At 38.8% G+C, this 121,896-nt stretch overlaps 1 protein-coding gene across 2 annotated transcripts; it reads right to left on the reverse strand.

Moving 5' to 3' along the window:
- Positions 1–38,563: 38,563 nt before the first annotated feature.
- On the reverse strand, positions 38,564–118,630 carry prdm6 (PR domain 6). 2 transcript variants are annotated; one of them, XR_004220413.1, is made up of 9 exons: positions 117,815–118,630; positions 116,991–117,432; positions 101,560–101,867; positions 62,236–62,363; positions 57,782–57,906; positions 56,159–56,498; positions 49,276–49,452; positions 44,186–44,309; positions 39,326–39,409 (listed from the first exon to the last, which is right to left on the reverse strand). XR_004220413.1 is itself a non-coding variant. In XM_002931726.5 (8 exons), the coding sequence occupies exons 2-8, from the start codon at positions 117,421–117,423 to the stop codon at positions 39,295–39,297; spliced, it is 1,626 nt and encodes a 541-aa protein (XP_002931772.5). In that variant the 5' UTR covers positions 117,424–117,432; positions 117,815–118,627; the 3' UTR covers positions 38,564–39,294. The 2 variants fall into 2 exon arrangements, 1 of the variants encoding a protein (XP_002931772.5); XM_002931726.5 differs by lacking the exon at positions 44,186–44,309 and having other exon boundaries at positions 38,564–39,409; positions 117,815–118,627.
- Between the last annotated feature and the right edge of the window lie 3,266 nt (positions 118,631–121,896).

Below are 121,896 nucleotides of genomic sequence, written 5' to 3' on the forward strand. Positions count from 1 at the left end.
AGGTTATTCAGTGAAAAATAATTACTTTAAGGTTTTTTTTCTCTAAAATCCCCTACACACATGTATTTAAATATCTTTAAAAGTAGGTGCATGTTGCAAACCTTTAAAGTAGTTATAAACATATTTTTTATTTAACTCATTTACAATAACAGGTCAGTGTTTCAGTAAGGCGTCTTATCAAGATAACGTTCACATTAAAATGACCAATATAAATAGGTGAAACACTCACCCAGCCACGTGCGCCCTCACCATAAAAGGCACAGTTCACCTGTTGGAATGCAATAAACAGATGTCCGTGCCGGGGATGAGACCTTGCCTGTTGGTTATGATGGAGTGTTTATGAGGGGCCCCCCTTACCTTTTGTACTAGTGTTTGAATACAAATTTACAGGTTTCGCTGGTAATGGGGGCAGCCATGGCACCAGCCTGTGGCAACCTCTATATGCATCATTGTGAGCAACATTATATAATACCTAAATAAGGGGATAAACTTCCTCTGCAGTATTGGCAATATGATTATCATCTGGCCAGGTACTGTGGTTCTATGATATGGTCCGCGAGGTGAACACCATTGATTGGTAGGTTCACTTCTGAGATTCACTGTGAATGAGTGCATTATTTAGACATGGAGCAAATGGCAATTGTTTGGATTATACTTCACTATAAAAGGTGCTACCCAGGATTAAGGAAAAACCATTGCCCATTTCCTTGTTTTGTAGGGTGTTGAGAAATAATTTCACTAAGTATCTAGATGGACAGCTTAATGAAATGGGCCTGTTTTAAAGATGAGGGAAAACCTGATACATTTTTGAAACAGAGACTTAAAGGGGATAGAGACAGGCGGGTTTGTCATTCAGTACTATGTATAATGACAGCACTAGAACTAGGAGTAGAGCTATTAAAGATCAATGGAATGTGCTGATTTCAGAAAAGCAGTCCCTTATCCACCTATGAGGGGCACTGACCTACAGGATTTGCTGCTAAAAACAACCCACTCTTGGCTGCCTGGGGTAAAACCTGGTTGTGTTTGCTACTCAAAGTGTAATTCATGCAGAAATACGACACTTGGTGATTCTTTCTTACATATGTGAAATTTTAGAAGGATCTTCAAGGAAAGGGAAGGACTTCTGCCTTTGACTTTGATGTGATTGGGTAATTTTTTTTTTCCTGGGACTTTTAGCACTTAAAATGGTTAGTAAATGGGCCCCTACATGTACAACTACATGTCATTTGTTTAATTATAAATAGATATATAATATACAGTTTGGTCATTTCCCTATGGGACCAACCTGTAAATTATATCCTTATAAACCGTGCTTAGTGATGTAATTTCTGTCACATGACTTCTGCCTGTTTCCAGCAAAGATGTCCACATTGGACAACATATCCTACAGAAGTCTTTCAAGTCAACTCCGAATTCTATTATGAAACCAATGAATTCAGGTCACATAAAGAACACTAAATTCATTGTAACACAATGGCAGTCTCTTGGGTGACTACTAATTAGTAATATTTTTTTAACATTATATGAGTAACTAAATAACTATGCAAAGGAATCATTAATCAGAACAAAATGTATTTTGTTTGTAGCAATAGCCACCGTTACCACAAAAAGAGAACAGACACAAAAAAGTAATGGGCAGGCCAATGCTGATTGAGTGAATCCGTTAATTAATGGGGAATTCCAACTGGCTCCACAGCTTTGTTTAACTTTTAATTTGATAAACATGCCTCAAGTCAACCACTGGCAATTCTGCTTTGCCTTACTGCTACACTTCCAGTTGGAGGGGTAATCTCTGCAGCAAAAAAAATAAAAGTACATTTCTTAAGGTGGCCATACACGTGGCGATCTGACGATGTTTCGTATGACCATCGGTCGCACACACCATTCAGGGCTGAATCGGCAGGTAAGGAGGTAGAAACAATAGGATTTCTACCTCCTTCTGCCGATTCAGCTCTGAAGGGAGAATTTTGGTCAGGCGCCTTCTATGGCGCCCGATCAAAATTTTCAAACTGGTCCGATCGGCGAGTCGTCCGATATCAGCAGCTTCCTGCGATATCGGTCGACTCGCCGACATGCGATACACGCACCGATTATCGTACGAAACGAGGTTTCGTACGATAATATCGGTGCGTGTATGGCCACCTTTAGGGACATAAGACCAATGCTTTGACCTCCATAGATTCCGTCTATCTGTATGAGACTGCGACTCCAAGGCCCAGCAGAGAACCTGACATGGAAAGCATGCAGTCATATATACTTGTGGCGGAGATAAAAAAGGGCAATGGAATTGTCCTCAGCAGGAGCCTACAGTTGCCTCACCCACTGGGAGGTTTTCTGGTTCCCTGGAAGGTGAGTCCGACTATGGACTTTGGTCTTAGGGTGATCAAAGTGGTCTTTTTATATAGCTTAGCATCACTGTCATGTCTACATTGTCATTTATTATAGGTTTGTGTGTTTGAGGAGGAGAGGCACAGAGCCTGCAGCTAAGCATCAGAATATTAAGAATAAAACTCAACTGCCAGCTACAAACAGGACAAATACTGTGTCATACTGTGTGTCAGTACATGAACATGATGTAAGTACGTCCATCCATCTTTTGCATTTTATATATAATGAACTGAACACATAGACATGTGGTATCCCTCTATTAATGTGAGTTTTTTTCCCGTTTCTCTTTCCCAAGTAGTGCGGTAGGTGATCTACTAGAAATATGAATCCCCCGACCTGGCATGTTGTATAGACAGACTGGAAGTGCTGGCCTGAAAGCAAATTCTTGTCCCTGTGCTAAGGTTATTTCCCACAGAAATCACAAAATGGCGGCGATATAGTAAGAGAATTTGTAAATGAACAGGGCCAGCAGTTTGTAAACACATTTGTTAATAATTTCGACGGTTGAAAGAGAATTTAGGAAAACAAGGTCCTTCGCTTTTTCCCCCTTCTGACTGCAGACATTAATTCATAATAAAGCGTCTAGAGACAGCTAAGCTAAGAACCGCGCTGTCTGGATAAAATGTTTGTTGTCACAAATGTCTGTAACTATTCAGAATCTGGTAGCTTTCCAATTGTTGGAAAATTCTATAAGCATCCGTCTATCTAGAGACTTATTTAATGTGTCCCAAAGAGCCACTAAGAAATCCAATGCCAAACTGAACACTGGGGCTGGAACCACCATTGAGTTCTGTCAGTTTCTCTACTTTATAACCACTGTTTAGTTGTCTGTACAACGGGGTTTGAAAAATGAGGGGTCATTAAATGACCCCATCTCTTCACATTTGCTTTTCAGCCAAAAATAGCTTTTGGTTAAGTATAATGCTGGAATCCAGAAAATAATATGTAAGGAATTAGGTGACAGATATTAAGTCTTCTGTTATGCCAAACTAATTTAAGAAGGCAAATCTCCCCTTTGAAGAAATCATTCCATACAGGGTTCCTGAATATTAACATTGCAACATTTTGGACCCCTTTTCCCCTGCCTCAATTTCTGCTATGCTGCTTTTCTTGTGGGACAGTCTGGTCAGCACTTTTCTTATTGGCTTCAACTCCTTTCCCTTCTCCTCTAAGCATTGTCCAGAGCTCTTAGAACCAAAGGTATATGGAGTGTCTCTGTACACAGACAATCACTCTCCTGAAAATGTTGTGAACTCTGACACGAAGCTACCCATTCCGATTAGAAGAGAGGAGGTTCTGTCTATATATTCGTAAAGGATTTTTTACAGTAAGGGCTGCGAAGTTGTGGAATTCCCTCTATGAATCAGTCGTGCTGGCTGATACATTATATAGCTTTAAGAAGGGGCTGGATGGATTCTTAGCAAGTGAGGGAATACAGGGTTATGGGAGATAGCTCTCAGTACAAGTGAAGGAATACAGGGGTAGGGGAGATAGCTCTTAGTACAAGTGAGGGAATACAGGGTTATGGGAGATAGCTCTCAGTACAAGTGAGGGAATACAGGGGTATGGGAGATAGCTCTCAGTACAAGTGAGGGAATACAGGGTTATGGGAGATAGCTCTTAGTACAAGTGAGGGAATACAGGGTTATGGGAGATAGCTCTCAGTACAAGTGAGGGAATACAGGGGTATGGGAGATAGCTCTCAGTACAAGTGAGGGAATACAGGGTTATGGGAGATAGCTCTCAGTACAAGTGAGGGAATACAGGGGTATGGGAGATAGCTCTCAGTACAAGTGAGGGAATACAGGGGTAGGGGAGATAGCTCTCAGTACAAGTGAGGGAATACAGGGGTAGGGGAGATAGCTCTCAGTACAAGTGAGGGAATACAGGGGTAGGGGAGATAGCTCTCAGTACAAGTGAGGGAATACAGGGGTAGGGGAGATAGCTCTCAGTACAAGTGAGGGAATACAGGGTTATGGGAGATAGCTCTCAGTACAAGTGAGGGAATACAGGGTTATGGGAGATAGCTCTCAGTACAAGTGAAGGAATACAGGGGTAGGGGAGATAGCTCTCAGTACAAGTGAGAGAATACAGGGGTAGGGGAGATAGCTCTCAGTACAAGTGAGGGAATACAGGGGTAGGGGGGATAGCTCTCAGTACAAGTGAGGGAATACAGGGTTATGGGAGATAGATCTCAGTACAAGTGAGGGAATACAGGGTTATGGGAGATAGCTCTCAGTACAAGTGAGGGAATACAGGGTTATGGGAGATAGCTCTCAGTACAAGTGAAGGAATACAGGGGTAGGGGAGATAGCTCTCAGTACAAGTGAGAGAATACAGGGGTAGGGGAGATAGCTCTCAGTACAAGTGAGGGAATACAGGGGTAGGGGGGATAGCTCTCAGTACAAGTGAGGGAATACAGGGGTAGGGGAGATAGCTCTCAGTACAAGTGAGGGAATACAGGGTTATGGGAGATAGCTCTCAGTACAAGTGAGGGAATACAGGGGTATGGGAGATAGCTCTCAGTACAAGTGAGGGAATACAGGGGTATGGGAGATAGCTCTCAGTACAAGTGAGGGAATACAGGGGTATGGGAGATAGCTCTCAGTACAAGTGAGGGAATACAGGGGTAGGGGAGATAGCTCTCAGTACAAGTGAGGGAATACAGGGGTAGGGGAGATAGCTCTCAGTACAAGTGAGGGAATACAGGGTTATGGGAGATAGCTCTCAGTACAAGTGAAGGAATACAGGGGTAGGGGAGATAGCTCTTAGTACAAGTGAGGGAATACAGGGTTATGGGAGATAGCTCTCAGTACAAGTGAGGGAATACAGGGGTATGGGAGATAGCTCTCAGTACAAGTGAGGGAATACAGGGGTATGGGAGATAGCTCTCAGTACAAGTGAGGGAATACAGGGTTATGGGAGATAGCTCTCAGTACAAGTGAGGGAATACAGGGGTATGGGAGATAGCTCTCAGTACAAGTGAGGGAATACAGGGTTATGGGGGATAGCTCTCAGTACAAGTGAGGGAATACAGGGGTAGGGGAGATAGCTCTCAGTACAAGTGAGGGAATACAGGGTTATGGGAGATAGCTCTCAGTACAAGTGAAGGAATACAGGGGTAGGGGAGATAGCTCTCAGTACAAGTGAGGGAATACAGGGGTATGGGAGATAGCTCTCAGTACAAGTGAGGGAATACAGGGTTATGGGAGATAGCTCTCAGTACAAGTGAGGGAATACAGGGGTATGGGAGATAGCTCTCAGTACAAGTGAGGGAATACAGGGTTATGGGAGATAGCTCTCAGTACAAGTGAGGGAATACAGGGGTATGGGAGATAGCTCTCAGTACAAGTGAGGGAATACAGGGTTATGGGAGATAGCTCTCAGTACAAGTGAGGGAATACAGGGGTATGGGAGATAGCTCTCAGTACAAGTGAGGGAATACAGGGGTAGGGGAGATAGCTCTCAGTACAAGTGAGGGAATACAGGGTTATGGGAGATAGCTCTCAGTACAAGTGAAGGAATACAGGGGTAGGGGAGATAGCTCTCAGTACAAGTGAGGGAATACAGGGGTATGGGAGATAGCTCTCAGTACAAGTGAGGGAATACAGGGTTATGGGAGATAGCTCTCAGTACAAGTGAGGGAATACAGGGGTATGGGAGATAGCTCTCAGTACAAGTGAGGGAATACAGGGTTATGGGAGATAGCTCTCAGTACAAGTGAGGGAATACAGGGGTATGGGAGATAGCTCTCAGTACAAGTGAGGGAATACAGGGTTATGGGAGATAGCTCTCAGTACAAGTGAGGGAATACAGGGGTATGGGAGATAGCTCTCAGTACAAGTGAGGGAATACAGGGTTATGGGAGATAGCTCTCAGTACAAGTGAGGGAATACAGGGGTATGGGAGATAGCTCTCAGTACAAGTGAGGGAATACAGGGGTAGGGGAGATAGCTCTCAGTACAAGTGAGGGAATACAGGGTTATGGGAGATAGCTCTCAGTACAAGTGAGGGAATACAGGGGTAGGGGAGATAGCTCTCAGTACAAGTGAGGGAATACAGGGTTATGGGAGATAGCTCTCAGTACAAGTGAGGGAATACAGGGTTATGGGAGATAGCTCTCAGTACAAGTGAGGGAATACAGGGTTATGGGAGATAGCTCTCAGTACAAGTGAAGGAATACAGGGGTAGGGGAGATAGCTCTCAGTACAAGTGAAGGAATACAGGGGTAGGGGAGATAGCTCTCAGTACAAGTGAGGGAATACAGGGGTAGGGGGGATAGCTCTCAGTACAAGTGAGGGAATACAGGGTTATGGGAGATAGATCTCAGTACAAGTGAGGGAATACAGGGGTAGGGGAGATAGCTCTCAGTACAAGTGAGGGAATACAGGGGTAGGGGAGATAGCTCTCAGTACAAGTGAGGGAATACAGGGGTATGGGAGATAGCTCTCAGTACAAGTGAGGGAATACAGGGGTATGGGAGATAGCTCTCAGTACAAGTGAGGGAATACAGTGGTATGGGAGATAGCTCTCAGTACAAGTGAGGGAATACAGGGTTATGGGGGATAGCTCTCAGTATAAGTGAGGGAATACAGGGGTAGGGGAGATAGCTCTCAGTACAAGTGAGGGAATACAGGGTTAGGGGAGATAGCTCTCAGTACAAGTGAGGGAATACAGGGTTATGGGAGATAGCTCTCAGTACAAGTGAGGGAATACAGGGGTAGGGGAGATAGCTCTCAGTACAAGTGAGGGAATACAGGGGTAGGGGAGATAGCTCTCAGTACAAGTGAGGGAATACAGGGGTAGGGGAGATAGCTCTCAGTACAAGTGAGGGAATACAGGGGTAGGGGAGATAGCTCTCAGTACAAGTGAGGGAATACAGGGGTAGGGGAGATAGCTCTCAGTACAAGTGAAGGAATACAGGGTTATGGGAGATAGCTCTCAGTACAAGTGAGGGAATACAGGGGTATGGGAGATAGCTCTCAGTACAAGTGAGGGAATACAGGGGTAGGGGAGATAGCTCTCAGTACAAGTGAGGGAATACAGGGGTAGGGGAGATAGCTCTCAGTACAAGTGAGGGAATACAGGGGTAGGGGAGATAGCTCTCAGTACAAGTGAGGGAATACAGGGGTAGGGGAGATAGCTCTCAGTACAAGTGAGGGAATACAGGGGTAGGGGAGATAGCTCTCAGTACAAGTGAGGGAATACAGGGGTAGGGGAGATAGCTCTCAGTACAAGTGAGGGAATACAGGGGTAGGGGAGATAGCTCTCAGTACAAGTGAGGGAATACAGGGGTAGGGGGGATAGCTCTCAGTACAAGTGAGGGAATACAGGGTTATGGGAGATAGCTCTTAGTACAAGTTGATCCAGAGACTGGTCCGATTGCCATCTTGGAGTCAGGAAGGAATTTTTTAGGCAGTTAGGCAGGTTATGTTAGGGCATTAAGGTTGAACTTAATGGACATATGTCTTTTTTCAACCTAACTTACTATGTTACTATGACCGTGCCATCCATACTTCCATTCTACCGCAATCCACCAAGGCCACGGGCAATTTTATCCAAACAAACTCCTGGGCCACCCATTATTGATTAAGCTTTTTTCCTTTCTCAATTTTGGACCATCCAGTGTTTCTGGATGGACATCTTCCCAGTACTGCCCCACACAGACCTACATTATTGCTAAAGGCATCTTAGGGGCCTATATATCATGCTGTGTGGTGTAACATAAATGGCTTCATATGGATTAATAAAGATTTGGGGAGGGGTTTAACCCACCCAAGCTGTCATTTATGTCATTATTTTACACTACCTCATAACTGGTGTAACCAGTGTAAATGGGAACCATTCAAGTAAAAAGAAAAGTTGTGTAAAATGTTTTTGTAACTTTATAAATACACTGCATTCAGATGGCAGATATATATAGTGAAATTCTGTAGCTCCTGTTATAAGGAAAACTGCCCTCACTAAGTATGTGGGGTATAGGTGGTATTGTATGGAGAAGTCTGTAATGGTACAGTCCAACTTGTCCCTGTTACACAGGCTCCTGAAGCATAATTATGTTTTCAAACATTATTTATGCTTAGTCAGATATGTTGGTCGTGTAATTAGGTATAACCCATGTTTATTTTTTGGGCAACATATGATATATTAAGGATTTCACAATAAATCCCACTGAGCCCTTGGACAGGCTGGGGGCCATATAAAGCTTTTTGAAGGCTGCGTTCTGCCCATGGGCCCTGAGTCCTGACTACAGAATAGGTGTATTTACTGTCTCTCACCAACAGCAATCTCCATTAATGCACTCATATTTGCATACAATTCGTTAAGGGCAGACCCCTTTGTTCATTAGTACGTCCCTTATAGAAAATGGGGATGTTTTTAAAGGTTAAGTGGCTAAAGACAGATGTTTATACTATTGTAATCCCACTACTTCTTAGTGATATATTCAGCTTCTTGATCTTATTCGCAGCATGCATTGGCTCACAAGGAGAGCACACTGATAATGACAGTTTGCTGGGAAGGCTTCCAAGTTGTAAAATAATAGGATTATGAAGTGACTTGTTATTTTTGTGTAGCATACATAAAAAAGTCTCAGAGAGTTGAATCATGGGATTTTCTGAATCCATCATAATGTCATGTACTGTAACATCAAAGCATCTCTTCCCTTTTCTAATAATAGAGGCATTACATGCTGCCCTTCAAATGTGGAGCTACAAATTGAATTATATTAACAAATTCTACATTATCTAACGATATTTTCAGAGCCATTACTTTGCTTGGCTGGGCTGTAGCTTTCACCACCACTTTATACTAAGTACTTCTTAGCACTCACATGTATAAAAGAAAGAAAGAATTCGAATTACAATTGGCCTGGTACCGGCTTTCTATGTAGGACTCAATGTAACCACAATTCCTGTGGGTTATTCTCTGATTTTCTTGGTTAAGTCAGTGCTGTGCATATTGCAGGGAGCAGGGGATAGGAATACTTTCCTTTTTAGGAATGTTTCAAGCAGAATGGTAACCATAGCCAGACTGCGTTCTGATGCACTTCTTTATTCTATCTAGGGAATAAAGACTTGTGTCCTGGTAAAGGGAGATTTTCATATAATATTTGTTTCTTTGCATTTGTTGAAAAAAACAAAACAAAAAAAAAACAGGATTATTACCTCTTTGTTTTGTATTCCCTAATTTATATGGGTGTGTATTGATTGAGCAATATCAGTCCTTCCTGTGCCTGCGCAGCGTGTACCATCCCATGGTAGTTCAGGGAGATTAGTCGCCCTTGACAAGGGAGATTTGTCGCGGGCGACTAATCTCCCCGTGTGCCAGAGCCCTGAGCCTCCTTTGTTTTTAGGCTGGCTGCCCACAGCATTTCTTATCTTTCTATAGAGATATAATAAGAGTGTAAGATTTGTTGCATGTTTGCCTGCAAGACCAGTAGCGTAACTCTCTGCATGGGGCCCTGCCTCCTCTATAGTAGAGATTCCCCCTCCCCAGTCGCTCATGCCTTTTTGCTTTCCCAGTTCCCTGAGTGCTCTCGGCTAGGTGGGGCAATGGGCCTGGGTAGGGTTGGCTGTGCATGCTAAGCCCCTTTAAAGATTTTTATTGCGGGGGGCCCTGTGCCAGACCCTAAAATTATACAAGTAATACCATGTGAAAGTACTAGGTGAAGGAGTGCAGACCACTGGACTTTTAAAACTTGCTAACAAAACTTAGTCCCCATTGCATAATATTGACTAATAATAATTAATATTATTAATATAATTATGATCTAATAATTAATCTCTAATTATTATGGAGTGAATACAACACCTACAATTGCTGTATTAGTTCATCAGTAATAACAAAAATGTTACTCGTTCTACTGTTTGTACTTATTTATATGAGTAGGAGCTGCTATATTGGTTGCTCTTGTGCCTAAATGTAAAGTATTAATTGCAGGCCGACCTGAAACCTGTAGGTTGGGCGGGTTCAAGCTGACATTCACACAAGAATTGAGCCCCACTTTCGTCTCCAGCAATGTCTGTCCATCCCTTATGTTACATCAGAGCTGGGGAAGGGTGGGCGCAGTTCTTTAATTAGATGTGGATCTCTAGATGAGGTTGGGAGTGGGTGGGATAGGGTTGGGCATGGGTCTACTATTTGTCACTAATGATCTATTACTAATGACTATTTATCATACATCACTAATGGTCTTACCCATAGATTCCAAGAGTTATACTTCCATGTAGATGGCATTAGGCTTATTTGCCTTTATGAACCAAAACATCTAAGCTAAGTACAGTATCTCTCAGTAATAACATACCTTGTTTTCTCAGCAAGCAGAGCCATATAAAGCATTTGTTTCCTAAATATATAATTGCTTAATTCATGTTTATTTATGAAAAAAATCCTCATAGCCCTGCAGGTTAGTGTTTTCCTGTGATTAATATATGGTGTAGAGCAATGTATAATTAGTGGTAGAAGCCTATACATATTATACAGTATTCTGGGAGCACATTTGGGTGCATGGATTAAAAACTAGGAGCTTTACCTTTGTAAAATATAATACATTTTTAAATCATTTCTATAAATTCAGTGCTAAAAGGTTTAATCATTAGTGCCAGGGGATATAAAGAGACTATTGGGTTCAGTCAGACAGGAAGGCACGTCTGATGAAGGACATGTGCTTCCATCTTTGACAACAATAGAGGGAGTCGTTGTACCATTGTTCCATGCTACGATGCACAGCCCTACGGAGCAACCTAATGTTCTGTATCATTATTCTGCTACTTAGGTAATAATAAGGGAGATTTCAGAGTAGTGCAGCAAGTGACTACAGAGTGATTACACTCACAGATGTGTATATACAAGCAAGAGGATTAATGTCAATTCATTGTACTAGTTTATGTATTAGGCTAAATGTCATGACAAAAAAAGAACAACTGGGTCAAGCTTATGCCAAATATTCTCTGGTGATGAAATCCATTCCTCTGCCTGCAACAAATGAATATAGAAGAACATACATGCGTATGAACACAGGGAAATGTTTCCCCAAGTGTGTACTTAAAGGGAAAATACACCCCCTCGTTGATATGAGCTCCAATTCAATTCAGTTGGATTATGTAGAAAAGGTACTTACCAACACTATCGTACGTTCAGATATAAATGTACATGAACCTATGATACTCATACAAGTATCCCTTAGATACACATGTAAATCTGTGCACCATTCACTATGGAAAACAGAGGGACTTCGAGTCCCAGAATCCATCACTTCACAATGGAACAAGATATGAGTGGGGTTGCATTGTGTGTGAGGTTTAAGGGCTGTGACACACGGGGAGATTAGTTGCCGCGCAACAAATCTCCCCGAAATGCCATGCCACCGGCTGGAATGTAAATCACCGGAGGGATGGCATACGCGGCACTGCGATTTGCAAAAGTTGCCTTGAGAGGAAACTTCCGCGACTTCGGCAAATCACGGCGCCGCGTATGCCATCCCACAGGCAATTTACATTCTAGCCGGTGGGATAGTATTTTGGGGAGATTAGTCGCCCCCGCGGTGCAGCGACTAATCTCCTCGTGTGTCACAGCCCTAAAGGGGAACTGTCGCCTGTGAACAGAGATAGATATCATGGGTTCCTTTAAATCTGGGGAATCAGGTATGTTTGTGTAGAAAAAATGCATTTACACTTATATCTAGAGGATCAGATAGTGTTTATGCACTTTTCTACATTTCACCATGGGAAGAACCCATGAGATCTGAAACAAGTAGTGCTATGTGTCTAAACTGTTATTGCACTGCGTGGCTCTGCAATGGATTCTTTGTACAACTGAATCAGCTTATGTCAAAAATGGGGTGTATTTTCTCTTTAATTTACAAATATAGCACTACCCCTTAACAGGTCACATGAAGGTTCACATACATATAATAACTTTGTAGTGTTGGTACAATCTCTTGCACAGAGTCTGAAAATGGTAATCTACTAGTTATGAGTGAATTTCTTTGCCAGGCATGGGATTTGCTGCAGAATTCATTGACATTTTTTGAAGTGAACAGGTCCTTTTGGGACAACCCCTAAGCTTAGTTTCCCAACAGCTGCCCAGAGCCCACTGAGCATGTGAGTGTCACTGACACTTTCTAAGATGGGGAGCCCCTGTGACAACTAGACAAGTCCTGGATCATTGCTGATATTGAGATGCTAAAACTTTAGACTGGTGCAGTATATAAAATATGGCATTTTTAGCTATATTCATTTTTAGGGGTTAATTCTCCTTAAAGCACAGAAGCAAGGCTCTACCTCTAGTCAAAACTTAGCTATTCAACTGCTTTGCCTTATCACTCCCAGACTTGATGATCTCCAAGCTGGGGAATATTTTGCCAAGGACTTTTATTTTTGTATTGCAGCTCTGGTTTTGACCCTTTGCCTTGACTCTAAGGGGCATATTTATTATGCTGTGTAAAAAACGGCAAGAAAATCCGCCGCACATCGACAGACTTTGCCGTGTAAAAACCGGCGTAAAATCGGCATAATTTTTTTGCGTGTTTTTTCTTCCACCTAAACTTACGTAAAATAACGGCGTAAAATCTAGCATTCAGGTGGCGATCTTCTCTGTTTATTTTACACAGCTTTTTGGCAAATTTTTTGGCTAAGTGTTTAGCCTTCCATTTACTGCTACTGTTTTTTCTGTCCTGCTAGTCTGACCTGCTAAGTCCAGTAGGTTCCCTTCGTGTACCACCGCAGAAAGTTCCAGGGCCCCAAAAGGGCATCAGTGAAAACCAGTGCTATTGGGGGATTCCGTGCTTTGATGAAGAGACAGACAGCTAGTAGCCTCCTTCTGGATCCACGTTTTCAACTGAGGCGTTACAATTTTTACTCCATCTTCTTATCAAGAAGGGACAGACAGACCCTTAATTTGCAATTGGTCTTCATTTTTTATTTGAGGGTTTTGAATTATTTAGCTTTATGTAGCAGCTCTCCAGTTTGGAATTTCAGCAGCTATCAGGTTGCTAGCAACCAGGCATTGATTTGAATGAGAGACTGGAATCTAAATAGGAGAGGGTCTGAACAGAAAGGCAAATAATAAAAAGCCACAATAACAATTGAAAGCTGGAAAGAGTCCGAATTAGGAGGCAAATAATTCAAACACTATTTTTAAAAAATGAAGACCTATTGAAAAGTTGCTTAGAATTAGCCATTCCATAACATATTAAAAGTTAAAGGTGAATGACACCTTTAAGTGAGAGTATGATGATACCCCATTCCCAACTCCATTGTGTGAATGAATTTTAATTGCCACAGAGATGGAGGAAGCATTTGATTTCTTCGGGAACAAAATTTAAACAGAACCAGCTTATTCTCAGAGCAGTGCTTCCATTTGGTAACTCTGTTCTCTTTGTGTCCAAAAGATGGACCTACTGTGACCGGCTAGCATAGCTCTGTGCATAATGTTACAGGGTGTGACTACCTGCTAAAGGTGGCCACACATGCGGCGATTTGCGATCTTTCGTACGACCAAATCCGCCAGTAACCGTTCAGGGCTGAAACGGCAGATAAGGAGGTAGAAACAATAGGATTTCTACCTCCTTCTGCCGATTCAGCCCTGAAGGCAGATTTTGCTCAGGCGCCTTCTATGGTGCCCGATCAAAATCTTTTAACCTGGCCAATCGCGAGTCGGCCGATATCAGCAGCTTCCTGCGATTTCGGTCGACTCGCTGACTTGCCATACACGCACCAAATATAACAAGATATTATCGGTGCATGTATGGCCAGCTTTAGTCTCTCTGAGGGCTTTTACTAAATACTGTGACATTTGTGAACTGTCAGTTAAAATATCAGATTTCGCTATTTCCTAAAGCTCACATCTTCAGCACAAGTTTCTAATGAATTAAGGCATCAAGGCTGCTTAGGCTGAACAAACAGAGGATTTAACTTGGATAAACAGAAGACAGCTCAATGTCTTTTATGTCCAATTCGAAGAACGGCAAAACTAAAAGACAATAAATCACTTATGTAAAACAACGTAGTGTAAAATGGTGTGTGTTTATGTAATACATTATCCAGCCATTTGTCTGGAGTATGTACAAGGCAGCATCGAGGTTTAGGAACTTGTCGCAATCAAAGATAAAGAATGTTTCTCTCTGGTTTATTACTGCAGAACATTCACTGCTATTTGGGAATGATGGAAACTAATTGCTGAGCCTGCCAGCACCACAGGGTTCATCTCAGCCGGGCGTCCAAGCCTTTCAGCTGAACTTCATGCTAAAACCAAAATTACCCACAGTGCTTAGGGTTTTCTAAGATGCATTATGTTCTATTAATCGAGTAGTGTAACCATTTATAGGTTATTCTAGACTTTAGTCTTCTGGATAGTGTTTGCTTGCGTTGAAAGATGGTTTGCACTCTCCACTGTGGTGCAAAATCACTAGCATATATAAACTGCTGGTAATGATGTAAATAGGAACAAGAGCAGTAGCAAGCACCATGGTATATTCAGTAGATAGTGGGCAGAATCTTAGAGCAACTTAGAAGGAATAAATATAATGATTTAGAATGATCACCGAGGAAATTATGTCTGTGATTCAGTTCAATCAACATTAATAATTAGTAATTAATAATTAAATCATTGCCCCTAAACTATTATGAGATTTGATGTCTCAAACCAGTTGTGCTAAGAGACTGCATTGCCGATGTCCATGGAAAGGATTTCCATGAATTTTAGCAGCAACACTTGATCCCTATAGGGCTTATATAGAAAGCACAATTACAGCTACAGTCACAGAGATATGGCCAATTCTTAAAGTTACTTTTATCCAAAGCCACTTCTTGCACTGCCTCATAGTTGGACTCAGTCTGTCCCACCTCCTCTTGCTGACTGGTGCAGAGAGCATACTGATGCAAGGGATGCCTAAAGATACCACCTTGAATGTGGTGACAGCTCCATGGTCCCTAAAGCAACCCGGGTAAGTATTCTTGATGTTTTAGCCTATCGCTGAAATTCGCATCACCACCTCATGCCCACAATTTAACTGGAATTGCGGGGAAAATACTGTATTGTGGGTAAAAAACATTGACTTGCACACAAAATGACACTTTGCACATTGTACTTGTGCTCCTAAAATGTCCCTTATGGCTCTTGAGTTACAGAACTCAGGTTCCACAGTCTCCACATGGCACCTATTTTCAGTCTCTATGCTGGCAGATTACTCGCTTAGGGTTTCACCAAATAAACCTTACCTACTTGTGCTAATAGAGCACCAAACAGTAGGATATAACCCTCCTATAGCTAGCACTCACTATAATCACCCCGCTTGGACTTGGTCTCCTGCCAATTTTTGCCAAAGCAGTCTGGCACAGGGCTCAGTATTCACTGAGGATATCTACCCAGACACTACAATGATCCTAGTGGTCTCCATTTTACACATCCTTACTTTTCTACATGTAGGAAACACTATTGTGGAAAGTAGATTGCATCCCATTATTTTCACAGGGATGCATATCTGCTACATTGCTGCAGGAGTTTTTGTATGTATTTGTTATGAGCACAACAGAGTGGACACATAAACCCGACTTGTTTATAGCCACACAACCCAATTAGAATCTCTAACCTCTAATCTGCTAAACCCAAAGAACTAGATAAAATAAATCAAAGGATAATCAAAGGCCCCCAATGTGTCCTCACCCTTGGGTACTACCTGTCTGTCTCAGCATGGTTCTTGGCCACGCCACCGCATCAAACTGGGCGACGCTAATGATGCGCTGGGGCCGAGGACCATGCTGAGGTAGACAGGTAGTAGTCAGAGGTGAGGTCGCAGCGGGGACTGTAGTTTGAGGACTAACTATAGTCCGGCCCAAGGGACCATGAACTGGACCCCTGTTTAAAAAGTTTGAGGACCCCTGCTATACATGTAATAGCCTGCATTTTAGGCACTGTGCTGGCAGATGAATTCAGAGCTGACTTCTTGCATTCAGTCCTCTTGCTGTAGAGCAGTGCTGTCTAAGTGCTGTATATACAGTGTGATAAGGATGGTAACATCAGACATAAGGTTTATTCTAGGTCTAGTAACCTATAGCAACCAATCATATCCTTACACAAGCCTGCTAGTTAGTTACATGTTCCAAGAAGCAACGCAAAATTACAGGGAAATAATTACACACTCACCTCTTAACATTTTGTTCAGACAAATACAATGTGGAAAATATCATAGTAAGGTATGCTGAGGGGTACAAGGAAAACAAAGCCTCCATTTAAAAAAGCTCCTAAAGATTCAAATGAAATGATATCACACAATACTGCTCACAATTTTATGGGATCAAATGAATGATTAAAAAAAGTCACACATTAAAGCAGCCTAAATGAATCCTGAGGTTTTATTATCTGGCTGTGTGGGCATTAGGCCTGCGTACCCTAAGGGAACATGGATTATCAAACTTTCTGGATTGTTACCAAAACAATCTGTTCCTTGAGTGTTAAATTTCATAAATCACACGTTTCCCCGCACTAATCATTTTGATGTAGCTTAATGGTCTGTATTGTTTCATAACTGAACACCTCTTTAAGCGAGGTTCCTCTGCACATAATTATGTGACAGTTGATAGAGTTACAAAGGATTTTAATCTTGGCAGTGGTGTTGAAATGAGCTATTTGAATGCTGTACTTATGATGTATTTATTTTGGAGAGCAGTGTTTTTCTTGCGGCTGAAAGACGTTTCATTTATTATAATAAACAATATGCTTTCAAAACAGGAGTTGCCATGAAAAGGACTATTAATGTTAAAACACAGCTTGTTTCGATATCCATGGATGTAGCTGTAGCCGCGTTACCACCCAGATGGGTTCTGCTTAGAAATAATCTTGTACCACGCTTGTTTATAGTCGCATAGTAGTTGTGGGTGAAAATGTAAATCCTACCTAATGTCTCGTTGATCCAGGGGAAGACAATATCTTTTCCTGGATTTAACTCTTTACAGCAGCCAGGGGGGCTGATGATGGTAAGCTTGTATATCCATCCTTATCGTTAGCTTTGGTGGCTCTTTATTATGCTTGAATAATAACCTGCCACACAGAGGAACATTGCACTGATCTGCAATTACTTTGAGCCAACTGGCTAATTAACTTTCAGTCTAATGGCCAACTAATAAGCTCAGTGTGGAATGGCAGTCCTATCCCTTTCCCCTTTGGTTAATGAGCCTGCAAACATATCTGTTAGTGGCCTACCATGAATTCCCTTTTTGGATGACCAGGTCTGCTGTGAAAGCATTTGCTCAGGGAATAATGGACATCTATTTGTTTGTTAATGCAAAGCTTCATGGAAAGGTATAAGGAAATATAGTACTAAAATATTTGATCTATATTGCATTATACTGCATCCTATATTGACTTTCATTTAGCCCCATTTTTATTTATATTAATTTGTGATAGACATTTTCAAAAGCTATTATAAAATGGTTTATTTAAAGTGTAGGAAATGGTAGTTAAATATGGCAGTTGCAAAGTAAGAGACAAGGAACAGGAAAATCTTCAATCACCCTGGATCATGATGCAAATCAATGAAAGCAACTTTCTGCTCAACAAACTGGCAAATTTGTAATTTTTCCATCTCTAAACAGGTTTTTTCTATTGTCTTCCTCCCTTACACTCTCCTCCTTACACTATCCTTCTTAAAGTATTGCATAGCACATCTTAGCCACAATGGTACAGAAATGCTCTCCTCTCTACATCCTTTACCTTACCTTTCCAACCGTGAAGTTTTAAAATCTCTCATTTTAATAGTATTTATTACTGCCTTCTAGGAATATCTCCCCCAACAGTGTCCATTAGCTGTTCCATTCTATTCCCAGTTCTGCCATGGCCATTTTCCCCTCTCCCTCCTATTTAACCATCAACATAATAGAAAGGTTCTTCCTTTTCCCCTTCTTCCCAAAGTTACTCTTCCTTTCTCTTGCACCCTCTGCAATTCCCACTCTGTCTGCAACAAAATTGCTTCCATCCACGACCTGTTCAATGCCTGACATACCTGAAGTCACTGAGACCTGGCTTTTTTATACAGACCTTTGTTTCCCCCTGACTTGTTGGGGGATACACTTTAGTCACATTTCTGGGGTGGGAGACAGGGTATGAAGTGGGTTAGGATTTTCTGTCCCCACTACAAATATAAAGTTTTTCCACCTCCTCTATCTCTGTCATTTCCCTTCTTTGAAGTTGACGCTATATGGCAGTGCTGTCCAACTGGCGGCCCGCGGGCCGCATGCGGCCCGCGACCCCCCTCTGTGTGGCCCCCCACCTGTCTGGCTGCTTTGATGGCTTACTCTTGTGTAAGCTTTAAATGGTATCAGTACTGTGATTAACTGCCCCCCCTGCATGGTTCTCACCTCAGATTCAGGCTGTAATCAGGCTGTATTGTTTAAATATGTAATCCCCTGTGTTTTTCACACCTTTTAATACCTGCATTGTTCAACCCCTGCAGTGTTCACACCTCAGTCTCAGGCTGTAATCACCCCCATTGTTCCCCTGTTCACACCTCAGGAGCAGTAGAAACCCACAAATAAACCCTGCACACTACAAAAAGAACATATACTGAGGTGGTACTGCAATTAAAATGTTTTTTAATATATAGTTATTGTGCAGACTGTAGGAGCAGTCCCAGCATTGTGTCACTGTAGGCTGCCTGTGTGTGCCATATACACAGGCAGCATAGGGCAAGCAGAGTATGGCACACACAGGCAGGGTAGGGAAGGCAGAGTATGGCACACACAGGCAGAGTAGGGCAGGCAGAGTATGGCACACACAGGCCAAGTTTGGCACAAACCAGCCAAGAATGGCACACACAGTGAAAGTATGGCACACGCAGGCAGGGTAGGGAAGGCAGAGTATGGCACACAGGCAGGGTAGGGCAGGCAGAGTATGGCACACACAGGCCAAGTATGGCACAAACCAGCCAAGAATGGCACACACAGTGAAAGTATGGCACGCAGGCAGGGTAGGGCAGGCAGATTATGGCACACACAGGCAGGGTAGGGAAGGCAGAGTATGGCACACACAAAGGCAGGGTAGGGAAGGCAGAGTATGGCACACACAAAGGCAGGGTAGGGAAGGCAGAGTATGGCACGCAGGCATGGTAGGGAAGGCAGAGTGTGGCAGGTTTTTGCTGTACTACAACCATTAATATGGGTATGGTCATGTGATAACATGGGTGTGGTTTCAAGTGGGTGCGGTTTTAAAAAGGGGAGTGGTCAAAACTGGCTTCCATTATCGGCCCTCCACCACGTAGGTCGGAAAAATTCCGGCCCTCGGTACAACAGAAGTTGGACAGCACTGCTATATGGTATTGCCATTGTTACAGCGCACCCACCACTGCATTTATGAGCTTGCTCCTGCCTCCTTCTCTTTCAGCTTTTAAAAAAATGTAAAAGGCCATTTCTTTGTAGCATTACCTTATGATACAATATATACCACTGCGGTCTTCTAAGTGACCATACCTCTCACATTGCTGACTCGTGGTCTTGTTCGTTATTTGTATGTGCTCACTTTGCCCATGCATGAAGCAATATGGCTAAAAATGATTTCCCTTGAGTCTATGAGGCTTTCTAAATAGAGATACTCTAGCTAACAGCACCTATACTTTAGCTAGATAACAATGAGAGATTTAATAGTTATTACATTTGGGTTAGTCAGCTACACACAGTGACGTCTTACAATAGGTGCAAACATTAAAGATGCTCCACAGTAACCAGTGGTTAGATAAGAATGCTTTCAGGTTTTTAGTTACATACTAGTAACCTCCTGTCTCAAGTGTACTATAAGGAGATGCTCCTCAGGCTCTCAATCTGGCCTCCAGAGGTCACTTTTGTCTATATAGGTGACTTCACTGGTTGCTCAGAAAAAATTTGCAGATAATTAAGGTTCTTTTTAGAAGAGTCAGTGTAATATACTTGTAAATATACTTGTACTTTCTTCATAAAAGACACCTCTGCTTTGCCAGACTGACTGGATGAGCATGACTGGAGCCATTTGAATAATAGACCTTCCCCGGCTGCAATTTGAACAAAATAGGCCCCATGTTCTCTTGAGATTGGATGACAGAAGTGGTACGAAAAGTATTTCAAAAAGCGGTTTATATGAAGAAATAAGGAAACTAATCAGACAGAACAAAATGTGTGTGAGTGGTAGGAGAGTTTTAATTGTTGTTTCTTAGCATTTTTTGCTTCAGTTCCCATACTTCCTAAATTATGATTGATGTTTAATAATGTAATTATATTTTCATATATATTTTTGTTACATTCCCACTAGATTTATTTCCCAACTCCATTAATTGTTTTTAATACCTCTTGCCAGTTTCCTAGAAGAGAATTTGAACAAGATACAACATGAAAAATAGTTTCCAAAAATGCAAGAGTTGTGTCTAGGAATGGTCCAGACATGGAGTCTGTTTCAGCGCCATGATTCAGTAATCTGATGAAAGGCCAAACTCACAAGTCAGAGTGCCCTTATCTATATAATAATAGCGATCTCTAGTCTTATGGTATATATACTAGTGATACATTGCATTTGTCCATAGCAATCAATCAGCAATTATTTTTGATCATTCTGCTGCCAGTTAGAAAATGAAAGCAAAGATTGTTTGCTATGGGCCTATCTGTAAATCAGGCCCTAGGCGTTTTCCTGTTTTTTTCTCCTCGCCTTTCTTTGTCCGAACTTATGCCTCAGAAAAGCCATTGACAAATACTGTGTTCATGGCACACATAAGATGTCCGCTTTTTAGCCGTAATGGTGGGATTCTTAAAGAATTGTCTTCTTTGCTGTTACATTTAACTGGAAAGCTATCAAACATCTGCCATATTCATGGCACATAATGATACTTTCTCCACAAACCCCAATGTAACACTCCAAACACTAACTCAAACTATCGTCATCTCTACTCAAACTACAGGCTTAAAAGCATTAATGATACCACCTGTACCATGGCAATAAACATGCTGGCTTAGTAATGTATGTTGGATCTGCCTAGATTTCTACAGATACTGAAACTTCCAGAGCAAAAATATTAGAAAGTTCTCTTTTTCTGCCGTAGATGGATCATTGGCTTTTTCAGAAACCCAGCCCCATCTAGGCAACCAAAAATACAGCTCAGTAGCTATTAAGAATAGCAGACAAACAAGCACTTGTTGGTGGAGTGAATGCTATGCAGCGTCCTGATCAGAACTTTAGAGTGACTCATGAGCATGTTTTTTCTGAAAGGTCAAGTTGACCTTCTCTCTTGATGGTCACTACCAGACAGAGCTGGGCCAAAGAGATTCGGCACCCAAAGCAAGAGTGGCAACCTGCACCCCCCTCCCCAAGGGGCAAATGCAAGTGAATCCATAGAGCGACACACATGTGGGACACCAGAAGAACAGTTTCTAAGCCATGAATTCACTAGTACAAACCATGTAAAGGTCTAGCTAATTATGAATTATGATAGCTAACTAGATTTTAACAGTAAAGCAGTTATAAACCCCCAATAAACACATTATGAAATTTAATAAGAAAACCAGGGGAAATGAATTGCTTCCACGCCAACACATGGCGCTGTTGCCTCCCTAGTTCCAACCCTGCTACTTAAAGTCAAACAAATGCGAATGTGTAACTAAAATCTATATCAATGAGATGGGTAAATCATATTACTAACACTGCCAATGTAATGACAAACAACACTTTCTGATTATACACATCCCTACATACCCAGCTGATTAAATCGAATATCATGGCTAAATATCAGTCCTGTAATCTGTAGAAACAGTTAAACAATATCTTTCCAATATTTAAGCAAAGTAACTGTCCCTGGCCCGATGCTGCAAGCAAAAAGTTCAAGCAGATTGAAAAAGCACAACATCGCAAAGCCCATAATACAACGTACAGTCACTTTATTAGTTTAATATTACAAATGTTTGGTTTGGAAAGATACTCAGCGTGGAGTTTTTTTTCCCTGTATCTTTTAAACTTTTTTTATTCTATCAAAAACAAGAATCCCATAGCTCTAGACTGTTGTTACTACTGATTCATTCTGGCAACAGGAGGCACAGGGGGGCTGCTGGGATAGCTGGCCAGGCTTCTTATTTGGTTTTTGATTACGAATATAACATTCAAGTCAAATGATTGAATCACCAATGACCTTATATGTTACATTTAAAGGGACATTAGACTGATGATATATTAGTAAGCAAGATGTGCTTTGCTTGGTTTCTCTGCATGAATAAAGCCTGACTTCTCCTCAACAGGGCAATTATGATTAGGGGCTATGAATAATGTTTTCTTGGCAGAGCAGTCTTCCCTTTCACTGATTGAAATAAATACAAATACAAGGAAATAAGGATTCCTTAGCAGAATAACCAATATGTCAATATGCTAACCAAGCATTGATATGAAAATTAAATAAGTAGAAACCTGTCTTTGAAATAGAGAATATTTCTCCTTTCTAGCATATAAAACATGAACTGAACCAAGGGGCAAATTAATTTGGTAAAGATGAATAAGGGCTGAACGTTGGGCAGGTGGGTCGCCTATACACTGGAAGATACACACCTTTGTATATACTGTAAGAGCTGTAATCTTTATTGTAGAATACATTCATATTTCCTATTCCATGTACAAGTATGAGATTTCTTAGGCTGTCTCCCATAGACTCCATTATAAGCAAATAATTCTATTTTTTTTTTTTTTAAATGATTTCCTTTTTCTCTGTAATAATAAAGCAGAAGCTTGTACTTAATTCCAACTAAAATATAATTGATCCTTTTTGGATTTTATTAGATTTAAGGCACAGTCATCCAAATTACATAAAGATCCCTTATCAGGAAAACCCCAAGTCCAGAGCATTTTGTATGAAACGTCCCATGCCTGTAATCACTTCAGTTGTAATTTAGGTGTATGCAATTTGTAACATTTTGACCTTAATTTAAAGGGTCTGGGTACAGGGGATGCAAGGCCTGTGGGCTCAAGAGTATCAAAGACCCAGTAGAGTTCTGACAGATGCACCTTTTCACTATATTCGCGCAAAAGTAATATTGTTTTATGTAAGATGTCTTAAGAAAAAAATGTCTATACGTATAAGTATTGAAATAAATTCTATTCTTTGATCTTTTTCTTTCTACATTGCACTGTTTTACATTAGAAAAAATATTTGAATATGACTGTGATTTAGGGCATGAGGATCTATGAAAAACAGTTAAAGGGCTGAGACCGTTATGTGTAGAACTGCACACCACTCACACTTGTACTTGCCTCCATCTACTTTCAGATTGAAAAGTTTTTTTATTAGCAGAATTTAAATCTATTATTAGGGCTCTGAAATATATACTAATCTCTTCACTTGGAACTCTGTGGCCCTTAGCTATTACTGTGGCTGAAAAGGCAGCTTGATTTATAGACACGGGATTTTGGTGGGTTCACCACCTCTGAATGTATCGGAGCTTCTAACTCATTTCTGGTAAAGCTAAGCCTATTTTTCTTTAAAAACATATAATAAAACACTCTGAATCCCTTGCTCTTCAGTCTCTTATAGTTGTGAATGAGTCAGTGACCTGGGATTTGCTTCCATATCCTGTGGACAAAGAAACAACAGCAAGGAATGGATCCAGAGCGTTGGAAATGCTCTAGACCAGTTTCTTTAGATAAAAGGTTATGTAAAGAAAGTTATTATATAGTTGCTATATAAAGAACAAAACCAGGGCAACCAGGCAATAGTGGCTTTGGATATTGCCAAGGCCAAAAATATTCAAACTGAATTGTGCAATGGTTAAACTATTGTGTTTGTAAACTCTAAATGCAATTTAAAGCAGTTCAGTGTAAAAATTAAACTGGGTAAAATAGATAAGCTGCACTAAATAAAAAATGTTTTCAATATAGTTAGTTAGGCAAAAATGTAATCTATAAAGGCTGGAATGAGCAGATGTCTAACATAATGGCCAGAACACTACTTCCTCCTCTACAGCTCTCTAAGCTGTTAGCAGTCAGTAACAATCAGTGACTTGGGGGGAGGGGCATGTGGGACACAACTGTTCAGTTAGTTTGCTATTGAATCAGATCTGCGTGGTCACAAACTAACAGAACAATTATGGCCCATGTGGCCCCCACTAAAGTCACTGACTAACTAAGAGGTTAGAGAGCTGGAAGCAGAAAGTAGAGTTCTGGCTATTATGTTAGATATGTGCTCATCACAGCCTTTATAGATTACATTTTTGCCTTACTATATTGAAAATATTTTTTTTTTTTTGCACAGTCTATCTATTTAACAAGTTTCATTTTTACACTGTACTCACATTAACTAGGGTTGCCAACATTGACATCAACAAAAAACGGAGGATGATGACATTGGGGGCAGAGCAATGACATATGGGGGTGGGGTCATGACATTTGGGGGCATGTTTGTGTCTTGTGGGGATAGGGCTGTGACAACAGAGGGGGTTATCGGGCAGATTATTGTTCAGGTTTCACAATGCTAAAACCCAAACAGACAGTTGAGACCAAACAGCCCTAAGGAAAAACAAACTGTTCAGGGCAATGTACAGTATTCAGATCACTATCAGGTAAATACCATGCACTATGCTGGGACCCTGCTAAAAATCATAGCTTGCAGGTGACAGAGCACTAAATTCTGCTTATTAAATATGTCATGTATTTGGGTTTGAGTGAAGTAGAAGAAAATGCTCAGTACTCTCTGCAGTCAGCACACAATTACAGAACACTTCTGTGCGAAACACTTAAAAGCCTGACAATATTAAAAAGTCTTTTCAAAAACATAACTTTGCTATATGTCAGGAACAAATTGCTAAGTGGCGTTAGGGCTGCATTAACATGACTTCACCAGCTCAGATTTTAGTGCAAAGATATAAATTCATTTTAAGAACCAAAATATTTGGAAGGGAAAAGTTACAGTGGAAAAACATTTATGGTGTAATTTATTGGGTGCTCGGGACACACGAATGGGTTGGGATGGGCTGGTGTATAAATATTAGTCCGTATGCACATTTAAACTGGTTACAAATTACACTAGCCAGATTCATTCTTTCCCTTTTGTATTCTTTGTGGGGCACATTTATCTTTGGGTCTGAGTTACCTTGTTCCCTACCAAGGGCTAAGGCTACTGAGCTGCTATCTGAGGAAATTCCTGGAACAACATGTGTGCCCATTGTTACCCCAATGTGTTTTACATGGATAATATGGTTCCATTCTGGAGTAGTACAGGGTGAGAGCAGCACTATGTTTTGTGCATCCCTAATAGTCATATCTTTGTTTAATAACAGTAGAAAATGATCTTTAAACTAATACATTCTATTTAGTTAGAGTTAGATCTATTTATTTAATTAAATTTTTTTTCCCCAAAACTCATGAATGAAGTTATTTTCCTGTGGTGAGCTCTTATCTCACATTTGGATAAATCTGGCCTTTAGTCTCATGAAAATTCAGCACCAGTTCTATAGCATTTGTAACTCTAGATGTATTTCAGTTGAAGCTTATTAGGTTTTAGTTGCCATTTTTTTCATTTAAATATTTAACATTTCTTTTTAGCACATTTATATTTAAATCTTAAAAAATCAAGTTTGGAAAACTTGAATTAGAAAATATTTAACTACAATTTGTCTGAATTTGACTGAAATTGTAATACATCCACCCCTTAATCATTCTACAGTCTACAGCATTTGTAATTCTATATGTACAGTGGTGTGAAAAACTATTTGCCCCCTTCCTGATTTCTTATTCTTTTGCATGTTTGTCACACTTAAATGTTTCTGCTCATCAAAAACCGTTAACTATTAGTCAAAGATAACATAATTGAACACAAAATGCAGTTTTAAAATGAAGGTTTACGTTATTAAGGGAGAAAAAAAACTCCAAATCTACATGGCCCTGTGTGAAAAAGTTATTGCCCCCCTTGTTAAAAAATAACTTAACTGTGGTTTATCAATTTCAATTTTCAATTTCAATATCAATTTGTGTAGTCACCCCCAGGCCTGATTACTGCCACACCTGTTTCAATCAAGAAATCACTTAAATAGGAGCTACCTGACACAGAGAAGTAGACCAAAAGCACCTCAAAAGCTAGACATCATGCCAAGATCCAAAGAAATTCAGGAACAAATGAGAACAAAAGTAATTGAGATCTATCAGTCTGGTAAAGGTTATAAAGCCATTTCTAAAGCTTTGGGACTCCAGCGAACCACAGTGAGAGCCATTATCCACAAATGGCAAAAACATGGAACAGTGGTGAACCTTCCCAGGAGTGGCCGGCCGACCAAAATTACCCCAAGAGCGCAGAGACAACTCATCCGAGAGGCCACAAAAGACCCCAGGACAACATCTAAAGAACTGCAGGCCTCACTTGCCTCAATTAAGGTCAGTGTTCACGACTCCACCATAAGAAAGAGACTGGGCAAAAACAGCCTGCATGGCAGATTTCCAAGGCGCAAACCACTTTTAAGCATTATGGCTCGTCTCAATTTTGCTAAAAAACATCTCAATGATTGCCAAGACTTTTGGGAAAATACCTTGTGGACCGACGAGACAAAAGTTGAACTTTTTGGAAGGTGCATGTCCTGTTACATCTGGCGTAAAAGTAACACAGCATTTCAGAAAAAGAACATCATACCAACAGTAAAATATGGTGGTGGTAGTGTGATGGTCTGGGGTTGTTTTGCTGCTTCAGGACCTGGAAGGCTTGCTGTGATAGATGGAACCATGAATTCTACTGTCTACCAAAAAATCCTGAAGGAGAATGTCCGGCCATCTGTTCGTCAACTCAAGCTGAAGCGATCTTGGGTGCTGCAGCAGGACAATGACCCAAAACACACCAGCAAATCCACCTCTGAATGGCTGAAGAAAAACAAAATGAAGACTTTGGAGTGGCCTAGTCAAAGTCCTGACCTGAATCCTATTGAGATGTTGTGGCATGACCTTAAAAAGGCGGTTCATGCTAGAAAACCCTCAAATAAAGCTGAATTACAACAATTCTGCAAAGATGAGTGGGCCAAAATTCCTCCAGAGCGCTGTAAAAGACTCGTTGCAAGTTATCGCAAATGCTTGATTGCAGTTATTGCTGCTAAGGGTGGCCCAACCAGTTATTAGGTTCAGGGGGCAATTACTTTTTCACACAGGGCCATGTAGGTTTGGATTTTTTTTCTCCCTAAATAATAAAAACCCTCATTTAAAAACTGCATTTTGTGTTTACTTGTGTTATCTTTGACTAATAGTTAAATGTGTTTGATGATCAGAAACATTTAAGTGTGACAAACATCCAAAAGAATAAGAAATCAGGAAGGGGGCAAATAGTTTTTCACACCACTGTATTTCTGTACATTAGGGCCTTTTACTATTTTGTATTTTGCATTTATACAAACCCAGGTTCATTGTCAACATTGTCAATATGAAATGGAAAGGGGGCAATAGAGAATTAGCTTTTCATATCTATGCTTATTTTATATAATAATAATAATAATAATAATATACAGTATTTCCTTAATTTACATTTAAACTCACTACAGAAATTCCTGGAATCAACACAATTATTCTGGGCAGTTTTGTGCTGATGGGTAAGTGGCCTAAATACACACATAGGCACTATGGCTCATGTACATTAATACATTTTATGGGAAAAGTCTAGCAGTAACTCAGGACAGCTTGTCGCCATTTAGAGTGCTACAGAATCTTCCCATAAGATAGTATAGGTACTTGCATAAAATGAAATATCCAAGGCTACTGTGATACTAAAACCTACAGTCAGTATAGATATTGGTGTATATATAGTTTATATACATGAGTGAATAGATAGGTCTGTATAAGGCTATATATATGTGCAGTGGGTTTGTTTGGAGGGGTTGAACTTGATGAATTTTGGTCTTTTATTTCAACCCAACTTAACTGTGTATATTTGAATTCTGGGTTCCAAAACTCAAATGTTCAATATTTCTTAAGCGCAAAAAAGCTTGAAAACTCAAATGTAAAACTTCAGCATGTAGAAGTCCATGTGGTTTTTCAAATAATTTTGAGAGTTTCAAAAATGATAAATACAATATGAATTTGATGCATTTGGGGTTTTTTTTCACACGGTTTGAATTTGATAGAGTTTTTTTATATTCAAATTTTTTAATAAATAAACATTCGAGTTTGGTAAAATTTCAAGTTTATTAAAAAAAACAAAACTCTAAAATTCACACATTTTCAAACTGGTAAATAAGCCTCCCCCCCCCTTCCTATGTTAACTGGGTGTGTGGCACAGAACATCACAGCACAACCTGTAATTCCTGAAGATACATGGCCATTGGGAGAGCGTCAGGGGTCAATGTCTAGTCCTTACAGCTGATGCTTTCGCAGTCTATTTCCCACTTTTTTTTTTCTGCTCTACAAACATAACTTGTACAGTGCTAAGCGCCTGGATATGGCAGCTGGTATTTATTTATGTTCAGCCATTCTTATAGCGTTCTGCAGTAAAATAACATTCTGTGCAAGGATTAGAACTTTGCTAAAATATCCTTCTGCCCATCAGTGGTCTCTGGTGGACTTTCATTTATTGCAGGCAATTTTTCATCCAGTCCGATTCTGCATTTTGAAGAAAAACAGCTGAAAAAGAGACACCCTGGCAGTAAATGATGTTTGAATTACGCAGCTCTTAATGTATATAATAAGTCTGTTCGGATATTTTATGTGTCTGCTCAGTGTTACAAATCACTTTCCAAGGCACGGCATGTATATCAGCCAAAGCAATTGATGACCTTACAGACAAACACAAGTTTTCCTTATCTGTTGCTGCCCTTGTCTCCTCTCTGCTATCTTGCCCCAGCCACAAAAATCCTTGGATTTCCTGTTCTCTTACTGTTACCCCGGCACCCTGTGAGGTCTGGGCACAGTCAACTCTCTCACCTCAGCTTTTGCTTCTGTTGGGAGCGACAGCAGTTACAGCACTTGGTAAAACACCTATGAAATCCTCTGCTGTCTCTTATTTAATGATATACTTAGCATACCCAGTGCCGCTAAATCATCTTATAATGCACTCAGCTTGATTTTAGAAAAATTCTGAATAAATCTGTAATCATCTTTTGCCCAACAGAAACAATAATTGCACTTTCTGTAGTTTGTTTGGTTTCATGAAGACACAATCCTATCCTATGGCCGCTCCTTTGATGTAGAACAACATGAGCAATAGCACTTTCTATTCGAAGAAAAAGATGCGATTTCAAAGGGTTTTATTTATTAATCAATAAATCCCAATTACTGTAGGTGACCTTCTGACTTGAGTCCCGAATGGTAGAAAATTGTATTCTAGCCCATATTGTAGGGTTAAAAAGATCATCTGGAATCGTAGGGATGAAACACTTTTTCATTGGTTTTGATTTTTCTTTTGTATTTGTTGTTCAATAAATGGAGGAAAAAGCATTGATATTACCTAGTAATTTGCTTACACTTTAAAGTCAGATGTTTAACTGTACAAACGGGCATTTACTCATTTGTATATTCTTTATCATATGTCTGTGTTCTAACTTCTTCCATATCCATTTGGTGAATCTCTCTAATATAGTGAAGTCCAGTGTTTGCCTTATTATCCCCCCGCAGACTGGAGTCTGGACTCTGTATCACTCACTTCTCTTCAGCAGTTTGCCCACGACCATACCCCCCCCCCCCGCCCCCACCCACCCATAGCTTTGCACTAGGTTTCACCACAATATCAGGATTTTTCTACTTTAGAGGCCGATCTTGGAAAAGAATTCTAACTATGACAAACCCAGAAGTATAGATAAAAAGGGGAGTTAAGGCCACTGGAAAGTTGATAAGGACAGCATTAGAATGGGGATTATGAGGGTCTACATAATTTTAGTTAAATAAAAAACAAACGTGTTAATACATTTGCCAATAAGCATTTCTACGTAGGATTTAATTTTCTGTTCGTATGTATTCAGTGAATATCCTGGAGACAGAAGATCTGTAGATGGCATGAATGGCAAGTTTGTTTTGTTGCACAAATGAATGCATCAAAAACCACGAAGCAAAGAACGATCAGCCAACGGAAAAAGGCCCGCCATTCATTTCTACGTGACCTCAATAGCTTTTGGATGGCGTATTTTTACTTTTGGATTTGTCTCAGTTTTGCTGCATAATAAATGGCAAAAAATCTCGTTTTTTTCTGCAAACAAAATGTGATTTTTAGTGCAAAAAAACCACAAATCATAAAAAAAATAAATCTGAATGTTAGTAAATGCCCCCTAGTGTGATATGGTAATATGATAAATGGTGCCAAAAAATATGAAATGCTAACTGTGAATACTGTTACAGGTGAAACTACTGTATCAATGTACTCAGATAAACTATTACTTACTGCTGATTCCTTTAGGATTTTCTTGTTACTGGGACAATTATTCTAGGCTTTTTTTTTTAAAGATAAGGGAAAAGACAGCTCCCATGTAGGTAACTATCTATAGGAACCAGGAGATCAGCAATAAGTTGTGATTTGCATGAAGCATTTAATGTTCACAATTCAAAATAGCACTGTACTCCAAAGTGTCACCCCATGGGCATGACATGTAGCAAGACATATACCTGTATATATACCCCTAGAGCTGCATGCAGCCACATATGTGGGCAGTAAATGGAATATATTTTTGGAAGCCATACAAAATGAAGGAAGCAATGCTAAATACTAGTTCTCCTCTTCCCTTACAAAGGTGTAAATTAAACTGTAGAAGAATTCTGTGTTGTTAATAGCAGGGCCACTTAGTCCTGATTTTATTATAACATACATTTATGTGTGGAAGTAGCAGTGCTATTGAGTCATTGTTTCTCCGGCAGAACAATAGCAATTCAGCCCATTGTATGTAGAGCTTATTGGGAATCAAGTGCATTCCAAGTACAGGTGCTGTCGGATGGATGGACATTGCATTGTTTCAGCAATATTTGTTCAATATCCGCATCCCCTTGGGATTAAATAGTTTAACTTTATAGATTATCTCTTCTGATGTTTATGACTACTTTTGGAAGCTGAAATATAGCTGAGACAAAAGCCATAGGGCTGTGTGATGAGCGACATAACTCTAGTCATGTGCTGCCATCAATCAGCCGCCATCATTTCATGAGCTATTGATTATAGAACGCACTCACATTTCATTTACTCATAACTATTGTGTAGGAGCAATATAATATAATGCTAATCCATTGGCAAAAAAACTGCACTCAAGCTTAATGGTGTTTTTATAGGGCTGAGGCATGGCTGCACGTCTCTGCTCGCTCTCACCGCACAAAACAAAATGAGTTCATTTCCAGCAAACGCATTGAAGTTTTGGCAAATGAGTCCACTTTACAGCGAGCGGGTGGTCAATATAAGGATCTATCAAGGCTTGGGCAGAGCTGGAATTAATACAAGGAGTGAATGGCATTCATCAAGGCAAACGTTAAAGTAAAAGTTAAAAAAGAGCAAAACAGTCAGAAGAGTTTGCAGCGATCGCAATAAAAATAATGTTAACCTGAACTGCATGGCACCCCCAGGGTAAAAATGACAATAGGGCTCATTTACATCTGCAAGGTCAGTGACAAAAGTCAAACTGCAAGTGCAGTTGCAGTTTTCCCACAATGCAGCCTTTTCCCCCTGAATTCCAACTTCATTGCAAAGGGACAATGTATTTGCCCCAGTTGCGCTGAGCTTGACGCAGTTTGTGATTTGGCAGAATTAACTGCGCACGCATTCTGTTGCAGAAGCCATTGTGCCGATATCAATCTGGGGCTATTTCTGGTGTTCGGCGTCCGTGTGACATCTGCGCCCCATTCTTTGGATGCAAGTGTGCTGCACCTATTAACGCTCAGTGCAAAGAAAGCCCTGAAGTTACCGCCTGGTCAGGAGGTGACAGTAGCGCCAGGGATTCCCTGTGTTAATGGCCACAGCAGCGCTCAGTTCTGAAGGAAGGCAGGGAGGACTAAGCGCAACTATACAGAAGTGCAAGGAGCACATTTTGAGGAAAGTACCTTTAATTAATAGGGCTTAACGTGCATCTGACTGCGGGGAGAAGTACAGGAGCGCAACTGCGCTTGGGGAGCCCTCATGTGTATATAATAATGTGTTTTTTATACAGGCAAAATATGTGAATAGACAATGTAAAAAATGTTTTCATCCAGTAAATTCCCAAGGGATAAAAAGACTGGAGGATTGCTGTTTTTGCACAGTATTTTAAACAGCTGATGCTTTTTATGCTGGAATTTTCTCTTGAAAACTTTTATGCTGAAAAATTTTACACAGTTTGATAAATACGCCATTTTTTAACAGCAATGCCTGGCAGTCCTATTGTGACGTGTGGTTTATGTGGTGGCAGTTTTTAACACAGCATGATAAATAGGCCCCACAGAGTTACCCTGGGGTGAGGGAAGTGGAAACAGCTGCAAAGAGAGTTTCTAAAATAAACGTATTTTATGTAAAAATGACAGAATTATGGGTGAAAGTGGTCAAAATAAACCCAAATTTGGTGATTTTCCTGAAATGTAAGTAATATATTATATTCATAAGTGCAGCTAATTCATCATTCTGCTTGTCTCTAAGGTTTTAATAAATACCCAAATAGAAGTAGCGTTCTGCGTAAAAAAAAAATGAGCCATATGGTTCTGTATATTACAAGTGTATATTATCTGTTTCACTAACTAACTATATACTTGCATGCCTGCTGCTGTAAGTACTTTTACATAGCATTCTGCTCCATGATGTGTCCCACCCCTGTCCCCTCAGGTTCCTTCCCTTCTCCCATACGGTGCTTCTAGGTACAAACAATAGTGCCGATATCTTGCAGGTGAAAACGCTGGGAAAATATGTCTATGAAGATTTTCATTCATCCAGATCATGGTATATCTAGTATAAATAAATCTAAAGCAACTGGACTTGTTAAGAAAACATTAAAGACTTTTCACTATTCATCCGAGCAGCTTCTTCAGTTCAACTGACTGGTATGGGAAGTCCTCAGCATATATACTCTTCCACTAATCCAATCACAATGGCACTTTGTAACTCTTCAGAAAGGTGACATCTGAAACTCACAGAGGTGTGAATGCTGTGGAGTTACTTTGAGAGGATTACCCAAGTATCATGCAACTCTTCAAAGCAGGTGTAACTTGTTAGAGTTGCATGAATGGATGTGTGAAGAGTTCTGAAACTGCCGGGGTACAGATGTTAGAACAGCATTGTATGTAGCAGACAGATGGTGTCGAAGTCCCCCGCCTCTGTTAAGGGATGGTTTCTCCACTTTGACATGAATGGCCTCTTTTACACCTCTTTCAGACCAGCGGTCTTCTTTGTCCAAAATTTGGACGTTGCTATTTTCAAAGGAGTGTCCCTTGTCTTTTAGGTGTAGAAGGGCAAATATGTATGAGAAGGTTTAATAGAAACTGTACGTTGACAATGTTTTTGTGCAAAAACCTATTGGTTTTAGTAATATTCCAAGTACACATTGTGTTTACAAATGGTTACTTTCACTCTTATGAGTGTCATTGCGCCTCCCAGCAATCCCATTTTACAGCTCTTGGTTACTTAAGAATGAGTGGCCATAACTGATCAAAGAATTTCTGTGCAGATTGGCAAGGTTTGGGTGAGAGGCAAGAGCAGGGGAAATTGGTTGTTGCCCAGTGACCTATATCCATAGATCTAAGTAGATATATATAGAGACATAAGGGACAGGCCATTCTATAGCACTTATAGATAAAGGGAAACTTAACACAGAGGACCATCTGCACAACATTACATTAAGGATGAAGACACACGGAGCTACTAGTAGCAGCTACTTGTCATGGCTACTGAAATAGACAATGCTGATCATTTACTGATAACTGTTTCTATGTGTGTTTTAGCAGAGCCAATTCTCAGTATTGTCTATGGCAGCCATGACAAGTAGCTGCTACGAAGTAGCTCCGTGTGTCTTCACCCTAAAGACACATAAGCTGAATATATAGACCAGAAACATTAGTTTTTAGAAGATGATCACACTTTCAGCTGGAGAAAGACAGGAAGGAAGGGGGTTGTACACCAGGAATCCAATCAACTAACAATAATCTAACAAAGAAATGGATATTTAGAACACTGCAACATCAGACTCTTGGCACATTTCATTTATGTATTTTATTCATTTTTGGATAAATTTTTCATGAATTGAGGGGTTCTAAGCAGTTATAATAGTTTTCTATTGCATATCTTTTCTACTGTTTGTATAATCAGTTGATTCTAGAGTAAACCGGCTAGTTTCTAATGAATTATATGTGTTTATTATATGAAGTAAAGGGTGTCTGAATTCCACACAGTGTTGTTTTTTTATTGAATTAAAGAAGTTGATCTCGCTGAGAATTTTCTAGCTCAGTTTCATGCTTATTGGGGAGGCACCCAGGGATTTCTCTATAGCTAATAAAGAACTGAACTTCCTTACCATTAATCAGCCAAAAACATCATACTTTTATTTAATTCCACAGATTCCTAAAATGTGATAAATCCCCCATGATTACGCGAGTGAGCCGGCACTTAGACTTTAAATATGACATAGAACATTTGGATTTGTGTGGCACATGGATGTCCTGACTAGTGATTAGTGAATCTGTCCCGTTTCGCTTCACCATAAAATTCACGAAAGAGCAAGAAAATTTGCGAAACAGCGAAAAATTTGAGAAGCACATTTGTCGCCCGCATCTTTTTGGGTCACCAGCGTCTTTTTTTTTGTCACCTGCAGTTTTTTTACACAACTGCGCCCTTTTTTTGACGCGACTGCACCCAGTTTCACATGCAACAAATTTTTTTGACGCGCATCAAATTTTTCCACGGCGAATTTTGGCGGAAGTGATAAGCTATGTCTAGTCCCTATATACAGCAACTGAACCCGACAATTTACATATTTCCTGGACAAATAAGTAGATATCACTAGTGACTTATAATGCCTTCATTCCCTCCCTAAATCTGTACTTTATTATAATGGATTTTTTTTTAATTTTATATTTACTTAAAAATGTTATTTGTGAATTTAAGGTAGAACTATGGGGACAGTCTGTGCTGCAACTTATCACTAGGGTTTTAGGAAAATACAGAGGTCTATTGGGGGAACTTTACTGGAATTAAAAAGTGGATCCATCGATACTATATCTCTCTGTAGAAATGTACACATCAAATTAACTTTATTAAAAAAACTAAAGATGGCTTGCATGTTTCTGCCAATGAGCGTTGATATTTCAGGTGCATACACATATTTGCATGCAAACAGGATTGGTTCACCATCCAGTGCTGGAAACAGGCCTACTTATCTGACCAATGATATTGCAGCATTCCATAGCATTGGAGAACACAACAAAGGGGATATAGGATGTCGGGGGTAGTACCACGGGTTGATGTGGTCCTCGATCTGATGGGAAAATCAAACTTGCTTGATTAACAGCTAGTCGATTTTTGGTCATATATTGGTTGGGTAGGCCCATCGGAGGGCCCCCATACACAGGCATATAGGCTGGTGAACTGGTCTGAAGGGGCCAAATTGGCAGCTTAAATCTGCCCGTATATGGTTACCTTTACTCAATTAAGACCAGTGCTCAACCCCCAGCTAATTTGCACCAATGTAAACCATGAACAAAGGCAGATATACAGAGTTCTTGGTATTTATTGTGAAGCAAAAAATGAAGACACAAACTTTTATGGGCAACTCCCTTCATAAGAATTCTGCATACGAGGAAATGGGTTGCCTACAAAAGCTTGTACCTTTGTTTTTTTTTAAATAAATGGAGCAGGGTGATGGCCAACTAAGAATTACATGTGCCCTCTCCCTTTGTTTGTGGGGTAAATTGACCTTGGGCTAGAGACAAGTAGAGAATAACTAAAGGAATCTGCAGAATCATGACCCATAGAGCCCTATGAACTAAATGACCTGCGCCCATGGCTCCCTCCTGCCTTGTGGCCCAAGCTTGGAGTGTTGCAGGGGTTCCCATGTATTCTCCTATACACAGCAATGCTGAACACAGCGCCACATACAGGGAAAGCTAAACTCTTTGTGCTCCATGATGATAACATGGCTACCAGAAGCTATTGTTTCCTTAGAGTTGGTTGATGTCATTTAGTTTTTTTAAGAGGCATATAATTGCTTTTCCTACTTACATGAACAAAGAATATAATGCAGATAAAGCAGGTGCCTGGAAATATCCCGTTCCAATCTGATTTAGTAAATACAGCATAGAAAATGAAGTGAAAGATAACAGCACTTATACCCAGACAAAGAGCTAGCAGAACTCCCCTGCATCAGGGCACATCCACGTAGGGTCAGACTATCAGGGGAATGTAATAAAAGTTGTAACATTTTCGCAATGTAATATTCTATATTATACTGTTATTGCAATGGGAATCTTATTGCACATTACAAACTTTTTAAGGCATGCTTGAAAGTGGCGCAATCTTTTGGAGCAAACATAACGTTTTCAGTAAGAAGTTTTATTACACACACTGCGCCCTGACGCAAACTAACGTTTGTGAACTTCCTTCCACTGTCAAAAGTGGTCGCTAAACAGCCTCTGTGTTCACAAAAATTATATTAAATTCGTGCATAGGCAAATTTGTTTGCACAGAGACAAAAATTTTTGCTTAGCAAAAATTTTTTCATTTCCAACTTTTATTACATTCCCTCCAAAAACATAACTGTTATTACTTGCTCTTAAAGGAGAAGGAAAGGTAAAAACCAAGTACTGAAAGCTTGGTCTATGTAAATACAGCCATAAGCACTCACAGAAAAGCTGCACTGAGTCCTCTATCAAAAGAAACAAAGGATTTATTTTCTCCTTTTTTATATACATGTTCTTCTGTGTCCAACTTCCTCTCTCCACTACCCGTCCTTTTTCCTCCTCCCCCTCCCATCATCTCTAGCTCCCCCTCCCAACTATGCTGTGTAATCTGAGCTACCAGAAGCCAGATCTGCAGCATGGAAGTTACTGGGAACAAGCTTAAATGGCAGCTGCAATCTTAAACAAACAGAGGGAGTCTCTAGGGCTATTTACTCAGGTATGGTAAAGCTTTCTACAGATTAAATAGAGAGTTCTAGCTTGCACTAATGTGCCAAATCTATTGGCAATTAAATGCCAAAATGCCTTTCTGTCACCTTTAAAATCACCTTTTTTTCTGTTTTTGTTTTTTGTTGTTGTTCGCATTTTTATATAAAAGATTTTTTCTTATATTTTTATAACATTTTACTATAAAAAATAATTGTAAACCCAAATATATCAATTACAATTGCTTGGTGTTAGCACCTTATTCACTCATCTTCTGTATATTGTTGCCTTGGCACTTTTGGGAATGGGGTCAGAGTTCTAAATAACCCTTACATAAATGTTTATTTAGTATATATCCAAAGGCTTAAACTTCAGAAGTTTAGTGGCCTAAGGTTCTGATAGGCCAACCCCTAATACCCCTTTCATATCCCTGTTTCTTGGGGTTATATTTTCACAACGTACCTACTACTGTGAGCTGTATATTTCAGCATGTTGGTGTGGTGGTTTAGAATAAAAGTATTTTTAACTCCTTATGTGGCAATTTATTCACCAACATTCTCAGTGTAATCTGGTGCCTACCAGCTGGACATTGTACCTTGGAATGCAGCTAGACTTAAGTCGATTGAAAAGCCGTCCCCCTTTTACTAAGCACCTACTACCTTAAATCATATACCTCTGCATATTGGTATGGGCGTTAGAAGTAGTTAAAAATGCTACTGATACCTCCCATTCAGAGCTCCATCAATACTTCTAATGGGATTGTGTGCCTACCACTGCAGCTTTATACCTTGGCACGCGTTTGTAGCGGAGGCATAGAATTTAGGCTATTAATTGCAGGGATTCACCACACCTTTTCCCTAACAGCTGTGCTAACTTCACACAAATGCACCTACCACCAATATATACCTCAGCGCATCCTGAAATGGGGCCACGTAATATTAAAATAAACTAAACAATAAAAGCAAATAGTAAAAGTTGTGTTATATAGTCTGATCATTAGTGGATGTGCCCTGACGCAAGTGCGTTCTGCTGTATAACTGAATTATCACACAAGGCTTTTCACCCAGTGCCTATGTTCTCCCCATTCTGATTTTTGTAAAAAAAAATGCAAACATTTTTTGCCTTTTTAAAGACTCCATCAATTTTTTTAAAATAACAAACTAATTAAATTTCTAAACATATATATATATATAGATATTTATTTTGGAATATTGCAACATGTTTAGTCCCAAATTATCCTACATCATCACAAACAATGTCTATGAAACTGTTTACATGAAAAGTGCACAAAGTTTGAGTTGTAACTAGCTTCAGTAGATGATGGAAGTCAATGTCATCATTAGGCTGAGAGTCAGTACCTCAGACATGGTACCTGTCATTACACCGTCCTGGCGAGTGTCTTTTATCACCTTGTCGAGAGAAAACAATGCTTAGAAAATGGACTTTCTCCAAGCCCGAAGCTTCCCCAAGTCCTGGTTCGAGAAGAATGAATTCATGCTACAAAAAAAAAAGTGCAACCTTGTCCATGTGCATTTCTAGCCATAAACGTTGCCGGAGGATGAAGATTGTAGCAGAGCCTTCACTTTGGTATTAAATAACAATTTTTTTCTTTTTATTATAAAAAGATATTTAGAAATAAAGCTATATATATGTGTGTGTGTGTGTGTGTGTGTGATGGGACTGAAAAGGTTAAGTCCCCTTGTCCTTTGAAATATGTTTCACCCCCACTCATAAATAAATAATGTCTCTCCTGGTCTCTAGTCCATGCCAGGATCAATATCTCTTAACATCTTACTTATTTTATTACTGCTTTTGGTTTTCTTGGACTGATTGAAAGTTGTTCAGAGGAAATCTTTGGTTTTGCTTAAGTGTCCGTGACATTTAATCATGACTTTTCTTGCAGTTTAATTCCAGCCAGTCAATCAGTTAATCCACTTCAATTGATTCTGTGCTTTCTGTTATCGGCTTACATTCGTTGGGCATCCTCTGATGTCGACTCAGCTGGGTGGCCTGTGTGAAGCTCCTATCACACCTCTCGCACCTAGTGGAGACAACAGAGAAAATTAAGAACTTTAGTCTTCTCTTTAGGGTGACAGGGTTTTTCTTATCCTCTCTAATGTAAAGAGACATTTAAAAGGGCTTTAGATTTCACCATCCCAAAAGGCTTAATTGGTGGTTACTAGCAGAAGCTTGATGACTATGATAGGGCATGGCCTCGCTGATTCAGATCAGAGAAATCTGTCAATAGCAAGGGGGGTAGGTGATTTCTCAGGAGAGGCCTGTCTTGTCCCTGCTCAGATCATTGTCACATCAAATAAATAACCAACAAAAAGAGATTTTTAGGAGTGAGCCATCAAAGAAGTAGATGCTCTGCAGTCTGTTCTCTAACCTCGGCAAAGATGCTGATGACAAATACATTTTCACCTGCTACTTTCACACTCTGCGATTAAGAATTCAAAGTCCACACTAAACTATATATGTAATATATTCTGCAGGTATGAAATCTGATTCAAAAACAAAATACAATGATAAATAAGTGCGCCATTTATGTTTGATCTGCAGCATACATTCTGTAAATAAAATAAGAATTATTGTATTATCTATAATATTTATTTTAAAAAAAATGCTGCAAAAGCTAAAAGCTGCCTTTTTTCTAGGACTCATTAGAGCTCATTAACATAGCTCATTAACGTAGTAAGAACTGCAAGAGTGGGGCCCATAGTGCCCATGCACAGAGTTAGCCTGCCTGGGGACTGGCTGTGCCCTGCACCTTGCATCCAATGCAGTGTCAGTGGGCAAAACTCTGCACTATCTACAGGTACCCCCTAACTTGCACATCTGGATAACAGGCACGTTGGGGATGGAAGGATGGACTCCTTTGTGCCACCCCCCTCCTGCCCAAATGTAGGCCACACTGTATGCATGGGGCTGGCTATAGGTCTCTGCACTCCAAAGTGGAGAACAGAGAATTACAGAAATTAACTTGTGCAAAAAAAAAGTGGATTGTGACCATTTTTTAATTTAGCCTTCTTGCTTATTATCTTTGAAGGTGGAATTAATTTTTAATAGGTGAGTGTTGGGACATAATATATATCTGAAATACATTGAAATTTGGAGCTCTAAGAATTGAGCGGTAGCATGGTGCCCATATTCACCTGTTAATTACCAATCATTAGACAGCTTAAAGCTGACTACAATAAGCATCTCTGCTTGCTACAGAAAAGTAGCACAGGATTTGCTTTGGGAAATAATGAAACATGTTTAATCACCTACAATCCTGCCAGAGATTCAGCACAAGCAGGTCATAAAAACATGACTCTAGAAGCCATATCACAATTAATGGGGGGCGATGGTTTGCAGTGAAGGCAGAATTGATGGGTTTGAGATTTATATTGTACCACAGGGATAGAAGGTTGGAGGCACTTGTGGAAGAAGGGAGAAGGGTAATAGGGAAGAGGAGATATGAAATGTAGAAGGAACCAGGAAGTCACAGAAGTGTAATATATTGATGCAACCCCCTCCCCCCCAATATAAAAAATATTAGCAGCCTTTATGTTATACACATAAAATATAGTAAAAATAAACACAAACATGTGGGCTAAAAGGAATAATTGTTGTCTTTACACTGAATCTTTAGTGATGCACATAGCTCACCAATAAAACCATTGCGTAACATAATTACCGCAGATAGACATTATAAAGGTGCCTTAGCTCCTATTTAGTTTTATGTTCCCAACATTAAGCGGAACTATTATCGACATAGCCTCAGGACATATTTCTTAAAGCACCATATTATCCGATGAACTAATATGCTGAATAATATCCATTTAAAACAGCAGGCTAGATGGCAGGGGATCTCATATTGTCAGATGTATTGCTTTATTCTGAGCAATGATTAATTCTTTAATGGAACAACTTAACAGCCTGTAAAGATTTTTCAGTATTTCATGTTTATGTGGCGGTAGACAGTTATTTAGCAAAGTATACATTAAAATACATAATAAACAACACAAGTCTCATTTATGCATATCACTCAATACAGCAATAAGGTCTACTTATATAAATACATGGGCGACACTCAAAATAAATGACCCTGTCTGGAAGAATTTACAATCATAACAATGTGATGTAGGTGTCAGTAATGATGATTTGTTTATAAAGGGGACATGGTTTCTCATCTCAAACAAAAAAAAACTCATAGTGAATATAATAACAGCTGGAGTTTTCAGGGGGCAGTTTACAATTCAGAATTCTGAATCAGTGTCCAGTGCTGATAAACCTGACTAAATCTGTGATGCGGACAAGCTGTAATTATTGCTGATTTGGGCGCCCAATGGGCCGTGTGTGCAGAACAAGAGTGTTTTGGACTGCTGGACTCACGGAACATTGGAACCAGGTGGATCAATGACCGTCATTAATATGCGCACAGTGTCATCATCTATAAGCAGAGTTCTTTTCTCACCCTAAGGTGCAAGACATGGGAGAAGATAATTGCATTGTGAATCTGGCTGCGAGGGTTTACTCAGGGCCTTTTGCCTGTTGCTGGGAAAATGACCTTGCATATTGATGGATGTGCAATTCCGCTGGGGACAAACCAATCACACTGAGCCCTTCTAGTACATCAGTAGCAATGAAACAAGACCAAGTCTTCCAGCCCACGCCTTGCCTTGCACTGAAATATAATTCTCTAATTTGTATTTACCATTATCCTTTATGCTGCACTTCCAAAACACTGTTCATCACTGATATCAGTTCATGCCCCATTGCCATGCCCATACACTAAGGTCAGTTTCATTAGAACCTCTTGATCCTTCCTGTATTTTTTTTAGACTGTGTAAAGCAACAAGAATACCCATAACATTCCACAGATGGCACTATGACTTGAATCAACCCAGAGCCAAAACTCAGCACAGCAGCAGACCTCACCTCTGTTCCAATACAGCAGCCCTCATCTGCAAAGCCAATAAAAGTCAGCAATCCCCCAACTTTTTTGCACTTCCATTGTGTTTTGCCATGCATGAATAGCCACAGGACTCTGCACTATAAAATGCAGTGCAGAGATCTGTGGTATGGCCCTTGGATCCAATGCACAGGATACAAGAGAAGCGGGGGGCACCACATAGGCATCCCTTTAAGTACCCACCCCTACCTTGAGCATCATTTACATGTGCAGGCTAGGAAGCTTCAGGACTCCAGGAGGTACAGCCTGCATCAGGGGCCTGTTGTACCAATAAGTACAGGGCTTCTGCTTCCCTTGACACTGGATTTTTGATCTGGTGCTCACTGCAGAGAGCAGAAGATCCCTAGGTTACTTAGATAAGCACTAAGGGATGTTCTTGCACTTGTGCCCAGGGGCTGTAAAATAAATGACCTCTACTATTTTTGTCTTATTTACTTCCAGTTGACACATCTGTGTTATAATTCAGTCATCAATATCTGATTGTTCCATTTGTGTGTGAATGAATAAAGGGCATACCCAATAACGTATCTGCTCTAAATACTATATGGATACATGTAATGCATGAAGTTATGGATAGATTAGTGAATTGTACAAGGGAAGGATATAAAATGGGTTTTAAGCATCCCATTCTGTGCCTGTGTGCATATTCTATGGTTAATAATCCCAGTAGAAATACACTTCTTTTTAGTTCTAAAATGCCTTAAAATGTTTTATGGCTGCAGATATATAGGTCAGTAGAACAGGTTTCTTGCTCAGCAATACCTGACAGCTAATAGGCAGAGCAGGCAATCTGTCAATATCAGATCTAAGCACCTGGAATGAGACTTTGTACAAAGCCTTGCCTCTTTGCTGTTTGAACCTGGAAAAGGGATGCCGTACTATGGCATGATGATACTATTGCCAGGTGATACTATTGCCAGATGAAGGCCACAGGCAGAAAACTCCACTTTTAGAAGATTCAACAAAAGTCAAACTTTCCAAACTCGTTAAATCTTCTTTTCTTTCAGTTTTTCACTCTAAACCCCCTATGTTAATGCTTCTGCATAGCAACACATAACTTATTGCTCTTAATATACATTAAAAAGCTTCTCTGAACTCTGTTTCCGAACATGTATTTATTTATAGAGCCGTTAGGCCACATTGCCATATGATTATAAATAAGTTGTGATTCGTTGATTGTCTTTCTGGGAATATTCTTAGCAGCCTGTTCCACTGTTAAAAAACTGCACTGTGATCTTGACAAATGTAAAATGTCAGCTTTAATGTATCAGACCTATCAGCTCAATGAAAATAACTCAGAAGTATTGATTGCATAATGATTTTTGGTGTATTCATTAACGTCTATGGGCAGATCATCCCCTCTGAGCGCCTGAAGTGCTGATGACACATTAGTGTATTGCTGATTGTTTATTAGAAAACTGATTAGTTAGTGGATTGGAGTGCCAAAATATACTGCCTTTTATTGCATGACAACTTGGAACCAAAGTATTTAGTACTTTTTTTGGAACTTCAGTAATATTGGATAGGAAGGTGTGAAATTAAACTTGTGTTACAGTTTTATTGTATTACAACATTACTGGAACATTAGGAAATGACTAAACACAAACGCAATAACGAATAGCGACGTATGTGTGTCTGGGCTTAACTCATAGTCTTCCCTCTGTGGAAAATAGCACAAATACGTTTGCTTAAAATAAAACAAAGTTCTATCTGCCCATAGTTGCTGGTCAGCCATTTAAATCATGTTAAAGGGATATTCACCTTGGCTAAACTGCCTGTACATGAACCGTTTCTGTCAGTAAAAAGATTTTTGCAATTGGTTTTTACTTTTTTAAATCGAGTTTTCAAGATTTTTACCTTGTGAGCTGTGCTTGTCATCTTAAGTCCCCCACAGTCCCCCTACGGGTAGAACTACATGGCAGATTTTGTTTGATGTGGTCGCTTCAACAGATCTGTACAAGTCGGATGTAGATGCACATTTCTAAAAACAATGGGACTGATATTACAATCTAATGTGTAGATTACATGAAAGAATTGCCATCCGACACATGACTGTAGGAAGGGAACACTGCATGCTGCATTTTCATCTGACAATATAGAGTCTGATTGGCTGATTGGCTTGTTTTGATACATTGACTGTCGAATGTAGATGCATGGAAACCAGAGAGCGTCCAACTTTATCTCATCAGATTTTACTTTACAGCATGGAGGATCAGATTTTGAAGCTTCTCACAAATCTCATACTGCTCAATGTGGTTGTATGACAAGATCCTGTGGGTGAGATAAAGTCTGACCCAGAAAATCTGTCAAATAACTTCCATGAAGTTCTACCCTTAGCCAGGTGAGACCCACAAAAGCTAGCTGCATCAAAGCACCCTTTCCACATTTAAGAGGGGGAAAAAACAAAGCAAGATTATTTGCATGTCATTAATCAAATGTCTGAATCATGTCAGCCAATCAAATCAATGAGCAAATAAATCGAAAAAGAAGTAGCATACCCAGGGTATAGGCAGGGTCTGCTTGCACAGCCAAGGCAGTAAAAAGAACAGACAGTAAAGAGAAAATAAATATATTTTTGCAGATACAAACTTACTTATAAGATCATACCATTAGCCCCCTGATTAGACATCTATTATATGGTTACCCTATTTTCGCTGCATAATGTTTCTGAAACCGTTGGGCAGCAAAGAGCCACTTGTGCCATAAGATTTAATGGAGAGGGATTCCAGATAATGAATGCATTTCTTGTATATCTTGACTTTTATCTCTTGTCCTGCTTTTGACAGGGAAATTAGATCACGTGGCTTCTAAGAACATACATGTCTAAATAATAGGGGCATCAATTGTAGCTGCTTAAGCTGCAATTTAATTTTGACACTACCAAATGATAAGAACAATTAAAAAATCCTCATACACTGTCAAACATAAACACTATACATAAACACTACCTGCCTGTCCAAAATCTCATTATAAAACTAAGAGTATATGTAGGAAGTCGGTCTTTATGATCTATGCTGGTAAAAGAGCCTTTACCCCTACTCTTTTGGAAAGGCCTACCACTAGTGGAACATTGTTTGATGGGATTTGTTTCTATTTGTTGGTGTCCTAATTCATCCAACAGATGTTAATTTTGGTTGAGGCCAGGGCTCTTTGAGGGCCAATCAAGTTCTCCTGTTCAAATCTCAGCAAACTGTGTTTCGTACACAGAGGCATATTAGTGCTGACGCAGGACCTTCTATAAACTGTTGCCATTAAGTAGAAAGCACAGATTGTAATTGTATGATGCAGTGGCTCGGTCAGTGATGGGTGTATCATAAATAGCCAATTCTGAAATTTACAAGGGGTATCCGAATACTTTTGGCCATAGTGTACTTCATATATGCAAGCAATGGCAGGACCTCTAGGAAAATGGACTAATAAAGCTGGGGTGGTCCTGAAATGTGTAGCTCCTTACACATGCTGGGCCATATTAGGTTGATTCTATTAATGTGGCCCCCATCAATAGTCCTTTGTCATTCTTGTTTAATGTTTTTTTGTTACCCTGTCCAAAAGATGTGTTGCTGATTTTCATTTAGATATAGGTCGGAAAAGCTGTTGATTTACCCCCACACTTAGGTCTAGCTAGAAACTCAGTTTGGAGAGGCTAAGTGAGCAGCTAATATTGTCCTGTCTATGGCTAGATTCATTCCCATCCCCTTCCTCTTCTCCAGGCCCCTAAATATTCAGTTACACACTTATTATGGCAATATAATCCTACTAATCATGTATCCTATAATTAATACCATTGGATACATTTATATAAAAGTGTAAAGTGTTCTCTTTAACCAACATATTATGCAGCTATATGTACTAATATATCATACACTAATATATCACATTATATATATATAATTTTTTAGAAAGAGTTTTTAGAAAGAGAGGGACTTATGATACTGAAATACAATGTATAGTATAACTATTGCAATAAGTGAAGTGTAACAAGTAATCCTACACAATGGATCCTTTTGAAAGAATTGGGATTTAGCCTAATCCTTACACTAAAATAAATCCAAATCCTAAACACCCAATTAAACCCCTAAACGTAAGGACATTTTTTTTCAAATTCTGCAAATGTTTGGTGATCTTGCTCAATTATGAACTTGATTCAGACTTGGTACGTTATTCAACTTAACCCCCAAATTATGGATTTTGTGTATCCTTATTACAGTTTGTGCCTATGGGTGCCTGGAAAACAGGATGAAGTAACAAAAAACAAATATATAAACAGATATATATTACATACATACAGTATATATATATATATATATATATATATATATAGACTGGGGTTACAGAAAAGTAACATATTAACATTAAAATAAATCCATTTTTTATCTCTGACCTTGAAACCTCTTCAATTAATTACTAAAATCTATTTACAGAGCAGCCAGAGGAAATCAATTATATTTCAGCTTTGCTTTTCCCATTCCTCCTAACAACCATTTAATGGGGGCTATTTGTCAAAGGCTTCCATCTGCAAATATTAGACAAAATGAATGAGGAGCCAATGCCAGAATTACTAAGGAAAGTACAGTATCTAAGTGTTCTTTTTTTCTTACAAGACAAGTATTTTCTTTCTAATATGTTATTGCTCTTTCACTGAACAGTCTCAACCCGGCTTTGACAACAAAAGGTACATTTTAGCACATGTTTTAGCTAAAAAAGATGATCAGCAATTTTTCAGCAATTTTTTAATGTAGTAACTTGTTCAGAATGTATGCTAGTTCTAGAAACCCATAGTAAGCAATAAGCAGGTAGCGTTTAATCCCCAGCTGTTTGAAAGCAATAACCTGACTATTATGACTTACTAGACCTGCCATATACAGTGTGCCTGGTATCACATTACCCCCAAAGATCACCCTTACAATTATAAAAAAAAAAAAAGCATGGTAAGAATTATAATGTGGAATAAGAACACCCCTTTAAGATGAGTGATGTTTCTATTCCTGACAGAAATGTAGAGTTATCTATCACACACATTGAGGTCATAATTTACTAATCCCAAAGATCATGTAGATCAGATTTCGGAGTGCAGGGCAGTGCGTTACTCATGCCTCCCAACTGTCCCGATTTTCGTGGGACAGTCCCTCTTTTAACAGCTCAGTCTGCAGTCTTACTACAAACTTAATTAAAAAGTAGCTTTTGGCAGAGAGCCCAGAAATCTTAACAAGTGTCACCTGCACTTAGATGCATTGTTTCTCAGACTTAATTAAATAAGTGGGCTTTTGGCAGAGAGCCCAGAAAGTTAACAAGCACTGAGACACAATTGTAACTAATAAGCTAAACAGGTCTCTTGGGGAACTGAGACTTGCAGCTTAAAGGGCAATTTCACCTGCATTAAAGGAACAGTAACACCAAAAATAAAAGTTTTTTTAAATCAATTAAAATATAATGTACTGTTGCCCTGCACTGGTAAAAGTTGTGTTTTTGCTACAGTAACGCTAATATAGTTTATACAAATAAGCTGGTGTGTGGCCATGGGGGCAGCCATTCAAGCTGGAAAAATGGAGAAAAGGCACAGGTTACATAGCAGATAACAGTCAACCTCTCTAGAATACAATAGTGTTTTATCTGTTATCTGCTATGTGCCTGTGCCTTTTCTCCTTTGAATTGCTGCCCCCATGGCTACAGAGCAACTTTGTTTATATAAGTTTCTGGGGAAAACACTCCAGTTGTACCAGTGCAGGGCAGCAGTACATTATAGTCTAATTACTTTCATACACTTTCATTTTTTGGCATTATTGTTCCTTTAACAAAACTGTAATAACACAAAAAACAACCCCAAAACCCCCAGAAATGTGTTCAAACTTAAAATAACCTGCCAAATTTAGTAAAATGGGAGTGATATTTAGAAGGTATGGCCAAAAAAATGGGCGTGGTCAAAAAATTGCCATGGTGTTTTGTTCCCTCTTTCCATTTTTCAAATGTTGGGAGGTATGTGTTGCTGGATCAGTCAATGACCCAATACATGTGCCAGATGAGGTCAATTCTTTTTTCCTAGTTTTAAGTGTTAATACAGCTGCAAAAAATGTTAAAGCAGTTTTTCAGTTTTTCTAAACCCTCAAAATCAAAATGGATAGAAATATTATATTTTATATACTGAACCTATTGCACTAGCCTAAAGGTTCAGCAGCCTATAACTGTAATGATCCAGGGCTTTAAAGTTGTGCACAGAAGCTTCCCATCTTGGATTCTGTTAGGAGTGTCAGTGACACGCACATGCTCAGTGTGGTCTGGGCAGCTGTTGGAAAGCAATCTTAGGGTTTGCCTGTCATATAAGTTGATGCTAATTGGTTGAATATTACATTCGAATACAAATTGTACTTGTTTTTGAGCTGCCACGTAATGAGAATCTGATTGATCTGAAGTATTAATCAGCCTTATACTATGACATTTAGATTCTATATGTACAGTATATTGTGTGTCCCTTGCTAAGCTCAGGTAACTAAAAGCAGCACAGAGCATGTGTTGTTAATCAGCAGAAAATAAGATGATGGAGCTACCGGGGCATTTTCAGGGGCACATATCTTCCCTGCTAAACCACAAAACATAATGTACAGCAATTATAGCCTACTTTTTTATTAAGCTTTTTTCCTTTAAAAGGGGAGTGGTGCAGTCATAAAGGGGGAAGCTTAGAAGGGCTGGGCAGAGCACATTGATTCAGTATTTGCTGTAACGACAGCTGCACCTACAAAGTTAAAATCAGGGGGAAAGGGGGCATTATTCAATCTGCATAACAACAAAAATAATCAATGTGCTACTTAAACATTCTATTATATTCTGTTAAGGACAGAAAAATATTGAAAGCACTTTAAAAGGCAATAATTGTTAAGAAAACAAACTCTGTACTTGGGAAGCTCTATACCTTTTTATGCATTACTGCAGTAACTTGTACCTTAGGCACTTACTTAAATGGCTTTTCCCCTGTGTGCGTCCGGATGTGATTGTTTAATGTAGTTGCCCCAGCAAAGGCTCTGCCACAATAGCCACACTTGAAGGGTCTATCGCTGGAGTGAGTGACAACGTGATTCCTTAATTCGGAAGGCTGAGAGAAGGACTGAGAGCAATGTCCGCACTGGTAAGGCCTAAAATAGACAGAAACACAGTTGAAATGCCTTTCATAAAAACTGGGTTTTTTTTATTCTAATCTCTGAGAATTAAATGGGAATGCTTAAACAACCCCCTCCTCAAGAATCCAGAAAAAAACAGATTCTGTTTTCTAGGCTAAAAAACCTAAACTGTGCTGTTTTTCATGACCTTTTACCTGTTAGAGGCCATTGGTTGAGTAGCTCTGGTCCAAATGAGTGGTCAGTGCATGAATACATCTGGAACCAAGGTGACATAACCCTAAAATGTACAGCCCAAGTAAACTACTTTAGGTTTGATTAATGCTGTGACTGCAGCTATCTGCACTGCTGCATTGTCTACTGCAACTTTTGCTGCAGCTTACAGTGATGGCTCCTTTGTTGCCACATCCAGTACAAGGTGAAGAACACAGTGCAAGGGAGCCCTGCATTTAATACCTGCCTTGAGCCCCTTAAGAATGACATATGGGTAAGGGGTATCCAAGGGGATGCAAATTTGCAAAAAAGAACTGGTGAGCACAGAGGTGTTTAGTGCAAATTGTTTTGGAAACTACATCAGCAGTACAAATGATAGATATGATTTCTATTATAGGATGTATTTCTATTGCTGAGCAACAACATAAAAGCCTAATGCCAAGCATAGGCTATATAAGACTTTGTTTTTAAATTAGAGTCCATGAAAGGTACATAATATAGCGTATGTCTTGTGAGTTCATATCCATGGAAGACATGGTCTGTGCAGAAGTAAACATGTTGCTTACTCAAGCAGTTCCTACTAACCTAAATTTAAATATAATTTTGACTTGGTAAAGATCTGCAATGACATTTATAGAATAAAGTACAGGCTGTATTTTTATATCTACTCATGGGGTAGCTTAGCCTTATTTGATCAGCCAAAATTAATTTCTAATGAATGAAAGGTTTCATTAACATATATGACCACCAGTCATATGGCATTAGTCATTGTGACACTTGATAAATTATTATTTAAATGTACCCAACTTCTTTTTGTTCTTTAACCTGTAACTGCTATTGAACTGCTTGATTAATGTGGCAAGATGCTCCAGCAATTCACAAGAGATGGGTGAAACCTAAGTTTTGTCACATATTGACATTTTGTCAGAAACCTTGTCAGAACACAAGAGCAGATAGCCCACAATAAGATATTAAACCTACTGGGTGACAAACAACATTGCAAGCATTGTATAGCAGAGCAAACCAGCTCCAAACCGCCCCCACAGAGTATGCCTTGGCTAATATTTAATGCTCCATAAGCAGGTTTCCTACAAATTCACATCTTTTTCTTGAATGTAGATTTATTTTGATAAGAAATTACAACCTGCTGTACCAATTCAAAATGAACTATAAATGGACCCCACATGTTTCATTGAAGCAAACCAACATGTTTTAACTGCATGTCTTTAATTTAATTAGCAGAGATAAACTGATAAGGCAAGCAATATAGATGTGGACAACATCTCTGTTTAAGAGATATATTTTTATAGCACTTTGTGAAACTTTAGTTACCCTTTAACTGAGCTGAGCTAACAGTAGAAAAAAAGTAGACAATATGAACCTCATAAAAATACCGTCCATTTTTTAAATCTCTGCTTTTCATTATAGTCAAGCAACATGCACTGCTGCAATTATTATTATTTATTCCAAAATCCAGTCCAGCAGTCTTAACAAAATAAACAGAACAGGACTACTGAACATGTTGTGTTCTGAAAAATAAATATGAATAATACTAATTATAGTGCTTCCGGTATAATAATAATATGACATCATTATTCTAATATAGCTCAGCCCTTGAGCTTGTAGTCTGACCCCTCTGCTGTCACTATAAATCCCAGCTACACAGCTGGGCAACTGCTTTGTCCAAAACTACCTGCCATGTATCTGATATTGTATTTCCTACTGTAAATGATAAAGAATAACAGAAGTCATGTTGGAGTTCTGAGAATTTGATATGGTCACAGAACTCTAGTGACATCTAATATCTTTAATATTTACAGAAATACAGCTGTAACAACATATCCACAAGATTATACACCACTGCCTGCAGAGGAACTTGTTAGAATTATGCAAGTATTACAGCAATATAAGAAACAAGTAGAAAAATAAAGTATACATTTGACAGATTAGTTTGAATAAAAAATTATTCTTCAGTTGAGACGCTAAATAATTGGTGAAACACCTAGAAATTGCATATGTTATATTTACTTTTACACCAGTGCTGTCCAACTGGCGGCCTGTGGTCCCTGCCCCCCCTCATGTGGCCATAATCTGCCTGCCCTATGCTGCCTGTGCTTGCCATACTCTGCCTGCCCTACCCTGCCTGTGTGTGCCATACTCTGCCTGCCCTATGCTGCCTGTGTGTGCCATACTCTGCCTGCCCTACCCTACCTGTGTGTGCCATACTCTGCCTTCCCTGTGCTGCCTGTGTGTGCCATACTCTGCCTGCCCTACCCTGCCTGTGTGTGCCATACTCTGCCTTCCCTATCCTGCCTGTGTGTGCCATACTCTGCCTGCCTTATGCTGCCCGTGTGTGCCATACTCTGCCTGTCCTATGCTGCCCATATGTGCCATACTCTGCCTACCCTATGCTGCCTGTGTGTGCTATACTCTGCTTGCCCTATGCTGCCTGTGTGTGCCATACTCTGCCTGCCCTATGCTGCCTGTGTGTGCCATACTCTGCCTGCCCTATGCTGCCTGTGTGTGCCATACTCTGCCTGCCCTATGCTGCCTGTGTGTGCCATACTCTGCCTGCCCTATGCTGCCTGTGGAAGATGAATCTGGCGGGGGTTTGCTCTTGGAGTTTGTTAGTATTTAGAAATAGTCATTATATGGTCCCTGAGGTGTGTAATTGTGTGCTGGGGGTTGCTGTGCTATCCACAGGGGAGCCATATGGATTTAATGGTATGTCTTAATATGACATACTTTTTGATTCATGGGTTATATCAGTGCAGTGAGCAGCAACCATTTGCGTATGTGGGTATGGTCTTAAAAGCTCTTGTGATAACATGGGTGTTGTTTGAAGTGGGTGCAGTTGTTAAAAAGGATAGTGGTCAAAACTGGCTTCCATTATCAGCCCTCCACCATGTAGGCCAGAAAAATTTTGGCCCTCGTTACCACAGAAGTTGGACAGCACTGTTTTACACCATCATCAGGGCTGGAACTAGGGGTAGGAAGAAGAGGCACCTGCCTAGGGCACAATGATTGGGGGCCGCCAGGAAGCAACCTCTCCTGCCTACCCCTGGCCTGTGGTCCCTTCTCTTGCCCCCGCCAGTTGTAATAACGCAGTGGGGGCAATGACTTCCCCCCCCCCCACTCGATGCGCATGTGTGCACGCGCGAGGGGGCAGGGGAAAGGTGCAGAGCCAAGGTGGCCGACCGGGTTGCCTAGGGCCCTGACCATTATTGTGTATTAAAGCTACCTATCACAAGCTCTGATTGGTCGCCTGGCAGAACAGATGAAAAGACAAATTTGCCCAAGAATATACAGTAGAAAAGTTCTACTTATTTTTTACAAATATGGTGTTTAAACAATTCAATAGTATAGAATCTCAAGAATCAGTTCAAGTCCTTCAGTGGTATTGATTGTTACTCTCCATGAAAATGCTATCTCTGTAAATACAGAGGATGTGCGAACATGAGTCAATTTTATTAATAGGATTTTTCATCTCGGCATAAAAAGGTATTTCTGCAAAGTCTGCAGTTTAATTCTGAGTTGCCACTGCTTTCTCCTTTAATGTTTACTGAAGAAGAACAAAAAATGCTCCTAAAATATTTTCTCCTATATCACGTTACTCTCTGTGGAATCATTTTCCTTCACATCTGAGTAATGCAGCCGGCACATACAATTAGCTCCTAACAGAGGTTATTTTAATGTGCGCATAAATCTCCTATTGAAATACTGTCAAATCAATAAGCCTTTTTTGGTGTTATGGAACTGTTTTCTGAAGTAGAGAAACATTAGTCTTTTCAAGAAACATGAGGTGCTATAAGCGTCCAGCAATATTATACTACTGCTCTAACTTTATATGGTTTGGCAATACGATAAACTGGCATTTTTATAAATTAAGCTTGCTTTTAATTGTATTATGGTAACCAGGTACTCAGTGATTGGCTCTGTGCTGTATAACATTACATTTGGAGCTCAGTCAGGCTCATTCACTAACATTGGGCAAATTTGAACTTCTGCAGTAACCGATAGCAACCAGCGATTTGTTTTACTTTCCTTACCTGGAGATGACGAAAGCTAATTTTTTTTTTGGTTGCTATGAGTGACAAAGATATTTACAGGTATCAGTCTGAGATGCTGCCCTGCTTTTCTCTGCACAGAGGATCTCTGGTAATACCTTTTAACAGTTTTAAAACTAAATTTTGTGTTTAAAAGTTTTACTTAAAATGGACTCTAAGGGAGATGACTTTCCTGTATTTCCTAGCTTTCTGGATATTGAGTTCCCCGATAACAAACCCCATACCTATATTGGAATAACAATAAGGATTACAGATGTCTGCAGATATTACTGTTATTCACCAGTAAGAAGAACAAAAAAGTCATAACCAGAACAATTATAAGTAAACATTTTATCCTAAAAATAATAAAGTCTTTTGACCGCACAGTCCCAGAATATCTTGGGCCAGGGGTCATTTCAGTACAGAAGTGGAGATTGGCAGAACAGCATTTGAATGCCACAATTTAAAGAACCCTGTACTACCGGTAGGAAACTAGATACAGAATTAAAAAAGGAGAGCTATTAAGTGTGCAGTGTAGTGTGCAATCACTACTGCATGTAGTGCCCAATTACTGCTAAAATAAAGTCACTTTTTCAGTTTGAAATTGCTGCTTTGTGCTCTCTGATTACAATTCCTTTGTTCTATATGTGAACTTGTACTACACAGATAGCTTAATCAGCAGCCTTTAATTCCTTTATGAACTTAGGGCTGTGACTTGGATTCTGATTTGTTCCACAGTTTATAAGAACATGTAGATATACATGCTTATGGAATGTAAGATCTATCCCTATGCAATCCAAATGCTTCTGAAACAAGATTCAAAGAACTTTAAAAAAGTGATGGCTTCTTATTTGTGATCATTCTCTCACTCTGATCATATAATATCGTACACCTTAATACAAAACATTGCATTGTAATAAAATCAGGTAAATACAATAAAATAGATGTTATAGTCCAAATATAGCCCAAAAACCATAAAGGGCCCAGCCTGGGCATTTGTGGAGGCAATTGTCCCATCCCCAGCACTCTTATTGTTAACTATGAAATATTTTTGTTGATTTGAGCTGGCTTTTAAGAAAAAGCTAAGTAGACAGAATTTTCATGTTAAATTAATCTGATTTTTTTGCTGTTGCCAACCAGGAGTACTGTCAAATAAACAAGCTTTGATGCATAAATAATAGCTCTATTATATGTACTGTGCCACTGGCCAAAGTGCCAGAAATACTAATTCACTTGTTCAGCTAAATTTCATCTTCAGTTCACGGCCATAAAATTCTGTATTGACAAACGTTCAAACCAACTTTGACTCTAAGGTATCTGGTCAACATTTTTCTTCTGTATGGATATTAGTTTATTGAATAAATGGCATCTGTTTTCCTCCACATCACTGCTAGAGCAGGTATATCTTTTTGACAGCTCTACACGATTTATAGCTTTGCATGCTCTGAAGAAAAATAGTGCTAAGCAAAAAATTCCAATTCATTGCCTCTTAGTACTTAATTAAGTTCATACACATTGCACGTCGGAGGTGAACCCTGAAATGACTGTGACACAAAAACAGAGATATTTTAGCTCCTAGAGACATAAAGTCTTTTTTCTATAAAATGCAAAAATACAGTTTAATATCAGAGCACTGCCATGGTTTGAGTTGTAATTAACAAGAATTTGTTTTATGATGCACTGTAGTTATTGCTTTTGACATATTATTAACAGGCTATGATTCCTATCACTTGGTGTTATACACCCATATGTATTTTGTCCAGGGGCAGCAACCCATAGCAGCCAATAAGATGTTTGCTTTAAAACAGGTGACCAATAAATGCTATTTTTCCTGAATGGTTGATATAGGTGATTAGACCTGTAACCAATTTTGGACCTCATATTGTCAGCTGGCATCAGGCATCAGCTGACCAAACACATGTTAATATTAACTGCTGACTTATTAGTGATCCTTGTATAAGGCTAAAACAACATCCTTTCCAAACAATATCTGGATGGGAATTGGTCAGATATCTATCAGGCAGCTTTAAAAATCCCACCAGGCAAAGACTGCATATGACAGTGGGTGCATTATTGATATAAATGTGATTTGCCTCACTGCATGGGTGGTTTTATGCAGCTTATGGAACTCCGAGGTAACTTCTAATATCCTGATATGTTACAACGGGGGGTTGTACACAAGTTTCAGTAAGCTATGGGATAACAATTACATCACTATGCACCAATTATAACTAATGACATAACAAAGCACCATTTATAAAAATATCATATCCAGGATATTCATGGCTTTTGTATATTATAAGGATATAATTAACTTGATATTTACGGATCTTGTATTATAAAGCAATAAAGCATATCTTGTGCTTGAACGAAGGACTTACTTCTAGTACAATCGCACTTCTACTTAACAGTATTGTGTAGTTTACTGCCCAACCTATTCTAACAGTTAGTGATTATTTTTTTACCTGTCTGGGTTCTGGGTGCACACATGCATCTGTAGAAGAATTCGTTGGGTAAAAGTCTTAAAACATTGTCCACATTTCCACAGATGCCAGTCACTGAATTCTGAATTTAGCTGGCTTGTTGAGGTAGGGCTGGCAAGCACTCTCTGGTTTTTTACATTGATCTGGTTATATCCTGTGTCCAGAGGCCCAGATTTCTCCAGTAAAGAGTAATTTCTATTGCAGGGAGTCTGTGGGAAAACTAGGGACCTTTGTAATGAGCTGCTCAACTTGCCATTTTTGTTGAAAGATTGTAATGTGTCTTGCCGTGACATTGCTTCAATTACTGGTGATGGAACATTCACTGCAAAAAAAAAAAAAACAGAGATTGTAATCACAAATATTTTATGCAAACAAGAAATGTTTCTTTCTCACAGGCAATGCAGGCTGTTAATAATAAGGGTGCAGGCCCGGACCAGCTATTGGTTCCTCTTAACATTACTAAAGTTTAGACGTGAGGTATAGGGGCAAAACCCCACAGGGCTGCAGCAGAAGGGTTCAACAGTCTGATTGGTAGAATAAATAACATACTTATACCAAAAATAAATGGAGAAACACCTTGTTACAAAACCTTTTATGCAAAATCTACTTCTGCTGTACATGATTTCAAAATATTTTATATACACATTCATACAGTCATGTTAGCCCTGGAGCAGCAGGGTCGGAGGAGGGGCCGCATGACCCTACACAGCATCACAAGCGGGAGTTATGGTAGTTTTAAAACAAAGGGGGAGTGCTAAATTTGGGGCGGAGAAAGGTATATAGGAGTTGTAGTGAGGGCTGGCTATCCACCATTTTGTGTGGAAGCAGCAGAGAAAAGGTCCCCACCTCCCTTAGCTGGGGGTTGGTTCTCTCTTGTTTTAATTTTTTTTTTCTAGTTGTCACACACGTGGCCTTGGAGGGTTGAGGGGTTCATGGGTTTAGTTAGCTAGTGGGGGAAAAGATTTGGGTGAGATTAGGTAAAGGGGAGCATATGATCAGCCTCCTGGTAGTTGTCACAGCTTTGGCGGGTCCTTGTCAGTCTGCTGGGGGGGGGGGGGGAGAAGCTTGTTCTGGTATGCCAGATCAGATATAGTGGATGGTTTAACCCCTAAGGTGGGTGACCATTGGTGGAAGGAATACAAATGGTGCACTATAAAGAGCTGGGTGGGGATTAACATGGCTAAGTAGAAAAGGGGACCGGATAGTTCCCGGATTGGCGGCGGGTATCCTCTGAGCTAGGGATTGGGTGGCTGGAGGATAGCACGGCTCAGGTTGGTTGTGGAAGGGCAGAATGGCAAGGGGCTCGGGGTCAGTGTTTTGGGCATAGTAATGTTTTTTGAACTTATGGTTATATATTGATGTATTGTTATGATTATACATGTTTACCATTTTGTATTGTATTTAATTATTTTGCACTGTTTGTATTATTAAATAAAGTTGTGGCCATTATCATTTCCAACAATGATATCGTCACGCAGTTTTTATTGGTGAGTGAGGTGTGAGCGAGTGTAGGGTGATGCGTGGGTCATGTCCCTAGCATCTCTTGCAGTACAATCTCTTTAAGGGAAATCATAGAAATGAGTTAAAGCATGCTGTGTCTCTTACAGTTTTCATCCTGAGCAATGCATTGCAACGGAATGCCAAAGAATGATGTGTAGCTGTCATTGTACCACACCAGCAGTTCTGTGCCTCTGGGGATGTCAATACAAGCTCTATAAAATATATTAGATCTGGAAAAGAGAAAAGGAAGACATTTGTAAAAATGTTTTACATTTAAATAAAGAATAAAACTGCAAAAAACACAAAGGACTTCTGTATATGTGTTGTGCTGTCACTTTTGCAACAGGCAAATTCAGGGTGTGTATAGTGCGCTGGGCTATGAGCAACCCTGGGAATTAGGAGCTGTTAACCTTGGTACAGGAAGGTGTAACTATATGAATACTGCTTCTTACTTAGTGCATCAGAGATTTCTGGCAGAAAGAACAAACCTGGCTTGTGCCAGCATTGGATTTTTTATCTGGCATGAGGTCCCTCGGAATAAGCACTAAAGGGCACACTTTCTTTAATTGCTTAGTTCTATTTTAAAGTTAATGCAAATATACTTATATATCCTCTTTTTAAATCAAGTGGCTTGTGAAAGAGAAAAACTACAGATAATTATGTCCCTCGACTCAACTGGTTTATTGCATAAAGATTTGCTTCTACGATACTACAGGATAGCAGATACAAATGTAAATGTTAGACCTTTACTTTCAACTTTCCATAAAGAATTGGCTGGAAGAGGGCAATTTGTTCATCGGAGAACGCTGTAGACATAGGGGAATCCTTCAACACATTTTTCACTGCAGTGAGATATGCACTTGTCAACATATTTTGTCACCGCAAAGTGGCTCTTGGCAACGGGATCATAAAGATCAATAAAAAAGTGCAGATTCTCAATATTTTACTTGCAGCTGCAAAAGTTCCATTTATCTTGTTTTTCTCCCTGTTTACAGCAATATTATCTCGCATGGGCACTGCTTGCTAAGCAGAATGTTTTTCTTTGGCTTTCTATGAATACATGACAAAAACTCCCATCTTTCTCAGTTTCATTCTTCCCTTTTTACCTTCACTAATAGATTTGTTTCAAATTGACTCAGCTACATTGACTTTAAGTCCATGACATTTGCACAGAGAAATAAGAATAGCATCAAAAAAATGACAAAAAAAAATCAAATCTACTTTGTAATTTGCCATTGCAAACATTTCATCTTTCACTTTGGCTCTACCTAACATAAACAAAGCAATGTAGCAATGAATGTATTAAAGACCAAAATGACAAAGTTTGCTGCTGAAAGAGCAGAACTGTTTTCAAGCAATGGGTGGTCTCCAAGGGTTGGTGTAGACCAAAAAATAGTGTAAGCATACACCATTTCTTCCAAGAGTAAAACGCGTCCAAAACTCGCACAACGCTCTGCATGCTGAAGTACATCAAAGGGATTTTTCTCTTTTCGGATAATATTTCCCTTGCTGACATGTATTTAGTATTGTGGTTGGATGACTCATAAAGATAGCTTCATGGCGTCCCAACGCTGTTGAAGCAGAACACATGCCAATGGACATTATTGTCAGCCTCAAAATAAAAACAAAACGTTCAACTGAGGGTCAATCAATCACACAGCTCTTTGAAGAAAATTCCATTTAGATATTAGAAATCATAACACAGTGAATTCAAACCAGCTGACATTTTCTGAAAAGGACGTGTATGGACAATACAAAAATAGGCCAATACGTAAATATCCACTTCTCTTTTTCCATTTCACTGAGTCATTGCTAATTTACCGCAATGTATTTCCCTTTTTATGATCTAAAATACACCGCATGGTAGCTTGCTAGCTATATTTCAGAAATGTCAGAAACCTACATGGAAAGGTACATGATATGGGAAGTGCAGCAGAGGGTTGTCGAGCGCTGTTGCTGTTCTAAAAAAAATAAAATGATTTTCTTTCAAATAAAAATAATGTCATCTCAATTCTCCTTTGGATTACGGGCTGCTTACACACAGCTTGATGCAATGCATAAAGAAATGAATGATCTAGGAGACCAAGGTGCCTTAATTCAAAGCATTAGAGCATTTACTTTTGCCATCAACAAACCTGATTATGACTGGGTTAAAAATAGAATTAAATATCTAAAAATATGGAAATCAAATATATGCCAGGACCTAATCAGATATACAGAAAGAACAGAAAGTTTAGAACTGAATTAAAGGTAGCAAAGTCACACACCATTTCCTGGTGTTTTTATAATGCTGACATGTATTGATTTAAAGATATTATACATCATTCACATGTACCAGTGGTGCTTACAATCTAAGATCTGTATAACATTCATAGCAATTTTATCTGGAGCAAATTAACCTTCCTGTATGTTTTTTGGAGTGTGGGAGGTGCTACCCACTGAGTCAATATGCTAAGCACCATATGCCTTTTACTTGATAATAAAATATTTAGTGTTTTGAATGTCTTTGATGTAGAAAGATGCAATTATAATCATTGTTCTTTTCTATTCTAAAATATTCCATCCTCTTGTGTCTTTGAATATAGATTGTAAGCTCTACGGGGCAGGGACCTCCATCCTCTTGTGTCTTCGACTCTTAACTTATTGCAACTGTATTTATCTTGTATTTATCTGTATTTATTGTTATACTTTGTATTTATCTATTATCTTAATAATCCCCTGTTTGTATTAATGTATTTTACTGTACAGCTCTGCGTACATAAGTAGTGCTTTATAAATAAAGATATACATTCATACATATTAAGGCTGAGGGCATAGAGAGTGTTGGCTCTGCTGCTCTCAGCCTGCATTTTTTTTTAGATTAAGAGAAGCAGATCCGCTCCCTTCCCCACCTCAGTTGCTCTGCACTTAAAGGAGAAGAAAAGCCTAAGTCACTTGGGGGTGCCAAAATGTTAGGCAACCCCAAGTGACTTAAATCGCTTACCTTGTACCCCAGGCTGGTGCCCCTGTTAGGAGAGAACAGCACCAGCCCAGGGTAGCTGCGAGCGCTTCTTTCTTCCTGTTTCGTGCACTTGCGCATGTGCGGTAGAGTGAAAGGCTGAACAATAAAGTCGACTTTTCACTCTACTGTGCATGCACCGGCCCTGGGATTTTGCCGGCAAAAGAAAGAGGAAGAAGGAAGCGCTACAGGTACCCTTGGCTGGTGCTGTTTTCTCCTAACAGGGGCACAAGCCCGGGGTAAAAGGTAAGCGATTTAAGTCACTTGGGGGTGCCTAACATTTTGGCACCTCCAAGTGACTTAGCCTTTCCTTCTCTTTTAAGGGCAATGACACGGAGCTACTTAGTAGCAGCTATTTGTCACAGCTACTAAACGCCAGAAAATACCCTGCCAAAAACAATACTGAGAATTGCCTCTGCTAAAACACATGTAGAGACAATTATCAGCATTGTCTATTTTTGTAGCCATGATAAGTAGCTGCTACTAGTAGCTTCATGTGTCTTCACTCTTAAAGTACAGCTTCTGCCGCTTGCAGGCACACACAGTGGAGTAGAGGTCAGCCCAAAACCAACCTCTCTCTGCTGTGTGCGCCTACAAGTGAGCAGAAGCTGTACCTTTAAATGCAGAGCAACTGAGTTGGTGAAGGGAGTGTATCCACTTCTTAACCTAAAAAAAAACCACACAGGCTAAGAGCAGCAGAGCCAATGCTCTGTGTGCTCTCAGCCTAAGGATGTAATGTATTAAAAATGCTGCTATCTTATCTCAGCAAGTTTTCATCTTTTTCTCATATTGGGCCAGATACAGTTTGATTATCTTCTAATTCAATTTCCATAGAACCACATACAATTTAGAAAGAAAAATATATCTCATTGTTAATCACATGAAAACTTTATTGAAGTATATGGGAAAAACTGAAATAAGATGAAAGTTTTCTCCTTAAACTTATTCTCACCCATACATTTTCATATAATAAACCAAATGGCTCCTGAAAGCATGATATATAGGCCAAATACAGTGGTCGTAAGTGAAGGTCATCCCAAAGGGCATTTTATATCTGGAGAAAATGTCTGCTGGCTTTTCTAAACAATCATCCTACTGTAAATGTGCAATCTGGGGTTAACAAATTTTTGCGGTTTTAGATAAATGGATGCCTGATACAGTTATAACCTTGTAATGAGCTAAGGGGTGCCCAGATTAAAAGTTGGGCCTTATAGGAAAGCTTGAGCCAAAAATGTCCAAAGACCACTCACTTTGAGCACCCTATATAAGAGCTGTAGTGCAGGGTTTTGTCCTTATTATGCAAAGACCACTCAGGGCAATAATGACTACAATGATTATACAAAGGACATGCAACAGTAAACTTGCTTAGAACCTCCAAGAGAGATACCATAAAGGAATCCTCTGTAATAATGACTATTCAGTAATAAAATATCAACATATTATGCCCAACAAAAACAAAGTGTAGGTTTATTAAACTGACACATCTGAAATTACCTTTAATTTATAAAAAGTTTCAATGCAATTTTTTGGAACATGCATGTCGATTTAACAAACCCATTACCTGTACTGAACTACTGTCAAATTCTGTTCCCCGCAGTGTCTAGCGCATCGGACATACCTCATCCAGCTTGACTTACTAGGCTCTCCTCCATCAATAAAATGCTGTAGAGTCCCATCTTGGTCATATATCTAGAGAAAAGGTTGCAAGGTCAATTAGTTAGAAAAAAAGCATCAGCCATCATTTTTACTGTGTTACTGGTGTCTCAATATATCTTTTGTTGGAATTTACTACTCTGTGGTTTGTCACTAGTTTATGGAAGAATCTAGAGGCTTGGATGACATGCAAGAGAAACATTTACTGTTGTACTATAAATGTGTTGTTTTATGAATTCTACAATTTATATTAAACATATTAACACATTCAGAGACAATTAACCTATTAACATGGTGTAAAGGGTAATTCAACTCTGCTTGGCAATGCAATATTTTCCCAGCGATTCTGATTATTTGTGCAATTATTACTATAATTATCCTTTATTTATATAGCGTAACCAGTTTTATAGAGATGCAGTGAAATTGTTCATCATTACTATTAGTCCTGACCCCAGTAGAGAATACATGTAGATGATGCCCTGGTTGGAATTAATCAGATCCCATGTCTGATAAGTCCAGCTAGCAGGGCTGTCGGTCAAAAAGCCACAGATTGCCACTTATGCCATTGCTTTAAAGGTTAGTATGTAATATTATTACTAAGCTCTGTTATAACATTGTCTGCTTTGGATTTGGCATTGTATTGTATTTGCCATATAGCACAGTTAAACTGGCCAAATGCCAGCTTGCCCACTCAAGTTGGAATCCTATTGGCCCATGTATAAACCTTTCTAACTGATATCGAAATGAGTCCTGATGAGGTATCAGGGAAGGGAGGAAAATCCAAGACCAAACCAGGCAACCTTGCCAAATGAGCAGATCTTTACTTATATGATCAACTTTTTTTTTTAATTAAGAAAGAGCTATCAATCTGTCAGTCCTTTCTATGTCCGGGCCGGAAATTTTGTATTGTATGATTTTATGAGCAACTTTAAACAATAACTGGGCAGCTACATTTCTGTTCAAAATACAATAATCTTATTTGGGCAATGCATTTGATTTTGATCATGGTACAAGATCACTAAGAAGTTAAACATCATTCTGCCCTAAGGGTTGTTAGGGGAAAGACACATGGAGCTACTTAGTAGCAGCTACTTGTCATGGCTACTAAACACCAGAAAATACCCTGCCACAGACAATACTGAGAATTGCCCCTGCTAAACCACACGTAGAGACAATTATCAGTAAATGAACAGCACTGCCTATTTCTGTAGCCACAACAAGCAGCTGCTACTAGTAGCTCCTTGTGTCTTTACCCTTAGAGATCAGGAGATCTTAGGCTTTTAGGTATGGTCTGGCTTTAGGTATGTCAGACTCTTTTGTACCTTGTAGTGTTTTTTTACTCTTCCCTGGGTGCCTTATATAGATTTAGGGGGGCATTTACTAATGCTATTAATTTTTTGCTCAAAAATATGATTTTGTCATGAAAAAAAACAATTTATGATTTTTTTCTAATCGTAACCAATCGTACATTGATAAATGGACCCCTAGATGTAATGTGCATCACATTGTTGGCAAGCCCCTGAGGTTGTCGATGTCATTTCTGATTTCCGCAACAAGTAGTACTGACCACACAGTCTTCCATTACTTTAAAAACCTTCACTTCCTACTAGATATGCATCTGTACCACTTTTATAATTCAAAAAGGAACTTGTTTTTTTATAGTTGTTTACAAGCATTTAATGTATTACACCTGTTCCACACTTTGAGCAATTATACTAAAATAAGCTTCTGATCGGGCTTTTAGGCTTTTCTTTTATGTGCAATGTGCAATTCAGGTGCCAAGTTGTCACAGTTATTAGACACAAAGCAGAGTTTTTCCCTAGAATTCCAGCACACTTGCAGGCACTTTCGGGTGCTTTTGTTCTGCTTTATTAAACTCACATCCCAACCAACAATTTCAAACACAACCCAGGAAAAGGTGATGTACCAGCCGTGCTAGCCAGTCAAAATGATTACAGGGTAACCCTTTTGAAATAAAAAATAACAAAAGTGGTATCAAGGTGATACCTTTATTGGCTAACTAAGATAACCATAGCAAGCTTTCAGAACATTCTAGTTCCTTTATTGGTAATCAGCTTGCTATGATTATCTTAGTTAGCCAATAAAGGTATCACCTTTATACCACTTTTGTTATTTTTTATTTCAAAAGGGTTACCCTGTAAACACAACCCACAAATTCAGGCTTACTAACTATATTCATATAACAACCTAATATTAAAAGGTAGAAATGTACAGTAATCCAAAACAAGTATCAAATTGCTCATTAGGCCCACACATACTGCTTATTATTCAGTTTAAATAGAAATGACCTAATTGTATGAAATAATTTGTGGTGTGAAGCCAGCTTAAAGGAAAAAACTTGCAGGAATGCTTATGCTTCACTTTATTTTTATAAAAATGTTCAGCAAACATGTTTACAAAGGTTATGTTGCACAGGCAGTCTTATTTTATTTCCTGTTTCTGTATATTTGTAGAGGTGGAAGCCATAATTATTTCTTTAAGGTAATCCCAATCAAAAACGCAACACTTTTCATTGGTCATATTTTTTAAGTAAGTGGTATAATGCTTACTGCGATTTATGGAAAAATAATTCTCTAATATTATAGTATGATTGCCGAAACGTTGTTTGAAACATGAATTATGCGTTGACTACACGACTGATCAGGAATCATACCAAATGCACTTGCTTTGGTGGAACTTGTAGGGCATGCTGCGCTTTGCACCTTGTGCTAGACTAAAATTCTAGTGGAAGGAGCAAATCACAGTGTACATAGATGCAGTGGGCTCCTGTACATAAGGTGCTTTTAAAAGGCCTTAATTACAGGGCTCCCCTTCTCCTAATAATCTCTGGCACTCCTGCCTTGACATATAGGTTACAAGGTGTGCCAGAAATGCTTACCTGCCACCAATATCTATAAAACACGGGCAAGTATGCATACAGAAATGCCGCCCTCCGTTTTGATGTAGGCGCCCTTTAAATTAGCACAGGGTCACACTGCATATAGAAGTAGCTTTTGATCATGAGCCCTTGTGTTTGCGATAGGTAGAGCGTTTTCCATGCTTGGCTCTTAGAAATTGTGTCAGGCATTTTACAAGCATTTTGACTGCTGCAGTTCAGCACAAGAGTTCTGCGGTGGTCAAAATGCCCCATCTGCCATAAGCCTAACAATTAAAAAAAAGCAACTTTAATACTACTGCAAATTGCATTACAATAATTTAAATGGTAAAATGTCTATTCTACATTAGAACACTAATTATCAATAATATTGATAGGGATATAAATAAGAAGCAGTGTGCTCTAAGCCTTAATGGCTTTCTTTGACAAGCAGTTTAGGAGCCATTCCAGAGATGCTCTGTAGTACAGAAATTACAGGCCTCCTGTTAAACAAGCATGTTGTGCCTTTGAAGTTGCAGTTTAAAGATATCCAAATACTGGGCAACTTTAGGTCACACTGGAAAAGAATTTGCTACTCAACCAGAGAGTGACCTCTGTATATGTACTCTGAAAAATCATTAGTAAAACTCATATTACACAAGCACTTACCAGCAAATATAAATATTATACTCCATGGCATTAACACACTGGTAAATGCTAGAAACAATACAATTGTTGACAATAACTGTGGCTTAGATACATTACACCACATTTTGCTTTTGTCCTTTCTCAAGCACTATAACACTTGCTAGAAAATGGTATAAAAAGTAATGTTCATCCAGCATCCACAAACTTGCACAGAAGTAACGCTGAACAGCCACTCTACTCCACTTCCAAACAACTGTGCTGGGAACAGTAATTGCCAAATAACATGTTATTCCTGACCCCATCATCCTTAATCACAAAACCACAGTGCCTTGAGAAAGAGTCTGAAAGGCAAATAACTCCCATTAAAAGAATGCTGTACCGACTGTTTTTTTCTTCTAATACGGTACCAGCGGCAGACATTCAGCCAACCATTTTACTTTATCACTGTGTAGGCTGCCCGTTATGAGAAAAGTCTTCACTCAGATTTTACTCAGTCAGTCAATTATTACAATTGTATAGAAGGACAACCAGTTAAACTCAAACTGCTCTAATGTGGGTGATGGATTTTCAGACTGAGAATTGCCTGTGCTGGTAACATCTATAACATTTATGGGGAACTAACAAAAGGGGCACTGGCTACATACGGGCGACTATTCACTATATCCATATACATTAATGAAATGTCAGACTGGGAGTTGTGTAAATGTCTGGAAATCCTTATCCCTAGGGGCCAAAATCCACTTAGCATCCTGTGTAAGAAACAAGTCAAAATATATGTCACCACTAATCATGTTTTCATGAGTTTTATTTATACTTTGATGGGGTTCATTTAAATTACTGTTGTTATAAAGGATGTAATGTGTACAGATGACACATATTCTACATGCTTTAGCTAACAAACTGTATGCCACATTTTTAAAAATTAAAGTTTAGTCAATAAATGACAGCTTCATTTATTTATGTACTATTGTGGGCAAAAAGCAAATAACTTCTTATATTTTCTTGCCACAAGTAGTTTCTAAATTCCATTTGATGATACCTATAATCCTTCCATCATTTCATCTGAATTCTCCTACAAATAGCATACTCTGTCTTAAAAAATTATATGAGTGAACCTATAATCCTTCCATCATTCTGTTTTGATTCTCCTATGATTGAGGAAACTCTATGTTGTAACCTAAACATGAAACACTGTATTGAATATTATTTAAACCTCAACCTATTAGTAAAAACTTCTTTGTTGTTTCAGGAGGAATAAGCAAGGGTCACACAGCTTCTATCAAAAGCAGTGAATTTTATAAGTACAGCCTACAGAATGCCAAGTGAGGTTATAGCACCCTTGGCTAGAGGTGTGACAACCTCCTGGGCAGAAGATGCACACTTACTACATACTTTACTTAGACTTTACAAAATGTACATTGTCTCTCACAATGATTCATTATTTAGCCTTAAAATATTGCAGAGTTTTTGAATAATTATGGTTCACCTTTAAGTTAACTTTTAATGTGTTTTAGAATGTCCTAGTTCTAGCACCTTTGCAATTGGTCTTAATTATTTTTTTTAAAAAGTTTTTGAACTTCCCTTTTTACATTTTTACAGCTTTCAAATGGGGGTAGCCCAGTAGCTAAAAAGCAATTACACTGTAAGCCTATACTTTATTCTTATAGTTTTTATATACTTTTTATTACTTACCTTTCTTTTCAGGCCATTCATATTCATATTCCAGTCACTCACTCATCCAGTCACTACTGCCTAGTTGCTAAGGTAAACAAGAGCCTAGCACTGGGGAGGGCCAAGCCGATCAGGCACCCTAGGCAACCCAGAAGATGTTGAGAAAAAGCTAATTATGGCGTGCAAACAGTTTTCTCATATTATCCCTCTCCAACATACCTCTATCTTCAGTCTGGCATTATTGAAGGAGATTACCATGCAGCAAGTAGTTAATAGTTCAAAAGCAAAGTAAACAGTGAATTAGTGTTCATGCAAGTATTTTTCTATGCATATTAAAATTATTTTATTATACTTCTCAAGTGTTCCAGTGCTTTTAATGAGACAGTAATTTGTATTGTGTATTCTGCTTATAATATCTAAATGTATTGTGTTGTGCAGACAGTAAGATCTAACCTCCCACTTATCTTTCACATACTACATCTTTATCTCAGGGCTTGTCATAGGTCATCCGTACAAAGTGGGATTATTTGTCATTCTGGGGTCTTCTTTTGGCAGAATTAAACTTCAGGGAGCTAGGATTCAATTATCTGGATCTGGTTGGTGATCAGAGGAAGCCACTGACCAATTCACTTTTCCTTGGGAAAAAAACATGTCTAGTAGAAAAAAAATCCTGACAGTTCATTCATTTAGCTTCTCTATGGAGCCAGATGATGTTGGACTGGTGAGACTAATACTCTTTGATGTTGATCTCTTTTGAGAAATCCCTGCTGTGAAGAAAACTTCTCCCAAATTTAAGTGACATATTTCTACATCCAGCTGTTAAATATGATGTTTGCCATTTTTCAAGATTTTGGATGCAAGCCATCTTTCAGGCTGTGATATATACCTATCTGTTCTATATGCAGCGCACAGCAGCAATTTACACAAAACACTAAGACCAGAGCTATGGTTACACAGCACATCTATAGCTGAAAAAATACAGAAAAATCCCACTACTAATTAATCAAAACTAGTATTGTGCTCTGGTATGGTTATTTTAAAAATAGAGGAAGACAACCTTTTGCACTGCAGCTGAAACTACAACTCCCATCAATGGAATGCTGAAGGTTGCCTAGCCCCGTGCTAAGCAAGCAGATATCATTTTGATTACATTTACATTATTCATTAAAAAGTGGTACATAATCAAAATATTTTAGAATACATGCACACACACCTACACATTGCATATGTACATATGAACCACATGGGCCATATTCCTTCATACTTAAAGGAGAAGGGAAGGCATTTTGCTTTAACTTGTGCATTATTTCGAGGTGGAAGTTAGGGAGTGTCATGAGGTGCAGGACACAATGGGGCCCTGTCCTTACCACCTGCCCTATGGACACAGCTCACCTGCACCTCTTGACACTGCTCTCTCTCCTTTACACCTGACAACTACATCAGATGACATGTAAATGGCCCCTATGGAGTGCCTGTAAAACAGTGGCTCTTTGCAGTGATACAAGGAGTTCCCCTCACCTTTAGGGCCGTGACACACGGGGAGATTATTCGCGCCGTGACAAATCTCTGTTGTCGCAGGCAACTAATCTCCCCGCAATGCCATCGCACCGGCTAGAATGTAAAACGTGCATGCCGTCCCACCGGCGATTTACATTCTAGCTGCTGGGATGGCATTGCGGGGAGATTAGTTGCCCGCGACAACAGAGATTTGTCGCAGCGTGACTAATCTTTCCCGTGTGTCACGGCCCTCACATGGCTTACAATCTCTGTGTATGATAGGCACCCTTTTAGTGGAAGGCCGTGAGCATTTCCCCTTGGCCGCCATATTCAGGTAAAGGCCATTGCTAGAAAAACACTACAAAGGACAGACTGTAAAGGCTAGTGCAGTAATACAATATTTTTACAATAATGACAGGAGGGATCGTGTTCATCCACTTATTGGTCAGCTGTAGTGCAAAAACATTTACAAGCCATATGTTGGACATCCCTAATGTATGTACTTTTTATGTTGAGTAACCCAGATTTCTTCCATTGCCCAGGCTCCCTTCCTCTATCTCCTATTCTGCTTAAATGCCCTAGTGAATCTTAAATATATACTCTGTATTGACAGTAATGGTATTCATTCAGCATGACCAGCTTTGTTTAAAGTTACTTAAAAGTCTCACGAGAGCTTAAATAAACAGTTTGTTTAACATAATCAAGAAAATCTCTATCGGTTTACATTCTGCAAGTGCAATTTTTAGAACTGTAAAAATGCATGTCATTTGCTGAATATACTGTGAGTAACTTTTCATCTTTTTTTTAGGCTTTAGAAAACTTTCAACATCTAGCAGCAAATGCATAAAAGATTTGACATAGCATGCAAGCTAAAAGAGTCCTTGTTTTATCCGAGTTAAACTTATAAACGGCCAACCTGCCATATCCCAGGTCTATTTTTAACTACAGCACCCAACCCCTGAGAAATGTAGGTAAACAACATCCTAATGTCAGCATCGTAGATATCAGTTTTGTAGATGAACACAAAGGGTCAGTCTTGTAGACATTACAATTATATACTGACCTTCACGCGGTAGGAATAATTATAGAGTGTAGCTATATGGAAATTAAAGGTTTAAGGTAAACTGGTGGGCATCTAGTGTTTTATATATATTTAGATGTAGGTTTCCTGAATTATTCTAAGGCATGTTAGAATAATTAGGCAATGTAGCTGCAGTACCCACACATACTCACTGGTACCCACAGGTACTTTCACTTCCATATAGTTGTGCTCAGTGCCGCTCAGTCCTCTCTGCTGTGCCTACTGATGCAGGGGGACCCTGAAGCTACCAGCAACCTCCTGAACTCCTGTTTCAGGGTACCCTTCATACCCAGCATCAACAGGCTCAACACACTTGTGCATAAAGAATGGCACACAGACACCATTCACATGAAATTGATTTGTGTTGATTTGTGATGAATTGTGTGTGCAGTTGCTGTAATTTTGCCTAATCAGAAGGAATTATGGAAGGCACATTGCAATCACCCCATTGCAACTGCAATGAAACTGTATTTCTGGGATAAAATACTGTATAATGGGAAAAAACACAGCTATTGCACTTGAAGCTGCACTTTGCTCACTGCACTTGTGAACGTACATGTACCCTTATATGTTAAAGCAGTGAATATGTATCATCACTCCCATTTTAGTTTACTTAAACATATATTAAAGATAATCTAAAATGTTATATTATCCTTCTATTCCTTCTACAAATTAGACAGTGGCCATATATTGTATTACTGGCATATTAGTGCAGTAATAAAGCTACATTAAAAATCCATTGTTTATATCAATTACATATGCTAAAATGCAGAGAAATTGGAATCTACAGGTGAATGGGCAGAAATGTAAAGCTTTCTTCTAGTCAGGAGGAACTTACTGCCATGGTTCAGACTTTGATAAGTGTGAACCAAGAATATTATTAATACATTTTAGTCAGCCTGATCCATTTGAATTTACCGTTTGAAAATGAACTTCACAAATATATGTCTCTGTGGCATTAAATCAATATCAAAGCAGCCAATGGTAGTATTGCACGAGGGAGCTGTAATGTTATATCAATTCTCAATGCAGCCATGATTTCTACATGAATCCTACCAGGTGATTTCCATAAATAAAACTAGACTTCATAAATTTCCAGTCTTCTAGATGCCATTTTTATATCTATTTCAGCAGAGCTCAAGAACATTTTTTTCACAACAGTGTAGGTTGTGACTGTAAACTTTGTATTTATTCTTTGTTCTCTCTTCCACAATTTCCAAAAGTAACCCCCTGAACTACCCTTATTGAACTTTTAAATGCCATCAGTATTGGATTTAAGGGAAGGCCATCAATTTATTGGATAGCTAATAAAACTAAATTCTCTAGTCCCCATCAATAATATGCAATAGTTGATAAGGTAGATCAGGCCAACTCAGTATATATATATATATATATCATAGATTCTACATGTGAAGGAGCTGTGCAGTCTTGTTATGGGGCAGAAAGAGTTAGAAAAATGTATGTCATAGGATATCACATAAGAACTCCCTTGGTATTTGAATTGAATTAGTAGATATGTTTTTCTCATTAAATTTAATCTGGGTCTTTATGTCTACTGAAATATGTTTTTCTCATTAAATTTTATCTGGGTCTTTATGTCTACTAAGATTAACAAATAACAGACCACTGCTTAGAATTACATATCTATATTAAAATTAAAATATATGACCCATATGATATACTGTATTTATAGAAGATACATTAGATCTGAGCAGGGTCTTATTTACTTCTAATATCTGTAATTATCTATATGTAATATGTATACCGTATATACTCGAGTATAAGCCGTTCCGAATATAAGCCGAGGTACCTAATTTTACCTTAAAAAACTAGAAAAACTTATTGACTCGAGTATAAGCCTAGGGTGGGAAATGCAGCAGCTACTGCTAAGTTTCAATAATCAAAATAAAACCAGTAAAATTACATTAATTGAGGCATCAGTGGGGAATATGTTTTTAAATATTTATTTCAAAGAAAAACAGTAAACTAGCTCTGTAAGTGGAGAAGAGGGTCAACAAAAACAATACCCCATGCTATTGCGCATTGGAAAACTGGCAGCATACATGGACATGTAAGGGGAAATAAGTATTGCTAGTGGGAGCCTAGGCCAGGGCACTGGAGGGTCTGGTTGCGGGGGGCCTAATTTGCACACAAAGGAGAGAGGGTGCTAGTCTGGAGGGACCCATGGCACCCGACTCGAGTATAAGCCGAGGGTGACTTTTTCAGCACATTTTGGGTGCTGAAAAACTAGGCTTATACTCGAGTATATACAGTATTTGATGTATATAACCTTCTTTTACACTGTGGAATAGATCTTTATAAATATTCATTCATTACAATAATAATAATATCACAATGGAATAAAATGTGTTGAAAACAATTTTTTCAAGACACAGTATAATACAGAAAAATCAATAATTTTGTCGTGAATAGTGATGAGCAGATTTTTTTCACCCAGTATAGTTTTTTGGTTTCATCAGCATCATAATTTTTTTAAATCCGTACTAGAATTTTGCCGAGACGCGGCCTGTTTCATTAAAAGAGAAAAAAAGCAGATATCATTATTATCTGTGTATTCCACATCAACCAATGGATTTTGGTCCCCCCTATCTGTTTAAGGAGCTTTAAGGGTGCCATGTTTGAAATAGATTGGAAGACTCTGTTTTTCTTGTGTAGTGGAAAAGAGCTTCTCTAACAAGGTAGGGCAATGTATATGGTATTGCAGACCTTAAAATACTTTAACCACAATGTAATTTTGTCTTCCCATTGAATTCACAGATAGTTTTACAAACTTTTACACAAAGGAATTTTTTTTCTTTGTCACCAACCTACCACAATCATGTCTTGTTATTACCCTGATCTGCCCAGTTGTGCCACCTTTCTGCTCCAACATCTGAGTTTGAAAAATGTGGGAAAGTCTCCAATAATAGTGGTGACCATACAACAAAATCATGCCAACATTCAAAAATCATAAAGTACTTTGGTTCAACCCACTTTCATTGTTTCTAAGAACTCCTTTAACAAATTGTGGTCTTTAATAATTTTATTTTCTATTGGTGGCAGAAATAGCATTTTGTCTGCCTGATAAAAAATAGTTATAGTCATACAACAATGAATGGAGACAGAACTGTTCTTTCATGAGCGAAAAATTGCAGAAAATGTTTATTTTATCAGAGTAATGGTCTCCTGTGGTTTTACTTCTTTTTAGTATTGCTTACAGTTTTATATCTCCGATGGAACGAAACTCTCTAAATTATGATGTTTTTATAAGTATACACTGCATTCCTTCCCCTGCCCATGTAAGAAATAATCGTTCTCAGACACTCCTTACTTTGGCAAAGTGACCTTTTGCACACAGAGTTTCAGATGACATGCAGTTTCAATATTTAACAGTATTAGTCCAAATATTCCTTGTGATCAGAGAGTAAAATCAACTATAGAAGTTAAAAATGTCCTGTTGAGATGAACTTTCTGAAGTACTAAAAGGAAGATGTAATGAGCACTCCAAAAGCTGGAAGCAAAACTAACTTAGTATGAATAGTGAGAATAACTCATCTGTAGCACAAGAAACTGACTATGAGAACATGCAGCCTTAACATGACATACACAACACACAGCTCAGTGATACAGTCAAGAAAACAATGGGACTGCACACATTTTTTTACTTACTAGCAATGTTAGTGCTCACTGGGCAATCATGGATTTAGTTTTTTTGTTAGTTTTAATAAATGCCTTATTTGCAGCCATAATGGCACGACAGGCCTTGCATTTACTAGTATTAACTAATGGCCAGGAAATACTGGTTTAGTAGCAATTATATTGAGTAATGGCAAGAAATGGCAACTTACCAATATACATGAATTACAACTTTTTACTGGTTTACTGCTTACTGGATAAGTTATCTAAAGTGGACCAGTCAGTAGATATGTCAGTAGAGAAAATGACATTAGCCTAAAGTTGGCAATGAAAATTAAGATCTGCTTGTCACCAAACGAACAAATCTTTGCTTGATTTGCCCACTTATATTTTGTGCCAAATCTACTCAATCCCATCATTTGGTCCTTGGGCCAATGATTGGATCATAATGGGCACTTATGCTCACTTGTCAGGACAGGACCATATCAACAGGCTGGTGCGGTCCTTGTCCGATAGGAATACTGACTGCTGTCCCCTGTCTGATAGAACACCTGACCAATTTTCAGCCAGATATTGATCAGTGGGTCAGTCAATGAAGGCCCACACATTGGCAGATAAATTGGCTTAATATCCCTATGTGCTCCCTGCCCAATTTGTAAAAGAGGTTTTGTGACAATGTTTTCCTAAAATGCTTGAAACCTCCAAACATTATTGAGGTCATATCATAACATCTTTTTAGCAACTGACATTCAATTAGTAAGTCCATAAAATCATCCTAGTCTACTCTGCTAGTTATGCTTAGGTTAGTCAGTTTTGTGTATGTATAATGCTAAGAGTAACCTAACAAAACAACACTCCATAGAGCATCATCAAGCATACCATTACCATCAACCAGCCAGAATGCGGCAATATTTGATAATTGTCAGTTTGTTTAGAAGTGGTCACATTTATACACAAAAGGGTTAAAGGACATGTCAACCCCAAAAATAATTTCTTGCCTAATAAAAGAAAACTTAACTCTAAGCAAGTTTGCAATGTACATTCATTACATATTTGTAATGGTGTTTTAATTATATGTATATATAACTGCTATTAAAAGCAGTATCTGCTTGTCCTTTATTCTCTGCCCTGGTGGCTCTGGCGTTTGAAACAATGTAACACAGGGCAGCAGATTTTACAGACCTGACTTGCTGGAGGAGCCTGGCACTTGCAACATTGTTTAAAAAGTAACAGGAGTTAAGCAAATGCTGATTTCTATAGCAATTCCATTTACTAATACCTTTTAAAGCACTAATCATTTTTAATAAATTCACATTGGAAAGTTGCTTAGAATTATGTTTTCTTTTATTAGGCAAAAAAATTATTTTTGGAGTTGACATATCCTTTAAGGTCTTAAGTGGATAAAGGGGCTATGATTAGAAATTTAGGGCATTGGAGGCATGGAATTTAGTGGCCAACCACTGGCATAATTATTGGGAAGGCAAAAGGTGCAACTGAACTGGGCCTGTCCATAATGGTGCTGCCAACTGTGGGGGGCACTAGGTGCAAAATATTCAGAGTTTCTAAGACCCTTGTTATGACACCAAGGTGCAAATTAATCACATACTGTATCAGAATCCTAGCAGATCAATAGTTTCCCCAGTTATATTTGCAGTGTTAGGTGCTTCTCAATTCACTGACTTGGTTGATTTACTAAATATCTAATGATCAATTTTATTTCCTATTTCACAACACTTTCCTGACAGTAAGGATAATTTTTTTAATGAACTGACACTTCTTACTGCTTTAAGAATTCATATGTCACCATTCCTTTCTATGGGGACATGACATTGGCCCAAATGTGCAATCTGCACATGTGCCGCAATCAGCCTTTTTTGTACTTTGCCCAGTGCGGGGGCATTGTGCAAATAGCTGCAGGCCTCTTTTCAATACGGTACTCTAACACTTGCACCCCCAAGGTTGTAAATAGCCCCTAATATCTAGCTATAGTCAATCAATGAAGTTTTTTGCCACCCCTGGTAACTTGCTGTGTGCTGCCACCTGAGGCGAGTTTCTCAACTCCCCTCATGGCAGCAGCGCCCCTGGGCACAATAGACCTGCAGTACCGTGGCCAATTAAAATAAAAAGACAGTGGGGCTCATTTATTAACACTGGGCAAATTTGGCCATGGACAGTAACCTATAGCAACCAATCAGTGATTGCCTTTTTTCAGCCAGCTGCAAGTAAAACAATGAATGCAACAATTTGATTGGTTGCCATAGGTTACTGCCCATGGGCAAATTTGCCCAGTGTTGGTAAATGACCCCCAGTATGTTTTGGCTAAGAAAAGGCCACTGTTGCTCTTAGAATACATCTCAAATTCATACACCAGAAGCCGAATCAGAAATAACAACTGGAATGGAAAACATTTTCCCCTCATGACTATCATCTTATTTTCCAAGTCGAAAAATTTAAGCAGGGATGAGAGCAGTGGTACACAGGGAGATTAGTCGCCCTGCAACATATCTTTGTTGTCGTAGGCGACAAATCTCACTGCAGTGTTATCCCACCAGCTAGAATGTAAATCGCCAGTGGGATGGAATAACCGTCGCTGCGATGTCCTGCAGTCACCCGAAGTTGTCTTGAGACTGCCCTTAGGCGCAAAACTAATAAAAACTACTGACAAGCTTCATGTAGTTTTCACATCAGGAGTTGTTTGCAATAGGTGTGCGAATATGGGCAAAAATTGATTTTGGCAATGATGAGATGTCACTAGACTGCCAAGATGAAAATCAGTGACATAATAGCAATACAATGTGAATGCCTGTTTATGGATATTTTCCAGATTTGCATCTTCAGTATGAACAAGACTCTATATGCATGGATAAAGGCTCGATAACACTGCTTTTTCACTATTTCGGTGTGCTACTGAATTGGATTTACTACAAACACTCCACATACAAATACTATTTTGTGATCAGCTGCAGCATGTTTACATTTTTTTGTGTGCAAAGAGGATTGTGTCATAAAAGCAAACACCTAAATTTAGAATTAACAATTGGGTGCAGATTTAAGCCACAATCTAGCAAAATCTTACCAGGTACTAAAATACAACCTAAACTGTAGCACAACTCAAAAAAGGTGTTCATGTGAATAAACCCTCTATGCCCATTCCTTGCCCTGTTCTAATACTTTTTCACAGAATGCCATATAACCCTATAGTTAAATACTATAGTGCAGAGAATACTTTCCCAAGCTACTCCTATATGACAGTATGCAGAAGGGCACATTGTATATGTTCCACATTACCCACTGTGTCAAGAAAATTTATGTTTTAAAGTTTACCTGTAGTAGTTTCTTTAAGCCTTACACCGGTACAGCTGTTTTAACACCCAGATATTGGAAAACTTCTGTATTATGTAGTATTTTTCTGAATATGAAATCTATAAAGATCAAAGTACACCTCTAGGTAACATTTTCAAAATGTCTACATGTGTTTTAAATCTGGAACCAGCATCAAGTGTATTGTAAAGCAAAGCCACAATGTTCATATCAAATTTCTAAACAAATAATTATATTTCAACATGTCATGTTGAACTTTATATGATCTTTACATGGGTAAAAGCCTCATGAGCAAAAATGTTTTGAATTAAGAATATCAGTAATATTTATATAGGGCCAGAATTGATAAAGTAACAATTACCACTCTTGACGGGTCTTTCATTTGCAAGTAATAAATTCTGGTTTTGTCTTACCAAAAATTATAAATTTCAATTACTACTAATTTTATTTGAGTTAATTTAAACTGCAGTAGTTCATAAAATTAAATTGTCATGAAGGGAGTTTTAAAATTCTTAAATATCAAAATTACATTTTTAAAGATTTCACAAGTTGTAGCACTTCTTGTACTACATTTCTCAATAAATTAGATACCCTTAAGCAAGCAAAGTCGGGTTTATTTTCTAGGTAATTACCACCAAAATTATTTGACTTAGAGCTGTTTTACTAAATGAGCAAAATGGGCAGTTGACGAGGGCCCATCAAGACAGAGGGTCCACCATCCAACCTTTTATATTCCCCACAGAAATGGCACACTCATCATGTTAATCATCTGAAAGCATGATTTTTATTTTACATTTACAATGGCACAAATGTCCCAAAGAGATCTTTCTAATTGAAAGACTATAGATAGTATAGATAGTGGAGATGTTTTTTCTTGCGATGTTCCTCAACTTGTTTGTTTTGCAGCAATGAGCACAAAATGAGGAGATCTCTTCTTTGCTTTCTAAACTGCTCAACTTATTATATTCAAGTTGACCTGCTTGAGTGTAGTACTGCCACAAGATTCACAAGGTTGCTGCAGGGGCCCACACAACCTGTACATTATCAGGATATCAGTTAGCGACAGAGAACATATTTCCACAAATATCCTTCCAATTTCTTTTAGAAACTTAAGCAGACCATTTGTAGAGCGACAATCAAGAATCAAACACATTCTGCTTGGACATATTGGTAAAATGTTTGACTGACTACTGTATTGGAGCATGTACACAATGACAAGGCTGTATGACTCCTCTTGTCTTTAGCAAACTATGCCACCATGTGGTACAATAATACTCATACTCAACCTTTTGTGACCATCTTAAGGGCATATCTAGTATAAATAAATTTGAAGCAACTGGACTTGTATAGTAATCATTGAAGACTATGAAAATCTTCATAGACATCTTAAGGAGAAAGGATGTAGCTGGTGAACCTGATAAAATTATAGACTCAGGTATGATTGCAAGATCAATATGGAAAAATAAGGGAATAAAATCATAGACTCGGGTCTGATTGGAAGATCAATAAGAAAAAACTTAGATATAACCAAAGGTAAAGACAAATCATGCATTTAATAATTCAAATTTACCTTAGACAAACAAAAAAACATACATTTGACACAGGTAAAAAATGCATATTGTCATTTACATTTATCATTGCTGACTTGCCATGTTGGAGTTCTGGGTTCAATTCCAGCTAGATTACTATCTACAAAAGTTTGCATGTTCTACCCATGCATTTATAGATTTCCTCCAGGTACTCTGCTTTCCTCCCACACTCTAAAACCATACAGAATGGTCAACTGGTTTCTGAAACTGATCATACAGTAAAAGGGACCTTAGAATGTAAGCTCCACTGGGGAATGGACTGCTGTGAATAATGTATCATCTTTGTGAAGCACTGCAGAATATGCTTGCACTATATAACAAAGGATGAAAATAATCCTATTTTCCATCACAGACATAAAATTATATAAATACATATCAGTTAGTTTCACTGTATAAACAAGCCAGAAAAAATGATGAAAAAATAGTTCTGGCATAAAAGGAGTTGCACAATTCTCCTACTGTGCAGTGTTATAACACCACATCTCAAGAATAGTTTTTCTTTAGAGCATGAAGGCTTCCACTAAGAGATCCCTTTTATGCAGAAGCACAGATGTTCTTTCACCAATGTTCTGCCATGTGTAAATCAAAATCTGAGTTTCAACAAATGCCTTAATAACATTCAGCAAGATTTATGGCTAGGTGTTTGTTTATTGTGTGAACTTTCCCAAGATAGTGGGGTGGATAATATTAACCACCCAGAGTTTTAAATTGTTTCTTTAGCGTCATGTCATGAATGGGAAAAAATGCATTTGATTAATATCACCTAAATCTATGTTGTCTCGGTAAAAAAGGGAAAGACATTTTAAGAATGAGAGTTTTACTTTTTTCTTTTGCCATTATTCCATTTAAAATATGAATATAAATGGCCTTTAGGTTAAGTTGACAAGAACACCATAACAGTTCAGCTCCCCCTTGACCCATTTGATGTATATCATCCTGTCAACATATAAACAAACATATGATAGGTAGTATTTCAGCAGATCTAGTAGATACTAAAATTCAATTTATCACAGAGTTCACGCCTGGTGACAGTTGAGAAGGGCTCTGGACAGTACTGACAAAAGGCATTTTCTATCTGCAGAGATAATAACATGAAACTCACAAGCAGGCATTTTTCAGTTTCACAGTACTATAGGGTACATGTGGCATTCTGAAAAGGATCTGCATCAGAATTAGAAAACAGAGCTACACAAAGACCCCCATAGTCATAGAAAAGAAAAGGACCATGATTGAAGAATTCATCTATGTACATGACTTCTCACAGACAGAGCCTTTCTGAACTTGTGTCTTGTGTCCCCCAATCATTTGTATGGTTCACAATAAAAATAACCTTATAATCTATAATAATAATGATCCCATTTATTAATGAATGTATTTATTGAGTAAAAATTTCATTTTTGCTATGTTTTTAAACTATTAAGACTCACTTGGAAATCTGGTGAGACCCAAATGTGCTCCTTGCAGTATGACAGTAACTGATGCACCCCTCTTCATAGAAGCACAAATGTAAAATAATAACACTTCAGAAATAAATAATTCGGTATTTTCAAGATGAAACATTGTATTTCAAAATATCTTGTTATAAATTATTCTTTGATGCAATGTAAATTTTTTCTTCCCAAACCTGAAATGTCTTTCAGTAATATGGGTATGGCATCTCTTATTTAGAAACCTGATATCCAGAAAGCTCAGAAGGCCAGGAAAGCCAATAGATAGCCCTAAACCAACTTCAAAAGGCTGTAATTTGTTAGATTTTACTGGAAATGTTAAGAAATGCTTAATACAACAATATTTATTCTCTCTATATAACCTTGGTATTTGGTAACAGGGGCCTTGACCAAATACTGAACACTGAAGGGGTGCTTGAACCCAAATCTCTATCCTGCTTAAACGTAATTACATTTAACAAGCAGGGATCACAATATAGGATTTAAGATCTTTGTCTTGGAACCCCTCATGTATAAGGGTGATTGTGTTTCTAGAACCTGAGGTAGGCAGGCCCCAGCTAGATATACAGCTGCATTGCTCTAGAAGCGTAAGTCAGGCATGGCTAGAGAGCTTAGCAGCCTGATGAAGCACTGACTAATTATAGTTGGGTTAGTAAACTGATGGCACTACAGGAACACTGGGTGTTTAGGAAAAGGGACAAAGGGATGATGTTATAGAGGAATACCCCAGAGAGTTAATTACTGCCTACGTGAGATTTATATTGATCATACTGTTTAGCGAAACTGAACTGCACAGTTATATTACCTGATTGTTTCATAAATCAGTTTACTATTTGCTCCAGAACTGGAGCCACAACATACTCTATGGGGCTGATTCATCAAAGTACAAGTTTGAATCCCGAAATGGGTAAAATTCGGATTAGATATGATAATTTCTGATGATCGCAAATGTCACGAAAATGCTTACGAAAAAATCGTATTAGTCACTATAATATCATATTGGCAATCAGAAAGTCACAAAATTTTTGTATCTGAGCGGGAAAACCTTTATCACTTCTGTACATGTTTTTGGAAGCCTCCCATAGGACTCAAAGGCACTCTGCAGCTCCAACCTGGCCAAAGGAAAGTCACGATATCGAATGAATCCAAAACTTTCGTACTCGGCAAGACAATACATTTTTGTTGCATAATTTTTGCCACACAGTATGAAAAAGTTACGCAAATTATCGAAAAACCGGCAAAAATACCCAAGGTACGAAAACTTAGAAAAAATACGATTTTATTGTATTCTGAGGCAATCGTACTTTGATAAATGGTATTGTTTCTAATGGCTTCCATGGGCTAAGAGGTTTTTAGTGCAAATGTTTTGCCAATAGACTGCTAGAGAAGCCCCATTGTTAGCGATGGGGTTACATATATTCTAACTGTGGAATGTTTTTAATGCAAGGCTGATCTGACATCAGCCTCTGACTGTTGAATTCATAAACAATAGTTTTGCTTGCTCTGCCTTGTTTAAGATTTGTTATCTCATCCACTTGCATAGCTAAATTAGTCCCAGGCCTCTCCAAGCAGCAGTGAAGTAAATGTATATTAGCTTTTTAGATAACATGTCCGGTGCAAAACTTTCTCTGATCCTTAGCTTTTATCAAGAATATCAGCCATAAAGCAAGACAGGACTGTTTTGTGTGAGAAGGAGGTAAATGTAGTCACACATCTGCACAGGAGAACCAATAGTATTAACAGCCTTTTCACATGTGATTTTTTTTCCCCACAAAAGTACATAGAATACAAATTATTATTATAGTGCCTCCCATTGTTATTAGCCCTAATAGTCGCATTGGTGCAAATATGCTGTAAATTGCAATTCTTATACAACAGTTGAGGGTGGCACATTCCTCCTCCATGTTTGAGAGCTACATATTTTAAAATGATGGTGTCACACAAAGACCCCCTTGAGCAAGTGGAGGCAATAAAGTGTAGTAAGCACACTGAAAATATTTCATTGGTCACTATGGGTTACCAGTGAAGGCAAACATTTCTCTATTTTTCCTATTTAACTCCCACAGTTCATAGTCTCTTGGACATTGACTCAGTATTGTAAATAGCCATTGGATTGCCTAACAAAACATCTTTTAAATATTGGTTGTAGTTAAACTATGGAAAGGTTTAACAGCACCAACTGGAAATATAAAAGTATGCATTTGCAAAAGGAAGCAAGGGCATGCAGACTTTTCAACATCTGAAGCTTACTGGCCTAATGTTAGAGTCCTAATTAGCGAGTCAGCAAATAAAACAACAAGCCACCCAGATTCTGAATAAGCCTGGTGTAGAACCAAAAAAAGGAAATAAGGAGACAGGTTGCAACACACACACAAAAGTCTTCAAAAATCTGTCACTGGCACAGATACCGAAAAATTAGCAGGGAAACACTAGATCTGGATTAGAATGCAAAGTACAGTGAAGGAGTTTCTTTATATTTTTTTTAAGAAATACAAAAATAGACTAATAAAAGTAATGCTAAGGGCAAAATGAATTCAAATTTTCATTTTAGGTTAGATGCTTAAAACATGAAATACAATAGGGTTTTTTGCATTTACATCTGCAAAGTGCAATTTTGAGCACAGCATGGTCAGGAGGTTGTGGCAGCTACAGGTTTCTCCAGTGTCAACAGGCGCAGCAGTGCTTGATTGGGAACGGAAGGCAGGAAGGGCTGGGTGGTGCCAAGTTTAACTATACAGAAGAGCAAGGAGCACATTTTCATGCAAGTACCTGCAAGTACAACTGACTTCAGAGAAGTTGTGGGGATCTTGTGCAGCAGGTGTATTAATCCAAACAAATACTTAAGTATAGTGAATTTTCTGAATGCTTCAAAATTGTTCGGGCAACTTTGGAAAATGAAGCGTAGTGTATGTTTTCCCACTGACTATTTACTTTGCTGGTGGCAGGGCCTCCATCCGAAATCACAGGGCCCCTCACAACAAAATTTTCTGTTGTTTCTATGTTTGCAATCATAGAGAAAACCACTGGCCCTTTAAGGTGACCGGCTGCCTGGTACTCTCCCACAAATCAATAGGGCCCAGCTGCTAAGTCCCACAGCCCAGAGTGCAGCCCCACCCACTACCCACTCACTGTCTGTGCCTCCTCCCCAATCCCCGGCACCAACATCACTTTTTACTGTGAGAGCTCAAAGCCGCCATTCCTCCTCCCTTCCCCACCCTCCCATCGGAGGAGAGGCAGGGCTTCTGAGAAGCGACTGGCCGATCCCTCATCCCTTTCATCGTCTTCCTTCTCCTAGTGCAAATAGCGCTGGAGGGGGATCTCAGTCGCGCTGCTGGGAGGAGGGGGAAGAGGAAGGCTATCCTACCCCCAGCTCTTCCAACTGAGTCTGGGCATAATTATTAAAAGGGGGCCTGAGCTAAAAAAAACTGTATCACACCCGGGCCCCCCTTAAAAGCGAGAATCGTCCGACTGTACCCCCTGTGCCCCCCTGATGGCAGCCCTGGCTGGTGGGAAAGCATTTTGGGGAGATTTGTCAACGGTGGTAGCACAGATTTAACTGCAGCAACAAATCTCTCTGTCTGTCATAAGCCTAAATGAACTTATGGGACACTATGCCAGTATTCCACTATATTTAGGGACTGTTTTTTCTCAAAAGTCTGCCCTGTGCTTATAATATTACAGAAGATACCACAGAGGATACACCGAAAAGTTAGTCTGGGTTCCAAAAATGGGTATAAAAATGAATGAAAATTTGCAAACAAATGCATATTCACATTTGCTCTCATTATTTCCCTGTAACACATTAGAAATTAAAACTTTAAATTTATTTCAATATAATTTACAGAATAAATGAAAGTAGTAGATTTTATCATATCACAGCAAGAATAAACCTTTACTAGTGGAGATAATGTATGGCTATGACCCCATTGAACACCAAAAACATTAAGCAAAGGCTTGACAGATTCTTTGCTCTCTCTAACCTTGTGATCACCCTCTAAAATATTATTCAGAAAACGGTGAACAACAGAGATCTTAGTGTGAATTCATGTTTGTAAAACACATTTATCTTGCACACAAGTTATTGAAAAACTAAATATTTTAAAATAGTTACCATACCAGTAAAGTGTAACTTGGCACAGTACCTTGTTTGCAGAAATTTATGTCAAAAGACCATTAATAAACTTTCTTTGCATTGAAATAACATACATTATGATCCAAGATTTGCCATAAAAAGAGAATTTGCTTAAAATATTTAGCTTGAAAAAGCTTGGGTATTGAAGGATACATTTATTTGGTGACAGATTTTGTCTGTTTAACTTCAAACAGTCAAAATACCTACACCTCTGCATTTCTTGAGATTTCACATAATAGCAAAGAACATTTGTTGTTATTCCTATAAATAGCATTTGTTGTTACATAGATCTTTATTTTGTTAATCTCTAATAAATTCTGCTTCCCTTTTGAATAAAAAATAAACATACTACACCCTCAGTAATATAACAAAAACAGATAACCCAGACAACCAGAATATATTACGTAGTATAGTACAAGGGGCACATATTTAACAAATCAGTAACATTTCTGGACCTTTTTAAGTTAAGGTATTTAATATTATATATACTGGTGACAATTTACTAAGCAACAAACACATGCAATAAAAAAATTCTGAAACGTGCCACTTTCACATGTAAGACTTTGCACCTTATATAAAAATATTTCCAGGGATTTCCAATGAACTAATAGAATTCTTGGCAAACTTGGTTTTAACCACCTCAGAGCTTATAAATAAAGAAATCCTGACAAAAATACTTATTGAACATACTTTAGTAAGTAGATCTAAATTCTAAATAACATTGATAAAAATATTGTCAATGAACTTAACCATTCATACATAGGAAGAAACTAGATTAGATCAAACTAGATCCTGCTATCATATGACTGTGATAAAATGAAATTTTAAAACATTTAGATAATATTCACATCACCAACTAACTCAGTTTGGCAGAACATAGATCCAGCTATGGGCCAGATTTAATTCCATGTAAAAGAAGTCTATGTGGAAAGTTAAAATTGAATTAGAAGTTTTTCTCATCTACTTAAATCTGGCTAAACTTGAGCAGAACATTGTTTAGTAATTTCTACTTGTCGTCATCAGTTTAAAGTTTCAGTATAAGATTACAGGCCATGGTTCTCCTTCCACCTGTGTCTCATAACATTCAGCACTTATAATATTTTTGTTTATTGCACTTTTTGTTCCTTCTATTTGTACTGGATATTGCAAAATGTACAGCCTAGCACAAACATGTAGGGCCCGATTCACTAAAGGCCAAAATAAGGAGTGCTATTTATAGCATGCGTTAAAAATCTTATCACTTCTTTTTTTTCGCTCGATTCACTAAAAGGACACTTGTGATAATTAAGAAGCGATGTTCTTGGCGTTATTTATCTTACGATGACATATTTTAATGAAAAAAACTATGCGATAAGCGTTATAGGGGCCGATTCACTAAAGGTCAATAACGCTTATCGCATGGTTTTTTTCAATTAAGTACCGATTCATCAAAGTCATTTCGCATGTGTTAATCCGCATATCGCATGCACAAAAAAAACGCATTGCGTTAATTAGCGAATAGAAATAGTACTAACGCATGATTCACAAACACATATGAAGCGTTAAACGTGCAAAATATCATGTTAATCTGTGTGAATATTAACCCTACTTGGGGCAGGCTGTACTTAAAGAAAATTGTGGTTCGTGAGCTATTGGCAACACAACATGGAGTTTGCAGTCGTATTTTTTCAAGTATGTGTTGGCCCTAGAGTGATGCATCCTCCAGTTTTCAGGGAAATGGTGGTTTTCAGAAAGTAATGGTTACGTGCGTAAAATATTGCGCGCTGCGTAATATCTTGTGCGCTGCGTAATATATTGGTTGAAAATATGTCATCGTAAGATAAATAACACCAAGAACATCGCTTCTTAATTATGACAAGTGTCCTTTTAGTGAATCGAGTGAAAAATAAGAAGTGATAAGATTTTTAACACATGCAATAAATAGCATTCCTTATTTCGGACTTTAGTGAATCGGGCCCGTAGTGTTATATAAATACTGTATCTATATACCTTGATTTTTTGAGGCCCACAGAACATTACTAGATAAGTCAGTCAGAGATGGACATTTGCAACTTTATTAAGTATTACCCATTCTTATCAAGGACAAAGATAACATTTAAATTAAATATGCTATAGTACAATATACTGACAAAAGTTATCCGTACAAAAAACGTTATTTATCTGAACTTGCAATATCAACAGTACATGACATATCATCCATAGATAATTCAACAATGACCTATTACAGTGCTGTCCAATTGGCGGCCCGCGGGCCGCATGCGGCCCTCGACCCCCCTCTGTGTGGCCCCCCACCTCTCTGGCAGCTTTGATGACTTCATTTTGTGTTAGCTTTAAATTGTATCAGTACTGAGATTAATGGCCCCCTGCATGGTTCTCACCTCAGATTCAGGCTGTAATCCCCCTGTATTGTTTAAAAATTTAATCCCCTGTGTTGTTCACACCTTTTAATCTCTGCATTGTTCCCCCCCTGCAGTGTTCACACCTCAGGCTCGGGCCGTAATCACTCACATTGTTTACATCTTCACACCTCATTGTATGTACTGCCTGGCCTATGCTGCCTGTGTATAGGCAGCATAGGGTAGGCAGAGTATGGCACATAGGTAGCATAGGGCAGGGAGGGTATGGCACAAACAGGCAGAGTATGGCACACACAGGCAGCATAGGACAGGCAGAGTGCTGCCTGTGTGTGCCATACTCTGCCTATCCTATGCTGCCTTTGTGTGCCATACTCTGCTTACCCTATGCTGCCTGTGGGAGGTGAACCTGGCAGGGGTTTGTTCTGGGAGTTTGTTAGCAGTTGGAAATAGCCATTAAATGGTCCCTAAGGTGTGTAATTTTATGCTGGGGGTTGCTGTGCTATCCACAGGGGAGGATGAGGCATATGGATTTAAGAGTGTGTCTTAATATGACATAATATATTTCTTTAACATATGAATGATGGTTGATATCCCTGCAGTGACCATTGTGATAAAATGGGTGTGGTTTGAAGTGGGTGTGGTTTAAAATGGGGGAGTGGCCAAAACTAGCTTCCATTAGCGGCCCTCCACCATATATGCAAGAGAAATTCCGGCCCTCGGCACCGCAGAAGTTGGACAGCACTGACCTATTACATAAAGTGCTTACTATTTTATAACCTGACGAGAGTAGAATGCCTGTTACTCTGCATCCTATCATACAGTAATTTGCTAAGGATACCACAATGGCAAAGCCTCAGTTCATGTGTCTCTTGTATAAGATATCATTGTGACTCCCCGCAAAACAGCAATCTCAAAGTTTTTAGAAAGTTCTCCCACACTTATCACAGTCATCACCCAAGTCCCTGTAACATGAAACATTCCCAATGGAATTACAAATCAAGTTACATGTGTATCCAAAGTTTATGGTTTTACCAAGTCTTTCGGTATAAATACTTCTGTGCAGAAGAATAGCGTAGTAAAGCTCCATTAAGGGATAAAAGAAAAAATGTTCTTTACAGACATGCATGGGCAAGGCAATCACAGTCTAGTTCATATTGAAAAATAACAATAACAGCAAGAAATGAGTAGTAGGACTGTTTGCCTCCAATACATTATCCACTGCCCTCTCTTCCCCCCAGAACATCAAACTCTGCATTTCTTATATTGTCTCCTAATTAATTCAAGTCTGTGCTCTTTCAATCACTAATATCCATCATACTCTTCATCTTTCTGGTGACCCTTGCACTGCCTGAAAGGCCTCTCCCTCTGATAACGTGATCAAAATGAAAGTGCCACTAGCATACTGGAATTCAGATCACTATTCCACTAATTAGTATGGGCAATTAAATCTAATTAAAAGCACACAAGTGAAGTTGCACGTTTAACCAACACAGTGCAATACAGAAAGCTATCACTTTATAAAAGGGTTCTGTAAAAATTAATTTTCAATGATCAGGTATGAAATAATCTATTTTTACCTTACCATATTTGCAAGCATGCTTCACAGTTTTAACATTCTATTAATGAACAGGAACTTAAACAAAGTAAGCTCTCCCTAATCAGCGGTATTTTAGTGTTATGTTTGGATACATGTCTCCCGAACAATGGAATCTTTTCAAAAATGCCAAATGACTGCAAGTTTGCTGTACAAAATTAGCAAGAATGGACAATATTGTTATGCTATGAACAGCCAAGTAAAACAATATCATTGCTTAAGTTTTTTTTAGTAGAGATTACTAGAACATAGCCTAAAATATCATATACAGCATATCATATACGGCTGCTTTTAAGGGGATTTTTACACTACAGTTGTCCAGCATCAGTAATACCTTTGTTCTAGAGAAAGAGAAAAAAATATTTATTCACCTAATTTTTCCATTAGAGAAATATAAAGGAATTAAAAATAATAAAACACCAAATGAAAAATTAAAGAGTTAATAGTATAATATAAACAGGTATATATTCAATACAGTTTGCCTTTGGATTGGGTTGTATATGCATTATCTTGGGTGACTGAGATAAGATTCTTCATAGGCAGCTTGAATTCAAGCGGCACTGTTTCCTTCAGTTTGTATGACAGCTTTAAGTGGTACATAAGCACAAGTTAGCAGCTCTTGAGCCTCTTGGACAAGATGCTTAACCTTGGGTCAACAACACGCTGAAAACAAACAGAAATGAATCCATTTGAGGTCTTTGAGTCTTTAACTTAACTGGCAGTTCACAGTTTCATGTGCCACCAACTGATATCTTTATTTTCATTGTTACTTTCTATCTATGTCTTTGCAAATAAACAGCGAAGGACAAATGTATGGTATTTGTATTAAGGTGGTTCTATTAACTCTAAACTGACTAAACTGCATGATATAATGAAAAGACTTTCGTTAAACTCTAAACTGATCACAATGCAAATAACAGGGAAATAATCTCCTGCTAAGTTAGCAGTCACTGAGGTGACATCACTGTAAATTACATGAATCTGTCCCTACAGGAAAAGTGGCACAAATGAACTTGGAAAATCCACAAGCTTCCTTCTCAGCCTGCTTCTCAACTTCATGATAGGCTGCAAGACAATTAGTTTGCAAGCAACCTATCACATCAAGCCTTAAGGTGGCCATACACTTTGTGATCCACTCATTTGGCAAGGTCACCAAATGAGCGAATCTTCTCCCAATATGCCCACCTAAGGTGGGTGATATTGGGCTAACTTGATTGTTTGGCTTAGGGCCAAATGATCACATTAAAATAATAGGCATAGGGGCCGTCGGAACAAGAACCCCATCAGTGAGTTGATGTGGTCCCTGATCCGACAGGATAAACAAACCTGCCCAATCGAGGCTAATCTTAGGCCAGATGTCGATCGGGTAGGCCCGTCGGGGGTGCCCAAACAGGGGCAGATACGCTGCCGAATCAGTCTGAAATCTGCCCATGTATGGCCACCTTAAATGTAACAACAGTACTAATATTTCTGAGGCTTGGGCCCCTACCATTCCATACCTTTCTACATAACCAGAGTCATCTACATTAGACAGAGTCACATCTGGTGTTTAATTTACCTATAGGATTCTAAATTTAAAGGACAAGGAAAGGCTCAGATACATGTTGCAAATTTTCTATGACATAACCCAGTTTGGCCAGTCCAACTCTGTGGAAGAAATAGATTAATTTTTTTCATCTGCATACTAACATTTTTCATAGTTTAAAAAAAAATCAGTTATTTAGGTAATTGGATTCAATATTTTTTTTATCAAATTGAGTAATAATTAACATATCTTAATTTTATAGCGAGCTACATGAAGACACTTTGGAAGGTAGGAGTTGAAGCAAAATAATCTCTGAGATTTTTCACTGGTTTTCAATAGATGGCAGCATTTGTCTTTTTTCAGGCAATAAAAACAATGAGCAGGTTGGTTGGAGATCCAGTATGTCTTTTTAAAAACTAAGAAGATAACAAGGAGTTAACCTAGTGGACTGTACTTATCAAACTTTCTGTTTCTACTAAAATGATAAGCACATGATTTTTTTTTTTTAATGAAATTCTAAAGTGACTTATTTCGTAGAATAGCAGCAGGGCTCATGTCTTTGAAGCACAAAGCTGATAGCAATATAAGCACATGAGTCATTCACCTTCATAGCAATTGCTCAGAATTTAAATCAAATTAAAAGTACATACTAAGCACTTTTGGCTTAAATCAGACTTCAGAGGAAAATGAAGCCCTTATGTTCTCTGCTGTCATTACATTTGTTAAGAATTTCATCAAAATGTGGAAGGAGTTAGTTGTAGATTTAGAATTTAGATAGATTAATACTCCCTTGAATCATGTCAGCCCTGACAGAAATATTTATGGAGGCTGATTTATTAACTGCTTTTGAGTGAGAAAACACTTCATGCAGGACCATTTCATGTCCTTAAAAACCTTGGCGCATTGTTAAATTATTGTGTTGTTTTAGGGTTGCAAATGAAGATGGCTTAATATTTTATCAGGAATTCAAACGTAGATGTAAATGACTTGTATAACGTGACTTTGCAGCAGAGATTATGTAGATTATTGCAGCCTTGACTTGCACAAAATTTCAACTATTTAAAAAAAAAAATATAGATAATGTTAAGACTTCACTTTTCATGAAAAAAACTGAAAGATACATGTATCATCAACCCATGTTAGACAAAGTTTTATTCAGGAGGGGAATTAAGTTTTGTAAAGGAACAATGACGTTGGCAAGAGCTTTCATTGACTCAAAGGTTTTGTACCCCAGTCAGTGGCACTTCTGGGGCTGCTGCCACCTGAGGCCAGCCCCTACCCCAGTAAATGTGCACATTACTGTTTTGCTGTTAAGATATTCAATTTTCTGTACAAAATACAAAAAACATTATAATGCTGAGCTATTATGGCCTAATTTTTATCAGTTAATATAAAAGCAAATATATAACGTGAAAAAGAGAGGTATGCCTTGATGGCAGGGTGATGTATAGTGTAAAAAATGTTGTAACAGCACATGGCTCTCGGTAATAGTCCTAGGCCGTTTCTGTGCCACAATGAAATAATCAATTCATTAAATGACTGCAATAATCAAGGAAATGATTACGTTTATATATCCGTGCGTGTATCATCTTAATAGATTTGCTCATTTTAATGCTGATGTCATGTCAGCTAACTGGATTGATGTTTCAGCACTCAGCACAGAGGAGCAATAAAGGTATTTTGGTAACAAATATAGTCACATAATCATTTGTTTTTACTCCAAACTTTAGTGCAATCAGCTCACAATGTCAAGATATTACTATTCCCTACATATGGTATGCAGCAATAAAAACATTAACTTAAAAGGAAAATGCAAGATCACCCTGCATAAAAGTTAATGTGTGTTTGACAGATGAAGCAGCCATTGCATATTTAAGATATAATCCCACTCCCCCTTTTTAAATATCATAGAATGCAGAATCTCCAGCACCCATATGCTGAGTTTGTTTAGATGGCAATCTGCAGCATAGATCAAAGTTTTAATTGTTGGTCCTAAATGAGTTAAATAATTGCAAAATATATGTACTAAAAGGGAATGCTATATAGTATGAGATCAGTGTCGGACTGGCCCACCAGGACACCAGGAAAACTACCGGTGGGCCCAGGAGTGATTGGGCCCTCTTGCTCACCCAACCATCTGCTTTGTATGCCTATAACATGGCCATTACTCAATTCTATATGAGAAGAAACAGAAGAAATGGAGGAAAGGTAATAAGTAATATTACGTAAAAAGAAGTAATTAGGAGATTAAAGAAAGTGAGTAAACAGAGAAGGGGAGAGTGGGCCAAAGGTCTAAGGTTTTCTGGTGGGCCCTTGGCACCCCAGTCCGACACTGTATGAGATATTTTAGCTGGACTGGCTTGAATGCCTTTAAGTTTAAGTTTCTGACTTAAATGAAGAGGACATTACGACAAATGGCAGAGTAAAGTTCATAAAATCAGTTAATATAGGCATGTATCTTTGCAGAAGGATATTTGGAATTTTTTGGTAAACAATAATGAATAAAGAGATTTTTTGATAAACAATAATGAATAATATTAATTGACACCACTGCACAGGGCTATTTGAAAACAAGTGTATATTGAATGGATACCAAAAGTTTAATGGCATATATATTATAAAAGTAAATTGGTATGGGAATATATAAGAAAGCGCAATAAGCTATTTTTCATACCCTGCTATTTGCCTCATTTAACACCATAACTATTCAGTATGCCAGTTTGAAGATATTCTTTGGAACATCTGTTATAATGATGAAGATATATCAAGAAGGGCAATAAGCTAACCCAAGGGCTAAAATGGTAATAAATATCTTTATCAGGAATTGTAAATGTAATGTTGTAAGTTAGGTAAGTGGTTACTCTTCTTCAGGCAAATCCCCAAGCACTTTTTAAAGATTCCCAATCAACAAAAGGAAGTAAGAGACAAGCTCTGGATATTTGTGTTGTATATGTTATCACGTCTCTCCTGACAGAGAGGAAAGCTCAGCAAAAAGTAATTGCCATGTTTATGCTCAGGTTGCAACTCAGCACACAGTGATAACACACAAAATGCTACAGATAAAGGCATGTAACATTTCCAAAAGTTCCTTTGAAATACAAGCACAGATTTGATTTGTTTGGGCAGTCTGGCCAGTTTGATCCCACAGATTTGACCACCAGTGCATGTGGGGGGGGGGGGGGGAGTTATTCCACTGGACTAGGTCTGTCTGAAATTAAATTTGACATGATAACTTTTTTCAGGGTGTGGATGTGGAATTAGAAGATCCAGAAATTAAAGGGGCTGCGGGTGTCCATTTGGATCTGCACACACACTTTATTGAAACAGATCTGAATAATAACATAGCTATGTAATGTATGTATAGGGCTTTTCATTTGCACTAATTTTATTAGTTTGACTTAGTACAAAAAATGTATTTCCACAGAAAATCAGGTGCAACATAATTTGTTGTGTGCATTGGCCCCAAAACATACACAAATGCGTGGCTCAATCAATGGTGGTGGATCAATGGTGGTGACACTAGTAATAGTTACAAATCTTGTATTTATAAACATTTTCAGCAAATAAACATCAATTTTTGATAACGGGTATATAAGCCATAATCTTTAATTTGTTACAGAGAATTGCCCAAATAAAATGCAGTCAGTGCGATATACAAGGATAGATTTGATTAAACTGATCTGAGTAAACTGTATCATTAAACTGTGTTTAGCAATGATAAACCCAAGCAACTGTAAATGTGCTGCAATAATTATTTAGTGCGCTTGCTTCTGCAATTAGACATTACAAAGCCTGTGATTTTAAGCAATTGATTTGAGGGAGTTGTACACTGTCAGTGCTTTGCTTACTGCTCAATCTCCGAAACCTGACATTTATGGTGCACTGATTGGCCTCTGTCAGTAGCAGCAGTTGTAAATTCCCTTTGAAAAGCTTTGTGTTAACAGCCTTCAGGCAGGCAGCGTGAAGACAGCCACAGACTGCCTGACAATTGTTTGACCTGCTGCCCCTATTAAAGTAAGTAAATCAGGATTTCAGCCATTATGCTGGAGACTGAGGCCTAGCCAGACTTGACTGAGAGTCAGCCTCTGTCACATACGCTTAATAAAGGCAGCAAAAGGGGAAAGAAAAGCCTGTTGGTTTTTTTGCAGTACAATTCATACACAAGTCTGCTTATTTTAAGTAAAAAAATTAGCAAAGTCCCACTGCATACTGTCAATAGGTACAGGAATCAAGGCATTATATATTTTGATGATTACATTGTAGTGGTGCAAATTTAGCATAGCACAGTAGCCCATAACTACGTTTCTTAATTGGGTTATGAAATAAAAGATGCAAAGTTTGCTTAAAGTCTATTTACCTACAGCAACCAATTAGAGGGTAGTATTTACTTGTCAGCTGTTTAAAAGCAAACCTCTTTTTGGCTGCCATGGGTTACGAAACCTGTGCAAATGTTGTGCTATTTATTTATATGGGGGGGGTTACATTTATTCTTGAAACAGACTAGAATTCATTTCTGATTGACTGCTATGAGTTTCAAGAGACAGGCACGTAAGGAGGTGAAATATAATCTTAAAGGAACAGTAACACCAAAAAATGAAAGAGCTTTAAAGTAATAAAAATATAATGCACTGTTGCCCTGCACTGGTAAAACTGGGGTGTTTGCTACAGTAACACTACTATAATTCATATAATAAGCTGTTGTGTAGCCACGGGGGCAGCCATTTAAGCTGGAAAAAAGGAGAAAAGGCACAGGTTACATAGCAGATAACAGATAAGTTCTGTAGAATACAATAGTGTTTTATCTGTTATCTGCTATGTGCCTGTGCCTTTTCTCCTTTGAATGGCTGCCTCCATGGCTACATAGCAGTTTATTTATATACATTATAGTAGACTTTCTGAAATAAACACACAACTTTTACCAGTGCAGGGCAGCAGCACATTATATTTTAGTTACTTTTATACCCTTTCATTTTTTGGTGTTACTGTTCCTTTAAACTGTGTATATAGTTAGGCTATATTTCGTCTGTCCAGTAGGTGGCACTCGCCCTTAAGGTTGGTTTGTAGGTTAGCCAGGAAAGACCACCTGTGTTCCAATGAGGAGTGAGTAATTGCAAAAGAGCCCCCAGGTGATGGTGTGCTAGTTAGGGAACCGGAATTTGTAGACAGGTTAGTGAGAACCTGGTGAGTGAGACTGCTCTAGAGAAGTTCATACATTATATTTGGACACGCTAGAGAAAAGGGGGTGGGCTAGATTAGGTGAGTAGACCCCCTGAACAATTGACAGCACTCTTGCTACTGTATTTCCACAGGACAGGTGTATTGGAGGTTTGTAGAGTGTATTGTATTGGTGTATTTCAGAGCCAAATGATCGCATTGCAATGAAAGGGATAGGAAAAGTCGGAGCGAGAAACACATCAACGAGCTCTTGCAGTCCCAGATCCAATGAAAAATCAAGCCTGTCCGATCCACATCTGCCTGATTTTTGGCCAGATATTGGTTGGGGGGCCTGTTGGAGGGCCCCATACATGCGCAGATAAGCTGCCAAACTGGTCCTAAGGACCCAAATCAGCAGCTGAAATCTGCCCATGCATGGCCACCTTAAGTGAGAGAATGAGTTGTACATGAAGAATTGGAGTATTTAATGTGTATTTAATGTATTTAATGTGCAACTGATAAATTGTGGTCATTGATTTGTGCTCTGGTCTGCCTCTGTGACATCGCATTTACATGTAACAAAGTCTCACCCCGTCCCCTTTCCTGTGCTAGGAGCATACCAGTTATGCTTACCAATTTTACATTCATTTCCACTTTGTGTTGCTAAATATGTCCATTGACATGAAAACCACCACACAAGGAAAAATGTATAAAGATTTTTTTTTAATTTTATTTGGTTGATTCTCATTTTCTAGGAGATTTTAAGATATTCTTCAAAAAATGTCACCCAAATTGTTTCCATTCACAGTTTACATGTATTTTGCCTATGCAGAATGTGTACAATGAAGTATGTATGTATATCTTTATTTATAAAGCACTACTTATGTACGCAGCACTGTACAGTAGCCTCTTAGAACAGATGAAGGCTACACTAAAACAAATCACAGATTCTGCATTTCAGATAACACAGTTACTTAAAGAAGTAACTGTGTTATGGTATTAAAGGTAACACTGAGGGTGCGAAAACACAGGCACTAATTTACTAATATAGTTGCTAAATTGCATTTGGATGGCAACCCATAGCAAGCAATCAGATCAGAGAGAGAGAGAGAGAGATGATAGATAGATAGATAGATAGATAGATGATAGATAGATAGATAGATAGATGATAGATAGATAGATAGATAGATAGATAGATGATAGATAGATAGATAGATAGATAGATAGATAGATACTACTTATATAATACTTATAAGTGCACCAGCCCAGAAGCAGGGGGTAAAAACCTGTAGTGCAGAAAATATGGCATTTTATGCAGACTAAAGTCAAGGGTTGGGAAATAATTGCATTTTTCACATTTTATCACCAGTGATAAAAATCTGAGTTGTCAGAAAAAAAATTCCATATTTATCATACTTTCCTAGCATGTTTTTCACTGCAGGATTTTCCCACAGAATCACTTTGGTTATAAATTTTAAACAGAGTAACAATTTTTTCACCATATTTCACCACAGTCGGCTGATGTTTTTTGATCGCTCAAAGCTAGAAAATGCTTTATTAAATAAAAAAAAATAGATGTGGGGAACTGCTTTGATAAATGAACTTTGATACACAAGCCAGATTGTTAAAATATTTTCTGTTCTGGAGAAAAGGTGTGAACATTTTTAGAAGGTTGAGAAAAGTTTTCATTAATATAAAAAAAATTGACTATTGGGAAAAACGCTAAATGTTACCAGATAAAATATTCTACCTTTGATAAATCTGCCCCAAAGCTTTTAAATCTGCATTTCAAACAAAAATAGATTTAAGAATAAATGTAAATGACATTTTTAAAAAATGGAGCTGAAAGTATACAAATTTTCAGTCGGTGTATGTTGTTTTTCCTTTTTAAACTTCCGTATTTTTCCCCACAGAAATGTAAGCTTCTAGTGCATGCATTCCAGAAGTCTAGTCCTATAAAACTGTGATGTTAAGCAGAAGGGGGAAACCATGTGCAACCAGATTAATTTATCTCCTGGGGATAAAGACACATTAATAACTGAGATAATGTTTTCCTACATGTTGGAATTAAATGTGCCTTTTCAATTCTTTATTAGCAAACATACGAGGGGAAAATTATCTCACACTCATCCATAATACCTAATTGCTGAGAAAGTTTCTGTGCTGCATTGAACAAACATCAGATTGTTCCCATAGCTTTAAAATGAAAATGACCAGGAATTTTCATAAGGCATAAAAGTATTGTTGGCATACATGTCATGTAAAAAGAGTGAATGTTTGCTTAATATGTCTCACACTGTTTTCCCTTGAAACAAATCAAGGTTGCATTGTGCCCCTATGAAGCACATGAAACATTAAATCTGTTAGAAATGGAACATTAACAAATATGACTAATATTTTTGGCCAGCGTCTTTACCGATATCCCAGGGTTCTCTGCTCACACTACAGTTTTTCAATTTTTTCAACATCTTGTTTAGCAAATTCACAGCAGATACTTGATAACTAACAGTCCAAAATTGCTCCAATGTCGTAACACATAGCAAGCAACCAATGGGAAATTAGCTTTGATTGGTCTAATGCAGTCAGCACAATGATTGAAATGTTGATTTTGGGTTGTTGCACATAAGGGCTCATTTAGCAGTGGCACAGGTACCATAGCACTTATGGGTCCAAAATTGCCCACCACCTCCTACCATTATGCGCATTAAGGGCCACTAAAAATGCAGTTAATCTACAATACATTACTTACGTAACATCCACTGGTGCTCATCAATTCTTAGCTGCTCTAGGCAAATACACACCACAGGTAAATGGAGAGGACCCACAGAATTCTTTGTAGGCTATTGACCCACAGCATTTATTGACATGCCTTCTTTTTCTGCTTTTAAATAAATGATGTAGGAAAATAGCCCACAAAGAATTTTGTGTTTCCTTCCCTTTTATCTTTTGCACAAAATTCCTAAATGTTCATGGTGCAGGTTAAGAAAATGGTTCTCTAGTCAGTGATATACATAAAACAGAAATTCAGGTTATCAAATGCTGTGTATATTTTTAAAGGAAAAGTAACACTAACATTTTTTAAATAAAAAAAATCTATTCTACACATATACATTCGTACCAACTACAAAAGTTCCAAATAGCTATTTACTGCATTACACAGAATGTCCCACTCTTATACAGATACAGTTTAAACCTACAACATTGTATAACACTGGTACAAAAATTTTTGAATCTCAATAGTAATAGTAGTAGAGGTAAGGGATCCGTTATCTGGAAACCCGTTATCCAGAAAGTTCTGGATTACGGGAAGACCATCTCCCGCTGACTCCATTATAAGCAAATAATGCTAATTTTTAAAAATGATTTCTATTTTCCCTTTAACAATAAAACAGTTACTTGTACTTGATTCCAACTAAGATAAAATTAATTCTTATTGGAAGGAAAACAAGCCTATTGGGTTTATTTCATGTTTAAATAATATTTTAGTAGTCTTAAGGTATGAAGATCCAAATTACGGAAAGATCCCTTATCTGGACAACCCCAGGTCCCCAGGCATTCTGGATAATGGGTCCCATACCTGTAGTACCATTCCAATAGCATTCCATAAAATAAATCATTCTGGTTAATCATAAGATGTTTTTCTGTCTTTTCCCCAAACCAGCGTAGGATAACCTAAACTAGTGTTGCACATATAACAGAAAAGGTTACTAGGTGAAAAATTGTTGGTAGTAAGTCTGAGCTGGTAGGTTTGGAATAAAAACACTTTTTGTAACGAACGCATCCTTAGAAAATGGTGATACTGCAATCAGTTATTGACAAGAGAAGTGTAAAGCAATTCACTGAGTACTAATATATTTGACTAAGGGATAGATTTCCACTGATTGGTCTCCAAAGCTCATCCACTGTTCAAGGGAATACAAAAAGTCGTCTCCTGATCTTATCAAGCCATTTGGGGATTTGAACTTGGATGTCACTGCCGCTCAATGCACAAAACCACATACCACAATTGATTAAAACAGTTAAAACTAGCCTTTCTATATTTTAAGTTTAAGGAGATCATTCTGAGTGTGTGGCTAGGACTCTGAATAAATCATATAAAAAAAACAACAACACAGTTTAACATTTTCTGATAATCGGCAGTTAATTCAGGTACCTTTGCAGGAAAAAATGATGGCACTAATAAAGTAAATGTTGGATATACTCGTCTTGAAATCCATATTTCTACAGCTTCAGCATACCGTGTTTCATTGGTCAGACTGGGAATGGGAAGAATGTATTTAGCCAAAAGTGAAGAGTGCCAACCTAAATATTTCCCATCCACACTATGACCAATATGAACAAACTAGTAAAGTAATGACTATGAACTAAAGCACTGATCTATTTTGCATTACCTCATAGTTTGATGCTTATTTTGCTTGCTTGCATTTATGAGCATTTAATTTCTTGCCACAATTACTATTCTCAGTTTTAGATCCAGCGCAGTTAGTGTGGCAGTTCTAAACCATACTGTGCTCATTAAAGGGCATGTACATCCAAACATCTTTTTGAAAGCAGTATTTATTTGTTCCTCGCATGCACGGGTGGTACTCTTGAAACAAAGTAGCAAAAGTTAGATGATTAACAAACGTGTCAAGCAGCATGCAAGGCATTGTGAGAATTGGGTTTTGGTTGGTTTTGAATAAAATAAAAAACTTGCTAGGTTTTTGTTGGCTAGCCTGTTCTTTTTTTCCCAAAACCAGCATGTGGGAAAAAAAACCCTGTTTGTTTAGAGGAACTCACTTGCAGTTTCAATAACTGATTTATTGAGCAATAATAAATATGCCCTAAAGTCTTGGAGGAAAGCTGGATTCTGCTACATTGTTTGAAAAGTACAAACCAGCACCGCAGAAAGCAACAAAACAAAACCTTCTTTCAATTGCAAATACCTTTAAAACTGCTAAAATTGTACAATTAATGTACATTTAAATGCTGCTTAGAACTACATATTTTTTTCACTGGAGTTTGGAAGTTTTTCTTTAAAATAAAAAAAAGAAATAAACGTTTTCTGGTTCAGCTATATTTAATACTCTAGTCCATGCATACAGGTCTTTCTAAACTTTGCTAATATGCACTATCCTTTTAAATGAGCCGTTAGAAAAGCCCACTTGTGTTCTGTTACAGCACATATAGTACATACATTTTTAACACCCCTTCCTGTGGATCTCCCTATAACTCAACAGGCTTGATACATTATCTCAGGGATCCCCAACCTTTCTTACTCGTGAGCCACAGTCAAATATGAAAAGACTTGGAGAGCAACACAAGCATCATAAAAGTTCATGGATCCAAAATAAGGGCTAAGATTGGCTATTAGGCAGCCTCTATGCACACTATCAGCATACAGGAGGCTTTATTTGGTAGTAAATCTTGTTTCTATTCAACCAAAACTTGCCACCAAGTCAGGAATTCAAAAATAACTACCTGGTTTGGGGGCACTGAGAGCAACATCCAAGGGGTTGGTGAGCAACATGTTGCCCCATAGCCACTGGTTGGATTATCTTGCATTATCTTGTCAATGACTACCTTAGATTTGTTACCATACCACCTTTGCTCTGAAAGTGAACATCTCACTTCTCTCTACATGCCACACACCTATTGCATCTTCTAATAATCAGACTTTTTTTTGCAGCTGCATCAGTTAAAAAATAATGGTACTCATAGATATATCTTATGTGTATATGGAAGCATTGCTATCTGACACGACACACCTGTCAGAGGGGAACACTGAATGCCACATCTGCATCCGACAATATAAAATCTGATGGAGACTGAAATACTTTTTTCTCTTATTGAAATACATTGATTGTCGGACACAGAAGCAGGAACAAAACTCAACATCTGACTTTATCTGAGTGAACTTGCATTACAGTTGTGGGGATTAGATTCTATTGGATCCTACAAAATCTTATATTTCATATTGCATTCTGTTGCATGATAAGATTTTGTGGGCCCAATGAAATATGACCCACAAATTCTAATTAAAGTCTTCTATGTAGTTTAGTCTTAATACATACGCTAATAAGCTGTCACTAAGGACCAATTATACTATGAGCTACACTACATTTGAAATTTTAAAAAGTTTTTGTGGGTCATTATTATTTAACCCATGCAACTACATTATAGGATGTGATCTGTTGATCAGACACCATCCTACAAAATCTCCCGTGTAGGTTACCTCTAAGGGGGAATGTAATAAAAGCAGCAAATGGTAAAAAGTATTGCACAAATAAGGTAAGAGTAACAAATAGCGCACTTTTTAGAAGTTTTATTACATACACTGCGCACTGGTGCAAACTATAAAATTAGCAATCTTTCTTCTGCTGGCAAAAGTGGTTGCTAAACAGTTTCCAGGTTCACATATTGCATTTACATGGCAGTAGCAATCTGGTGGTAAAAAGGGGGAGTTTGATTTTTCTTTTTAGCAGTCACCATTAAGCAGATATATTCAGATCAATCTATCAAATTCATTGGAAATTATCAATATGTCCTATATCTGTTCAACAGACATGTCATAGTAAATCTGAAAATTTGTTTCAGTGCTTTTAACATGCAGCTTAACACTAATCAAATGAAAGTTGAGCTGAATGCAATTTACTGCATGTTTGTTTCAAAGTGGATTGTAAATTAGAAGCTATATGGGAAGGTTCATAAAAGAAATAACTTACTTCCCAGAGATGCTGTGTGTTTCGTACACCCCCGTTCTGCACTTTTTCTGGAGACACAAGGACTCCCTGGAAGGGTCCAATCCAAGTTCCTTGTTGAATTCTCTGAGCTGCACAAATGCCGTAAGCCAGACCTGGAACAGTACTGGTACAAAGGCACACTTCACGTGGCAGGTCCCGCAACCACTCAGGAATTTCAGGTGGAGGAGCTACTGCTGCAGTGCTGCTGGTGCCCACTAGGCGACGCAGAGAATGTAGTGGACCGTGCATTGGACATTCTCCATTACGATTATCTGCACACATGTCACAGCCTATAACCCAAGAACACAAAATAAGCATGTTACGTATGTATGTTAAGTATGTTAATACAAATTCAGAAGCCCAAATTTCCTAGCTTAACTCATATTAGTCATAGACAACCGCACTTTCTTGACATCTAAAGTAAGTCACGTCTGGAAATTCAGGAGACTGAAACAAACAATCTGTGTATTTAAAGGAAAGAGTCAATTCTACATGCACAAGTGTTGGAGCTCAAAATTGGGGGCACTCAGGACATACAGTCTGCTTCCCTCTGCGTGTATTTTTTACATGGGTGGAGAGAAGCAAATCTACTTCTACCCACTCCTGGAGATAGCTCCACTGACAGACACAGCATCAAGCATGCCAGAGTGCAGCTACAAAGAGCGGAGAACATTCAAAAAAACACAAAAGCATACATTTAGGGGCGATTTCCACTCCGTTGCATACAAAAGACAGGCAGAGAGAAATGTACCATATACCTTATGTGCTCTATCCTTAGTGCCCATATAACTGGCAACTTGGTAGAATATTTGCTTTGCAACTTGCACCAGATTGGGCACAAGGGAGCCAGCCATAGGTGCCATTGCCATGCATTCTGAATGCCACTGGCAGAAAGAAGGTTAAGGGAATAATATCTTGATATAATTATCAGTTTTCAACAGACTTTAATATAAGAGATCCCATTTCTCCATTACATATTGGTGTCAGGTTGGTTTAGTTGTTAGAAAAACATTCTTGTCTAAAAAATGATATTGCTCAACAGGTTCCAGTCATTACTAAGAACTACCTTTTCAGTAATTTAATGCCTTCTAGATGAACTACAATACCTTTGGGCAAATATGATGTGTTTATGGCAGATGCTGGTACTCTGTGTACTTGAAATGCCAGGGCCTATTTTGAATCCCAGTCCAGACCTGCTTAGGTGTTCCTGAAAAATTCCAGCCTGGCAGCTGCAGTATTTGCCATGCATTGTCAGTCAATTCAATGGGAAGCAACTACAGGTAAAAAATGTTGAAAGCGGCAGAACGGTCAAATTGTACTAAAGATCTCAAGGAATGAATATGATTTTAAGGAGTCTATAGCAAGAAAATACAGATGAGAGAGACCTAAGTAGCAAGGCTACATTTGAGGCAAGCCTATTCCCCCTCAATCAAGAAAAATACACCTTACACAAAAAATATTTGCATATTTATTTTTAATAAAGCATTCATTAAAAATATGTTCCTTTAACAAACATGTGTAGGCCATGAAAGATAGTGAACTTTGACTATTGTACTTAAATTCTATGGTTTTTCCATGTTTTACATAGATATTTGAGTACACATAAATAGAAAAATTTAAGTTCAGCAATGTAACTTCAGCCAGAAGGATTAGTATGTCTGTAACTTGCAGTCCCTGCAAAGAGCAGGTTTGGGGAGAATCAGAGTGCTCCCAGCACCAATCACAAGACAGCACAATGGAAACTTTTTTACCCAAAAAGCATCTGTTGGGTTAAATTGCTTTGAATAGCTACATACATTAAGCAATGATGTTTTCATGGACGCAAACAGTATCACTATACGCATCAGCTTTTAATGTCATTGCTTATATTACCCATTTTGTCATAAAGATTCCAAAATGAAGTGCCAGTGACACAATTCTTTGATACCACAGACCAAATAGTATGTATCATAATTAAAGCCGTTACCAAAAGAATGGGATTGAACTGTTTATAACTGCACTATACTGACATGGTATGTTAGATTCCAGTAAATAATGAGGTTGAACAGAATTTAATTAGGTTCCTACTGTATAAATTTCTGGTTATTGATGGTTTTCTTGGAGTCATGTCGTCTGGACATATAATGTTACAAAAATCTATCCAGAAACCCTTTACAGTCACTAATTTGACATTTAGGAGGACTCCCTTTTTGGCACTTACAGCCTCTCTGCTCTTGGAATCTTATTTAAGAATAATGTTTTAGGAAATTAATATTGTGGTAAATGTAAAAAATAGATAGGCTTTCAACTAACTAATAAGCTGTTACTGTAGAGCCTGCATGGAAAATGCAGGTATGCTATCTGAAATCAGTGACAGTTGTACAGAAAGAGATTCAGATGGGAGTTGTTGTATTACTGTGACCCAAACAAAGAGACATATAAGTCTTGTAATTGTAATTTGCAGTATAAACGTGTGCTAAACATATACAATAACTAGACAACTCTAAACCAGGATGCCCCTGCAAACTTGTGCCAACCTTGTCTCATGCTGATACAGTAATCCTTAATATTCCAGGCTTTATCTGATGTAAAGGCACACTGTTCTGTGTGTAACAGGTCTACAGGTCATAAGATTTCACTGCCCTACAGCACTTGTACATGCAGATTTATTGCTGTCCCACAACCCCAAACATGGCGAAATCCTCCTTTGCCTACTTTTTAGGTTTTAGCTCTAATGGCTATTCTTCCAAAGCGCAGTTATGCCGGCACAGTAGTCAGTAAGTCTTTGCAGAAGTAAATATTAACAGGGAGGGAGTTTGTCAAAGCAAAATACATAGGCAGGATTATTATCAGGGGTTTATTTTTTAAATATCAAAAAGTCAATATTTATCAAAACTTTCCTGACTGTCAGGAACACTTAAGTTTTTAACTAACTGACACATTTTTGAAATCTGACAAATCTGACCTGTGTTATAAGCATGTGTTTGAAAGCTCTAATCCTTTAGTAAGACTGCTAAAAAAGTATTAAAATATGTTATTTCCCCCCCCCCCCCCCCTTCCCTTTAAGGTCTCTTTTGCTAAATCAGAGTAAAATGTAATCACAGAGACCCCTGTTTTTTTTTTTAGATTGTCATTGCTGCCATAAAGATAGCTAATTGTCCAGTACACGTATCGGACCCCTTATCTGGAAACCCATTATCCAGAAAGTTCAGAATTATGGAAAACCCATCTCCCACAGACTCCATTTTAATCAATTTAATTATTTCTTTTTGAAAGAATTCAAGAAATAAACTTCCCAATGATGCAAGAATAGTTACATAAATATTTTTGTGACTCCCAAAATAAATTGTTACCATTAAATATGGTTTTAAGCACAAACAACAATATTCTATTTTGACAACAACAATTCTTTGAATGTTGCCATAAAAAAATAAACAATAATACACATATACTGTATGTTAGTGTAGCGCTGACACATTCTTAGGTCGTACATGAGAAACTGGCTTTTTCTTAATCAACCTGTACACCAGAAGCAAAAATCAACATTGCACCTCAGCACTTTAAATTCCACCCATAGTAGTAGCACAAGAATGCCAAGCCCTAAGTTTACTAGTGCAGTTAACTTTAAATCCCAGCAGCACAGCACCTGGAAGGCCACATGTTTGACCTCCCTGATATATAGCATGCTTCTGAATAGTAAAGGCAGGATACTGTCAGGTGAAGGAAACATTACTCATCAGCACATAAAGTCATACAAATGAGAATCTATAATTTTTTTTTAATGCTAACCAAATAGATTCCCATCGATAGCAAACATCCATATGTCATTACCATTTTATTACTACACACTCTTGATTGCTGACTGCTATAGGGTCAATATGTATTTATATCACTGTTTCTCCAAGTAGTGTCAATATTCTCTGATTTTAGAGATTACATTTTTGTTACCCTAACTTAATTTTAACATTTTCTTTTATGTACTTTATGGGATGATAACATTTAACACATTCACCAAACATTCTATAACAAGTAGTATTGCATATTGCTTGCAAAAGACCCTCTTAATCATAATGTTAAAGGGTAAATCCACCCAATATTTTTTGCATAATGAAACAACATGCATTCTGAGCAATGCCCTAATATCATTGAATAATTAGCTATGGTTTGTTTTGTAGTTATTTGTATATGTAATTTCAAATAAAAGCAGCATTATTCTGTGTATTCCTACATGTCCTCCAGTCATGAGTCCAGTTCCTACAGTGCCTTGCAAGTTTCTTCATAGGTCTGTTAATCAGCAGGCTTCTGTTATATTACTTCAAGGGTCAGAACCAGTATTGCAAAAAAAAAAAAAAAATTCAGTGGGGTTCTCCCCAAAGGTACAAAATTACAAGAAAACCCCAGGTCCCAAGCATTCCAAATTCTAGATCCTATAGATAGAGCCAAGTATTTTGTATAATAGCTTCTACAAGTATTACTAGATATTTTCTGGTCAATAAGATAAATAATTTCAATAGCAGAAACACTGTTATGAATATATACTTTGTTAGTAGAACAATATCATCTAATTACTGATGTATTTTTTAGCTCCAGGACCCTAAGGTCCTAAATTTGCCTCTGACAGATACTAATGTTAGACATCACTCATCATTTTGCAAACATAAGAAGTCCTTTATCTAAGGCCACACTGGCAACAGCAATTCCATGCATTAAGGTGGCCATAAATGGGCAGATTTCAGCTGTCGATTCAGGTCCTTCAGACTGATTCTGCAGCCTATCTGCCCGTGTATGGGCACCCCCAATGGGCCTACCTGACAGATATCTGGCCTAAAATCTCGATCAGGCAGGTTTGATTTTCCCATCGGGAGACAATCTGTTCATTTGCCGACCTTGCCAAATGAGCTGATCGTACCATGTATAGCCACCTATAGTGTCCATCCATACTGTAGTTAAACCATACCATCACACTGTGCAAAAAACACACTGCTTCTAAAGCTGCAATTTTAATTAAACAAATAGCTGCAATTCTGTGGACACATCAGCAATTGTAACACGCACACATTTTCTAATAAATAAATAATATTTCACACTTAGGATGTATATTTACTGTGTGCAAAGTTTATATGGGTGTATATGTGTAGTATATCACATTCAGATTAGTTTGCATTTGAAGCAGAAAGTAAAAAAAATAAGGCACGTAAACATGTTGTGATAACAAGATAAAATAATAGCTTTTCACTGACAAAATGCATGGCAAATAAAAACACTTCTGTTCAATCCAGCACAGGTCAATAGTGATCAAATGTCAGTGTCTTTCCCTGGAGGCCTGTTGAGAGGCCTTAGCGAAATCCATTGCTCTTCTCAATGTACTTATTAGTGACAGGTGTCCACATAAGAAAACTGTTATAATTGGGGACTGTTTCACAGCTTGTGTAAAAGGCCAAGAATGGAGTAAGCACTGGAACACTGGAAGTGGCTGCCTTTTATTTAGGTGTAGATGTGACCAGTTTTGACAGCAATTGAGAACCTTTCGTTAGATGCAGAAGGGGAAGTTTACAGAGGAAACAATAAAACTGTGCAAAGGCATCACACAGATAATATAGATCTGAGCTGATACAAATAACGGTAGAATACTTGCTTGACCTCACTATGTAATAACATTTCAACAAAGAAGTTGACTATTTATGTAATCTGCAAAAAGGAGCACATCTTCAGTTTATATGGAGCGCCTAATTAAGAAAATTTTAATATCTGGCCCAACTATCAGATCATGAACTGTACTGGAATGTACTGGATAGGAAAGGTCCACAGTCATGGTTCTATTTCAATATTGGGATAGGAGTGTTTTAATGAGATATATAAGCTGCCAATATAGTCATGAAATGCCCATGTGAGGCCAGCTGTATGCAACAGGGAAAGTCAAAACCTGAATTTTACTCTAAATCTTGTCACTGTACTTCAAGGAAGTAAAAAGGACTGGAATCTCACATGAAGAACAGTGAATGAACACATATTTTTCATCATAAGATGAAAACTGTAACATTCATTTGCAGCTGTCATCACTATGCACAAATAAATAAAATGAGTAAATATAGTAGTATAGTTTCACCAAGTAGATACTGGAAGTAGAAAATGACATTTTCAAGTCTTTGTATTCAGTTAAAATATTCCTGTCATTTATATGCATTGGTGTTTGGGGAAAGGGTTTTCTTAAAGGAACAGTAACACCAAAAAATAAAAGAGCTTTAAAGTAATAAAAATATAATGCACTGTTGCTTACTGGTAAAACTGGTGTGTTTGCTACAGTAACACAACTATAATTTATATAATAAGCTGCTGTGTAGCCACGGGGGCAGCCATTCAAGCTGGAAAAAAGGAGAAAAGGCACAGGTTACATAGCAGATAACAGATAAGTTCTGTAGAATACAATAGTGTTTTATCTGTTATCTGCCATGTGCCTGTACCTTTTCTCCTTTGAATGGCTGCCCCCATGGCTGCACAGCAGCTTATTTATATAAATTATAGTAGACTTTCTGAAGTAAACACACAACTTTTACCAATGCAGGGCAGCAGCACATTATATTTTAGTTGCTTTTATACACTTTCATTTTTTGGTGTTACTGTTCCTTTAATGCATATATGGGAGTGAAAACAAAGGCAGTCTTTGGGCTAACAAGTCTCAAAATCATACCAATTTGCAGCAGAAAAGTTTTAGCTCATGTGGGACTATGTTCCCCAGATCTCTGAGTGGTGAATTAACTGCAAACCCTGCAAATTACTAAAAGAAATATTAACAATATTGTACTGAAGAGCATGTAAAATGGAGTTATGAATTGTACAAGCCTATGTTCAGTTCCTGTTAAACACATATGTATTAAAGAATATGTAACATTATATGTAATAATAACATCCTGTTAGTACAGGTATGGGATCCGTTATCCAGAAACCTGCTCTTGTATCAGTCAGTATTTGTATGTAATCTGTGTATTCAATTTTGTATTGTACAGCTCTACAGAACATGTTGACACTTTATAAATACATGTTAATAAGTTTTGTGAAGTTAAGTGAATTTTTTTTTTAATTACTTAAATGAAAATATGACCTGCCGAAAATCTAAGGATTTATTTCAGGCCACTTTAACGTATGCTTTTTCAGTAGACAACTGCAAATGTCACTTTCTAAGCATTCAATACCCAAAAGATTTTTTTGCTGTTTTTTTTTTTTTAAACAACAAAGTGAAATATTTTCTACAAGAACTAACAAAGTTCATACTAGGTTCTACTAAAGATATAATTTTTTTTAGTACATTTGCTCCTGGCTGTTGTCCTTGGGGCCCCTTTTAGTTCACAATGTCGCCTTTGATTATAGTCTCACATACGTATGTATTCTAAAGTCAATATATCAGCTCTGGAAGCTCTAAATACAACATACTAATAATAAGCACGGCGTCATATTAAGCCAAAACAGTCTTGCAGGCAGTACACATAAATACGACTGTACACAACTCAATAGCTTTATTTGCTTAGCATCACCAGGATACCTAGTGTTTAACATGTAAATGAGCTTTTCAGAATTCTAAAACATTTTGCAATTGGTCTTCCTTTTTTTGTGGTTTCTCAATTATTAAGAATTCTACATCTCTTGGACTTAGAATTTAAACTTTCAGGTAGCTAGGGGTTAGTTCCCCTGGCAGTTTTAAAATTATAATAGAAAATGAACAGGATAAGTAGATTGCTTAAAAATAAGCCATGAAATATAAGAATAACTATAAAACTGAAGCCCTTCATTCAATTTTTTTTCTGGTTGTTGGGGTCAGTGATTCCAACAACCAGAAAGCACTTTCAACTTTAGAATGAAAACAGCCAGAACAGTAATGCTAACCATACAACAAAAATTATAAAGACCAATTGAAATGATTCTTAGACTAGTTACATAATAAAAGAACAAGAACTTATTATAATTGCTAATTATTCAAAAAGGCAAAGAAAATATGCCAGGACCTTACGTTATCAACCTGATATATCTTTTTACAGTCTTTTTGATGTTATCCTTGTACTTATTTCACTCTAATCTGGGCAAGCAAAAATTGGTCGACCCACTAAGTACTATATTAGCTACTGCACAGTTATTGTTCTCATTGTAAAAACCAGATTGCAGTTCAAAGTATATTTCAAACATATGCAGGAGAAAGATAAATAATCTTGTCTAAATTACTTTGATATCATTGCAGCCCATACACACAATAACATTTAATTGAATAACTATTGAACAATCGCTGAAAATGTTACCAACCGCCAAAAACTCCAGGTCTACAAAACAATGTGTCAATACGTACAGCACAACAAATTAACTTCTTGGTTGGAGAATATATGCTCTGCTTGCTAATGGTTAATGAAAATATATTCCCTCATTTCTCAACCGATTTTCAGAAGGTAGTATTGAATAAGGGGCTTGATAAATTTGAATATCAACAATACCATTAGTCCTACACCAATTATGGGACGCAGAGGAAAATTTTAAAATTGTGAGCAAGCTTTTTAAATAGAATTATAGCTATGCAGCTTACAGAACCAAATAAGCATAAACAGGGAAGACAAATGTAAGCACAAGCTCCACCGTTACAGGTAACTAAACACAGAAACTGTAATGGTTACTGAAACTTTAGTATCACACTTACTTGAAAAGACTAAACAGCAGTATATGACTATACATAACAGATAGTATTGCCTAGTGGGCACACAAAATACAACAGCAAATCCTGTCTGGCAGTATCTAGCCCTAACCTTCCCGGCCTTGAATTTGTTGATATGAAAAATGTGGAAAACATCATTGTATCCTGGAAAAGCCATTATCATTGTAAAATCTGATGAAAGTGTTAAATAATGGGGCAGCCTAAGTTGTATTGTACTTAGGGACATATACATTCTCAGTAAAATGCCCATAAATAGGTGAGAGATGATTTTATACAGAATGTTGTGGATAGTTTTCACCTTTTGATAACTGTTATCAATGTTCATTATATAAAATGAACATTGATAAGTTATATATATATATTAGGCTAAAGCAGCAACCACTTAATGTTGATACACAGTACTTCGACTTTACTGTATGTAAGTTATACATACATGCATGCATTAAAGTCGAAGTACTGTTTATCCACTAGTATTGTTTGATGTACAGTAACTGATCCATGAACCCTGTGAGAACTGCATGCACCATATAAGAATTCAGATGAGATACAACAGGTAAACAAGTCCCATGTGGATTTAAAGAGCAACCAGTCAGCACAGATGTTATTAGTCCCTTTTCTTTTACAGAAATTGGCCTAATTGAGCTGACCCCCTACTGCTCACTAGGGTTGGGCGGGAAACGCACGCAGATTTAGAAAGTACGTTACGTGCTCACGGCGGGAAGCGCGTCTGTGAAAGCGGGATCGGAGGGAAATTTTAAGTGCCGTCATACTCTTGTGCTATCCAGCAAGTGGCCCTGTCCGCAAAGTATAACAGCAAGATATGAAGTGCCAATGTGCCTTTTATCTGCCCGATAGCTACCACTGAGTCATTCCCATTTCATTTCATTTGGACTGTATGATAAATATAGATGTTCTACATATATTTCCTTTGAACATACAGGGAAATAACCTCGTTATGCCTTTTTTCTAAATAAGTATATAAATGTAAAGACGCCGAAATGATCCTTTACACACAGAGCTACTAGTAGCAGCTGCTTGTGTGGCTACTAAAATAGATAATGCTGATAATTTATTGATAATTGTCTCTACGAGTGTTTTAGCAGAGGCAATTCTCAGTATTGTCTATGGCAGGGTATTTTCTGGAGTTTAGTAGCCATTAAAAAGTAGCTGCTGCTGGTAGCTCCCTGTGTCTTTGCCCTTACTGGGCAGCGCAGTATATGAAGCATTGGCCCTCTGCCTGGAAAAGGGTATGTGTGAATAGGTACAGGAGGGTGAATAGGCGCAGGAGAGTGAATAGGCGCAGCAGGGTGAATAGGCGCAGGAGAGTGAAAAGGCGCAGCAGGGTGAATAGGCGCAGGAGAGTGAGTAGGCGCAGCAGGGTGAATAGGCGCAGCAGGGTGAATAGGCGCAGGAGAGTGAATAGACGCAGGAGAGTGAGTAGGCGCAGCAGGGTGAATAGGCGCAGGAGAGTGCAGTGTGAATAGGCACAGGAGAGTGAATAGGCGCAGCAGGGTGAATAGGCGCAGGAGAGTGAGTAGGCGCAGCAGGGTGAATAGGCGCAGGAGAGTGAATAGGCGCAGCAGGGTGAATAGGCGCAGCAGGGTGAATAGGCGCAGGAGAGTGAGTAGGCGCAGCAGGGTGAATAGGCGCAGGAGAGTGAGTAGGCGCAGCAGGGTGAATAGGCGCAGGAGAGTGAGTAGGCGCAGCAGGGTGAATAGGCGCAGGAGAGTGAGTAGGCGCAGCAGGGTGAATAGGCGCAGGAGGGTGCAGGCTGCAGCACAAAGTAGCCAGGGGCAGTCTCAGGCTCCTTCTGGGGCAGTTGCAGCAACATTTTACACAGAAAGGAAAAGTAATAAAAGTCAAAAGTTGCTGAGCATTTCCCTGCACTACACAAATGAAAGCGACGCGGCGGACGGTATAAGCGGAATATTGTGCGGACAGAGGCAGCCCCTGCCCCACAGAGACCCCCAAATACAATGCACAGATGATGAATAGGAGCCAGGAGCTCGGATCGATGCTGCCGCTGTGCTGGATCCACTCTCTCCTGCAAAACTATAGGGCAATTAATTGTGGCTTGTCCCCTCATCCTTCATCTGCTTGTGGCACATATCGATGGAGATTACTGCTGATGGACCATTTTATCACCTTAAATAAACAGCCACCACCTTTTCTAACCTCAATCTAATATATGGCTGCATATCCCGTGTCCCAGAGAGGGGGCTGGGGGAGGCAGTGGGTTTGCCATGGCATCCCATGCAATAATAGCTTCGAATACATAAATCCCACTGCAGCCAAAGCTACAGCTGCTGCTCAACCTCTTTTCACTGTTTCATGGCTTTGAGGTAAAAGCGATGAGCTTCTATATGTAGCAGTGGGATTCCGTGATTTCTCCAAGAGTTGCCATCGGATTGCTAAATCCAAATAAAGCCCCGCAAACATGCCCATCCCCCAGAGTAGAACAGCAGGGAAATGGGGTATAAACCAATTAAAGCGGTTTATCCACCTGCTTTAAGGCCTCCCAAGATCCCTACTCAGCACTGCTAGATGAAGCTGACCTATTGCTACTGAGGAGCTAAGGGTTAACATCCAGCATAAGAAACACCTGCGGTGATGAACCTCTCAGCGGCATTCCCAAACCTGCACTAAAATAAACACAAACAAACCACCCACAAAACTAAGCTCCGTACTTACATTACATTATAGCGCCAAACACAATCACCCATGCATCAGGGCTGCACGGCAAATCTAAACGCAAACTGTGTATGTACCACAATTGCACTGTACCAAGGCAACAATAAGTACAAGATCCAAATTAAGAATTAATATTAGTAGTGGTAATTAATACTCTTTGCTCCTATGTAATTATAATTATTATTGCCACAAGGCTTTATCATTACTATATTAATAAACTATATTATAATAAGATCAGCGCTCAGAACATATAATTGCCCAGTAACGATTTAAGGGCTGTCGCACATTACAGGTATCTAGTTGTTTGCAACTCCCGGCCTGTCAGTGGTTAAGGGATGATTTATCCTGGCCATATACAAGTCTCTATGGTGGTGAGAGCACAGATCTCACTGCCCATGGGACTGTGCTATTATCTGATAAATACTGTTCTTTTAATTATATTGTATAAACATGTAAATGATATATCCACATCGCTACATTTTGTCTCCGGAAAAGATATTCAGAATATGTTCACTTATAGTGTAAAAGAACCACACTTAACAGTTGTCAAGTCAATACTACTGGTGCCTTGTGGGGCATAAATCAATATAACATATCCCCAAATAAAATTAAGGAGAGTGTAACAAGTTCTTTTAATTAGCAAGAAGGAATTGTATAGATATGGTATTAAGCGTTTGCCTAAAGTATGTAATTTCTAACAAATATTAATGTTTCTGATTCAGTTTTTTCCACACAGGAAATGTTGTATTTAATTGTGTGGGAATCCGCATAAATGTATCCCCTGTTTTAGATCTGAGTTCCAAAGCAAACATAATTCTAATTTCAGAATTATAGCCAACGTTTCTACCTTCCCCCCATCGCTTTACCTGTGTCTGAGTTACAAATCACTACAAACTGGATATCTGTTTTGATTATAGAACCTACATATATTTTCAGTTCCTATAACATTATTCTGTGCTGATGGTGAACACCTTAAAAATCATTAAGCAGCTTTTTGTAATCAAAACGTAGCAATTGTTTTCCCTTAAATATTTATCGTTCCCCGTCTAAATGTTTATATAAAGAGAATATTTTAACTTCTGTGAGTTATGTGTTGCAGATTTTAAGAGGAACAATAGCATTTAAAGCACTGAAAACAATTTATTTATATAGAACAAAAGTACTTTCCTTTAGCATATAATATATTGAATTATTTGCTACTGTATCAATTTACTTTTATTATAAGAAAGCTGCTCCCGTTAAAGATGCGTAATTATTTCCTACCTTGATCATTCACCAGATGAGAAAACGAATTTAAGAAGCAAGAACATTAGATCTGATATTTATGGCATTTAATATCAACTACGGAATGTGGGATAGTTGTATAACCGAATGATATCCTAAGGTATGGCATGTGTAATTTTATTCTACGGAAAATATTTTGGGAAATACCCTGGCGAGTTTAAATGTAAAATAGTTTAGAACGCTGTTTGGATTTTCATAACTATATCTGTTTTACATTATACGCTAAGTTCCCCTTTTACAAAATCATTTGCACATCGAAATAAAAAGCCCTTTTTGATTTGCATGGGAAATTATTTGATATAAAAAGAAAAAAAAACTGCAGTTTACCATTATATAGCAATAAAAATAACAAAAGTACTAAGTAAAGTTTGTATTTTCTCGAGATGTGTATGAAGCCAGACAGCTCAGGGGCCAGTAATGCTCAGATGCACAATAACAATGTTGCCAATGAGCTGCAATTTTTCTGTAACTACAAGTTCATTTAGAAAAATAGCAATTATGTAGGTCTATGTACACATCTAAATACATTCAACATAAACACGCAACAGTAACATTTTAAAAGTAACTTGCGGGATGTGAACACGGATGCTTCTAAATAAACCTGCAAATGAGGATTTTTATTTTAGAAATGAATCATTTTGGTGGTCCTGGTTGCTCTCAGCGATTTGTTTAAAAACCAAGCGATGCCAATACGACATGGGCATGTCATATAAATATCATATAATATCATATAATCACATAATCCTATATTGTGTCTAGGAGTATGCGGTAGGAGTAAGACGTTTGTAAGTTTCTTGAGGCCTCTTGTAATGGTTCTAGTAGGGCACATACATGGCATAATGAGACTGAAGCAGCCCTTCATATTCCTGCCCGTGAGTAACTGACCCTTAGGTAGGGATTACTGCAACAAACAACTCGATTCGTGTGTGACTTAAACTAAATAATATAAATGGTACAACAAAGTTTATATATATATATATATATATAGAGAGAGAGAGAGATTAGATAGATGATAGATAGATGATGATAGATAGATAGATAGATAGATAGATAGATAGATAGATAGATAGATAGATAGATAGATAGATATAGATGATATATAGATAGATGATAGATTTATAGATAGATAGATAGATAGATAGATAGATAGATGATAGATAGATAGATAGATAGATAGATAGATAGATAGATAGATAGATGATAGATAGATAGATAGATAGATAGATAGATAGATAGATAGATAGATAGATATAGATGATACACACATGCCTGTGCTATTCACTGGCCCTAAAAGAAGGATGCGCAGCATCAGGGCAGCGCTTGACTCAGATCCAAAGCTGTATCCCTGGCACTAGGGGACTAAGGAAGTTACTGTAGCTGTGTCGCACAAACCCTATATATTCTCTCAGTCAGGGCATCTCTAACTAAATGGACAGGATCCTCACTGGCTACACGACTGAACACAAGGTTTAGTATATTGGGCTATGGCCTTCAGGAGTCAAGTTCAAGAACACAGAGCCCAGCATGGCACAAACCCTTTTTTGTGCAATGGCCATACTTTTCAGCCGGTGTCACAGAAAGTGTTAGTGCACAGAAGTTAGCAGTTCCTTGTGAGTGTGGGATTACAGGAGGTTCTATGGGGATAACACCCTGCCTGGATGATGGATAGTGAGGCAGTTACTATGGAGCAATGTGACAAAACCTGCATGATGAGAGGCTGTTGCCATGGGATACAGTAAACAGAGCATGCAGTCAGTGAGGCTGTGACAATACTATGAGTAACATTGGCTGAAGCGGTCACTATTAGGCTCAGTAGGGGGGAATAAGGGGATCAGGTTGTTATCATGGGGAACAGTGAGTGGTATATGAATTCTCTAATACTGTTCCCATGAGGCACAGTAGAAGGAAGACGCAGTCGGAGACGCTGGAATTATGGGGCACAGTAGAAGAGACACGTATTCTATGAGGCTGGTTTAATGGGGCACAGTAGATTGAGTATGTGAGGTTGTTATCATGGGGCACAGCTGATGAGACAGGCAGCCCGTGTGGCTCTTACTATGGGACAGGCAGCCCGTGTGGCTCTTACTATGGGACAGGCAGCCCGTGTGGCTCTTACTATGGGACAAGCAGCCCGTGTGGCTCTTACTATGGGACAGGCAGCCCGTGTGGCTCTTACTATGGGACAAGCAGCCCGTGTGGCTCTTACTATGGGACAGGCAGCCCGTGTGGCTCTTACTATGGGACAGGCAGCCCGTGTGGCTCTTACTATGGGACAGGCAGCCCGTGTGGCTCTTACTATGGGACAGGCAGTCCGTGTGGCTCTTACTATGGGACAGGCAGTCCGTGTGGCTCTTACTATGGGACAGGCAGCCCGTGTGGCTCTTACTATGGGACAGGCAGCCCGTGTGGCTCTTACTATGGGACAGGCAGTCCGTGTGGCTCTTACTATGGGACAGGCAGCCCGTGTGGCTCTTACTATGGGACAAGCAGCCCGTGTGGCTCTTACTATGGGACAGGCAGCCCGTGTGGCTCTTACTATGGGACAGGCAGCCCGTGTGGCTCTTACTATGGGACAGGCAGCCCGTGTGGCTCTTACTATGGGACAGGCAGCCCGTGTGGCTCTTACTATGGGACAGGCAGCCCGTGTGGCTCTTACTATGGGACAGGCAGCCCGTGTGGCTCTTACTATGGGACAGGCAGTCCGTGAAGCAAATGCCATGAGTGGATACATGGTGGGACATTTATGAAACTGTAATGTCGGGGTACATACGGTTGTTGGGGTCGCTGGTAGGGGTGCTGAGGGGGATGATCTCCATGCGTTGCTGCCCATACAAGTAGTAGTCCAGTTCCTCCGGGGAGCACTGGAGTCTCTCAAGCGTCTCCTCTGTGCACTTGGAAATTCCCAGCTCATTTCTTTGGGGGGCCACGGCCTCAGTGCTGGGTAGAACCCCTAGAACTGAGGGTATAGGGGTGACCCCGGCCAGGGAGGACGGAGTGGAAGAGTTGGAGGAAGAGGCTGAGGAGAGGGATGCTGGGCGCAGGCGGAGAGGGTCCATAGGGGGCTCCGCTCGCTCAGGAAGGGCCACATGGCTCAGAACTCCAGTCTTGACATGACTCTGGGGAAAGAGCTGCTGCCAGTGCTGGAGATACACCGGGTCAACCTTCAGGAACGCAGATCCACCAGCCTCTCCGGGCTTCAGCATGGCCAGTACCTGGGGACAGACACAGCGCCAGTCAGAGCGGTACTTGCACTTACCTGCCCGGACCCTTCCCTCTGTACCCGGACCCTTCCCTCTGTACCCGGACCCTTCCCTCTGTACCCGGACTCAATACGTCCCCCCATCCCTTGCCTCAGCTACGGGAATCAGCTACACAGCGCTCTGCGCCGGGACACTCAACAGCGCAGCCAGAACCAGGCTCTGTCCGCACAACTATATACAGAGTATTTTCCTATAGTCACATCTCTGCCCCAAACCTCTCTCAGTGACACGCTACGGCCGGCCAAGACAGGCTGCTTCCGTGCCATTCCCACAATGTATGCGGGCAACCTTCTAAGGAGGGAACTGTGGGCAGGGGCCCGGGGTTATCACGTACCTGTCTGGGATCCCTCCAACGGGACTCTCCTAGCAAAGAGAAGTCCAGATCTGTGCTGGGACCCAAGGGCTGCTGGCTGGGTAGGAGCCAAGAAGGGTATGAGCTGTGGGCAGGCTCGGAGCGGACTCTGCTGCTGGGTAACTGGGTTAGGGAGCTCTGCTACTTGGTTGGGGAGCTGTGCTGCTGGGTAACTGGGATAGGGAGCTCTGCTACTGGGTTGGGGAGCTGTGCTGCTGGGTAACTGGGTTAGGGAGCTCTGCTACTGGGTAACTGGGTTAGGGAGCTCTGCTACTGGGTTGGGGAGCTGTGCTGCTGGGTAACTGGGATAGGGAGCTCTGCTACTGGGTTGGGGAGCTGTGCTGCTGGGTAACTGGGATAGGGAGCTCTGCTACTGGGTAATTGGGATAGGGAGCTCTGCTACTGGGTTGGGGAGCTGTGCTGCTGGGTAAATGGGGTAGGGAGCTCTGCTGCTGGGTAATTGGGATAGGGAGCTCTGCTGCTGGGTTGGGGAGCTGTGCTGCTGGGTAACTGGGATAGGGAGCTCTGCTACTGGGATAGGGAGCTCTGCTGCTGGGTAACTGGGATAGGGAGCCCTGCTGCTGGGTAACTGGGATAGGGAGCTGCGCTGCTCTGTGGCACACACACTCCTGCTGCACACGTGGGCTGCACCAAACACTGCTGCTCCGGCGGGGGTGTGTGTCAGAGAGAGGGGGGGGGGGTTGTTTAACCCTTCCTTGGGGCACATCCCTCAGGTAATGGCTGCACTGTTCAGTCAGTAAGCTCTCTAGCACCCACCCACACACCCACAGCCCCGCTGGGAAATCTGGGAGTGGGGCTGTCCCATTAGCTTGTGAATGGGGACTCGTCCATCCTTTGCTGCGTCGACTCAAAGCCTGTGTCCTATCATCAATCTATCAGCTATCTATCATCTATCTATATATATATATCGTCTATCTAATCTATGCATCAACTATCTATCTAGCTATCACATCATCTACCGTCTATCATCTAGATCTATCATCTATCTATCATCTATCTATCTATCTATCTATCTATCATCTATCTATCTATCTAATCTATGATGTATAGCGCTTTTCCCCTATATCTGGTCGAAGCCCTGCTATACACACCACTGGGAGACTTTATTTATTGTACATTTCGATTAGCTTTACTTTTCCCGGTTGTTAGTGGAAGAGGAGAGATCGCTAGATGGGAGAGCAATATAATATGTCAACAGCCTCGTAAATCCAATTATTTATTTTAGTGCATTCGGAACCTGGCTTTTATGTTACCATAATGATCTTATATGTGCCCTGTGACACCAAATGAAATATATGAATTTTTATTTACCTGTTAGGATTATAGCCCAATGCAACTTAAAGTCCATCTGTTCTCCCCATCGATATCCCCTCATCTATTGCACCAGCACCCCCAGCCAGCAGGTCACATGTGGGGCTGATCTATTGCTGCTCATACATCGCTAGGCACAACCTTATGGTATAGGCATACAATTATACATATAATATTTTATGCTGTGCCATTTTTAATATTGAGTTTCCATTTGTACCTGAGACACTTTTATGTATTATTATTGTTACTATTACCCATTAATTATATATTGCACTGACACATTTGCACAGCACTATGAAGAGATTGCTCACATCAGTTCCAGTGGAGCTTGCTATCTAAGTCCCTGTCACATTCACACAGGCCATTTTAGCAAGACACTTGTAAGCTGGAGAAAGCAATTTATTTAAATTGTTTAAAAAGTAAAATTTGGTTAGCATAAGAAATAAGCACTTGCTTTCTGTTAGTCAATGAATTCATTAAAAAAATTAAATAATGAAGCCCTCGGATGTTTTATGGCTAATATTTCAACTTCATAACAGAGAATCAGGTCATAAGAGTCACAGATATGGTTGGACTGATAGAGATAACAGAGCCAGGCAAAAGCAAAGAAACCAGATCCAGAGTCATTTCAAAAAGTCATTATATGACAGGGTTTCTACATGAAATAAAAAGTTCTGAACTATTTTAGCATGAATGACATATAAGTATAAAGGTCAATGGTAATAACTTGGTTATAATATAACATTTATAACCCAATATAACCCTTATACCGTTAGATTCCATCCTTTGTGATCACTAGAAGTGTAAAATTGATTAGGGCTATAGTTTAGCTTGTATACCTCCGGAGTACAGGATAGTCTGTATGTATTGTATGTATGTACTGGGTAAAATATAATCAGTGCTTAGTAATGTTACTTGTGTTAACTAAACATTGTGTACTTAAAGGAATAAGGTCCCTCCTACTTTAAAGGGGACAATCCAAAATATGTAATATTAATATGTAATATAAGCTTCAACTCATGGAAATAAGGAACTTTCTTAATGTGAACAATTAAAAATTCTGTTCAGTTTCTAAAATAACCAAATTATTATTCACTGTTCTCCTCTTAGCAATCTGTCTGTTTTGATACAACAGTGGAGTCAGATTTTGAGTGACAGGTCAGGTACTTTGGTGTGTGCTCCCATTGCCTAGCCCTAGACCATGTATTAGGAGTGTTTCCCAATAACAGACCCTGACCCAAAGCTGCATAAAGAGAGGCAGATTACTGAGAGGGGGATTGTGAACAATAACTATTTCAGAAATGGTACAGCATTTTTAATTAACTTTATTTAGAAAGTGTCATATTTCTATGACATAATGCTTATATTACATTTTCCTTTTAATTTCAAGATGTATGCTTATATTACATTACCTCAGAATTCTTTGACCTGTAAAAATGCATTTGGCCTCCAGCCTCTGTTTCAGAACTTCTTGGTGACTTCTGATATCCTTATATTTAACAACAGGCTGCACATTAGTTCAAATATTATTTCCATGTCTTAAAGGAAAAATAAAGTCAAAGTCACTTGGGGGTGCCAAAATGTTAGGCACCCCCAAGTGACTTTGACCGCCTACCTTTTACCCCGGGCTGGTGCCCCTGTGAGGAAGGAACAGCACCAGCCCGGGGTAGCTGCCGGCGCTTCCTTTTCCTGATTCGCTGCGCGCGCATGCGCAGTAGAGTGAAAAGCCGAACTTTAAATGTTAAAGTCGGCTTTTCACTCTACTGCGCATGCGCCCACCGCTGGCACTCAGGAAAAGGAAGCGAGGAAGACGGAAGCGCTGCGCTCCAGGTGCCCCGGGCTGGTGCTGTTTTCTCCTAACAGGGGCACCAGCCCGGGGTACGAGGTAAGCGGTTAAAGTCACTTGGGGGTGCCTAACATTTTGGCACCCCCAAGTGACTTTGACTTTCGTTTCCCTTTAAGTAAACTTTCTGTGAATCTCAGATTCCTTTGGTTCCCAGTTTCTATGGGCTAGCCATGCTTTATAAATAGCTCCAACGTTGCGAGGCAAACTCTCAGCAGGTGCAGTAACACAGGTTACAGCCTCTTCACATTAGGTTTAGCAGATACATTCACCTAGGGCATATATGTCAAACACAAGGCCTGGGGGCCAAATCCGGCCCACCTGGCTGTTTTTTGTGGCCCTTGGTGAGTGTGTCTGACCATCCAGGCTGATCAATTTCCATTTTCCTCACATAGTAACTAAGACTAAGGGGTATATTTATCATGCTGTGTAAAAAGTGGAGTGAAGCATTACCAGTAATGTAGCCCAAGGCATCCAATCAGTAATCAGATTTCAACAGTAGCAAAGCATCTATTGGCTGCTATGAGCAACATCTCTGGTAATGTCTTACTCCACTTTTTACACATTATGATAAATGTACCCCTTAGTATCTTACTAAGTATATTAATAAAAAATTTGGCCCGCGACTTAGCCTGTGTTTTAGATTTCGCCCCCCTTATGTGATTTGAGTTTGACACCCCTGCTCTAGCAGTAGTCTCAGTTGCCACCAATTTTTAGGGACTACATTCATCCTGATATCATTGCCTCAGTGCCAAAGGGCACCAATCAGCAAACACACAAAATATTTCCCATTTCTAATTATTAATGAGAAATTAAAATAACTTCATAATAACTTAGCATAGAATAGAATGGGAATCAAGCCCTTAGCCTATATGCAGGGTCACCCTAT

Source organism: Xenopus tropicalis, chromosome 1 (assembly GCF_000004195.4).
Source record: "Xenopus tropicalis strain Nigerian chromosome 1, UCB_Xtro_10.0, whole genome shotgun sequence".
Taxonomy (NCBI): Eukaryota; Metazoa; Chordata; class Amphibia; order Anura; family Pipidae; genus Xenopus; species Xenopus tropicalis.

What these genes read in the sequence shown, in the direction of transcription:
- prdm6 (XM_002931726.5), bottom strand. Translation starts at nt 117,423, where the DNA reads ATGCTGAAGCCCGGAGAGGCTGGTGGATCTGCGTTCCTGAAGGTTGAC. An exon ending in TACCAGCGACCCCAACAACC is followed by an intron (nt 101,868 to 116,990) that starts GTATGTACCCCG and finishes CTTGGGTTATAG; the next exon opens with GCTGTGACATGTGTGCAGAT. An exon ending in CATTGCTCAGGATGAAAACT is followed by an intron (nt 56,499 to 57,781) that starts GTAAGAGACACA and finishes TTTTTTTTGCAG; the next exon opens with TGAATGTTCCATCACCAGTA.